Genomic DNA, 144,179 nt, shown 5'->3' with positions numbered 1-144,179 from the left:
TTATCTTATTAAGCGTGATTACAAGTACAAATTCCCTTTAAACATGCATAAAAGGCGTGATTAAGCAATAACAATAATCATCAAGCAACATAATAATCATAATAATAATAATCATTATAATAATAATCATCATTAATCATAATAATATTCTAAATCTCAAAGCATAATAATAATAGCAAGATCCTAGGCATGATACTAACAAGATTAATAACAAACCCTAGCATGTCGCTAAACAATAAAGATCAAATCTTTATTCCTAGCATGATACTAACATGATATTAGGAAAGAAAATAGGAAGCATCCTAGAAATCATAATTGACATAAGCAAATCACCCTAAATATCATACTAAGGAAAGCATCCTAACATGATACTAGGAACCAAGATAACAATCTTAACATGATTTCTATATCATAAGATTAATTAAACAATTAAAGTACTTACTTCGATGCCTCGTATCTCTTTCTAATAACAAAATACACGTGTTAGTAACTTCAAGGAAAATATAAAATCAAACAATTAAATTAAATAATTGAAATAGAGATTTGGGACCAAACCCTCAGAAATTATAACCTTTCACCTCTAGGGCGAAGGCAACTTCGAACTGGGCTAGGTGTGTCTAGATCTTGTGAATGTGGAATTTTGTTTGAGGGAAGGTTTAGAAAAAGAGAGAGAGTATCAAGAAATTCTTGATGAGATTTGGTAATTAAAAACGGAGGTTTAAGGAGCTATTTATAACGAAAATCAGCCGGATATGATAAAAAAGAATCAGAGTTTCAAGAGAAATAAAACACGACGTTGTCGCCGTAATAGCCTCTTTCGCCGCGCGACAGAGTCTGTCACCAGGCGACAGCCTGTGGTGCGGCGCTGCAGGCAGTTTTTCCACACGTTTTCATATTTTTGATAAAATTAAGCGTACGAGGGGTAAAACTGTAAAAGTATTTAAAACACTTCTTTTATTCTAAATAAAACTAAAAAAAAACTCAATTATCAATGCTAATCATATTAGGATTCAAAAGAACCTTCTAGAAGATTCTAGAAGACTATAATCAATCCTAATTGCGTTAGGAATCATAAATCATAATGGGCCCTCCTCTAGATCATTGGGCCGCATATAAAGGTCAAACCTGGCCCAGTTTAGTAATTTGGCCATAACTTCCTCATTATTCATCGGAATTGGGCTTATAATATATCATTGAAAAGCTCTTTTCGAGCCCAATCCAACTACACTATTATTGGACCCTTTCCATGGATCAAACTAAACTGGATTGGCTATTTTCATAAAATAGGTTCTCGAAAACAAAGAGAAAGAAGAGGAAAAAAAAAACTAATCGCAACACTAGACTTTCCACACTTTCACTTCATTCGATTATGATTCGACATGAAAAGTATTCATCACCGGGTTTGGTTTTGGGGAGACACAAATGGGTGTCTACACACCTCGACTTTGATCCCTATTCAAATACCAACATCAATGCAATCAAGAAGAAGCAAGGGCATTTCCCTGGAATGACCCTTGGACTTAAGAAAAAGATAGCTGAACTCTAGGGTCACCCTAGTGCACCCAAGAAAGACACCTTTGGCTTGGGGTTCAAACCAACAAAGGAAGATGTGAAACAAGCTCTCTTGAAGATGAAAGGTCGCAACAATGCTCGAACCATGAAGACGGAAATGGCCATGGATCCTTATCCCTTCACTCTCAATGGTCAGTACATCAAAGAGGGGGAAAACTTCCCATGCTATGGGTTCCCCGAGCCTTTCGTCCACAATGGGAAGTGTGAGCCATGTTTCGAGGTGTTCTTGGATTGTGATTTCATCGATGAAGCCGATGAGTTCTCAACAACAGAGAAGCCAGTTAGTCCGAGCTCTAATGATATGAATATTAATCTTCTTTTCGGGCTGGAAAAGAATGAACACAAGCCTATTAACAATGACAATTCTGAGCTTATTCAAGCTGTTATATCGAGAAAAGATTTTGACCCTTCTGAGTTAATTGTCCCGGCGGACGGTGTTCTAAAGGGATGGTGCAAGACGGTGAAGATCACTACGCCGAGTGGAGAAAAACTGGAAGTGACCACTGGCAAAGGTCCTATGTTTGATGAATCTAAATCATCTAGGTCCGAGTCCAAGTCTGTTGATGAGTCTTTAGGATCTGAGGCCGACCCCCTTTTTGCTATTGAGTCTTCTTCTGTAGCTCCTCCTAGTGTTGATCCTCTTATCGAGTCTCCTTCCTTTATCCCAAATAGTTCCGGCGAGGTCGCAGCTGACCTTGCCCTCTTTGATGTAATGACCAATGAATTCAATGAAATGAGTACCTTTACTTATGATGCATGTCATTCCGCTAACCCTGATCAATATTGCTTTGCTAATGATAAAAATGACAAAGAAATAATAAAAGCAATGGAAGAACATGAAAATAAAACTGCAATTATTGAAGATACAGAAACAGTTAATATTTCCAATGATATGACTATCAAAGAAGTTAAAATTGGATTAACACTAAGTCAAGACGAACGCAAAGAGCTAATTAACTTGCTTAGTGAATTTGTTGATTTATTTGCTTGGTCATACCAAGATATGCCAGGGATTGACAGGGATATAGCTCAGCATACAATACCACTCATTCCAGGTATGAAGCCTGTCAAACAAAAGCTATGTCGTATGAAACCGGATGTGGCTCTCAAAATCAAAGAAGAAATTAGAAAGCAACTGGCTGCAGGTTTCATCAAAGTGTCCAAGTATCCAGAGTGGATAGCTAATGTGGTTCCAGTTCCAAAGAAAGATGGAAGGGTCAGAATGTGTGTTGATTACAGGGATCTCAATAAAGCAAACCCAAAGGATGGGTTCCCTCTACCTAACATTGACATTCTGGTCGACAACACAGCAAACCATACACTCCTATCTTTCATGGACGATTACGCTGGATATAATCAAGTACTAATGGCTGAGGAAGACATGGAGAAAACCACATTCATCACACAATGGGGTACATATTGCTATACGGTAATGCCATTCGGGTTGAAAAACGCGGGTGCCACCTACCAAAGAGCAGCCACAACATTATTACATGATATGATGCATAAAGAGGTGGAGGTCTATGTTGATGATATGATCGTGAAGTCAAAAGATCGGCCAGGCCACATCACCGCACTTCGCAAATTCTTTGAAAGACTCCGCAAGTATAACATGAGATTGAATCCAGTAAAGTGTGCATTCGGAGTTACATCAGGCAAACTACTTGGCTATGTGATCATTTCTCGAGGGATTGAAATAGATCCCACAAAAGTCAAGCCAATCATGGCCATGCCACCACCCAAGACTGAGAAGGAAATTCGAGGTTTTATCGGAAGGTTACAATATATAAGTAGGTACATATCCAAACTCACTGCGATATGTGAACCTATATTCAAGAAGCTAAAGAAGAACGTTCCATTTACATGGGATGACGATTGCCAAAAAGCTTTCGACAAGATCAAAGAATACCTGGCAAATCCACCAGTGCTAGCACCAGCAATACCTGACTTTCCTCTTCGACTCTACCTTACGGTAACAAAAGAAATGATGGGGGCAATGCTAGCACAAGAAATCGAGAGCAAAGAGAACGTAATCTATTATTTGAGTTAAAAGCTTCAAGGTTATGAGACCAGGTACACACCACTTGAAAAGTTGTGTCTCGCACTCGTGTGGCCCGCACAGAAATTAAGGAATTACATGCTCACTCATACAGTTCATGTTGTGTCAAAGATGGATCCTCTCAAGTACCTCTTCGAAAAGGCAACACTCAATGGTAGATTATCAAGATAGATAGTCAACCTTGCTCAATTTGACCTGAAATTCGTACCACAGAAAGCCATCAAAGGTTCTGCAGTTTCTGACTTCTTAGCAGATTTTTCATTGGAAGAAGCTGAGAAAGAAGAAGAAGAGTATGATTTCCCTGATGAGGATCTACTAATGACTGAGGATGATAGCTGGACGCTTTATTTCGATGGAGCTTTGAACCAAAAAGGTTATGGTGTAGGAGTCTTGCTCGTATCGCCTAACGAAGAGCACATCCCAATTTCCATGAAGCTCGACTTTGATGTCACCAACAATGCTGCAGAATATGAAGCATGCATCTTGGGATTAGAAACAGCTGTGGCCCTTGGAATAAAGAAGCTCAGAATCTACGGCGATTCTTCACTAATCATCAACCAGATCTCCAAGAGATGGAAAGTGAGAAATGAAAGTCTCGCTGCGTATCAAGCTCATCTGGAAATTCTCACAAAGCAACTAGATGAAGTAGAATACACATATTTTCCTATAGAAGAGAATCAGTTTGCCGACGCACTAGCTAAGTTGGCATCAATGGTGCAAATTCCAAGAGACACAATTCGAATGCCATTGACCATAGAAAGAAGATACGAGCCGGCTTAGGTTCATGCACTTGATGATGAACAAGAATCGCAAGAAGAAGATGAAGAGCCATGGTATACAGATATCCTTAACTATGTGACTAAGGGAGAATACCCTCCTAACACTAATAAAAGGGCACGCCGTGCTTTGAGGCTCCTGGCCTCACAGTATGTGCTCATCAGGGGAGAACTCCACAAAAGGACCGCTCAAGGGAGAAATCTCTTATGCATAGCTACGAAAGAAGCATACAGAACCATGGAAAACCTTCACGCCGGAATATGTGGAACGCATATGAATGCTAAAATGTTAGTCCAAAAGATTCAACGACAAGGTTATTATTGGACTACCATAGAGAGAGACTGTCACGAATATGTAAAGAAATGTATAAAGTGTCAAGTCTACGCAAATTTGCAACACATTCCACCTTCGCTTCTTTACACATATACTTCTCCATGGCCTTTCTCTACTCGGGGAATCGACATCATTGGGAAGATAACACCACCAGGTCAAGGAGGACACGAGTTCATCCTTGTAGCAATCGACTACTTCACCAAATGGGTCGAGGCTGCTTCATATGCTAAACTCACAGCAAAACATGTAGCTCAATTCATCAAGAAAAACCTTATATGCCGCTATGGTGTACTGCACGAAATGATCAGTGATAATGGGACGCATTTCCAAGCCAAGTGCACAAAATTGTTACAAAAATATCATATCAAACATCACAGATCGTCACCCTATAGACCACAAACAAATGGTGCGGTTGAATCGACCAATAAGAATGTAAAAACTATCATTGAAAAGATGACGGAAAATTACAAAGATTTGCCGAGCAAGCTACATTTCGCTCTTTGGGGCTATCGAACTTTGGTGCGTACATCAACGGGGGCTACCCCTTTCTCTTTGGTCTATGGAGTTGAAGTTGTGCAACCAATAGAGCTCGAAATCCTTCTCTACGAATCGCGTTGGAAAGCCAACTGGATGAAGTCGACTGGATTAGGGCGAGATATGATGAACTAGTCTTACTTGACGAAAAATGCTTGGCAGCTTTGCATCATGTCCAAATCTACCAACAGCGTATGGCACGACATTTCAACAAAAAAGTCAAGACTAGGAATATCAAAGAAGGTGACTTAGTACTTAAGGCACTTCGCAAAAATATGTTAGATCTTAGGGGAAAATTTAGACCAACTAGTCAGGTCCATACATTGTTAGGTCTATTTTGTCTGGCGGGGCGGCACAATTAGTATACATGGATGGAAACAGTTTCCACAATTTAACCAACTTGGATCAACTCAAGAAATTTTATGCCTAGTTGCAAGGGTTCAAGTCCCAATAGAGCTACGTTTGGCCTGATTCCTTTTAAGGATACGTAGGCAACCCCTCAAGGGGGCCCGACCACTAAAAGTAAAAATCCTTTCTTCGTCAACATACCTATAGCCACCGTGTCATGTTAAGAAAACGCCGCGACACGGCAGAAAACGAGGCGAAATGACAGGCATATGTAGCAGCAAAAGCACCGTGCCACGGCATAGTACGCCGCGACACGGCAAAAACCACTACGCAACGACATATATTCCCGCGACAAGGCAGAGTTTTGGAACAAAAATACCGCACACCAATACTGTGTTACGGCTTGTTACACCGCGATGCGGCAAAAATTGTCGTGACAAGGCAATATTCACCGTGGCGCGGCAGTACTTCTAGGATTTTTATAAATTGTTATGTTCAATTCTTCTATTGCATCCGACTTCTTGACTCGGATTAAAAAAAAAAAAAAGGGTCATTGTAATTTTTAATTAAGGCAAAAATAAATATGCTATTATTATTGAAATAAATGTGATTACAACTATTGGCATCATACACCTTGTTTAAAAATTAAAACTTAAATCATAAAAGCAAAGGTCTAATCCTTCTTCACTTTCGAAACTTCCTTCTTCTTTTCAACTAGGTCGGCCTTCACCAGTTGTGTGTCTTTTGTAGCTCAAACCGTCACACCTTTAGTTGAACTTTCACCCCTTTCACTCCTCTCATAGTTCTTAGGTTGCTTCTCCCTATAAACCATCTTTTCTTTACCCTTTCCTTTCACATAACTCTTCTTCTTAGGCATTATAGGAGTCTTAAATTCAATACTTTGTGTTCTTGGACCTAGACAATCTTTAGGAGGTGCCTTCTTACTTCCAAGTCGTCCCTTCACATCAAACTTACGTGATCCGACTCGCTCCCTCCTACTTCGAGGATTCAACCATGCCTTGTATGCACTAGATAAGGGGGGAGGAGCTTGGTTGCTTGCAGAAACAGTCCACATAGGCCTTCCAATCCAATAGGTCTCATACTTGTGAACATTACTTTCATGCAATGATACTTCACGGGGACTATCGTTATAGCGTGGAACTACTTGTTCAAGTCCATGCTGTCGCATCAATCGGGAAGGGCAATAAAAAGTCAACTTTAACATACTGGGAACACGACAATACGGTGTATCATTCGTCCCAACCATCCTAGTGAGCCTCCACCAAGGCACTACCCATCGAATGGAAAATTCTCTCTTTGCAAAGAATACCTTCCAATCATCATATGACATATTTGCAGAGTAATTTTTCTTCCTACGAACCAGATCATTGGGACCATATTTTTCAATATCGTCGGGGGCTTCAAAGAGTTCCAACCGCTCCATCAACCAAATTTGCACAAAAAAAAAGCGTCGTGTCGTGGCAAGCAGTACCATGACACGGTGCTTGCCACGTGTCACGGTGGTTAACCAGGGCGTGTTTTTACCTACAACAGTACTAGAGAGTCCTTCCTGATGGCTTTCCGATCAGATTTTGCTTCGTCGAGACCACGCAAAGTTTCTCTAAGGCAAGTAGGCATAGGGGATCTTCCAAATTCAACATGTTCAAGCACAAATGCTAAACTAGCATGTCCTACTCTACCGTTTGCAAATAAAAGCTTGCTAAACATGCAAAAAATATAAGCCCTTCTACAATATACATTATGTGCCTCAGAGACAGGACGATTAAAATATAAATTTGCAAGTTTTTCTAGATCTACCTCATTACCACACACAATTCTATTTAGATCTAGGTCGGTCAGATTTAGATGGCGTTCAAAATCCTGGTAATAATATTCACGCAGGGTAGGCATTGCAACGAGATTTCTAGCAGAGAAGCCAAAGATAGCACCAGATTCTTCCGGCATCGGACAGATTTCATCATAATCAAACTTGAAACAATGAGTTTTCGGACTCCAATAATCTAAGGCTACTCTCAGAAAATCATGTTCAATTGCTACATGCATTAATGCTAATAAACCTCTGACATGAAACAATTCTAGCTCTCTTTTGTCTGCATTAGTCAAAGAATATGACCAGTCACGCAATGTATTATCAAAATTCTGAGACATTATTATTGAAATATGAAATTCTAGCTATTTTATGTTTCGTAATTATGCAAATCACGAATTAACTGGTCGTAATTTATAAGCGTTCAGAAACGCGAAAAATCTATCCAGTTACACGCGCAAAACGCACCGCTGCAATATTTGCGCGACGTGACACGGGAAATTCCACCGTGTCACGGGACAGAACGCCGTGACGCGACAAACTTTACCGTGACGCGGTATATTCTAACGTGTCACGGTGGTCACGCGCTTTTTAATTTTTATCCTTGACCTATTTTTTCTGGATTTCTGTTGTATTTTCCTTCACCGTTTATCCTTCAATCTCGTTTTTTGAGAATTTTATTCCTAATAAAATTCTCCCTTTATTTTATTTCTATTTTTATTTTCTTTTCTTTTGGGGAAGTTGTAACTTGTCCCATTTTTATTTTTTATTCTTTTGGGGAAGTTGTAAAACTTGTCCCATTTTTATTTTTATTTTCTTTTTCTTTTGGGGAAGTTGTAAAACTTGTCCCATTTTTTTTTTTTTTATTTTCTTTTGGGGAAGTTGTAAAACTTGTCCCATTTGTTTCTATTTTTTATTTTTCTTTTTGGGGAAGTTGTATAACTAGTCCAATTTTTATTTTCTTTTTCTTTTGGGGAAGGTCGGTACCTTCCACTTACGAAAAATAACGTTTTTTTTTTCGCGTCATTAATAAATACACAATCACACACAGTCAGTCTCAAGCACACACTAACATGCACACTAATTGAGTAAATAACGTCAAATACATACTATGAATAAAATATACAAAGTGAGTCATTGTACATAAATAGAGTCAAGTGTCATCAACCAAGTACATAATGAAAACCCTCGGTCAAAACTGCTCAGATCCAGAACTGGGATCAATGTCATCATGAGACCGCAAGTAAGAAAATGGCGGACCAAAAAGACTCTGCATCATCTGAGTGCAAGGAGTAGTGTCCCTACTAGTACCAACAGCTCCAGCAGAAGACGTACTCAAAGCAGGTCCTGTCCAGCTGGTAAACTGCGTAGGCTGACTCCAAGATGTAGGAAGCGTCGGTGGAGTCATCGTCCCAGACAATGAAACTGAAAATAAGCCCTGGTCCATAGGATTAATGACCGGCCTAAACTCAGGCTGTGAAGGCTAGAAAGGTTGAAAGGGCCAAGACTGCTGCCACTGAGTCTCCTGAAACGGCTAAGAAGACTGAGATTGCAGCCACCAAGTCTAAAGACCTGAAATGGCTAAGAAGTTTGAGGCTGCTGCCGCTGCGTCTGAGAATGCTGATGAACCTCAAGGGATCGTCTGCGGTGACCAGGCTCCCCCTCGTCCGAGCCTCTATGCCTCGAGCGCGAGCGAGACCTCCGCCGCCTCCGTCGCTCCTGAAAAACACAAAATGAAAAGATATTAGTGATTCAGGAAAAGGTAAACATGAGAAAACGGATGAATATACCTCATGAGCATCTTCTGAGCCACTCTGACAACTCGCACCACGTCGTAGCTTGATGACACAATACTTCAAAGCATTAATTAACTTCATAATTCCCATCATATCCGAATGTGTGACCTGAAACCAAAAATTCAGTAATAAGCAGTAATAAGACGAATGAAAGATGTGTTAGAAAGCTTATCGGCTCGAACTCATCAGGCAAGGACTCCTGCGCTTGTCTGAAACCCTCCGGTGCATCAGTAATGTGATCCTAGTCATGCCAATCGGCCTCGGGTAACGAACGGACTGAAGCGGGACCTTGATCTTCCCCCTACGACGAACAGTCGTCTAAAACACGATCGAATAATCAGGTTATTCGACGGTTTGAACGGGGACTAAGCAAAATAAAATTCTAAAAGAAAAGCAAACCTTAGGAAGACAGGGCGGAGGAGCCAAGTAAGGAAGCAAGTCCGGAAAATGGTAATGCTCCCTCCTGTCCAATAGCTCCCCCAACAAGCATGAATGCAACATAGACTCAGGCGGAGGCAATGGCATAACAACGCGATCAGCGCCGTGCTGACGAACAACACACTCTCCAAGGTACCAAAAAAAGCGTGATGTGCCAAAGAAGATAGTGCAGCACGCCGAAAGCTCCAAAACCTCGGGAAGGTCGGCCATGCCAGCCCAAGGCCGATACTGGATCTCGACAGTAATCTGAAAAGCATAAGAGATTGCAATGAATGCCGAAGAATAACATCAAAGTAAAAAATAATACACTGTGAAATCACCCTTACACCAACAGTAGAGGTGCCCCGACGCAGCAGCCCGCGCAGAATCGGTATGGACTCCACTCGTGACTCGCCTCGGTCACGCCAACTGGCACCGTCAGGAAAATTGTGGACCGCTCTACGACGCCATCGAGGGGCTAATCCCCGAAAGTACTCATAGAACCACAACTGCGACAAGAATAATCTCTAAGCACATGAGCTAAACCGGTTAAAACAAAACATGAAGAGGAAAAGATCGTCACCTCCACGACTCTCCACAGACCATAGACAACAACAGGAGCCTGATCGTTCAGCTGCCTGCAGCCATGACGCAACGACGAGAGTAGATCAGCATATCCAATACTAGCCCAACCGAAAGACCCTATCTCTTCGATCTTGACCAGAGACGACAGGTAGCAAACAAGCGCACAAGAACTCCTATCATGAGAAAGAGTCTCGGAAATAAGGATCAAGATAAAGATCCGTACTCGCTGCTTAGGTGTCGTCTCAGCTATGTCAAAACCATGGGCAAGAACAAAAGCTAACTCTGATCGCCCACTCCTAGGACCACCCCGAGGCACCGGTCGAGTCCTGATATGCTGAACGACAAGACCTAATAACTCCGCTACCTCATTTGCCCCCCAAATGAGGTCAGGAATCTGTCGGACGGGCCGCTCGGTGAAGCGCAAGCCGTTGATCATGCTGAAATCAAGAGGAGTCACCATCATCTCCCCCCAAGCGAAGTGGAAAGTGTTGGTAGTATCCCAGAAATACTCCAACAGGGCTCGGACGACTATCGAACCATAGCCCCGGGGGCTGCAAAATCCCACAACTGCTGAATAAAAATCTTCCAAACCAGTAGACTCCCACAAGGCGTTGGTGGTAGGATCCCCTGTGATGATCCTGTATAGCCGGGGAATCAAGTCTCCAGCTCTTGAAACATGATGGCGAAGCACACCTTCAACTATTCCGAAAAGCGGACGGTGAGAAATATGGTTCTTACGACAGAAAACCAATTTGTCTGGTGTCCACGACGGTGGAGTCCACCTACCCGACTCATAGAGGGGCTAGGCTCGGTCTCCAAGGCATCGTCTATATCCTCGGGAACCGTGGGAGTGTCCTCTCGAAATGCCTGACGCCGGCCACGAGTAGAAATATCTCGATCTTATTGTCTAGGCATGCTATTATGTTCAACAAATAATAAAAATCTAAATACTTAGCATCATTTCCTAAGTTATTTAGTTATTTATTCAAAAACAGATTAACAGCTACCTCAAGTTGCATTTTTTTCTGTTATGCGCTAAATATTTACCTCAAGGCTAGAAATTAGCAAAATAATAAAATTATTTCTAGTATTTAGTTTCTCCACAACAAACTAATACTACAGTTCTCCTAATCACATGATACTATGTTCTCCATGACAATGTAGTACATACATAAAAAAAGAGCATGTTTCGAAATTGCACAAAAACAATAAGTCGGCACATCATAGCATGTTTTACAAGATCCACAACAATTCTATCATCATTCCAAGTGCAAGAAACAACAAGAACACCATTTCACGCATAAAGTAGTACCAAAAATGGTGATTTGCTCATTTCTTCACCAAATCATGCAAACTTAGTCTCAAATTGCTCATAAACCAACATACATTCATATACAAGCTAATTCATGACAAGAATTTTGACATAAAACCTCAAAATCAAAAATCCCCAATTTGATTTTTCAAGGGTTTTTACATGGAAATTGCTCATTTATAACGAAATTCAAGACAAAAGGCAAGGAAACTTACATACATTCTTGTAGAGATTCGAAAATGATGAAGCTAGCAAGAGATTTAGGTGAATTTAATGGAGAATTGAGTGAGGAAAGCTCGAAAATACTGGCGAAGAACACGAGCAGTAGCAGCAGATATAAAATGAGGAAGAAAGTCATGCGAAAATTCTAAATTTAAAGACGAAGAAAACGTCGTGACACGGCGTTATTCCCCGTGCCACGGTATCCGGCTGACGTGACACGGCAACAAAACTGGTCAAACGGCGCAAAATTCGAGGAAGCGTGACCGTTTCAGGAGGAAAAAAAGCGCCGCATCACGCAAAATATTACCGCGTGACGGCAGAAATCGCCGTGTCACGGCGCCCAGCCACGTGACACAATATAAGCGCAAATATTCCGGCAGTTTTTTGACCAAATCAGCAGTAGAAAAAGAATTACCGTGCCACGCAAAACTATGCCGCGTGACGGAAAGCATTGCCATGTCACGGCGTTCTGCCACGTGACACACGTGAGCTGCACTTGCAATTTGTCAGCAGCTTTGACCAATCCAGCAGCACAAATAAAAAAATTAAAAAAAAATAAAAAAATAGGGGAAAAAATGCCGTCTTACGGCAGATTACGCAAAGTCACGGCAGATTGCCACGTGGCACGGTGTGTATGCGTGTCCTGCCCTTTTCCAGTGAATATTCCTGGCATCTTTGACCAGGTTTGGACGATTTTCCGTAGCTTTTGGACAGTTATTTTCTCATCGAAAACATGCTGAAAATTCTAACTGATATTAAAATGGTACCTAAATTACCATTTTGCCCCTAGCAAGCATCAAAGTCATATTTCAAAACACTTAATATGGTCGGATAACCGACTTGAAGGTCTGATCATCTGCGGCCCACGTTCGGGGACAATCGAACCACCATCATTTCACGGCGCAAGGTTCTCGATACACAGAGACTTGCAATCTCATAATTAGACAAGTTTTTCCTCAAGCATGGAAAATTGTCGGTCGTCGCCACCTCTCAAGGCGGAGAAGTCAGCGATTATATCATATATCGACTTTCCTCAAGCATGGAAAGTATTATCGGTGGGTTTCTTCAAACATAGAAAACCACCAAATTCATATGTTGACATTCCTCAAGCATGGAAAGTATCATCCGGTAGATTTCTTCAAGCATAGAAAGCTACCAAACTCATCAGTCGACTTTCCTCAAGCATGGAAAGTATCTCAACGAAACGTCATCCAGTGAATTCCTTCAAGCATAGGAAGCTACCAAACTCATTTGTCACCGATACACTGGTGTCAGATACGCATTCTATCCCTTTACTCTTTTATCTGTGGAATTAACATTTTTCTGCAGGTATCGGCATATAAAGAGTGATTTAGGATCGCAGAACGTCTTAAATCATTCTCCGTCCCTATCGACTACTTTGACTATCGTTTTCAAAACTGACGTTTCTACAAACTCAGTCAAAGTGGGGGCTTCTGTAGACACCAAAAAATGTCTCCCCGAAACCAAACCCGATGATGAACAATTTTTCAACGCCATTATTGGTCGGGTTGAGTATTTAATCCCGAGAGTGCTTAAAATTCATATTCAATCAAACTCAGTTCATAAATCAGTCCTAATATTTAGTCAAAGCATAGTCCAACTTTTATTTTGGCCCAAACCTTTTTATTTCATTTCATATTATTTATTATTTTAGCCCAATTAATAAATAATAAACCTAAATAGCCTAAAATTATGAAACAATACCTAAAAATGCTGAGCGTAATTAGAGTTAAAATGAATCTGGACGTAAAAATGAAAGCAGGGTTCACCGCGTCACGGCAACTTGTGCCGCGCTATGGGAATTGTTGCCGCGCCACGACATATTTTCCCGTGCCACGGTGCACATGCCATGACACGGAATTGTTCCGTGTTTTCTCCCCATAAAACCTAAACGCGTTTTATCCTTTGTAGGTTTGTTTTTGTCTCGCGTCACACCAAAGTACCCCGCGTCACACTAAAGTGTACCGTGTCACGGCATATTTTGCCGTGTCGCGGCATGCTGCTAATGTGGCACGACATTGTTTTTTAGGGTTTTTTTTTTCTTTTTAGGGTTCCGTGTGTTCCCTCTGTTCATTTTCCCTATAAATACCCCCTCATTTCTGTTGTTCGGGGCATCAATCAACATTCTCTTCTCTCTTCTATGCTCTAGCCTAAACACTAGCCTACCTTATTCTTCCAAAATACATTCCTTAAGCACTCCAAGGAGTCCATACTTTACCCGAGATTCTATCCTTAAACCAAGGCGTGAAAGGTAGAACTGTTTGAGGGTTTGGCCCCAAATCAACTCTATTTAATTTAATTTTAATTATTTTTTATTATTTCCTTGAAGTTACTAACTCGTTTATTGTTTTATAGTTGCAAGCAAGCGAAATCAAAGTAAGGAATCATGTTCCTTTTATTTCTATTATTTTTCTAACGATTTTATAGTATTGGATTTATAGTTAAATTGCTTCCAATATTAATTTTTATTCTATTATATATTTATTGATCACAATATTGCATGTTTAAAGTGAATATGTAATTGAAAATCACGCTTAATAAGATAATTTGGACGACTGATTTAGGTTCCTTTTTAATCTTGTTCTTAAATCAAGTGATCACCAATATTTTAGAATTATATGTTGCATTAATAATCAACCAATTTAGCATAATAATAGTTTGGAGCAAATTGAATCTTTGTTTGCATGCCTTTGAGATCGCAGGAATAACTTTTTACTATAAGAATCAAATAGAGGCCAATACTGGCGAATGTGACTCCATGACTCACTTCGTACCATCATCCTTGATTCTCCTTTCGTGGTTCCGAACCATATGGAGTTAGTAATCACATGGATTATGAATGGGGTGTAACCTTCATGGGTCAATCGTTGTTGCCTTTCGTTGTCCCTTATCGTGGTTGCCTTTTATGATCCGTGAACGGTTTACAAGTTCCTTAAAAACTTGTTGATGGCTCCCTACTATCGTTGTCCCTAATCGTATATGTTAATTCCCACTTCCTAAGAGTGCCAAGCATATTCACACATGCTTAACGTAGGCGCACTTCAAACGACGCCTACATATACTTACCTCAGTTTTAGGATAACTTTAACTATTTTTGTGGTAATTAGTTATTGGCTAATATGATCAATAAATTAGCGTACACCCGTCTTTTAGGAGAATTTATGAATAAAATTAGCTTAAAAAAAGTAAGTTTAGATTGGGAAAACTTAACTGAGATTAGACGGGATTAAAAAATAATTTCTAATTAGATCAGATATGTAAAAATAAGTTTAATTAAATATAGGCTATGTTCATTTAAGTTGGTATGATTTTCTAAAGTGAAGCTAATTAATTGATATATAAAAATTAATCTGATAAGATCAATCTTATTTTTTTAATTTGTGTTTATATCATTGAATATTTTTATTTACATAATTTTAATAATTATGAAAATTTCATATTTGAGAAATAATTAAAGCCATGTTCTTTTCACCTTTTTTTGAATAAAGATTGATTCATACATAAATAAAAAATCATACATTCTTTCAAATAGAATCAAATAAAAATATCTTATTAGCGAAGCTATGATCGGTTTTGCAAATCGTACATTCTTCAAACCCTCTTTCATATCGATGTGATTAGCCTTCTTCTTTGAGGGGGTCTATCGATCTATTGTAGTTGTGAAGAAATTTTCATTTGATTCATCTAAATATAGTAGAAGGATTAACCTCTTTTTCAATCCCGCATAAATCTTTACTCATGAATTAACTTGCTTGTACCATAATAAACTCATAAAACAAAACTAAAACAAAGCCCACCATAGGGGTACTTACTACACTAAAATCCAATATAGGGGTAGTTAGAACCTTCAAAGAGTGTAGTTTTATCGTATTCAATAACAAAAACATAAAGAAACTAAAGAGAAAAGGGTCAGAAATAGCCAAATTTTCAGAGAAATTTGAAAAAATTTGACTATTTCTGCCCTATGAAACCCATGTTCTCTTCACCTTGAAAAATTATTATCCAGTAGAAACAATTTCAATTCTGTAAAGATAAATTCAGTTTTGTAAAAATAATTCTAGTTCAATAACACTTAATAATTTCAAAGAAGAATTATAACAGGAAACTTTAAAAATAATTTCAATCTAATAGATTAATTTTAGTTCACTAAAAATAATTGAAGTCCAACAAAAATAATTTTAATTCTGTAAATATAATTTTAGTTCAGCTGAAATAAGGTAAAAAAAATGGCCTAACATTGATAATTTTTTTTTATCTTACAATGTAGTGTACAAATTAGGTCAGAGATTGGTCAAATATCAAAATCAGACCAAATTAGCTCAGAAAAATTCAAATAGATCAGATCCGATATGTAAATAAATTGAATAAAGCCATACACAACTCAACAACTAAATTTCCTATTCTTGTGCATGAAATTATGATTGAATCTGATAGAGAAAATGTAAATATTCTCATATATATTTTGTTATATTATTTTGTGTAATTATGTAAACCCTAGGTTGTAATCACCTATATATATTTATTAATGAAATATCTACGGACTCAAGGAGATCAGAATTACACATTTCTACATGGTATCAGAGCCTTTTAGGAAATTTTCTCTCTTTTCCTAACCCTAGATCCTGGATGGTTGTGCTCCAACACGATTCGCAACCACCACTACTAGAATCCGGGCAAACTGCGACAGTTTGATTACGACGACCCATAAAAATGTCGCAAAATTTGAAGTTTGCGGCAGTTTTTACTATCTGTCGTAGATTTACGACAGCTTTTTACTCTATCGCAAAATTACGATAGTTTGGGTCCACTTAAGTTGTCGTTAAGGTGTATAAAATAAATGTAAAAAAAATAAAATATCTACGACGGTTTAAACTTGTCGTAAAAATGTTGCATGACGACAGTTTTCAAAACTGTCGTAAAGAACATTTTTTAAAAAAAAAGAAAAAAAGGTATAAAACCCTTTCCCTCTCCACCCTAACCCTAAAATTCTTTAAGCCGCCACTTTACCCTTCTCTTTTTCTCTCCTTTCTCTTTATGCCTCTTCTCCCCTGGCTCACTTTCTCTCTCCGTTCTCCTCTTCTTCGGCTCTCTATCTCTTTCCGTTCTCCTCTTCTATCTGCTTCCATCTCCTCCCCTCTCCTATCTCCTTTTCTTTCTTTCTCCGCTGCCATGGTTAGCTTTCCTTTCCTTTTTTTTTGGATTTTTGATGAGTTAACTTGAAGTTCGAGCGCGACCATAAAATTCAACCTAGATTATGAATTTCACCATATAATCGACCATGGTTTCAAAGCTACGGGTTTTTAGGTCAAATTCGACCTTGAAAATTGCAGATCTGGAGTTTTCAAGGTTGAATTTGACCAAGTAAGCCCATAGAAGATGAATTTTGTGCTAAGTATGTTAATTTGTGTAATTTTGTTTTTGTTTTTTTTTTGTTGTGGTTTATTTTAATTTTTGTTTCTTTGGTGTATTGTTCTAATTATGTCAGTTTATTTTCGATATTTAGGGTTTTAATTGATTTTTTGTTTTGTTATTTTTTATTTAATTTCGATAATTCTTGGTTTCGATTTCATTTTTGTTTCATTTCGTTTGATTTCGATTTATGTTTAATTTTGCTTTAATTATGTTTCAGTTTCATTAATCTCCTTTATTTTTGTTTAATTTTCGTGTATTTTAGTTTACTTTCGATCTCTTGGTTATGTTATTTTCGTTTGATTTTGAATTTGTTATTTTAATTTTAATTTTGATTTTGTTATTTTTCATTTCAATTCGATTTTACTTAGTTTTAATGGTTATATTTTTTGTTATTTTTAGGGTTAATATCATATCTATAGTGTTTTTGTGCGTATTTGTTTTTTTGGGTTTAATTTGGCGGTTTTGGGTGGTTATTGGTGGCGATAAGTGGTTTTGTATGGTGGTTTATGCTAGCGGTGGTGGTTTGGGATGCTGGGCTGAAGTGGGTTTTTTTTATTTTTTATTTTTTATTTTTTTTAACGACAACTAGCCATCGCTAAAATTGTTTTTTGCGACAATTTCCCAGACCGTCGTAAATTGGGAGGGCTATAATATGTCGTAAGTTTATTTTTTGCTACAAAATATAAAACTGTCGATGAAATTAAGGAAAACCGCCGTAATTATTATTTACGATAGTCAAACTGTCGTAAAAAAGAAATTTTACGACAATCGTGATTACGACAAACCTATTACGATGGTTGACTGTCGTAAATAATAATTACGACGGTTTTACATATTTTAGCGACAGATTTTCGTCGTTGCAAAACTGCTAATTTCTTGTAGTGCACCGTTTCAACAATCTAACCGGCTGCAACGCCTTGGTGTTCGCGGTGGTGGTGGTGGTCGAGGCAAGGGTCGCCAAAATGGACATGGTGGGAAAGGGCGTGGCCAAGGGGGACGCAACTCTCCTTCTAGTGGAAATCAACATCAACAAGGCACCACTCAAAACCAGGCCTCACCTCAACAATGGGCCGGGCCCATTAATTGGCAGCTAGCTCAAGCTGGGCAGTGGGCCGGACCTTGCCTCCTTGCCCTTTCCCAACTGCCCCATCTTCTTCATCTCAGAGGCAACAAGCAGGTGTTTTGGGTCCAAGTCCGGCGCAACATGTGGCCTTTGCTCTAGCCCCACAATAGTCTTATGGTCAGTTAATGAGCCCAAAAGAATTGGGCCAGGCTTACAACTCTATGAGCCTGCGTCTTCTCGGTGATGGTTGGTATATGTACACCGGCGCTTCGTCCCATCTCACTAATAATTCTGGTGTGCTTAGTAAACTGTTTAATATAATAGAATAAATACGAGAATATTTACATATTCTCTACCAGAATCCTTTTTGAAGGAATTATGTCTTCGATAAGTGCAATAACTAGATATATCAAGATCACTATTATGTAGATAATTAGTTCATTCTTTTGGGTCGTCATTGTTTGGTGCTAGATATGACAAATGATCTTTGGGCTAGTTAAATATTCCAAAGCCCAATAGAATGGATCCTATGAGGTCACACAACAAGGGTGTTGGGTTAAACAAATAAGAGGCCCATTAATGGGCCTCATGAGATTATGACATACCATGAAAGGTGTTGGGCTATAGTAGTTTGATTAGGATTAGGAATTTGGGCTTGACATGGACTCTTATTTAGAGATATGATCTATAAATAAGATCCATGCTTAGGGTTGACATAAGTCACAATTAACAGTTAGTGAATTGTGAAACACGGAAACCAGTTTTCCCAAAACCCTAAACTCCCTTTTCTCTCTCCTCACTCACAGCCCTCCCCTCTCTCCTCATGTTTGTACTGCCAGCGCCCCTCGTGGTGGCTCATGGTGTTTGTTGTGGTGGTTCTTGGTTAGTTCGTGTCTCTCTTCTCCGTTGAAGGTTGATTGAAGCGTTCAATCACGCCTAACTAGCATTAGTGGAGGTTTAACTTGTACCCATGGACCAAGTAGAGGAATCGCGCTTGGGGTTCTTTATCTCCCATTGTTCTTGCTCGATCGCACATGGAATCACGCTTCAAAGGTACAATTATATGTTCTTTATGTGTTATGCAATGATTTTGGTTATTAGATGCTTATGAATATGATTCATGAAATTCCGTCTAGAGTATCTAAAATCCTACACTTTTAACATTTTAAAATTTTAAAATTACTATATATATTAACCGCCATAAATTTATAAATTAAAGGAAGCATATAATATAGAATAGTATTTCATGAGATTAGTTTTAGTATAATAGTGTTGAAACACGAAGTTGTAGATTTGAGTTTTCAGTTTTCTAAACTTAAATTTTTACCAAAAAATTATTGTGTTGAACTTTAATTTTATTTATAGAATTCAAATTTTGTGTATTGATAATTTATATTTATTGATTTGATATATTGTTATTTGAATTATTGGATTTTATTGATTACGAGTATCTCTTATTTTTATTAAAAGTAAATAATATGAAATAAATTATGTTATACTTAAATTAACTAATTTCTTTTTTGTTGACATATTAATTTATTTTTTCCTGAAATGATTTTATACTGAATTGAAATTATTGTTTAAGAACTTTACTTAATTTTGTTGACTTATTGAATTGAACTTATTTTTATCAAACTTAACTATGTTATTTTCTATTAATTTAAGGTGAAGAGATTAGTACCTAAGTCATTAAGAAATTTTTATTATAGTAGTCCAACCTTTCACCTGGTCTTATTCTATTAATCTCACCTTTTGATTATACATGATTACTCCCACCTTTACACCCCGTTCTATTTCATTAGGCCAAACTGATCACCCACCTCCAATAGCAAGTTACCTTGCCACGTGTCATGCTATGATTCGTCCAAATATTAAATTTATAATTTTTTTTTCAAATTATTTTTAGTCAATAATTTTTTTTTATTTTTTAGTTTTCCCTCTTCCTTCCACCTCCATCCTTTCCCTTCACCTTTATCAATGGCTTCCCTCTTCCCTTCCATCTCCATCCTCCCTCTTCCCTCCATTTTTCCGGCAACCCCCTCCCCCCTTTTCCCTCCCTTTCCTGGCACCCCCATCCTCCACTTTCCCTCCTTTTCCCGGCAGCCTCCCTCCTCCCTCCTCCCCTTCCTTGTTCCCTACCTTTTTCGACCACACTTAGACCAATTTTCCGACCACCCTTAGATCAATTTTCCGACCACCCCTCCCCCTTTTTATCCCTCTCTAGCCACCTTCCCTCTTCTTGAATCCCGAACCCGAAAACCACATAATCCTAAAAACCTTAACCCGAAAACCCCAATTAACCTAAAAACCCCAACCCAAAACCCAGAGAAACCCCCAACCCGATCCCTAACCAAGAAACCCCCACCCCTTCTTGAAATGAACCAAGAAAATAGGAGGGGAAGTGCGAAAGTAGATGTTACCATTGGAGGGGGAAGGGCGTGGGAAGAAGAGGGAGTGTTCGGAAACTGGATAGGGATGGAGAGGGGTGGCAAGGGGCAAGGGTGGTCGGGGAAGGGGGTGGCAGGGGATGCTCTTTATTTTTTTTATTTTTTTAAATCCATTATTTTTGTTAAAAATTGTAAAAGAAAAATAAAATAAAATAAATTACTTGAAGAAAAGGTTATCGGTCACCTTCGCCTAATGAAATAGAATGGGGGTGTAAAGGTGGGAGTAATCATGTATAAACAAAAGATGGAATTAATAGAACAAGACTGATGGAAGGTTGAATTATTATAATCAAATTTTCCTAGTTATTATCATTTCCCGAGGTATGAGTTCTTTCAAGTTTATATGCAAAAATTGCATTTAATACACTTAGGCTTTGGACTAGTACATAAATAGTGTAAAATCAAATAAAGTAGTTACACCCTCTATTTTTTGTTGACTTATTGCACCATTATCAATTTATCATAATCCAATTTGAATAAATCATCATACTGTTTATAAATATTAATTTTTATAAATTATTCATAGGATATTTTGTGAAAAACTACCTATTAAAGTCCAAAATTTGCGAGAAACTACCTAATAAAAAAAATGTTGTAATTAACTACCTATTTAAGTACAATATGTTGTAATTGACTACCTCCCCCACCGGATTCTTAGCTTTGACCAATTTTCTCCGGCATTGACTTGGTCATGTGACACTTAATGAATGTTATCCTCCCTTTTTTCCCCAAATTTTCCCACCACAACCACAACCAATCGCTATTACCAATCACCAATTCACGCCCTACTCCACCGCATACATCAAGCATCACCCACAACACAAACCGCAACCCCAACCATATCTCTTCTCTCGCCCACAACACGACAACAGCAGCAAATGCTGCCACCACTCACCACCAGCCATCAACTCCAGCTCGCATCACAAGTTCACAACAACAACTCCCACTAATCCGCCATCCCTCAATAATCGAACGTCCATTGCAGCACACCCATCTCCACCTCTCGCCACTGCTCACTACCCGCACCACAACTCTCAACACCGACCACCCCAACGACCACACAATCATTATTACCGCCCAAAAATAGGCCAAAAAATTAGAGCAAAGCAAGAGGTTAGTGTCGAATTTCATGGAAATGAAATTTTTTTGGAACAAAATCAACAATTGTTAAAGGGTTTCAATCGAAATCCATTATAGAAAACTAAAATAAAGAAGACCTACCTCAATTGCAACCTACAAAAGGAGAATTTGCCTCAAAGAGTGGAGTTACAAACTAAAATTAGGGATTTTTGGGGTTAAAAGGGCCGAATCAGGGATTTTGGGGAAGAAAGGGAGGAAAAGAGTCACGTGATGGTCATTAGGCCAAATTAACACCGGAGAAAAATAGTCAAAGCTGAAAATCCGGTGGGAGATAGTCAATTACAACATTTTGTACTTTAATAGGTAGTTAATTACAATTTTTTTTTATTAGGTACTTTCTCACAAATTCTAGACTTTAATAGGTAGTTTTTCACAAAATATCCTTACTCATATACTTCCTCCGTGTTTTTATTATTGCACCGTAGGGGTTGGGTACAAATATTTTGGTAGTGGAAAAAAGTAAGAGAAAGAAAGGTAAAAATACAAAATTGCCCATGTAACATATTGATAAACTAAAAAGTAAGTGTGAAAAAGCAAGGGTATGTTGGGTATTTATAGTGTGAATACAAATAATTTTTTTCCTAAAGAGGAAATGGTGCAATATTTGTGAAACTTCCTAAAAAGGCAAGTGGTGCAATAATAAAAGAACAGAGGAAGTATACAATTACATGTATTATTGGTCAAATTTCCATATGATTGTGTAATAAGCAAAATTGAGACACATAATTATTGCACAACAAGTAATTAAAACAGAGAGAGTAACATTTAAATGTACTCCTAATTTCATGATGACATACCTAATCTATACTACTCGTACTATTTAAAAATCGGAAGTTTAAAGGACAATTGTCCTCTTCTAACATTTCTATTTTTTTTATTATTTTTTTTCAACTTAAGTGTAAATATGAAATATATATATATATATATATATATATATATATTAAAGATTAGTCCCGTGCAATGCACAGATTTCTTTGAAATATAGAGTATATATTTTATGTATTCTTACGCATCAAAAAAATTATTGAGACATAACAATTAGTTGTAAATGCTAATTTTATAAAATTAATTTTGAAGAAGAACAAATCGAATATGAAAATTTAAGCATATACAAAAAAGTTAGATTTTTACTATACGATTTTAATTAAGCAAATAAAAAATGATTTTAAACTTGAAATATATAAAGGAAAATAGAAAAAAATATATACATCAAACTATTTTGTTCGATGAAGCATAAGAGAAAGATGTATTAGATACCAATAGTTGGTGATAGACACTAGTGGAAAAATTGCTATTAGCAGCACCCTATTAGCAACTGGTGTTATATATGTTAGCTACTAAAACACTAATTGTAACTGGCTAAAATAATGTTAGTTACAAATACTACATCATTAGCAACTGGCATAGTAATGAGCGCTGCTAATACTGAGAGTGTAAAAGTAAAAATTTATATTTGCATCTGACCTATTTTATGCCAGTTGCAAATACTATAACATTCGCAACTGACGTAACAATGCCTGATGCTAATAATAATTATTGTAAAAATATATTATTTATTCGCAACTGGATTTTATATGTCAGCTGCAAATAACAAAATTTGACCAAATTATTTGTAACTGACCTTGGAAGGCCAGCTGCTAAAACAAGAGAATCTAATATATATATATATATATATATATATATATATATATATATATATATATATATATATATAAAGGGGAGTTTTTTTCCGAGTTTTTAGAGAGTAACGTAGGATCTAATTTTCTTAACACGCCATGTAGGATTATAAATCTTTGCAATAGCCAATTAAATAAGAGATTATTAATTTCTTTTAGAATTAAATAATTCAAATACCACGTAAGCAAAATTGGCGAATGAGATTTTTAAGTTTAAAATAATTAAATATTAAATATTATCTTTTAATATTAGAAATTTTATCTAAATATATAACAAATTTTAGCTCATAAAAAAAAATTAAAAAAAAAATCAAACAAACCGTGCATCGCACGGGCTTCATCTAGTGAAATTATAATTTTGAGTTTTTGACCGACGCGGTTTCTCTGTTCTCTCTCATCATAACCCTCCTTCTATCTCTCCAAAAATCCCGCTGAACTTAACTCAGTCGTCAACCTTCTTCCATTGTCGCTGAACTTACTTAGCCTTCTCTTCCATTTTTGCTTTAGAATTAAAGAAGAACGAAGCCCTAATTTGTTTTGTACTTCATTGAAGTAGGAAAGAACCCTTAATTTTCATGCTGCACTCGATTGAAGTCGTCCTATGAATCTTCTCCTCTCCACTGAAGCCGACCATCAGGGGCGGACCCACGAAGGAACAAGGGGGGACCATTGTCCCCCCACTTTCGGAAAAAAAAACAGAGGAAAAAAAAATTTAGGAAAAAAAAAATAAAACTGGGAAAATAGTTATATAAAATTGAGTGTAAGAATTATCAAGAAGTTTGCCTTAGCTAAGTTGGTAGTGGGCTAGAAACAATATATAAGGGGCCCAATTTCAGGTTTACCTAGATCAAGGTTCGAATCCCCCTTGTAACATTAATTTTTTTTTTTTTTAGGGGTGTTAAAGGGGTTTTCACTTCCATCATGTTTCATCCTGATCCTGATTGCCTTCTTGTAAGTGCTAACAATTTTGACTTTGTGAATTAATTACTTGAGTTTGGTATTTGGGGTGATTTTTTTTTTTTTTTTGCTATCTAGGATATTTGTTGTGTGCATTGGTCCATTTTGTAGAGTGTGCTGATATATATGTTCATTGTTTTATTATTTATTGGGTTTGTTTTTTTATTTGTTAATTTATATTTTTTTTTACCCAATAATATGGTGACACGTGGATATGATAGGCCCCACTAACAAATTTATGGACAGAATCAAGGTTCGAATCCCCCTTGTAACATTAAGTTTTTTTTTTTTTAGGGGTGTTAAAGGGGTTTTCACTTCCATCATGTTTCATCCTGATCCTGATTGCCTTCTTGTAAGTGCTAACAATTTTGACTTTGTGAATTAATTACTTGAGTTTGGTATTTGGGGTGATTTTTTTTTTTTTTTGCTATCTAGGATATTTGTTGTGTGTATTGGTCCATTTTGTAGAGTGTGCTGATATATATGTTCATTGTTTTATTATTTATTGGGTTTGTTTTTTTATTTGTTAATTTATTTTTTTTTACCCAATAATATGGTGACACGTGGATATGATAGGCCCCACTAACGAATTTATGGACAGAATCCGTTAGTTGGCGGTGATGGTGGTAAAAGTCAATTTTCATTTTTTTATGTGGTGATAAAATAAAACTTTTTTTTTTATGGAGGTGGTAAAAACAATTAAGTTGTTTTTTAGAGGTGGTAAAAATAAAAAAAATTCCTTTATTTTAACCAAACCACTCGACTACTCCCTTATTCCTATTTCCCAACCACGAGGCACGAACCACCACCCACGCGGCCACGAGTCACGGACTGCAACGAGCATCTTCGGCAAATGTTTGCTAAGAAATTAACATCACAAGATAATATGGCATTCGAATCCCCCTTGTAACATCATTCCTTTTTTTTTTTGGGTATTTTATTTCAACCATACCACTCGACTACTCCCTTATTCCTATTTCCCAACCAAACCCAAATTACTTGTATTGTATACCCATTTTTTTTAAAATAGGTTGATGTTAGTTGAATTATCGAAATTGTCCCCCCATTGTCAAATTTCTAGGTCCGCCACTGCCGACCATGTCGTACTCTGAATTCTCCATTGAAGCGGCTTCTGAGCTTTGTGTTCTTCATTGAATCAGCTTCTTAGGTCAGATGTTGAATACGTAGCGTGGGTGCATAGATGGTGGTGGTAGGCGCGTCAGTCAAGTCGTCACATTGAACCTTCAAGTCGACTATTAAGGGTATTTTTTTTTTCCTAGAATTTGGTTGTTTGGAGTTCCTTTAATTCGACAGATTTAGGACTTTTTTTCGTAGATTCAATTTTTTAATTTATTGTTTAGATTTTTTTTTCATTGATATGGTTTTTAAAATTCAAATTTGTTGATAGTTGAAGTTGATTTGATGATATTCTCTTTGACTTAGTGTTGTTGATGGTAAATTAGAGGCAGACCCAGGCAATCAGCCTGATTGATGAATTTCGTCAATCAGTTGCTTTTTGTAGGCCCCCCTTGCCAAATAAATTAATTTTATACTACTATTTGGTTTTGAAGACGTTAGTAACTCTAATGTCTGTTTCTTTTTTTTTAAATTTTATTAACATCTTCTCCAATCTTCCTGATTCTTCCACCCGCAATACCATCACTCCGACCACCATCCGAAACCCATCACAGCCACCACCATCTTTGCGCTTTCCGCCGAACGAACCCAGAAAGCCTGAGATCTTCGTCCTCTTCTTCCCAACAATGGCCGCTTCGCGGCGAAACCAAAAGACACCCTACTTGAATAGAGTGTAAATTAGGGCCATATCAACCCTTTCCGGAAAGCCTTTCATTTGTGGCAACATTTTAAACTGCCATATAAGGTGGGTTTTTGCGGAATTTCAGAATTGGGTGATGGATTTTGGAGCTTGAGTTCCATAGAAATGGAGGTTGAATTGAGGGGGTAATGGTGGTAATGGAGGGAGTGAGAATGAAGATGATGATGATGATGAGGTTAATCAAGCTTTCATGGTGGTTGTTACTTGTTAGGATTGGAAGCTGAAATTCTGGGTTTTGAGTGACTGATTAATCCCATTCGCATTTTTATTTAATTTTTTGGGTTGTTGTTGGAGTGTTCGTTGATTGATTTTAATGGAAGGAGGAGGAGGTGGATTTGCAGGGAGTGGAGTGGATTTGCAGGGAGTAAGAGTGAGAGAGAGAGAGTGAGGTGGATTTGTGGTAACGGCAATGAATATCAACGTTTGCACAAGCTGACCAAACTACCCTTACTAATATGACTGAAAAGACGAAATTGACCCCTGATTTGCACAAACTGTAAATCAGCCTGATTGACTTGTATTTCCTCGGTAAATTAGGTTTGGATATGAAATATTTGGTTAAGTTGACTTTGATTGATTGTGATTTGAGTTGCTAGATCTACTGAAGATGTTGATATTATGTAATTTTACGCTCAATTTATGATTTATGGCGATTATTGTTGAGTGTTTTGAACTTTGACTGAAATTGATGTTAGATTCATTATTTTGAAGATGCTGAAATGCTTGATTTTTGTTGAGAACAGTAATTTCATGATTTTCTATAAGCTACCAGGCTAGATTTTGCATATATAAGCTGATCTCTAATGGGTTAAAGGAGTATTAAAGATGGATAAATACTTTGTAGTGTGTTTATATAAACTATAATTGCTCCATCTTACTAACGTATATACCACCTCTTAAAGTTTGTAAGGCATATAAATTTTCATGTTCAAGATTGAAATTAAAAGCATAGTCAGTGATGCCTTTTGACCAGCATCCAATTTTTAATGTCCATGTCCTTTATAAGAACTAGGAAGTTTCATTCAGTGAGGATTATATTTTTGCACCCAAGCTGATTTTTTTTAGATATTACTATTACGGATTTCTGAAAAGTTAGTATAATCTAATAATTTATTGACTTCTAATTCCCAGCTTCTTTATATATGCTAGATACCTTCTTAACCACCTGTTTTTTTTCTCCATTCTTCTTGTTGTTTTCAGTTCACTAGTCCTACAAGATGAATATGGGTGTATGTACTCCGTACTTGAGACCAACTTCCAATTTCGGCTCAAAATGTGGTACGAAGAGATTTAGGATTGATTTTCTTTGTTATTAGCTTCTTATTTTTGTTCACAAGAGTAATTTTATTAGCTACTTATTTCTTATTTAGGATTTTCTTTGTTGTGGTTTTAATAATCAAATTTTATTATAAATTTTATCTATTATCTTGATGAAATTAAAGTATTGAATATGCTTTATATAATTTTTATTTTTGTATTTGTTATTTATTCCAATTTGTGTTGTGGTTTGATTTTCGAATCTAATGTTATATTTTGATGCTAGTTGAGTTGATTTATATATGATACAAGTTTAATGGGTTCCTAATAACTTATGATGTCAATAACACGTTGTACTTTTTTTTTTTTTTTGACAATCACACGTTGTACTTTATTGGCAATGGTTTCTAGTCTTATCTAGTTCTTGTATTAGTTATTGTATATGTTCTAATATACTCTTGGAGTATACTCTTCTAGTAGTGCTAATTTATGCTCGTTTGGAGAAATTGGGGAAAGGAGGAGGAATAAATGGGCATTGAGGCCTGAGATGGAGACAAAGACAATATATACCTATATATTTAACAATTTTTTTGTGACAAATGTGATGAACGAATCCAGAAGATCCAAACAATCAAAATGATAAAGGGCAGATAGAAATTGGGAGGGATACAGCTACTGTCAAGGTAAATTTAAGATTTTATTAAATCGTGGAATGTGACAAATTGAGATAACGTAACAACTACTCCGATAGAGGATTAGTTTGATTTTCTATTAACTGGTATTCGGTTGATAGTTGATATATTCTAGTCAGACATTGTCCAGTTTGATTTGTAAATTATGCCCGTGATAGATTGATTGATTGATTAATACTACCTCCGTTTCTTATTACTTGCAACAAATGAATATTTTATATCTCACAAATAATACCCCTTTGTTGCGAGTAATAAGAAACGGAGGTAGTAGATAGAATATCATAGTTTTGTGTACTTGTGTGCATACACTAATTTGAGATTTAAGCTATAATGTGCTGTCATTGGCGACGATACTTTCGCTGTCGTGTAGGTGGTATGTTCTATTACATAGGGTAGTGCTGAATGTAAGTTGACCTCCCTGGGCTATTTGCTAGACGGGAGCCGAATTGGGATGTTATCGCTTAATGTGTGCTTAATTATACGTCCATAGAGGCTATTTTGATCCAAATTTCGTGTTGTTTTTTCAGAGTTAATTTTGGGTGGAATTGTACAGCCAGTTGAGGTCTGTTTCAGAGTTAAGGCTTGGCAACGTTTTTCATGCTGCCAATATCATTTCCAAGTGGGTCTTTTCTTTGAAATCTTAATTCTTTTGAGTGACTGTGCTCCATGTCATTGATATACTGTTAACTTTGATATCATACTTTTTTTGCATTATATATTGTTGATACTTCATATGCTCTTTTTAACAGGTTGAAAGTATACTTCTAAGTATCATATTGATGCTTGCTAGTCCTACTGCCTTTTTTGTTAATAAGTGAAAATCTGCACAGATTATCGTATTGCATTGGGGATTGTTCTGTCTTTTTTGGGAATGTTTCGCATTGGGAATTGTTTTGTCTTTAATTTTCAATGGTATTGTGTTTGCATAATCTGACAAAATAGTGCCTTGGTATTTGGCTGAATGTGGAATGCGATGTTATGTATTGTAGGAGTATATATATTAGGCCTTTTAGTCATGTTTAAATTTGTGAAATAAACATGGTTATACTTCATTTTGATGTTGTGGTGTTATATCCCATATAGAGAATGTCATTTCTCTTTGATTCATAGTGAATTGAAGCACACATTAGTGTAATAGGTTGCAGGGTTATTGATGTGATTAAAGTGCAGTTGGTACTGTAAAGAATGTCAGATTTCCATGGCAGTGTGTTCTTATTGTTCTATAATCATCACTTTATCTTAAAACCTATGTATACTACCTCTGAATACATACTGCTCATAAATAATCTCAATTTAGTTGCGTGTCTTTGACCTGTACGTCTTTGACCAAAATATATGCTATCGTTGCTTGTGGCATGCCTACTGAGTCTTGCTGCTATCTGTAACCTTTGCACTGTGCATAAATGTTCTTAGAAAGCACACATGTTTGTTTGAATCTGCTAAAATGATCTGTCTGTTTGTTAGGTTTATGTTAGTTTTCGTTTTAGATGCACTTATCTAAGATGTTCAGTGTGTTATTTCATTTTAGAGTGGTTTAATTTTCGCTTGTTAAAACAGCTTCAGCCCATGTCTGGTTGCTTCTATGGCCACTGCACAAAACTTTGGCCCTCCTATGTCTGCACAGGTAGATTGTTATATTTTGAGGTTTATTATTACGGTGGGAATTGCTTGAATTTTGCTCATGTGTAATTTATATTGCAGTATCCTCCCGCAGTCCCGGGTCAGCAAGCTAGGGAAGCCATATTTATTGGGGCTTCGCAACAGTTTCTAACACCTGGACAGAATATGGCTTCTAGTACCTGCCATATGTTATTCAATGTAACAGAATAATTAGTAACTTCTGTTTTTGGGTGTTTAAGATATTGAAGGTGAGGTATCAATTGTTTTCCCATCTTTTTAAACTCAATTTTGCTGCTGATTGCTATGCCATGTGAATTATATTTTGTTTTTTATACACTAGGTCAATGGTGCTTGTGTCACTAGGTTGCTACAATGGTAAGGGGTATTGATTGGTGCTTGTGTCACTAGGTTGTTGATTGTGTGTTTGCCCCTTTGCACTTAAGGTAAGGGGTATTGACTTTGTTATCTTTACTCTCATGAAGTTTCTGTATCCTTTAATCTCTAAAATAAAAAATTTAATTGTTTGCTTTATAAATTGCAAGTGGTTATAGGTGCTGATGCTCTTTCTCCTTTCGTCGATTGGGCGAACGTGTATATTTTTTTGGTGGAGTATCTAGGTTCTTTAGAAGCCTATTAGCAGCCTTGTAATTTAGTTTTTAATTTGTAATTAATGTATACTTCATAACTAACCAAATATTTGTTAAAATAATATTTAATATAGTTTGTATATCATTTTGGAAAAATTGCAATTTTTTTTTATTTAAAGAAATGACTATTTGCAACTGGCGTAGTCTTTAGCTTGCTGCTAATAGTCTTTTTTTGTTATTCTAAAAGAAAGACTATTATCAGGCCTAGTACTACGCCAGTTGCAAATAACCACTATTAGCAGCTGGCCTAGTATTACGCCAGCTGCAAATAACCACTATTAGCAGCTGGCCTAGTACAATGTCAGTTGTGAATAAGTACTATTAGCAGCTAGCCTAACTCTATGCCAGTTGCAAATAATGAATATTAGCAATGAACAAGCGTCAGTTGTAAATAATATTCTCATTAGTAGCCCCCGCAATAGCAGCCCCACGTGCCAATTGCTAAAAGCCACTTTTCGCCAGTTGCTAATAGCGTTTTTTCCACTAGTGAGAAGAAAAATAAATAAATTAAAGAGTATAGATAAATTGAGAGGAGGAGAAATTAAATTTGAAATTTGAAACCAAAGAAGATATAATGACGTTAGATTTTATTGAGTAGGGAAAATTTTTCTTATAAAGCTGCCACGTGGACAATATAATGTCAGCGATTTCTAATCAGTTTAAAAATACAATGATCAACTTTCAATTGTGTCTCTTGGTTCCTCTAAAATTCATTATACTTCATTTCATTTTTCAATCCACACAAAAATTTAATGCTCGTAGTTTATTCTCTCTCCCTCTCTCTATTTTGTACTCTTTTCTAGAGATGGCAATCCTGACCTGACCCGAATAACCCGATCTAAATGACCCGAGCCGTGACCCGAAATTAACCCAAAAACGTAGACCCAAAATTGACCCGAACACAAAGCTGACTCGACCCGATCCATACGTGACCCGAAGTGGAGTTGACCCGAACTTGACCCGATACCCGAATTGACCCGACCCGAATTAAACCAACCCGAAGTTGACCCGATACCCAAATTGACCCGACTAGAAATTGACTCGATACTCAAAGTGACCCGACCTGAAGTGACCTGAAACCTAAATTGACCCGACCTATATCCGAAATGACCCGATCCAAAAATAACAAATACTCAAAATGAACTAAACTATGATCTAGGGCTTAATTACTTTACCCAATTAAACACTTATCCTAATTAACCTAAATTAAACAGTATAGTATTGTGTGTATAATACTTGTTGAAATGTGCGTGTGATTTAGTACTCGTAATTCATAAAGAGTTCCATTTAATTAAGAACACTAGTTATTGTTACTGTTATTATTACTATTACTCTTAGGTTCTTTTTTTAAGGGCCATTCACATTTACTGAATTGAGATGAACTGAACTGAACTGAAATGATTGGAGCTGAACTAAACTGAATTGAATAGAGCTGAAATGAATATTTTATGAGAGAAGGAAATTAGGAGCTGAACTGAACTGAAATTAAGCTGAAGTGAACATGCCCTGTTATGTTGAATGTTTTTCCACTATTCACTTTATCTAATTTGAATTTTGACCAATTCAATGATAGTGATCATACATATGAAACAATACAGTCATGTGTATATAGTATTATTGGAATTGTCTAATGAATACTCCTCCGTTTTTTAATACTTGCAACACTTCCCTAAAATGGAAGTGTCATGATACTTGCAACACACTATAAATGGAAAATTTTTTGTGGAAAAGTTGTACTATTTCTCTTATTTAAAGCACATGGCCCACTAAATTATACTCCAAAAAACCTCTCACCCTATTTTAAAGTGTATTACATCATGTGAACCTCACTTTTCTTAAATACCGTAAAAAAGTGTGTGTTGCAACTATTAAAACACGGAGGAAGTATATTATTAATATTCAATTGTTATACTTTATACTTATTGATAATTATAATATATAATTGGTCAAATTTCTACATCGACATAGACGAAGATTGACTTGACCCGAATTTCTGACCCGAACTCAACCCGACCCGAATTTGACCTGACCATATCTTGACCCGATAGAACCCGAAGATTGACTCGACCCGAAATGACCCGACCCGAACTCGACCCGAATTGTTTACCAAATACCCGACCCGACCTGAATTACCATTGACCCGAAACCTGAATGGACCCGACCAGACCCGAATATTGATTTGCCCGAAATTGACCTGACCCAAAGTGACCCGACCCAAATAACTCGTTTGCCAGGTCTACTCTTTCCTATCTTTTTTCTCTCTACTATTTCCCTCCTTCCCCCTAACTCCATAATTTATCTTAAGTAATTTTAAAAAAAAAAAAAAAGTCTATTACTAACAGCATCTATAAACTTCAAGAAATAATAATTGTATTGAATTTAAGACAACAATTAAAGGTAAAAATTTTCAACTTTATTTACAGTTTATTTTTTTCAAGTTTCTTTCCAACATTTAATTTTGTTTTAAAAAAAGAATATATTTCATTACGTTTACGTAGCATTTTATTTTATAATAAAATGTAATTCATATTTAACATATATTTTTTTTAAAAAAAAAAATATCTAAGAACAATCCAAATACACAATATTACATTTATTCTACAATTAAAAAATATATCGAAGTATATATTAGCCAAAATTTAACATGTGCATCGTACGGGCTAAATACTAGTTCAAATTATATGTGACCAATAACACGATGTGGCCTTATTGATTTATAAGAATATTTTTTTTTTCAGTCGTTATGTATGAGTAAATAACCTCGTTTATTCATAACAATAACTTTTTTTATCCATACAAGTAACCCAAACTCATTAAAAAATTAATAACACAATTAATTAAATTAAAATAAAATAAAATAAACCCAAGCTCTTCATTAAAATAATCTCTACTCTTTTATTTTAATTAAATTTTTTTCAACTAATAAAATAATAACTCCATTTGTTTTAAACCCATTTTTTTTATTTTTTTATTTTTTTATTGGAAAAACCCCATATACGTTAAGCTATCGCTATTTACTCATTGCAGTAATCCTTATAATTCAACTAATTATCTTATGTGTACAATGACCACACTATGTAGCTAGTTACAAAATAAGATTTTATATTTTTTTTTTTAATTTTTTTTGTTAATTTTTATTTGTAAAAGGTTATTCCACCATTACCCAAACCTAACATTATAAAGAAAAGAACTGTTGCATTGGTCATTGACGAGCTTAGGTTCTTTATAAAGTGGGATCCTCCATTTTAGTATTTGCACCATTGATAACAAATATGAACATCTCCGACCTCATAATTCTTGTTCAAATAGTAAAAGTCATCTAGTCAAGACACGTGGGAATACTATTACTCCTAATCATACATTATTATCCAAATTGTTCAAATTCAGTCGTTTCCACGATCATAAGAGCTCTTAAACGGACCCCATTAACTGAATTGATAGACTTACTATAAAGTTGATGAGCTCACTTTTGTTTCAAAAATATAAAAATAAAAAGTTTATGATTGAAATTGTGAATATTATATCATCAAGACATTCAAGATCGAAGAATCATGGTCGTAGACGCCTTTCATTTACCTTTTAATTCTTGCTTTACTAAATTTATAATCATGTATATATATATATATATATATATATATATATATATATATATATATATATATATATATATATATATATATATATATATATATAATAAAGCCTATGTCCACTTCAATATATTATCATAAAAAGTCTTCAATTTCAATTAATTGAATGAGAATGATATGTCATTGGCAGCTAATGAAATACTTTTCCGTTCTTTATTAACCACCGTTCCTAATATTTTATTTTAGTTGACTTTTCACCGTCTTTAAAACTCATTTTAAAACGGTTTTATCTCTATTTTCATAAGTGCAAAAATTATAAAAATAAGATAGCAATGAAATATACAATGACACAAATCCAACAACATTCCACATGATTATATTATTATTATTATTATTATTATTATTTTTTTTTTTTTTTTAAATTCAGAGTATTTTATGGTCAAATATTTTATAATTTGACCCATATTTTTGCAAGGGAAAAAATTTAGGGATAGAGGCCGGAAATACTTGTTAACGCTTAATTTGTACTGCGAATATATTTAATTACTGAAGTAAATTGGGTACATATGGTAGACATGATTTTTATTTTTAAGGTGAGAAAGCTTATATGTGATTTTTTTTTTTCCTTTCAAAACAAAAGCTTTATAATAGAATATCGTTTGGATTTTTGCGTAGTAATGAACTAGTATAGTACCTGTGCAAATTGCACGGTTTTGAAAGTTGATATATTATATATGCTGAAATTTGAAACTAAAATTAACTTAATGTTAGTTATGGTTTTATCATGTTAGTACCCGTGCAAATTCACATTGATATGTACCCATTTTATCATGGTATTGTGTATCAGAATTTTAATTAAATGTTGCATTAAAAAAATTAAATTTGGAGATATAAAAAGGTTTATGGCCTTTACATATTTTACCTTTTAAATATAGATGACTCATGCTCATTTATATATATTACATATTACCTTTCAGAAACTTTTGTAAATGACCAGCTAACCCACAATGACACAAGTAATCCCAGACCACGATCGAGTAACTCTTAACCAAGTAAACCCTGACCGACTGAGTAACCCCTGACTGAGTAATTCATGACTAACCGATGAGTAACCTCTGATCTACCGAGTAACCTCTGACCGAGTAATCCATGACTAACCGATGAGTAACCCCTGACTGACCGAGTAACCCATAACCAAGTAACCCTGACTGAGTAACCCCTGGCCGAGTGAGTAACCCCTGACCAATTTTTTTTAAAAAATGTGGCTTAATTGATTTTGTAGCACCTAACATATGAAAGTTTATGATTACCTTTAAAGTGTGTACTTTACGTTCAATCAACATAATAACACTTTCTCGCTATCCCAGGCCACAATGTGGTCACAAAATTATATACGATCAATTATCTCATCATTTCTAATATATCTAATAATATTTTCACGATTTTAGAAAAATAAATTGCACTGTTTTAAAAATTCTTATACTGTATATATTTTAAAAATACATCATCAATATTGATGAAGTGCAAACCCACGACCCATTGTTAAAAAAAATGCTCGTAGTGCAATTAAGAATTTTAGCGGCTTAAGATCATGAATCTTGAATCTTAAGATCAAATATTGCTATTCAAATTAAAATCTTCAGATCAAATATTGCTACTAAAAAAAAATAAAAAATAAAAAAAATAATAATAAAAAAAAATCTTAAGATCAAATATTAAGATCGAGATAATAAAAATATTTAGATGTATAATATTATAAGGAAGTATAATCAGAGATTATATCCTGATTTTACATGCATTATCATAAAAAGTAGGTATATAATGGTAATAGGTAAATGAGTACAAAATATTTATATTATTTTATAACATATAATCTTTGATTTAGTTGCTATATTTACGAGTGAAAAATAAAGTGGGAAAATTTTTAACAATAGCTCGACACGTGTCAAAGTATAGTTAGAGTGGAGCTTCGAGTGCCCTCTGTTTTAGTAAATATATAGATTTGTTTGGTTCTAAAACCAAATGAAGTTTAAGGATAGATAAAGTCACAATCTTTGAGATTTAGGAATTAGAATCACCACCAAGCTATCAAGTGTAACATGATCTTGAAGATCTAGCAATAATAAGTTGTTTTTTTTTTTTTTTTTTTTTTTTTTTTTTTTTTTTTTTTTTTTTGTAATCTAGCTTATGATATATTCGTTTCCTTAGATTCTTCACCCAAAAATCAATTTTAATTCGGTAGTCTTAAATTGTTAGACACTTGGAGTGTGGGAATAATAAGGGAAATCCATTCAAAAATCATTTAATACTAATAGGGTTTAAACATATAATGTCCAAATCATAAGGCGAACATCCTAATACTTACACAAATACACCAAAATATACATACCTCTAGTAATATTAAGAACTTGTTTTCATCTATAAAAAAGTTTGTGTAGAACGGATTCACGTGAGTTCGGTCATACAAACAGGAAAAAAAAATTGAGGAAAAAAAAAATCTTAATGGTCAGAAATTAGATAATAATAGTCAGATATTAGATTATAATAGTCAGAAATTAGATTATAATGCTCAGATATTGAGGAAAAAAAAATCTTGATGGTCAGAAATTAGATAATAATAGTCAGATATTAAATTATAATGGTCAGAAATTAGAATATAATGGTCAGATATTAAATTATAAATATCACATATTATATTATAATTGTCAGAAAATAGGTTATATATATATATATATATATATATATATATATATATATATATATATATATATATATATATATATATATATATATATTAGAAAATAGGTTAAATATATCAGATATTAAAAAATGGAGTCTCTGCCTCACCTTGCCGCCATTGATGCTCAGCCATTTTTAGCTTATTCTGCTTCACTTCGGTAGCTTTTTTTTTTTTTTTTTTTTTGACACAACCACAAAAACTTCAATTAATTAATAAGGGCCACTTTGTCAGAAGTGACAAAGGGAAGAGAAATAGGGGGGCACTCCTCCATCCAAATCGTAACCTCAGATGGGCCAAGAGAAAACTTTGCAATGGAGTGAGCCACTTTATTACAAGTTCTAGGATGAAAATTAAAGCAACAAAAGACAAAAGAACTAGCAGCAAATAGAAAGCTTAATAATAAAAAGCCTAAACTTCACTGCATAGAGGTAAGTATGCACAAACATAGGAAGTTTAATAAGAAGCCTGAACTTGGTACAACCACGCTATTAGATGTTCAAATAAAATTGTATAGGGATGGGTGGGGAGGATTGCCGGCATCGGGGAATGGGAGGGAGAAGGTCACCGGCCATCAGCAGGGTTGAGCAGTGACAGTGGGTAGGAGATGGGAGTATGCATTATAAACTGAACTTACGTGAAACGAACTCACACAAAACCTTCTCTTCATCTATATTTCTAAACTCATTATTTTATTAATCTATTTGTTAGAATCCTACCAAATCAAATCGACCATGATATTAAAATCAAGCCAAATTAATTTTTTTTTTTATTTTTTTCACTTATCAATACTGTTATAATGGATGCAAGAAAGAACAAATATTGAATGTAAAATTAACAAGAAAAACATTAACAGATTTACGTGGTTCATTCACCAGCAATGCATTGGCTGCGAATACGGGCAGACGAGAGCAATAGTTTTATTGATATTGGGGAAAACAGATTACAGATTCAGAACAGATTTGAGACCAATCACAGAAAACAAATTAATTGTCTCTTGGATTTCTAATGTTATCTCTCTTAGAACTCACAAATGAGAAATACATAAAAGACTATCAGATTTCTAAATAATCACTCAACTAATGATCAATGCTTGTATACGGCTAGGAAATAACCTCGGGATATTTATAATAACCCATAGAATAGAAAAGATATACTTTATTTAAGGAAACAAAGTTAACGAACAAAGTATCCAAAATCGGCCAAAACTACTGAGGCGCGGACATGCCTCCTTTAGGCACGGACATGTCTCATGTCCAAAAAACACCAGAACTCAAAATTTGCCGAGGCACGAACATGTCTCCTTTAGACACGGACGTGCCTCATCGGAATTCTATCTAGGCACGGACATGCCTGGCCAAAAACCTGTGAAGCTCGTCAAGATACGGATGTGCCACTTCTAAGCACGGACGTGCCTAGTCAATTTTCAATACTTCTTCAGTTCTTCGTCGAGGCATGTCCATGCATTCCCATAAGGCATGGACATGTCTTGCCCCGCTTCTTCCTATTTCCCGACTCAAGGCTATCGATTCAAGGCATATTCTTTACAAATGCAATAAGTATATCTTTAACTATGTATAACAATAAATTACAATACTTTTTGGAAAGAACACTTAAAAGTGTTTTTCATACATTTAAAAGAATTACTCCATACAAGATTATGTTTTTCATAAACATTGATTTAAAAATATGGTCAAAGTTTGACAATTAGTATAGGAAGATCAAACCATGCACATTAAACCAAATTTAAACTTATTAAAATGAGACAAATTCAAGACACTTTATAGTAAGTGAAAAGAATAAGTTCTACTTAAATTACATGAATTGATTTGAATTATCCCGTTATTCAATTCAATGATAACTTTTTAGTTTCTACCCATGTACTTGCACTAATTAACATGCATAAAGATAAGCCATGATCCGCTACCCCGCCATCTTAATAGTGATGGAAGAAAAGTCAAATGTAAGACTAAATTATATGATGTCCACTTTAATTACTAGTCAAATCAAAAGCTTTAGATTTTTTTTAATACACTATTATCAATTCTATTTATATATATATATCTAAGAAAATAACATCCTAAAAATTTCTCTACTTTCTAATTTCCAAACACCATATCTTAGCTAGCATGCAATTTCATTAATTACAAACTCCAAAAGCACATAAAATTCCCAAAAATTTAAACAAAATCTCAAAATTATAGCACCCAAAATTCATCATCCAAAACTATAACCAACATAAAAAAATGCCTCAAACAGAGCTACCCTTAAATGAAAATGATTCCCAAGACATGGTTTTATACCAAGTTCTTAATGAAGCCAATAATACCATGAACAACTTGTACCAACAACAATATCATCCTCAAAACGTTGCGAAACGAAATATGACATGTTCTACTCCTACAACTACAACAAAGTTTTATGCTCCAATTAGTGGTGGTATAGCCAAGAGGCACTATAGAGGTGTAAGGCGACGGCCTTGGGGGAAATACGCGGCTGAAATTCGTGACTCGACAAGAAATGGAGCTCGGCTTTGGCTTGGGACGTTTGTTACAGCTGAGGAGGCTGCGTTGGCCTATGATCGAGCTGCGTTTAAGATGAGGGGTGCTAAGGCCTTGCTTAATTTTCCTGCTTATATAGGAAAACCAGTTTCAGGGGAATTTTTTGGGTTGAATATCAATAATCAACCTAGTTTGGTTGCTAGCACCTCTAGTAGTTCTTCACAACAAGGTTTGAAATAATTGACATTGGATTTATATTATCCTCTTTTGTTGGACATGTATACACATGTATTGTATGTCTACAAACATGTTGCACTTAAAGATTTTAATTTTGTAGAAAAGACTTCTTATTTCATTAGCTACATAGAAATTTATTTTGATCCATGTTTAATTACTAATTGATCGTTCTAGTGTTCTACATAACTACTTCTACCTTAGCATGTATGGTGATTAATTATATTGTTGTAGCTATGTTGATCTCATATGCTTATTTTTAAAGACAAGGGCACTCTCTTCTTAAAAATGGTTTCATGACTAAATATTTGAGCAAGGTTGATCAAGTCCAATCAATCATGTAAATATAAGGTGAAACTAGAGTCGCTTCGGTCCACTAAGTCAAGTTCAAATAAGTTCATTTGAAAAGAGCTGATTATTACTATCTATCTTAGTTAGAAAATAGTTCTAACAAAATTTAGTTGATCAAAATTTTCAAGGAAATAGTTTTGTGATTATATTACTTCATAGAATTATATATATATAGTAAAGTATGTAGAGTGTGTTGCTCCTTTTTGTAATTTGTAATGTTTTTTGAACCACTTAGAATAGTAAAAGCATGCATTTAATGCCATTGACATGTTTTGACAAGTTTTGATAAGAAAAGAGCGTTAATGTCTTTTTAAGCGTGCTTGCAAGGGTTATTATTGTTAATATTGTTTGAAGGCAATGAGAGCCTATCGAGTATAAAATTCCATAATTTGATAATTGTTAAAAAGGGTGGTAACAAAGTTGCGCATGCATGGCAAAGGGTGGTGTATAAGAAGACATGAAGAAAGAAAAAAAATATCTAATGGAAAAAAAATAATGGAAAAACTTAACATAGCTCTGATACCATGATAGATTGTGTTAATACACCTCTAACATCGTTGATTCATGTAAGAAATATATATTGGACTTCAACGGTGCAACAAAAGGCAAAGTCGCACTTTAACTAGTCTACAAGATGTTTCTCATGATTTATGATATAGTTCCTCTGTTGTTGTTGTTGTTTTTTAGCTACAACACTTCTGTTTTCACGCTTACCAATGCATGTTTTCAATTGTTAATATATTTAATTATCAACACATAAAAATTATAAAACTTTGATATTAAAATTGTATAAATTGAGACGAATCTAACAATATTCTACATGACTACATTTTTACTTGAGTATAAACCGTCAAAATTCGTCAAAGTGAATTACATGAATAATGTAAAAGTCAAACTGTTGCAACTATAAAAAAAATGGAGGAAGTATAATATTATGGGCCATGAATTGAAACTTTGACCTTATACATGGACCATTCCTTGTGTTATTTGGATGATATACTATAAGAGGGGGTGAATTGTAGTATGTTCCTAGTGCCTAATTTTCGCGGAATATAAAACTGATTGCTGTTAGGAACTTAGACAATGCAAAGAGGATTTCACGAGGAAACCATCAAGGGCCTAACTGGAAGTAAAACCTCGACCCTCCAAGGGATTTTAGACCAAACTAATCCACTATAATACACTACAAGAATCGGGTCGAATATCGACGGGCTGGTTCCGACGGATCCGAAAATGTGTCGGAAAAATCAATATTTTCGACGGATTTTTTTCCGTCGGATATTTCCGACGAATTCAAAAATTCCGTCGGAAATTTTCGATGGAAAATTATTCCGTCGGAAAATATGTTCTTTCCGACGGATTTTTCAGTCGAAAAATTAAATTTCTTACGGAATTTATATCCGTTAGAATTTTCTGACGGAATTTCCGTCGGAATCTGATTTAAAAAAAAAAGAAAAAAATCCCAAACCCTAAACAACTAACCCCCCCTCACATTCCGCCACTTCTTTCCCCTTTCTCCTTCACTTTCTCTCTCCTCTCTTCTTCTCTTCTCTTCTGTCTTCTCTTTCCTCTTCTTCTGGATCTATTTTCACTCCTCTTTCTCGATCTTCTTCTCCTTCTACCTTTTATTTATTTTGTTTTCTTTCTCTTCTCTCTCTTCGTTCTCATCTTCTCTCTCCGTCCACCATTAACATCAAGCACCATCAACAAATACAACGCTACAACGAACATAAATCACCACCAACAACGGCGCAACAACAACAAAGCCTACGACGACCACCGTCCCGAGCCATCCACTCCCAAGGTTTTTGTTTTGTAGATCTAGTTTTAATTTAGGTTAGATTGTAGATCTAGTTAATTGTTTTGTAATTGTTATGTTAATTTATGAATTTTATTGGATAATTGTATATTTATATATATCCTGTAATTTTTTTTGGTTAATTATCGTTTTTTTAACAAAATTCTGATTAAATATGTAGATCTACTAGTTTTGATTTTTTTGTGTGTGGTATTTTTCGATTTTGTTGTTAATTTTGTTATTTTTGGGCTAATTTTCATTTTTTGGTGTTAATTTTCGATTTTTTGGGGGTTTTCGTTTTGTTGGGGTTGATTTTTATTTTTTGGGTTAAATTTCTATTTTTTTTTTTGGCAATTTTCGTGTTTTCTGGGGTTGATTTTCTTTTTTGGGCTATGTTATGGTTTTTTGGGGTTGATTTTTGGTGTGGTAGTGTCTGTGGTGGTGTGTGGTGATGGGATAAGGGTGGGCTTGTGGCGGAGAGTGAAGTGGTTGGTGTGGTAGTGCCGGCGGTGGTGGTCTGCTGTTGGTGTTAGGGTGGTGAAATGCCGTGCCAGGGGTGGTGCGGCGTGTTTTTTTTTATTTTGGCTGAAACATTTTCCAACAGAAATTCCGTTGGAAAGTTATGATGGAATACTATTCCGTAAGAAATTTACGACGGATTTTTCCAGGCCTGAAACTTCCTCCCGACACATGAATTCCGACGAATTTGCCGTCTGAGAAGTGTTTCCGACGGAAATTCCATCAGAAAAGGTCGATTTTCCTACAAAGGGTTTTCCGACAACAGTTTTCGACGGAATTCCTTTGGAAACACGTTTTTTGACAGAAAACAGGATGTTTTTGAGGGATTTTTTCCGTCGAAAAACAGCAATTTTCTAGTAGTGATAGGCCAAACATTCCTAGTTACAACCTATTACAAATAGACCTTTCTCACAAGTTCCTACCCAGAAACTTGCTACATACTCGATAGGACTCTATCCCACCCAACCTAAGTCCTAGACTTAGATTCACACAGCACTCCTAGAGTACTATGGACTCGCCCTCTCAATAGAAGCTCACTCGGCTTCACCCTAGAAGCTCACACTTTTTACACTCATACAATTATGATAACGAGACTCCTCACGAACTCTCACACCCCAATACATAAAACACTCAAAACCCTTTTTCCTAATAACAAAATCTCAAAGAATAACTCTAAATATATATCAATGAATAAAGAGATAAAACTAATATGATGGACACTCAAGATTTGTCTAGAACTGACTGGACGAACTGAAACCAAACCTTGATTGGAACTTTGTCCTGGAGGTTTGACTTAGCTTCATGGTGAAGGATGAAATCATTAAGCACGACCACTGCACTTCGTCAGCCTCAACTTTGAATGAATACATATGAGCATATTTATAGTACACCTAAATCATTTTTTTCGTAAAAGATAAGTTTTAACAAAAGATATGTTCAAAAGATATTTTCCAAAAATAAGTTTTCCAAAAATATATCTTTTTGTTAAGAATATATTCTGTCAATAATAATAAGATATATTTACCATAAAATTAGATTTTATTTCAAACTTATATTTTCAAAATATACTAGCTTATCTTTTTCCAAAAGATATACTTACCATAAAATCAAACTTTATTCAAAACTTATTTTTGCTGAAAATACTTTCCAAAAATAACTTATCTTTTTCCAAAAGGAATTTATTAGAAAATAAATATCTTTATTATGTAAAACCAAATCCTTAATATATGCACGTATTAGATAAGTATTTATATCATTAAAACCGACCTTTAAAGACGTGTAGACTTAGGTTCCGATTAGGTTCCGGAACTCTGACAATCTCTGAGTTCCTGACAAGTCAATAACTCTAATTTCATTTATTGTATGAAGTTCAATCTTGGTTTTATAGACTTGTTCCAGATTGACTTTTATATCCAACATACTTACATGAATTCTAGAGCGATATACTTTGATTTCTCCGTCTTCATGTTGTTTCTTTGAAAGGCTTGTTCTGGAATCTTGTAGTATTTATGTATTCTGAATCTTGGGGCAATATTCCACATCTGGAACCGCAATCTAACTTCCTAACTGGAACTTGATGTCACTCTTGTTCATTCCTTATTGGAACTCGTAAACTGGATTCCTTCTGGAACTTGCTGTCACTTGCACTCCTATTAGGGAGCTGTCCACCGTGTACCTGTTAGGGAACACCTCATGTACCTGTTAGGGAACATGCTCCGGCTCTCGTGGGAAAGCCTGCCGAAAGTTCGTTCTGGATCTCGTTGGAGAATACCTTCAGGTTCCTTCGTGGTTTGGTTCTCATGGGAGAATTGAACCTGCTTTAGGTTTATTCATTCTCTTTTGTTCCTCTTGAAGTCTTCTATGTTCCAACCCATTAACTTCACCTAAGTCAGTTCCTGTCTTCACATAAACACTTAAGAGAACATTAGATTGAAGTTTGTTTGTCATAAACAAACTTCAAGTGAGAGAACTAATTAAACTTAAAGCAACATAAATACTCCTACACATATACAACTCATGTATGCATAGAGTACTTATCTCATAAAGCTAACATATTTACATAGTTACCTTCATGGTTCCTTTGCCACATCATGCTTATCAACCATAACACTCGTCATTGTTCTTGTTCCTCTATTGCTTATTCTATATTGCTCAAGTTCTATATATATATATATATATATATACTTGTCAATGCTCTGGTTCCTTGTATCTTGTTTCAAGCACAACTTGTTCTTCCTATGCACAACTTAACAAACACGTTAGATAGATAATCATCATTAGTTTACAATCATCAAAACCGAATTACTCAACACCTTGTCCTTTCATTGAAGACGATTCAGCGCTAAATTCTACCCATCAATTGGGTGTTGATGGATCAAAATGGAGAGATCCTTCTTGCTCCACGGTTAGTCCATTGAAGTGTGACTCAAAATGAGTGGAAACATTATAAAATTACTAATGACAATCAATAACTTACCAATATATTATATACATAACAATTTCATGTATTACATGAGGTATAAAAACATATTACATTATTGATAAGCGTATATAACAATAATAGGCAAACGTTACATAAAATGGATTGAGATACACAAAACATATGAAAACAATACATAAATCTCATATATGTACAATATATAGACAAATAAACACACAATCATAATGTTGAAGAAAGTAAATATTCCAATATATCATTCCCAAGATCTTCCAACTCAAGTACATCATGTTGAGAATCAAATAAATTATCCATGCTAAATCTTGATCTTTTAAAAGATGGCTGTTGAATCATCAACTCATCAACATAATCACTTTGTTGAAGCTCCCAATCTCTTGCTTCTCTTTTCCAAGGATTATTACAATGATTATTATTCTTGTCATATTGACTTCCTACGACGGCTTTAGTGACCGCCTCAAGTGGGAAGTTAAGAGAAGCCTTAGCCGCCCCTCTTATTCTTAAGGCCGCCTTATCATAAGCCAAAGCTGCTTCTTCCGCGGTATTAAACGTTCCAAGCCAAACTCGAGCTCCTTTCTTCGTAGAGTCCCTTATCTCAGCCGCGTACTTTCCCCAAGGCCGTCTTCTTACTCCTCTATAATGTCTAATTGGTATGTTTTTGTTAGTCTTCTCCATGTTTTCCTTTGAATTGTTACTCGTCTCACTTTTCTTGTCCTCCACGTAACAAGTTTCCCTAGGGTTTTTTGTACTAGAACCAACGATTTTATCAAGTAATTTTTCCCACGTCTCGGAACCCATTGACACCCATCTTCCTAGGCTTGGTAGCCTTTTAAGCGCGTTTGAAGGTCCATCATTTTCCTCTTCTAAAGAAGGTATTCCGATCCAATCTTGAAAAATTCCCGGTGTATTATTACATGATTCTTGCGAATTTGTTACACCGATGTAGTTCGCCCAAATGCTCTCTAGGATAGCTGCCTCGGGTGGTTTGTGCTCTTCTTTCTTAATATTCATTTGTCAATGGCTAAATAAATAAAATGATTATTATCATGTTATGCAAAAGTTTTATATAAAAAGAGACGTGTAATAGTTTTGGTATGTTATACTTGTAATTTAAAAAGCACAGCTCATCTATTGCTTAATTCTACTATTTTTCTTATATGAATTTGAACAAATACGATGCTTCTGTTGTAATAATTTCCTTTTCCTGAATTTAAGGATGATTTTTAGTGTTTGAAGTGTTTTTTAATACACTTGTTTTGGTAGCAATTTCATGTAGTATGTACTTCTAATTATTTTTTTAATACTGTAATCATGCGTTGATTACATTAATTAATAGTTGAGACAAAAATTCTAAGACAAATAAGTTAGAAATTAACGGCTATTGCGTAACTAGTTACCAAGATCAAGCCTAATGATTGCAAAATTTCACACCATTTATTTTCAGCTTATATTCTATCTATGAATAGTTGTGTGCACAAATATAATTGTAGTATGTCATTTATATGTGCAGAAATTACTTCATCTATCTAATGGAAATTTCAGGTATTGTATATTGTCAACTTAATATGGGTAGATCACCCAATTAAATAGAAAGACATCACACGTCATACCATGATTATATTTAAAACTTTAGGCAGTTCAGCCTATATTTAAATAGAAATCATGATCAATAACCTAATAAGACGTGTTTGTATGTTGAAATTTTTTGTTCATTTTTTATTATGGTTATGATTACGGATTTACGGATATATACTTTATGGCCAACTTAGGGTCTGTTCACATTTACTTAATTTCAGTTCAGTTCAGTTCAGTTCAGCTCCTAATTTCCCTCTCTCATAAAATATTCATTTCAGCTCAGTTCAGTTCAGTTCAGTTCAGCTCCAATCATTTCAGTTCAGTTCATCTCAGTTCAGCTCATGTGAACAGGCCCTTACTATGTTTTTTCTTAGCAATACTGGTTTATATATGCAACATTAAACAATAAAAGTATAATAAGAAATTGTTTTAATTGTAGCAATGTTTTGGTACAAAATACATTTACAAAACTAAGCAATATAAGTAATCATGGTTGTTTATATATTGAAAAAAGAAATCATTATTAATAATGGCATAGAAATCTCTTAGGATGTATTCAATGAAAATATATTTATATTGGAAAAGATAAATACAAATACAATTGTCAAATTCCCTTAACCTGTTCTTTAAGTTACTCATTTGTCAAAGGATATCAAATGCGTGCTTCTGAAAAAGACGAAGGGGTGAACGACTGAAAGGTTTTGTTGAGTCTACCGATTGTTAAAACTTTATTTTTTAAATTTTATTTTTTAAAAAATGATTAATCAAATCAAATTTAAGACATTTTCAACGAACTAAACAACTAATGTCATATCTGTGATTAATAATAATATGATGAGTAAATTAGAAGATTTATTTGAGTAGTCATCACACGTTAGAAGTTTCTGAAAGAACATAGACAAAGATTACCATAATAATTATGTCTTGCATTGAAAAACTCGATGTCTATTATTCAACTGTTTCCATTAATTTTTCTTGATAATATGTTATGATGAATTGATAAATAGTGAAGGATTTGTGGTAATATCCACATGTGTTAGGATCATAGGATAGTTCACATTTGTAAGGTTAATACATGAAGTATAGTGTGGATTTCAACCTCTATATACCTAGCTCCCGTCCGTAAAGTTCTAACGGTTGAAAACACCTTCTTTTAATGGCAAATATACACACCACGTTATTACACACATATAAGTAATTTCTGTTTGTCAATTTGATTCTTTATCTTTCGAATTTGCTAGATAGCTCATGTGCTCTATGCCTCTATCAATACATAAAATGGTACCTGTTTATCTAATCTATGATACAAAAATATAATGGCAAATCTTTTATAAAATAATTATTAGTTATACGTATAATTATTTTTTTTCTATACAAAAAAAACCCCTTTCTTGTAACGAAAGTTTATTTGTGCAAGGTGATATTTATTTAAAAATATTTTAATTTATTTTTTAGGTGGCTGCAATTTTAGCCGCCAATTTTCAGGATGTTCTCAAGTAAATTAATCAGCGTCTAAAAACCTCCTTAAAAATGGGAGAAAGAAGAGATAAAGAATCCCAGGTTGAAAAGTATGGTGTGCCTTAGAGAGACATTATTTAATCCCCTAAAAATTAGCGAGAAAATCATACACTAAATATCTATGCTATGATTAAGTGTGAACGTTGTATGCTTAATAAGAGAGCAACATTATGTGTAACAGCTGCATTGATTAGCATATACATTGTATACCCACTAGTACTGATATTCAAGAAACTGTTTGTTTGTACATTGTACGAGTATTGTATTTTTAATTAGGTGATCAAGTACTAATTTACTCGAGTTGTCAAAAAAAAAAAAAAAAAAAAAAAAAAGGTACTAATTTACTCTTGTCACCTGTCAACCGTTATCAAGTTAAATTGTCAATACCGCTTCTTTTTTTTTTTTTTTTTTTTTAAATTTATTTATTTATTTTTTAATAAAATTCTGTTAATGAGGCATCAAAGTGTTACATAAGAAGATTATTAATAACCATTAGATGAGACTATCGAGTGCATCTATAATCTCATCACTAATCATCTATACGTTTCAAATTTATGAAACATACTTTAATCTCTAAAATATTTTACAATTTTAAAGGTCGTTTAACCAGCAATTGACAATCAATTTTATCAAACATCTCTATAAACAATCAATAGCCAAACAACCAATGCATACATCCAATTAAACAAACTTCTTAAATTCGTCACTATTAGATACAACAAATAATATATGGCGATGAGGATTATGGAGTGGAGGGACGGTTAGTTCCTCCCCTCCATCTCCCCTAGGAGTGACCTAGGTTCGTTCCTCACCCCACTCTTTTTATGAAAGGAGAGGCACCCTCCCTATCTTACCGTGTAAAGAAAAAGTAAAATAATAATAATATATGGGCATATGGCGATTATGTTCTATTTGGAGTTTATCTGCACACTTTAATTTTTACATTGGTAATGATTTTTGCTTGCGATAGTTTAGTACGGTAAAATCTTTACTTTTGTGCTTTTGACCAGGGAACTATGAAGTGTAAAGTGTGATAATAATACTCTTCACCAAGCCCATATTTGAACTAGGGCAAGCGAGGCACACCCGCCCTAAGTTCACGGATAGAGGCCCAATCATTCTTTTATGGTTTATATGTCAAAAATGTACTGAAACCAATATATAGGCCCAATATGGGTTCATGGGTCGCGTTAAGATATACTCTCCTTCTCAAAGGGGTTGTTGACTTGTAGGTTCAAATAATTTCTCTACGTTATGTTATAGGGGTTGTTTGGTTTTATAAGGGGAACAACTAATTAAAAGTTTAAATCGATGGTTAAAACTTATAATTAGTTCACATACTATAATGTATCTTCACATGAGAGTTATTTGGGCTTGAATATGGATGTAACATAAGCCTCTTTACAATCTAGCGCGAAATATTCCATTTGAAAGGAAGGGTGCTAGTTGAGATTCAATCTCATGACCTTTTTGTCATATTGACTCTGATATCATGTTACAAAACCAACTCAATTAAAAGTTTAACCTAATGATTGAAGCCTATGATCGATTTAAGAACTCAACTATAATGATATGAATGAAGAATTCAACTCCTGGACAATATGGATATGAATCTCATACTTTAATTTGCCAAATCTGTTTGAATTGAAATTAGAGTGAATTTATACTTAGTCAAGGTTTGTATCTAGGCCTTAGGGTCCGTGAAAATATAATCTTTACCATGGCACATTGGTACGGTCATTTCCGGCAGTAACAGTTTCTTTGGAAACCATAATTTAAAGAAAGTATTACTACGTACCTATATTCTTCTATTTAGCTGAACACCATGTATGCTAAAATGTCAAAAAAAAAAAAAAAAAAAAAAAAAAAAAAAAAAAGTAAAAAAAAAAAAATTCAACGTTCGCTTTCAGTTGCAACATTTGGTTTACATTTTTACGTTAATTCATTTTTCCACCTTTGCTGATATATATGCTAAAAAAACCTTAGTCATCATAATGTATGATCTTGTTACATTTGTCTTAATTTATATTTTCACAATGCAAATTTTTATATTTATTTATTTATAATTAATTAGATATAACAAAATTGAAATTATACAATATATTGACAAGAAAAGTCAGAACTAACCTTGTTTCGGGTGTTTTTGTGTCCCTTGGGAGAGTTAAAACTCGAAGACTGGATTCAACGAAGCCGCCTGCAAAAGAATGGAGCTCCGAATGTTCGGAGGTCCGTTTTCGAAGATAAAGTTAGTACAGATCGGAGTAAAACGTGCGGAGAGTAAGTTAGTACAGATCAGGTGTTCTCTGTTTTTGAGAGCAATAAAATGATATAATGATTAAGACGTGCCCCAATAAATACCCAAATCATTTTCCCCTCACAGGGGTGACGTGGCTCGCCATGTGACGCCTATGACAGGTATCCGCTTCTCATTGGAGCGACTTTTTACTGTTTACCATAGGAGAATTTAGGGTTTTTACCCTAAGACTTTTCACCCTTTCTATAAATAGGGGTTGACCTCTTCATTGCGTTCACACGTTTGCGTGAATCTTGAGAGAGAATCTTGAATCTTTGACTTCTGAGAATTTGTTTTCTTCTGTGATAGCATCCGACACCCGGCCTCTTATCCGCCTGTAAGCAGATTTTAAGACCTAGCGGCTCTCGTACCTTCATCTAAGGTAACCGTCTGATTTTCTCTTTCCTTATTTTTGTTTTTTCTTTTTCAAAAATGGTTTCCTAAACGCACCCGGCACGGCCTAGGTTAGCGAGCAGTCGGTCACCGGGGACGGCTGAATCTAGAACTAAGAGTGCCGAATGCTCGTTTGAGGACTCCCCTTTGAGAACTTCTCCAAATCCAACCGTATCTATGCCTCTGCAGGACACCATGGCGAGAACAAAGCAGACCAATCGAACGTATAGGGCGAATGGTTCTTGATACCATTCGGAGAGTTCAACTGTATACTCGAAAGGCTCCGTTAGGGCGCCTGTTGCCGAGATTCGTGATCACCTTCCCAGCACCATTAGCACCCCGAGCTCCTCGATTCTGGAGGAGTCGGATGATGAACAACAAATTCTCGGGCCGAGTGATTCGATGCCAGATGAGGAAAAGGGGGAGGACACTGCCGGCACTAGCCAGCAGGCCCCCAACTCAGACGACAACTCTGATGATGACTCTGAATCATCATCTTCTAACAGCGCCTCCATTGACTCGGAGGAGGCGCGCTAAAATATAAACGCTGCTAGAAAGTCCCTGTTAGTGGACAAGGGGGAAGAATGGGTGGAGCCGTATGCTTCACACCGACTGGAGCGTGCTCCTTATTATTTGCACGTTCCCAAAGGCACGCGGAAGAAAATGACGGAGGACTTTGGGAAGTTCATTTGCAACCATGTCATGGGACGTGTATTTCTTCTTTCTGTGCCGGACGCTGAGGATATAGTCGTCTGGCCAGAGAAGGCAGCTACGACGACCAATGCATTGGCTGCTATGAGGCGGCCATTCAAGATGGTCTTCGTTTCCCTCTCCATCCGGCAATGGAGAGAATTCTAGAAGGATACCAACTGGCGGATCTGGCAACTAGCCCCCAACTGTTGGGTTAACATCTAGGGCTACGTTGCCGCCTGTGAAATGCTGGAGGTGGATCCCAGCTTTGAGGCATTCGCTCATATGCATTATTTGAGAAAAACCACCCAATCAAGCTGAGCCGGATAGTTCACCTTTACTAGCCATAAGGGTTTTATGATGATGGTGGGGAAGAAGAACAAATGGAAGGTGTAGGCGTCGTTTGAAGTGCGCCTACGTTAAGCATGTGTGAATATGCTTGATACTCATAGAAAGTGGGAATTGACGTATACGATTAGGGACAAATAAAGTAGGGAGCCGCCAACAAGTTTTTAAGGAACTTGTAAACCATTCACGGATCATTTAAGGCAACCACGAATAAAGGGACAACGATAGGCAACAACGATTGACCCGTGAAGGTTACACCCCATTCATAATCCATGAGATTACTTACTCTATATAGTTCAGAACCACGAAAGGAGGATCAGGGATGATGGTACGAAGTGAGTCATGGAGTCACATTCGCCCGTATTGGCCTCTACTCGATTCTTATAGTGAAAAGTAATTCCTGCGATCTCAAAGGCATGCAAACCCTCAGTTAATTATACCTGCGATCTCATGACATAGCAATATAAAAAATAAAATAAGTAACTAAAATAATTGTTACATCATGAATAAATTGTTACTCACATTACGTGCATTCCTTAAAATTGTTACTCACATTACTTGCATTCCTTAAAATTGTTACTCACATTACGTGCATTCCTTAAAATTGTTACTCACGTTACGTGCATTCCTTAAAATTGCTACATCATGAATAAATTGTTAGTAACTTCAATAAAAATATAATCAAATGGAAATTAAATTAAATAAATGTAGAGTTGATTTGGTCTAAACCCTGGTTAATTATACCTTTCACACCTTGATTTAAGGACGGAATCTCGGGTGTTGTATGGAGTCCTTGGAACGCTTAAGGGAAGTATTATGAAAGAATAGGGTGGCTAGTGTTTAGACTAAAGCAAGAGAGAAAGAGAGAAGAGAATGATTGTTGGTGTAGAGGGAGAGAGAATCATTTTTGGTGCCCCAAACTACGGAAAGGAGGGGGGTATTTATAGAGGAAATGAGTAGAGGATCACACGAAAGCCTAGAAAAGATAAAAACCCTAATTTGGGGCACCGTGACACGTCAGAGGTTGCCGCGACACGACAGAGGTTGCCGTGACACGGTACATAATACCGCGTCGCGGTGCAATAGCTGCCCTAAAATGATAAAAACGCGTGCAGGTTTTACGCACGGGAAAATCCCGTGACACGGCAGAAAATGTCGTGACGCGGCAAAGTCCACCATGGCGCGACACGTGGCACCGTGTCACGGTGTACTTTTTTCCGGAAAATACAAAAAAAAACACCGTGAAAAGGTGTAGATTACCGTGTCTCGGCAATATGCACCGTGCCACGTCAGTTTTTGCCGCGTCGCGGCATTTTAGCTGCTGCGCTGTAATTTCAGTTTTTTACGCGTTTTTAAAACTACAATAACTGTTGATCTGTAACTCGGAATAAGGCATATAATATATCATTGGAAAGATTATCAAGTCTACTTTCTAACCCAGTTAGAATTAGGTCAAAATAATTTTTAGATTTTAAGATATGACCGTTTTAATGAAAGGGTGTCGATTTTGGGCCGAGTTTAGTATTTTGCTCATATCTTATTCATTTTAAATCAGAATTGGGCTTATGATATATTGTTGGAAAGCTTATTTCAAGGTAATTTGTATACACTAGACCTTAGTGTAGGTAGCCCAACCTACACCCCCTCTAAACGCAGCGTTCAGAGTGGCTACCCACACCCCCCACTAACCCACAGTAATTACCCACTCTACCCCAATAACCGCAGTAACTGCAGTAAATACAGAAATAATTTCCCCTACCCCACATATATATATACATAAAAAAAACAATCAATTTCAAATCATTTTCTCTCTCTAAAAACCATCTTCTTCATTTCTCTAGAGTTTCTCTCTCATCAAACCCAACGAATCGGAACAAAATTCACTTTAAATTACTGAAAAATTGCTTTAAAATACTCCAAAATTGCTTCAAATGTATGATATTCGAGATGAAATTAAACAATCACAACAACATTTTGAAAAAGAGTAAGTAATTTCGTTAATTTTGTTCATTTTTTGAGATTGTAGTGCAATTTTATGTATGAAACCTTATTTTTGTTCAATTTCTTGCGATTGTAGTGTGGTTTTGCAAAAAACCATTTCAGAGAAGAACATGCAAGATGAAACTGCAAAATCGGAGCAAGATGTATCTAAAGAGTAAGTAATTTTGTTCATTTTCTTTCGATGACAATTATAGTGCGATTTTATATGTGAAAACTAATTTTTGTTCAATTTCTTGCGATTGTAGTAAAATTTTACTGAAAATTAACAAATTAATAAAAACAATAACAATTTATTATACAAAACAGAGACGATGATGATGTACCTCTTCAGTCAAGAGTAGAAAAGTTGAAAAAAAAACCGCCAAAAGGCTCCAATTGTAGATCCTAAACTTTTAAAAGATATTGACAAGTCAATTGGTACGGATTTAAAAATGTCTCCATCTCTAAGGTAAATAATCATTTACAGAATATATTATGTTCATGTTTAATATGCTAGTTGTATTTGATAAAAATTGGTTTTATCATTGTTTAATATGCTATTTGTATTTGATCATATTTGATACTCATAATATTCATTTATAGATATAGTTATGATCATATATTTATATTTGTTCATTTGGGTATTCATTGAGGTTAAATAACAAAAGTACATTTCATTGAAACATCATTGTATATGATCATATTTGATACTCAAAATGTTCATTTATAGATATAATTATGATCATATATGTATATTTGTTCATTTGAGTATCCATTGAGGCTTAAATAACAAATGTACATTTCATTAAAACATCATGCACATATATAAATATGATAATAATCATTTCAGTGATATACATTCAAACTAATGTCCTGTAATTAATTTATAATGTAGTGATGTGCCATTTAGAGTGATACACTTGCTTCAATTTAGAGATGGAAAATCTGAACCATTAACTCTAAAGAAGGTTATAGAACAAAATGAATATGGTAGTAGTTATCAAATATACACTTTAAACAAGTAAGTTTATATGCATAAAATAATTGTTTTTACATGCAATCATTGTACATTGTGTATATATACCAAACTTATTAGGTAATTCTTAAAATTTTAGTGAAAAAAAAGGTTGAAGTGAAATTTTTTATGTCAAAATCAAGACCACCAGAGACAAATCAAACAATAAGGTATAAAAGCTTTATACCAAAATAACTAATTATCTTCTTCATTGTATAAATTATTTAAGTGAACAAAGTGAGAACATCTATGCTACTCAAGCAACAACTGAGAGTGTATCTTCTACACATACCACAACTGACAAAGAGAGTAGGGATCAAAGGTATACTAATGCTCACTTTTATATAAACAAATGTCCATTTTACATACAAAATTTGTTCATTTTTTATAACACAAATTCTAATTAATGAATATATACAATATTCAGTGAAAAGAATGTGGAGCAAAAACAGGATACAATTGTACCTGAAAAGGACAAACATGATGTTGATCAAAGGTATTAATATATATTTTGTGTACCATTTATGTGCATATTTATTAAAATTACTTCTTAATATTGATTTCAGCAAGCAAAAACAAGTTCAACCAGAAGGGCAAAGCGATCCAGAAAAGAATACTCCTGACAAAAAGGACAAAAATGAAGTTGATCAAAGGTATAAATATATAATGTTCATTTCATTTTTGATAACTATCTATTTTGTGTACCATTTATGTACATTTTTATTCAAAGTATTTTTTTTAATATTGATTTCAGCAAGTGAAAAGAAGTTCAACTAGAAGGGCAAAGCAATCCAGAAAAGAATACTCTTGGCCAAAAGTAAGATAAGTTAAATGTTCATTTTCTATAGACTTTATGTTCATTTGCAAAGCAATACAAAAAAGAATACTCCTGGCCAAAAGTAAGATAAGTTAAATGTTCATTTTCTATAGACTTTTATGTTCATTTTTTATTTATTTAATCAAAATTGTAAATTCAAACATATTTTTAATGAATTATCAGAAAACCCAAAGATGATGATCAACAAAAGCATGCAAGGAAAAAAATAAATAAAAAATAACAACCTTAAAGGACAAGATGCAACAAATACATTTAAACATAGAGAGAAACCCAAAGTATGTTCAAATTTGAATAAAGTGAATTAATATAATCAAATAATGTAGATATTTCAAAATTATATAACAGTATCATACATTTACAGGAAGTACAAAGAATCGACAATCAGAATTTTGAAAAATCTCAAAAGAATGGAAAAGGCAAGCAAGGAAATCAAGAGAGGTAAATGTTCAAATTTATTAAATATTTTTTTTAATAATTATAAATATCAATTTTAACAATACTATTACTTTTGAAGGTGAAGCAAAACATAAAGAAAAAGGGCCAGTAGAAGAGAAAACTGTGGAAACAGAGCTGAAAGGTAAAAATTTTAAAATGTACATTTTTATTACATAGAATATTCATATTGGATCTGCATAATATTGAATGTTCAATAAGATTAATAAATTTCAATTTTAACTGATTAAATTTTCATAGAAGGACAAGAGGGATAAAAAGGTCCTGAAAAAAAGAAAATCCCTAAAGAGAAAATTGTGGAAGATGTCTTTCCAAAGACAACAAATCTGAAAGATAAAATTTTTAAAATGTACGTTTTTATTACATAAAATGTCCATATTGGATCTGCATAATATTGAATGTTCAATAAGATTAATAAATTTTAATTTTAACTGATTAAATTTTCATAGAAGGACAAGAGGGAAAAAAGGGCCTGAAAAAGAGAAAAGCCCTAAAGAGAAAACTGTGGAAGATGCTCCAAAGACAACAAATCTGAAAGGTAAATATTGAAAAATGTACATATTCATTACATAAAATGTTCATTTTTGATCTGCATAATATTAAATGTTCAAGAAGATTAATAAATTTCACTAATTAATTTTATAAAGATGGACAAAAGCAAGACATGGCAAAGCCTAAAGAAATGAAAGATACAACTGCAAATGAAAGCCTAAAGAAAGGTAATATTTATTATCTGAAATGTTCATTTATATTGTATATATTAAACATTTGTCATCCTATTTACATAAATGTTTATTTAATGTTTTATATTTGATCATTTAATATGCAGCACAAATGGCATCTGATTATGTTGAAATTGAGAATGAAACTCATCTGCTAGATAAAGATGTGGATAAAGATTTCACAAAAATAAGTGAGGAAACAGCTGCCTCATCTCAATAGAGTTAACAGTTAACCAAAGGAAATCAAGATACAAAATGGTTGCAAGGAAAAACAAAAATAAAAGCCCTGTTGTGCCAAGTGGTAGAGTTACAAGAAGCCAAAGTAAAGGTAATACTTTTCTATTTAATAATAAATATTACATTTTTAACTTTACTAACATAAAATTTAAAAACAAAGTAGATGTTCTGTTAGATGAATCTGGAAAGGGAGGCCAGAAGGAGGCTGTTGAGCCTGCTGAAGAAACCGCGAAAAAAGGTCAGAAAAGAAGAATGTCTACAAGGACTTCTCTTATTCAAAAGGAAGCTGATGCACCATCTGCAGCACCTACTCCAATAAAAAAAATGGCAGGTGCTCCTGCTGAATATGTTTCAGCACCTCTTAAAAAATGTCAGGTGCTCCTGCTGAAAAAGTTGTACAAGAACAAGACAAAAAGGGTAAATGTTCAATTTTAATATATAGAATGATCATATATAATGATGTATTATTAATGTTCAATTTCAATATATAGGTGGAAAAAAGAAAACTGCAGAAGAAGTGAAGAAAACTTCTAAGGTTGTTGGCAAAAGAAAAGCAGGTATATAATGATATATTATAAATGTTCAATTTCTATATATAGAATGATCATTTATAAAAACAATTTTGTTCATTTTATCATTTGCTTACTGTTCATTTTCAATACATTAAAAATCATATGGAGATGATTTTTATATAAATTTCAATTTTCAGTTGTCAGCCCTGCCAAGAAAAATGATGGGAATAGGAAAAAAATACAAGAAGTACCATCTGATGAACAATTTCAAGATCCTACTGATGAAAGTTCAACTGACAGTGGTGATGATAATGAAGAGTCAATATATAAAGCTGAAGTAAAGCCTGTTAGTGAGGAAGATGATGAGTTGTTGGAGGAGGAAATAAATCCAAAGAAGAAACAGGCAAAGAAGGGGAAGGCACAGAAGTTAGTGAAGGCAAAGGCTAAAAAGGGGGAGCAAAAGTTGGTAGTGTATGATTAAGGAAAGAGCGAAGGTAGGGGAAAAAAGAAAATGAAAACTGAAATAGTTGAAGTAATGAAAACTGAGGAAGTTGAGGAAATACAGGAAGAGAAAGCATCAAAAAGAGGAGGACGTGTTAAGTTCATGCAATGGATAGATAAAATGACAGCTGAGCAAAAACAACAAGTTGTTGATATAAGGTTAGGATCACTTCTTGACATCAATTTACCTCAACTTGATAAAAGGTTTTGTAATTGGATATTGGGAAGTTTTGAAGAGAGTAGCCAAACTTTTAAATTGCCAAAGAATGAAAAAATAGAAATTGAGGTAAAGGATGTGAGGGTAGTTTATGGCTTGCCTACAGGAGAAATTCCAATTGTTGAGGCAAAGTCTGATAAAGCTAGTGAGGAGTATGCAGAATTTCTAAAGAAATGGAGAAAATCTTGGTCAGGAAAAACTCCATCAGTGAGTCAGGTATGATCAGTTTTAAATGTTCATTTTTAATACATTAAATGATCAAAATTGTAAACGTTTTGTTCATTTTGTTTACAGATTGTGAATGGATACATACATGAAAAATTCATCAACAAAGACCACCAAGTGAACATTTCATAACTAACTTTTTAGCAGTGGTTGTGAACTGCATGATGAAATGCAAATCAAACAATCAATGCCATTTCAAGTTTCTTTTTTCTATGATGGACAAAGAAAAAATAAAGAATTTGAATTGGTGTCAGTATGTGTTTGACTCACTTATCAGAAGTCATGTTGATTGGAGATAACAGCAAGGCAAGGGGTTCTACAAAGGCCCTCTGCAATTTCTGATGGTAAATTCTTAGATACAAAATGTTCATTCATATTTAGATAAATGCTCATTTCTTATATTGTTAATGTTCCTTGTTTTCTTTGTTCTTGTAGCTGTTTTATTTTGATAGGGTTCAGAGGTCAGACAAAAGGCCTCCAAGAACATTTCCTATTATTTTTGCATAGAAAAGAGACATGGTTCTTGAAAGGATGAAGACTGAATTTGATTTGGGAGAGGAAAAATTCTACCAAGGATTGTTGCAAAAGTTGAAGAAAGTGCTCAGGTTATAAAATGATCAAAATTGTTAACATAAATGTTCATTTGTATGATCTTAAATGTTCATCTGCATAATTCTGAATATTCATTCTTATAATCTAGGTTTTCATGGATGATTTTGTAACCCTGATAAAGACAACTTGTTCAAACCTGTCAAAGCTTTCTACAAAATTGGTGAAGGCAAAGGACATCTTTCCTGGAAATGACTTGGTCAAAAAAGTTGATGAAGTGTTAGGAAAGGTGGCAAGTAGGGAACCGTCAATTCTAAGCCAAGATGAAGAATTCTTTAGCAGTGATGATTTCCTAAATGCACTTGATCAAGCTGAGAAGGATATGATGCAAGCATATGAAAAGCAAACAACTGAGAAGAAAATGATTGAGAAGCAAATTTCTGAGAAGCGAATGACGAAAAAGGGAAAGGAAAAAGAACAAGAATATGACATCAGAAAAGCTTTCAGCTTGGGGTTGACTCCACCTTCTCCAGCCATTGGTAAATTCTAACTCAAAGACACTATTCTGATTTTTATATGCAAAATTCTCAATTTTTGGTCTAAATTGTTTTAATTTGTTAATTTTTAAAAACAGGAACAGGACCCAACACTTCAACACTTGGTAATATAATTGAACCACCAACAACTTCAACAAATGGTAAAATGTTCATTTATATAATAAATAATGTACATAAGTGAAAAATAAATCTTCATTTCTAATTATTATGTGTAAATACTATTAACTTTATGTATATCCATAATGATGATTTATAATACAGCTGAAGAAATGGATATGGGTAAAACTTCAGCAGCTTTAGAAAAAAATATTGAAGGATTGCCTAGAAATGGTAGAATGTTCAATTATAAAGAGTCAAATGTTCATTTACAAAGAAATAATATTCATATCTAATTTTATTTCTTCTTAGATGCAGGAACAATTTAACTTATGTAACTATTGTGTTGTAAGTTCAAACTGGTGTTTCATAAACTATTGTATGTGTGTACAATATTTTGTTGAATATGTAATATGAATGTGTGGTTTATGTTATATAAATATCTTTCATTTTATGAATTGAAAACGCACATAACGTATTATATGACTTATCATTTTATGGGTTTTTCTACATTATAACCCTTTAACTTTTCGTTTTCTATGATGTGCCCCCCCTTTTGAGAAATCTACATTATAACCTCAAAATACATTTAGTTTCCACACGGTAACCTTGCCATTAACAAATTCCATTAGTGGGGCCCACTCACCACTAAATAGTACTTTTTTATCGATTTGCGTGTTGAAAATGAATCTGTTAAAGGTTTTAGGGGCTATTTTGGCCCTAAAGGATCTAAATGGAGCTCAGATTTAGCAAAAAAAATAACATAAATGCCTCGTTTTGTGTATTAAATACGTAAACACGCAAATCGAGACATTTCTTAATATGCAAAACGAGGCATTTATGTTATTTTTTTTGCTAAATCTGAGCTCAATTTGGATCCTTAAGGGCCAAAATAGCCCCCAAAACCTTTAACGGAACCATTTTCAACACGCAAATCGATAAAAAAAATATTATTTAGTGGTGAGTGGGCCCCACTAACGGAATTTGTTAACAGCAAGGTTACCGTGTAGAAACTAAATGTATTTTGAGATTATAGTGTAGATTTCTCAAAAAGGGGGGGCACATCGTAGAAAACGGAAAGTTAGAGGGTTATAATGTAGAAAAACCCTCATTTTATTTATATGTACTGACACTGTTTGACATTTCAGTGAACCCAAGGAGACTGATACAACATCCTCAAAAGTCACAAAAAGGTACATACATAAAACTAATGTTCAAAATTACTAATGAACATTTTCAGATAACTAAATGTTCATTTTTCTTATTTAATATGTCCAGGAATGATGAAAAGAAAAAGTCAATTGCAGAAAGGGATAAAAACACTGGAAAGCAAAAAGTTGAAAGGTACAATTTTATATTTTTTTTATATACATATAAATGTCCATTTATATAATAAATAATGTTCTTAATTTCACTACTTTATTTAATGTACAACAAGACCACAACGTGAAAAGCAAACAATTCTTCTTGCTTTCCGATCTCCTTACATGATCAAATACAAGGATCTATTCAAAGATGAGAAAACCATGAACCAAGTTGCAGTAAACTTTGCACTAGGTGGAAAAGATGAAAGGTATTTACTTTTACTAATTTTACTTAAGGTTAAATATGTTCTTTGAAAATATGTTCACCTTTATATTACTAAATGTTCATATTGCAGTGCACTTTTATATTATGATGAATTGAATCACATCAATAGACAAAAAATGAAAACACTTGGAGATGATGTTGAAGTGACAAATTGTGTGATAGATGCATGGGCAAGGTTTCTTAATCATAAAAAGCCAAGAAACAAGATTTACTTCTCAACAATGCTTCATGTTAGTTTTACTTCTTTTTTAAAGTATAGGTGTTTTATATGATTTATAATTGCTAAAAATTCATTAATTTTGTAAATGTTTGTGTCTATTTCAACAGCACATTATGTGCACAAATAGAGTTTGTCAAGAAGGCTCATCCATGGAGAAAATAATTGAATCCTTCATAGAAAGAATGAACAACGAGCTGAAGGGGAATAAAATTGATAGCATTGTTGGATACAAACAGGTATTGCTATGATAATCATATACAAATGTTCAATTATATTTAGTAAAATGTTCAGTAATATTTTATTATTTGTTCAGGTCTTCTTCCTAGTATCAACTTCTCAACATTTTTTTTCTGTTGTGCGTCAATCATATAGAAGACAAAATTCATATAATAGACAATAGAAAACTGCCACAACATGTCTCAGTCCAAGCAAAGTATGAAGAACAACCAAAATTGATGGTGAGATAATATGTTCATTTATACTTAGATACATGATCAATTATGTGTTATTAAATGTTCATTACTTCATCACAAAACCAACAATTCAACAATTTTTTCTCTTGATTTTATCAGTTAAAAGGATTGGCAGAATACATGAAACACCTTGGATATGAAGATGCAAATAGAATTGAAGACTACACAGTTGTTTTGGAAAAGATGAAATGGCGTAGCAACGATGATCATACAAAATGTGGAGTTTACATTATGAAGCATATGGAAACCTTCACTGCTGATCCTAATGAGAGTTGGATTTGTGATTTAAAACCAAACAATGTAAGTATGATAAATGTTCAATAATATAAGATATAATGTTCATTTATAAAACAGTGTTTAAAAATTAAAATTTGATAATTCATTTTCTTCAACAGGTGAACCAAATTAGGAAGCTTAGGATCCAATACACAGCAGAATTGATGTTCTTTGAAGAAAATTCTGAATCAAGAATAAATAGAAGGAAAGCAAGAAAGTTTGCAAAGGAGTAGTATCATATGTTCATTTACAAATATGTATATGTTCATATATTATATATAGACTTATAAATGTTTTTTTTTTCTTTTTAAGAAATAGACTTATGAATTTTATTTGTTAAAAATTTATTGTTGATATTTCATTTTAATCTTTGAATGAAAAAATTTATAAGTTTTATAAAATGGATAATTGTTCTTTACTTTTGTTCATATACAAAAGACTAAAAAATCATTTTTAAATGTTGAATTTTAAAAACATATAAAATTCTAATCTAAAGTTTTAATTGTTCTTTACTTTTGTTCATATACAAATGACTGTATTATCATTTATAATTTTTGAATTTTAAAAACATATAAAATTCTAATATAAAGTTCTAATTGATCTTTACTTTTGTTCATATACAAATGACTATATAATCATTTATAAATGTTGAATTTTAAAAACATATAAAATTCTAATATAAAGTTCAACATTACAAAATATATAAAATAAAGTTAAATAGAACTATATGAAATAGACAGAAAATTTTTATGTCTTTAAAATAATAAACAGAAAATTCAACATTACAAAATAGTACTTAAACCACCATTACAAAAAAAAAGTTAAATCCACATTTATAAAGATCTAATATACTAACCTATTTATCTTTATTAGCCAAACGTTTAGCTACAATTGTATCACAAAAGGCTAACAACCTCTCATACTTAGAAGAAATTTTTTCGGAACCTAATTGAACATTTCTTGATTAAACATTTGGAACACGAGCACCTTGATCATTTCTTTGAACTGTTGGAGGAATAACTTGAACATTTTGAACACGGGAACCATGATCATTTGTTGAATGAACATTTCTTGAATTGGATTTGAACATTTCTAGATTGAATTGTGAATAATTTTGGGGTGCAGTTTGAACAATCCTAGCAACCGTAGGTTGAACACCAGCAGGTAATTTTGTTGACACACTAGGTTAAACACGAGCACCTTGATCATTTCTTTGAACTGTGGGAGAAATAACTTGAACATTTTGAATACGAGAACCTTGATCATTTCTTTAAACTGTAGGAGGAATACCTTGAACGTTTGTTGAATGAACATTTCTAGAATTGGATTTGAACATTTCTGGATTAAAGTTTGAACAATTCTGAGGTGTAGTTTGAACAATCCTAGGAACCGTAGGTTGAACACCAGCAGAAGATTTTGTTGAAGCACCTGTATGAATTGGAACTCCTGAATTAACTTGAGAATAAGTTTTAACACCAGCAGCACCTTTATTTGCACCAACATTGGAACGAGATTGAACAGCAGAAACACCTTCAACAACATTTAAATCCTTCACCTGTAAAAAAATTAAATTAATCATTATTAAAACTATATATGATCAGTTACAAATACTTATATAAACATATAAGGAAAAAAAAATCCTTAGCAAGAGATGAAATATCAACATCAATAGATATGCTGGATTGAACAGTGCTTTCACCAGAAGCCTACAAAAAATAAATAAAATATTATATACATAATATATGCATAAAAATAAAATAAATTTATAATTAATAGCAAACAAACATACCTGATCAAAATCATTAGAAAAACTCTGATCGGATTCCTTAGAACTAGAAGGAATTTCTTCTAAAACAACTGAATTCAATCCAACCTATATTTTTAAACAATTAAAAATCATTAATATATAAAATATAAATAAACTTTTTTTTAACATTTAAATTTACCTGAGACTATTTATTTCTCAAAACAATCAATTCAGTGGGATCACTGATAGAATTAGCATAGGTAACAACACACCCATTCTCATCAAGTTCCTATAAAAAAAATATATATATATATATATGTTCATTTCAGAAAATGCAAATGTTCAATACTGAAATATTAAATGTATCATATACCTGTACAACTGCTTGCCCTATACCCCTTTTGTAAGGAGTGTACATTGACTTTTTCCTCTTCCAATTACCCTTTGCCTTATTGCACTGTTTCTCCAAGGTACTCTTAGGCCCTACATTCCTCTCACCTTTAGGCCTAGCTTTTCGAGGATTCTTGATCTCAAGATCAACAATTTCAACCTCTTCAACAGGTTCACTAAAATCAATTGCACCTGATATGCTCTCAACCTTTTCTTTTAAAAGATTGAAATAACACTCAACCTCTGCCCTTGCATTCAAAGAATTCTGACAACTTGTTATCAACTTAACAAACTTTCGAAGTGTTTGTGACCTCCAAACACTAGTAGCCACAATATTTGTGCTCAAAGTAGGTTCTTCAATACCATGACTACACATGGAAGCCTTTGTCCATTGTTTCATTATATACTCTTGTGGAATATTACGCACACAATGCAAATGATAACTCGAAGAGAATGAGAACAAAGTAAACTAGTCTCACTAAAGTACATGCATGTGCAACAAACGACATGTGTTTCTTAATTGAAAACAACTTCATGCTTAATTATATCCTTCCCATGTTTCCAAAGAAGATATGAATATTTTGGAAAACACAAACCATTATCAACATGATCATAAGCTGTCCCCTTAATGAACTCTTCTTCAAAAAGAACATAAGCTTGAATAGTGTACAATGATCTTGCATGAACTAATATACCAATATTAGCAAATGCTAGGTTCTTATTACCCCTCAAAGTATTATAATCTTTGCCACCTTCCTTACTTCTCCACTCAGAAATGACATCAAGAAAAACATGATAAAAATCACATAAACCTTGGGTCTTATTAAGACGTTGTGAAACTGACTTATTAGTAGTTTCACTACGTTGAGAGGACAAAACACCACCAGACCAATACTTCTTTGAGTAAGCAGGACACCACATTTCTTTTATTTTATACAAATCACATAACCAATCAACATTTTCACACTTGTATTTATCCAACATCATGTATAACAAAAATGATCATATATTAATTGAAATTTGAACAAAATATAAATTAATATATGTACATTTGTATAAAGAATAATGTTCATAAACAACATGGACACTAATAAATATTATGATAACATACAAAAAACATAAAATGTATGAACATATGTAAAACACTAAATGTTCATATACATATGACATAATAATCAAATATATCACATAATAAAAATCAAAAATAAATATTAAAATAATAATATACCTTTTCCAGAAATGTTCAAATTCAGGAGGAGTTTCACAATACTTCAAAAGATATCTTAACAAATCTGTAAAGCCTTCCAAAGCTCTCAATGATCCAATGTGTTTCTTCGAATTTTGTTCAAGATACCATACACATAAACGATGATGGACGGTTGAAGGCAAAATATTCCTTATACCAGCTGCAATCGCTTGTGCTTGATTTGTCATAATTGTAATAGGACTTTTCCTTCCCATTGATTGTAGAAATGTATCAAACAACCAATCAAAAGACTCGGTGCGTTCATTAAGAATAAAACCGATAACAAACATGACATTATTACCATGATGGTTCATCCCAACAAATGGAGCACATATCATTCCATATTTATTAGTTCTATAGGTTGTATCAAAAACCAACAAATCTCCAAAGTAATGGTAATCTCTCATTATCCTACCATCACGCCAAAAAAAGCTAACTAAACCACCACTATCATCTTGCTCAAAATCATAGTAAAAATCTGCCTCATCCACATGTCTCTTCGCAAAATATTTAATCAATTGGTTACTATCACATCCTTCAATTTTGTCAGCTTTTTCAGATGATAATGCATTGAACACATCAGGAGCAGTAAAAGAAAGATTAGGAGATCACCAACCTCCTTCTTTAGAACCCTCAAAGAATCAGTAACTTTGACTCCGCTCAATTTCATTGTAGAAATGAAAAGAAGTGAATCTTTATTGACAACCCTTTGAGACCTTATCAAATGCCTTTTTTCAGGAGGAATCATATCATGATTATGAACCATTTCATGTCTTTTACATGTATGAACACCTAAATGATCAATATGAAACTACACAAAAGCTAAACAACCAGTTCGAAAATCCAGCTTCTCATAAACCCTTTTATTCTTACACTTATCATCTTTGAATCCTTCATTACAACAAACAAATCTTTTCATCAAAAATGAATCATCTCTTCTTCTTTTACTCTTCCCAATTCGAATTCCAAAACCTTTCCTAAAAGCATATTCGTTATACGCATCAAAAGCTTCATCTTCAGATTTAAATTGTTTATCCTTTAATTCAGACTTTGATGCTTCTTCATAAACAATATTATACTTTTTTTCCACTGCACAAAGTTTAAATATACAATTATAAATGAACATAAAGTGTTTCAGGAATGAACAATAATGAATAAATAAAATGTTCAAAAATAAAACAACACATGATCAATTTTAAAATTAATTAAACCAACGAAATAAAACCAACGAAATGTTCATAACAAAAACACACAATTCTAAAACACAGAGCAAAGAAATTAAACCACCGAAATGTTCATAACAGAGTATCACAATACAAACTTACAAAATATAATATAATCAAACTTACAAAATTTCAGCATAATATAATCACATTTGAAAGTTAAAACAACAAAAATGAATCATAATATATAAATTAAGTTCAAATAAACAAAGCATTATAACATTACAAACTTACAAAATTATGAAAAATTACAAAATTATAATGCTAATTACTAACATTATTGAGCAAACAATTCAACCAAATGAACAAATTATTCAAATAAACAGAGCATTATACAATTACAAATTTACAAAATTATCAAAAATTACAAAATTATGATGCTAATTACTCACATTGTTGAGCAAATGATTCAACCAAACGAACTCCAGAAGGAAACAACCGCTCGCAATCACGATCAACATCATCGCAATCTCCAGATGAAGAATTTGCCATTGATGAACAATAACGATCATCAAATTCAAATGAATTAACCAGAAAAAAATCGATTCAAAAATGGTGAGAATTGAGGTTGATCAATTACAAAAATGGAGGTTCATCAATTGATGAGAGAGAAAATATAGGGTTTAAATTAATATATATACGTTGCTTGAAAAGAAAGAAACAAAGAATTAAGGAAAAAAAAAGGAAACAATCGAAGAATGAAGAAGCTTACTGGGGGGTGTGGGTAGCACGCAAAACGCTGCGTTAGATGGGGTGTAGGTAACACTACCTACACTGTAGTGTAGGGTAAAATTTTTAATTTCAAGGCCTATCCAACCAAATAATAATTGGATCAAAACTATAGGGCCAAAAAATCAGTTTCTCTCGGTTTTGTGACGTGGACACGAAAAGTGAAAAATAAGTTATGGTTTAGGGAAGTGAGCTAGGAATTGGATTGGTTTATGAAATGTATTGAATGGAAATATGGATTAAGCACTCCAAATATTAAATATTCAACCCGACCAATAATGGCGGCGAAAGGTTGTTCATCATCCGGTTTGGTTTTGGGGAGACATTTTTAGGTGTATACAGAAGGACTAGAGGACGAAATTCTACATAATCTCCTCCTCCGAACACCTGCACAACAAAAGGTACAACCGGTGGAACCGAGATCCTCCTCTTCTCGCTGGGAAGAAAGCCTTGCCGCCTGTCCCAAGGCAGACGCAAGAGCAAATTACTGGATCGAAGCCTTTTTACGGTGGCCGTTCGGACCAATGAAGAGACAGGGGAGAAGGAGGTCACCCCGCAAAGCTGTATTCCCCGTCATGAGTGGCTATCTGATGGGACATATTTGGCCGCTTACGGTCTTAGTACCGAGAGGCCGAGAGGTAGTAGGCCACTTGGCTTTATTTTACTTTGCTGATCTTGATTCTTTCTTTAGTTTCTAACTCTATTTTTTGTGCAGACAAAGCAATGGAGAAGCTCTCGGCCACCAAGAAGCCGGCTTCACATTCTGCAGCCTATTACCATTCGCCCATCTTAGGAAAACTTACTAATGAGTAGCAGCCGACAGGCAGAACTCCTAATGTGAGATACTTTTCCACTATACTTGGATTGAGATTCCTTGAGATTACAGGTATACTAAATTCTTTATTCTATGAAGGGTGGTTCTTCCAAACCTTCTCCCTCCAAACAGCCGGACCCGAAGCTTCAAAAGCAGTCAGGTTTGTTACCACTTGTGGGAAGCCTAGGAAGCACATCGCCCATAAGCCTGGGAAAGCTCATGACGGATCCACCCCCAACAGGATGACCCTGAAGTTGGATGCCACCAGGGTATCAAAGAGTGGCAAGCCACTCAATGTTGCTGTCGGCTTAACAGCAGGCAGAAGCAAAGCCGCTCGGGAGGAGGAGGCGGAAGGTATCATCACTTGAACCATTTTTCAGTGTGGTTGGAATAACGGTCGCCAAAAACGGCCCTGGATCATTCGAAAAGTTTCTTAATTCATGTTTGTTTGATTTGGCAGAGGTTCCGTAGAGGCTGACTGTCCTACAGCTGGCCAAACAGATGCTGAGGGCGCTTGAGCCTAAAGACAAGGCGTCTGTCAAAGGAGTCGGCTCCCTCAACCTCGACGCCATTATGGGGCTTCTTTGTTAGGTAGGATGCTTGTGATTTTTATCCTGAATAATGAGTATAGCTTCTTTGTTGGTCGAATGCAGGCTATGCTGCACATGAATGGCCTCAAAAAGCCACTCAACCACAAGTCCAAAGAGGTAACGGCTGCTAAAGCTCGGGTCGCCTCCTCCTTAGACACTACTCAATTTGATATTGCCCAAAATGAACTACTGACACTTGATATGATGTATTCCCAAGCGACTGTAAATCTGCAGGTTAAGAAGGACTTGGATGTAGCGAGGGGGCGGATAACTGAGCTCCAAAATGAGGTCAAGGCCCTCAAGGCTAAGCTGGAGCCCCTCGAGGAGGCGGACAAGAAGGCTGACCACCTGCAGGGGCAGGTTGATAAGCTCAAGGGCCGGCTGCAGAACCAAGAGACCCAACTCAAGTCTAAATACAAGTCCTTGGTTGAGGAAGAGAAAAAGGCCCTAGTCAAACAAATGATTGATGACTATGAATCCATCATGCAGATGGCTTGGGAATCATTGCAGCCGGGCTCTAACTACCAAATTTGGAAAGCCAAGTTTGATGTAGCCAATGATGAGTTTAACAACCGGCTCATGAAGGAGGCGGAAGAGGAGGCAGACAGAGGCATCGAGGAATCTGACTGCTCAGACGAGTCGTCCTCGGGGGATGATGAGGAATGATGAGGATCAGGAAGACGATGGGAACGACGATGAGAAGCCGCAAGGGAATAACAAGGATGATGTGGCTGTTAATGTTGAAGACCTCCCCTGATCCTTTTAAGCTTTTTAGGTATCTTTCTGCGGCCCGATGGCCAGGTATTTTCATTTCCGGCATGCGTGTCGAGTAACTATGTATCTTTACCGACCAGGGGGTCGGGTAAATCAACAATTTCTTCCGATTCTACCGGTTAACTTCTCCAATCGTCCACATGGACGGCTGTTTTTAATTTGAATGAGGCATCCGGCCATTCTGACCGGTTTTGATTATATTGGCGTCAAGCTTTTAATTTTTTCAATTTTATTTGATATGCATAGATTTTAACTGCATATATGCTATGCGATTGTTTGTTTTACCGGATGTCCTTGCCCCTGTCCGGATGTCGATTGGTTTCAAAAATGGGTTGATTAACTTAGAAATTATTGATAGTTTAAAGAGTATGATTGGTTTCTAAGTCAATCAATCACTATGGTGATTGCCCCAAACCAAGCGACAGATGACCATTTTGAGCAGACGAATAGGCACTTGAGAGTATCCGGCCAAAGGCCTCAATTAGTCGTTTAGACACTATTAAGCCGCTAAGTCCTTGAACTTGACTTATTATTATAAGTATAGTCTGTCCGTCTGTATTGCCCCAGAGCAATAACAGGCGGTGCTACTTAAATAGCGTAGCCTTTAAAATGAAACAGTAGCCGTTTTATGTCTGTATTAGAACAGTTGAAAAACTTTGCTTTTTAGATTTCAAATTAGATTGAGTCAAGCGGCTGCAAGCGTCATCTTAATCCTGACAGTCGGTAGGGCCGTTTGTTTTCGATTGATAGAGCAATGTACCACACAAATGGGAGATGCTCTTTTCGACAAATTCGCCCCAATGGACGTCGCCGGTTGTCTGACTCATATTGGAGCAGACGGTCGTACTCATGTTGGAGCAGACGACTTTATTTATAAAACATATCCGGCCTTCGGCCTCTTTTAGAAAAGTAGTTAGCCGCTAAGTCTTTGGCACTTAGCATATAAATGGTAAGTAGATTTAGGCTGTCTCCTTACTGTGCAGGTGGTGCTTATAAGTATTCGGGCCTACTGCTTATGGTGCAGGTGGTCCTTATCGATGCATATTACAAAATGCTAAGTGAGTTGGGCCACCTGCATATTGTGCAGGAAATTCTCACGATCATGGTAGAATGGTTGGGTTTCAGCCGTCTGCACAATAGACGGTACCCTATGATGTAAAATTTTGAGCTTGATCCGTCTGCACATTGTGCAAGCGGTGCTCGTGAATGTGAAAATAAATAGACAGTCTGGGAAAGAAGGCAGATTTTTCATTAATGAGTTTGAATAAAAAATTTACAAAATTTCAGAAGTAGTACTTTTTCAAGTTATCTACATTCCAAGTTCTGGGTAGCTTCCTGCCGTCTGGTGTCTCCAGACGGTAGGTACCGCCTCTTACATCTTCATAGATTCGGTAGAGGCCTTCCCAATTTGGGGTTAGCTTCCCTTGTTCATTTGCTCTACTGACTGCCTCCATTTTCTGTAGCACAAAGTCCCTAACCTTAAGGGACCGCTTGTGCACTCTCTTGTTGTAGGCTCTAGTCATTCTCAGACGGTAGATCTCATGGCGCAAAGCGACATTGCCCCTACGCTTTGGAAGTGAGTCTAATGCTAGCCGCATGGCCTCACAATTTGCCTCTTCATCATACAACATGATTCGAAGAATCGGCTCATAGTGTTCGATGGGCAAGACGACCTCTACACCATACACCATGAGGAATGGGGTAGTTGCCCCTTTTGCTGTTGTTCTGATGGCCCATAGGACGTGTGCACTACAAAAATGAGAGCATTTTAGCAACAAATTTTGAAAACAAATTTCAAAATTGTTGCTAAATAGCAACTAAAATAGTTTTTTTCATTGCCTAATTAATAGCAATCAAATACGCTTCTGTTTTCAAACAATTAATGGCAACATATCTTTGTTTTTTTGCTATTGAAAATAAGTTGTCTTACTAGTTGTTGCTAGATGTCATCATATTTTTTCTTGTTTCCATATATCAACAAATTATGACAACTAATTTTTTATTTGTAGCGATTTAGAAACAAATTGAGGCAACAAATTTTTGAATTGTTGCTATTAGAAATTAGTCGTCTCATTATTGTTGCTAGATGAAAACAGAATTTTTATTTGTTGTCATTTAGCAATGCCATTTTACAAAACGTTTTGGCAACAAAATTTCTAGTTGTTGCTATTGGAGACACTTGTTTTACTATTTGTTGCTAAAATGACATCACATTTTAATTTGTTGCCATTAGAAACAAGTTGTGTTATAGTTTGTTGCTAATTTATTTGGAGTCGTTAAATTAGTTTACATAAAATATTGTAATAAATAAAATGGAAACAAGTCATATTGTCCTATACAAAAGAAATATTAGAAGGAATTAATAATCGTTCAATCACTTTTAGCAATAAAACGAAGGCGATAAAATAATATATACTATATTATGATTTCTATGAATGGTTCATTAAACTTATTATAATTAATTACATTTATATCATTACTAAGGACCTGTTCTCTTCAGTTTAATTTTAATTCAGTTCAGTTCAATTCCTAATTTCCTTCAATCATAAACAGTTCAGTTAAGTTCAGTTTAGGCCTTAACTCTAGCTATAAATTGCACTAGGGCATCTAGGTCTTGTTTTCCTAGATTTAAAAATATAGACTTATTATCTTATTATCTAAACTCTAGTTATCTCAACTTGTCTTAATTTAATTTTCATAAAAATAGTGGAAACAATTAATAAATCATCGACTACACAATAGTTGTAACCGTATGTTAAACATTATATAGATGATTTATAAGGTCTTTTTATGATACGTGCGTGTGCTTTATAAATATTATGATTGAGGAATTTTCTTTTCTACAAAGATCACATGACATGGCTCAATACCTAAGTCTTTATAATTAAACTTTAATTGTAGGTTTAAAATTTAGTAAAATAATTTATCGAAGTATATAAACAACATAATATAGTTAGATTCAGATCTAAATAAAGAAAGGAGAGCACTATATGTCATGTGAACTTAATGTGCTTTTTAAAATATTGTTTTTATTATTAAATTAGTGGGTATCCAAGAACCAATCAAGGCCTCCACTCCTCTAGTTATAACAAAACTAATCCTAACAAATATGTAAGATGCTGCTCGAGCCCTAATAAATCCCGAGCCTTGGAGAAATTCTAGTCTCGTTTAAGTAAAGCAACGACATCTATCAGGTAATGATATTATAAACTTGTTAGTTCGTGTATCATTGTTATTATTATTATTATTATTATTATTATTATTATTATTATTATTATTATTATTATTATTATTATTATTGATCTAAGCTTAAGCAAGTTAAATACCAAGTTGTTTGAGATGAATTTGTTTGTCAAATTAAACGACTTTGAAAATTTTGTCGGGGTTCATTTTTCAATTAACAAACAAGCTTTAAATAAGTTGGTTGTTTAATAGAAATATTTACCTGTTTCTTTGAATTGTTTACTGCATTTTACGGTGATCTTCACCTTGAATTATAAAAAGATTTAAAGTATATATAAAAATAAGATACTTCCTCTATGTTTTTAATAAACCCATTTGCTTTTTAACACTAATCAATACACTTTTAAATCTTTTTTAAATTTCATGTGATAAAAATTTATACAAAGTTACATTTAACAAGACCCCCACATGATTATGTTTACTACTTCAATCCCGGAAAAAACTATTATATTGCTTGATTATAATTTTTGTAAGATATATTATGGTTCATTATATAAATATAAAGTACTCAATATTTCATACATGACACATTATAACCTTAATTTGGAAAGTTTATGATTAATTAACCAAAAAAAGCTATTATAAAGTACTAGCTACTTTCGTTCCTTCTTTTATACAAAATAACAAAACTAGCTACTTTCCTTATTTGTCCAAAAAAAAAAAATAATTCCCACAAAAAAACATTATGCAGTTATCAAAAACCAAAAAAAACTCAACACACAAACCCCAAATTGATAGGCGCTTAACCTTTTCATTAGCCGCCAATTCATTAAAAAATTAATAATTCCCACAAAATTCCCTTCAAAACCACAAAACTTGTTTGCTAAAGAATCATAAACCGTTCGTACTATCCCTAATTCAAAGAATCAACGCTTTGCGAGATCAATTCTTCGACAAAGTTTCAAGGTTTGATCTATTAGTTGTTCGGTTTTCTCATATAAAATTGATTTAATGTATGCAATTGATGGTGATATAAAATTTGCAATGCGTTTGTATAGTAGTAGCAATTGAATTAAGCTGAATTTTATTTGATATTTAATATAAATGTTCTTCAATTTAATTTCATTTTTGCAATATCCTTCTTCAATTTCGTGTGGCTCAACTAATTTACATAATTTCGTATGGCTTTAATTTGCATAATCTGCTTTAATTTAATTTTATTTTTGCAATATCCTGCTTCAATTTCTGATAACAGTTTGCATGTATGGTTAATTAGTTTTCTAATTATAAACATATTATCAGAACTTTAGAAGGAACATATTAACCCTTAGAACCACCTACTGTAAATGTAGTTGCATCACCTCTTTGCATAAGAGCATATTATTGTGATGTTACTTTATTATGCTATGTTATCTTGCAGTTTTTGCCTGAGCTGTTTCTATTCTTTTTTCTTGCTTTTTTTTATTTTTGGTGATGACTTTGGATGGAGGTTAATACTTTGCTTTGACTGCCATCCAGAATATTCATATCTTGTTATTCAGGTCGGCTGGGTGGCACACTCATATTAGCAAATTAACTGTATATTACTTGGTTCATTTAATTGGGAAATTAGTTTTGATGTGCAGAAAGATATGTTTCTCAGACTCGGATATAGGTGTCGTATTTGAAAAAATGTTAATATGACATTCTAGTTTTAATTTTTTTTTTCTCTTCATATAAGTCCACTATATATTTGGGTTTGGTATATGTTGTGCCAAAGTATTAGAGGATGAAGCAACATTCGGCATAAAACCTAGTAAAATTAATTATGACCTTCGTATTTAAATAATAAGTCACATTTTTCAATTAAACTAAATTCTAGTAAAATTAATTGCAGCCTCCATATCTAAATAATAAGTCACATTTCTATTTTGTTTTTGACATATCATACTGAAAAGGTATGTATGATGTTAATTGGTAACAATAAAATGGAATTAAAAGAGATCTCAGAGATGGATCAGACATTTTTTTTGGATTCGATAATTTTCATTTTGAAAAAATTCATTTGTCTTAGTGCTTATGATATATATCATATATATCATGCTGAAAAGGTATATATGATGTTAACTGGTAACAATAATTTTCATTTTGATGACCTTAAGTAGTTAAATGACCTAAAAGAATGTCATTCGTCTTAGTGCTTTACTTACTTTATCTATGCTTTTTGTATCATTAATTTTTTAGCGAAACTGCAATATAATGAGGGAGGATCGAGCATGGATGTATAAACGGTTGGAAGGAAAATTCCTTAGTCCAACCTTTGCTGAAAAGGTCAATGAATTTGTTACATTTTCTACCACACAAGACAATGTCATGATAGATGGTGTGATGAAATGTCCATGTGCAAAGTGTCGAAATATTCCTTATCAAGATCTTGATACCATTAAGGAGCATCTCTATAGGGATGGTTTTTTGCCTAACTATTTCCAATGGGTTTTTCATGGTGAACTACACTTCCAAAGAGAATCCCAAAGTAGCAGCTCCATATCCACCGAGGATGCATTGAACCCATACAGAAACATGGTATTAGATGCCTTTGGAGTAGAAGGTGGTTTAGAAAATATTGAAGAAGAGCCATATGCTAGTTACAAGAAGTTCTTTGACATGTTGAAGGCAGCCGAAGAGCCATTGTATGATGGCTGCAAGTTGTCTGTATTGTCTGCTGCCGCAAGGATGGAAAACATCAAGTGTGAGTATAATATTCCACATAAAGTTATAGATGGTGTTGCTTCCTTAATGAAAGACATGTGCCCAGATGAAAACAAGATGACATATAGTTTTTACAAGACTAAGAAATTGCTTGAAGGGCTAGAACTTCCGCACTAAAAGATTCATGTATGTCCAAATGGATGTATGTTCTTTTGGAAGGAACACAAAGATCTCAAAGAATGTCTATATTGCAAAGGAAGTCGTTATAAGACACTTAGAGAAAGTGGCAACAATTCTCCTCATAGTGCTCTTATTTACTTCCCAATAGGCCCGAGATTACAAAGATTATATGCAACAAGATCTACTGCGGAGCAGATGAGGTGGCATAAAGATAATCCTCGAGTTCATGGCCTTATGTCTCATCCAAGTAATGGAGAGGCGTGGAAACACCTAGATGAAGAGTACCCTTCTTTTGCTGCCGAGCGTAGAAATGTCTGAGACGGATTTTCACCATTTGGAAAGACAGGAAGGCAATATTCTTGTTGGCCGGTCATTTTAACTCCTTATAATCTTCCACCTGTATTGTGCATGAAGAAACCTTTTATGTTTCTAAGTCTGATAATTCCAGGTCCGAAGAATCCTAAAGGGAATCTTGATGTGTACTTGCAACCTCTTATTGAAGAGTTAAAGCAATTATGGGAGGTTGGGTTACCAACTTACGACATCTCTCAAAAACAAAATTTTCAATTGAAGGCTGCATTGCTTTGGACTATTAGTGATTTTCCGGCTTATGGCATGCTTTCAGGATGGACCATGGCGGGTAGATTAGCTTGCCCATATTGTATGGAAAACACTAAGGCTTTCACTCTTAAAAATGGTGGAAAACAAAGTTGGTTTGATTGTTACCGTCAGTTTTTACCCCATGATCATACTTTTCGAAAAAATAAGAGTGCTTTTTTTAAAGATAGAGTTGAGAATGATTCCCCACCACCACGAATGAGTGGTGAGGACATTTGGAATCGAGTATCTTTATTTCCAAAAACTGTTGAGCGAATAAGGGGTGATGGTAACGAGCCAGAAGGATATGGAGAGTTCCATCATTGGACAAAGCAAATTGTCTTTTGGGAGCTTCCATATTGGAGCAAACTCTTGATACGCCACAATCTTGATGTCATGCACATTGGAAAAAAATGTATTTGATAATGTGTTTCACACTGTGATGGATGTTAAGGGTAAAACTAAAGACAATGTGAAAGCAATAAGAGACTTGGGAGAGTATTGTAAACGACGGAAATTGGAGGCGCAAGATGTTAATAGTAAAGGGGAAAAACGGACTTTAAAACCGAATGCTCCTTTTGTGTTGCCTAAAGAGAAAAGGAAAGTTATTTGTGAATGGGTGAAGAAATTAAAGTTTCCTAATGGATATGCTTCTAATTTGGGTAGATGCGTTGATTTAAAGGAGTGTAAGCTATTCGGTATGAAAAGTCATGATTGTCATGTTTTTATGCAACGATTGCTGCCAGCGGTATAGACTTGTTACCCTTAAATGTGTGGAATGTTATTACTGAGTTGAGCCAATTTTTTTAGAGATCTTTGCTCAACCACCTTGAAAATTACTGACATGGTACGCTTGGAAGAAAATATTCCTAAAATTATTTGCAAATTAGAGAGAATATTTTTGCCTGGTTTTTTTAATAGTTTGGAGCATCTTCCTATTCATTTGCCTTATGAGGCAAAAATTGGTGGGCCGGTTCAATATAGGTGGATGTACCCTTTTGAGAGGTAATTATATAAAATTCATCTTTTACTTATTTTTAAAATATTAATTTGAAGATACATAGCATTTTTTATAGGTTTTTATACCATTTAAAGAGGAAAGTGGGTAATAAAGCATGAGTGGAAGCCTCAATTTGTAATGCCTACATACTCGAGGAGGTAACAAATTTTTGCTCCCTTTATTTTGAAGAAGAGGTTGACTCTAAGATGAAGGTTTTAGGATTGGGTGCACATGCTGAAAGTGAATTGAACAATAATCCTGACCTACCTGAGATGTTCTCTTCAACTTTTGGACATAGTTCATCAGAAGGTCAGCTTTGTTACCTTGTTGAAAAAGATTACACATTTGCTCACCGATATGTTCTAAGTAATTGTGAAACTCTACAGCAATATGAAAGGTAACTTTCTATAAAAGTACCATAACATGTTGCTCGTAACATCTTTATATGTTTATATACTAATATAATTAACAGTTTGTTTGAAGAACAAATAATAAGAGAACATAGATGCCAAAGTTCAGATGAAGTTTGGATCAAATATGAAGATATATATCCTGATTGGTTCAAAGATTATGTAAGTCACTTAACTAATATAAAATACTAATTAAATATATGATAGACTAGTGTTTTTAGCATGTAAGTTAATGACCCAAATGACATTTTGAACCTTTAATTAATATAGGTATTGGAAAAGGGAATCAACAATGACATTGTTCGCTCGTTAGCTTCTGGACCATTAACAAGAGTTCGAAAATTTAATCACTGTCACATTAATGACTATAATTTTCATACTCTTTCTCATGGAAAAACCAAGTCAACTATGAATTATGGTATATGTGTGAAAAGTGTCCAAGGAAGTGATTATTATGGAATTCTTCAAGAAATAATAGAGTTGACTTATGTTGGAGCAAGAAAGCGTTATACAACTGTGTTGTTTAAGTGTGAATGGTTTGATATTGGACATGGTACTAGGATATATGATAAGTATAACCTTGTAGAGGTGAATCACTTAAAAAGATATCCAAAGTATGACCCGTTCGTACTGGCATATCAAGCCGAACAAGTATATTATGCCCCTTGTCCCAGTAGTAGCAATGAAAGAAATCAGTGGTGGTTTGTTTTCAACATTAAGGCAAGTGGAGTTATTGATGCGCCCGTTGAGCCTAATGCATTCCAAGTTGTTTCCAATGAAAATCCTCCCTTGTTATCTGAGTTCGAAGTTGGTGATGAAGTAGCCCAAGAGTTTTCCTCTAATGATTATCAGGAAGTGGAAGAGGGAGAAGATGAGGAGGAGGATGAAGAGGATGAGGAAGAATTAGAGGAAGATGAAGAATTAGAGGAAGATGAAGATAATAGTTTGTTTTAGATAAAGATATCTTACTTTTTACTTTGATTTATTTAATAATTATTGTGCCTTTATTTAAATTCTTGTTATTGTAATTTAAAATTTCAAATATTTTATATGAATTATTTTTATAATAGTTTGTTGCTTTTTTAGTATGCTTTTTTTAGTTATACACTTTTGACTAAAAAATGTATTTATTACCTTGTCTTTCTCTCATTCTATAGTGTGCAGTGAAAATGGTTCTAACCCGAGGTGGCTATAATGGGAGGGGTCCTATCATTAGGCGTCAACCTTATGTTTCATCACAACTTTCTTCTCAGCAAACAACAACAAATGATGAAATGAATGATAATGCCATGGAAGCAAATTATCATTCTCATATGGAAGAACTACATGGGGATCAAGAGGATATGGGACATGATGATGATGATGATGATGTAGGCCGTAATGAAAATGGAGAGGAAGTAGAGTTTTCAGATGAAACTGGTAATCCGGATGCTACTCAAATTTTACACAAAACTAAAGGACTGTGGTAAGTAATTTTACTAGTCTATATTATTATTATATTTATGTACTTGAATATTTATCTGCAATTTCTAAGTGTTAATGAAACAGGTTCCATTCTCGTGAAGTTGTAGATGAAGTTGTAGAAACTTTATATAAGACTTATTTTATGGGACCGTGGAACAATTGGGCAAAGGTTCTCAGAGAAGCAAAGGCAATATGGTGGAAAGCCTTTAAGGTGATTTTTATTATAGTAAATGATATTCTATAATACTTTTACAAAATATCTTGTTTTATTAATAAATAAAATAATATTCACTAACAAATGGTGCTTTATTGTTCAATCAAAGGCTAAGTTCACTTGGGATCCTTCAATGGCAAAGTTGGTAAAGAGGATGGTAGCAAAAATGTTCTAGAAGACTCTCGAGCGTAGTGTGTAAGATGTTCACAACAAAAGGTTATCGTGCAAAATGGTGTCACCCAAGCATTAGGAAGCGACTTGCGGCTATTAGAGCAACCGATACCTTCAAAAAGAGGTCTGCTCAATGCTCCTTAAATCGAAAGAGGCCTGGGAAAGATATGCCTATCCATTGCCAAGGATCTAAATCAACTGAGCAAATAAGGATTGAACTGGTTTGTCCTCAACCGCATCTAATCTGTGATTTTTCTAGCTGTTCTTTGTCTTTCATTATTGCTGGCATGGTTATGTTATTATTGTTGTTGTATTGGTGTTATTTTGGTGTTGTATTGGGGCTATTTTGGTGTTTTATTGGTGCTATATTGTTGTTGTATTGGTGCTAGTTTGGTGTTGTATTGGTGTTGTTTTGCTGCTATGTTACAACTGTTTTGCTACAGCGTTGCTGTTGTTTTGCTGCCGTAGTTGTTGTTGTTTTAACAGTCCTCTGTCTGACCTTGCATTGGCCAAGGCTTGTTGTTGTTGCTGGAGTATAACTTTATGCTAACATTTCTAAAGCAGCATCTTCCACCTCTCATATGTCATCCGTTTATTGGTTAATCATCACGATGGATGGTCTTTTCCTTTAACTTGTTCCTTCATATTCTCTCTACTATGTCCTAATTTTATTTTTTCCTACATTTACCTTGTACTATTCTTCCTACTCACTCTTTGGCATTACTTTCTTCGCCGCTGTCAATCCTTCAATGTACTCTCCTTAACCACTCATTCGCAATTGCCTACACAAGTATCTTTGTTTTACTTCTACGACATAAGATGTATTCTTTTATTTTTCATAAATTGTTTCCTAAGGCCTTATTTCAGCCTATTTTTCTCTAATCATATGAATACAATGTACCAAAAAAATCCCCTTATAACCCTTTTATTGATTTTTCTGATACTGCTTATTTTCCTCTCTATCTCTTTGCAAATGTGCCTTACAGTGTCTGAAGAATATGATAGTGTCCTTTACATACTCTTACGAATCGATTATCGACACGGATGGTCGTTTCTCTTGATGGTTGCACTAGTATTCTCGCTCCTCTGCCCAACCCTTGTGTTTTTATACCTCTACCCCTGTCTTCTCATGCTCTCTCTTTGGCCTTCTTTCTTTCATAACTTTGTTTATAATAGTGTTCTCCTCTTTTGACACGGTTTGACTGCCCTATTAGCCTGCATTGCACCCATCTTTGCTTGGCGTGTCTGTCAAAATGCTATTCCAACCCGATGTGGAATTAGTCACCATATTGCATCATATGACCCAATCTGTTCTGTTTGTGGTAGAGATGAAGAGACCACCATCCATGCCTTGAAGATTGCTCGTTACCCAAGAGTGTATGGAGTTGTATTGATTACAATCTTGTTGGTCAATTGAGTGCCCGTACCTTGTCTGACTGGTGGGAGAGTTGCTTTACTGAGCTTGATGATACTGAGATTGCGAATGTGGTGACTGTGTGCTGGGCAATCTGGAGTGCCCGTAACTCCCTGGTGATTGAAGGTGTGCAGCCTGTGCCATCTGAGATAGTTAGCTATGCTATGCGGGTGAGTGGAGAGGTTCGTGCAGAGGGCTTCAAGGCTGCAACTGTCAGGGGTGGAGCTGCATCTACCCATCATGTTGTCTGGTCTCATGGCTGGTTAAAGCTGAACGTTGATGCGGGTGTGGTGGGGGAACTGGGGTCTAGTCTTGGGGCTGTGCTGTGAGATAGTAGGGGGTTGTGCGAGGGTGTGGGGTGCTGCAATCTCACGCCAAATGGGAAACCAAAATAGCAGAAGCAAATGCTATTGCTTGGGGATTGAGACTTGCAATTCAGCTTGGTGTAAGAAAGGTTGAGGTTGAAGGATATTGTCTCGGGGTCATTCAAGCTCTAAAGGAGAAGGCAGTAGGTTGTTGTTGCTGTAGTGCGGTTTCTGCTGCTGTTGCTGCTACTGTAGTGCTGCAACTGCTTCTGCTGCTGCTACTATAGTGCTGCAACTGCTTCTGCTGCTGCTAATATAGTGCTGCAGCTGCTGCTACTGCAGTGCTGCTGCTACTACTGCAGTGCTACAACTGCTGCAATGTTGCTGCTGCCGCAGTGCTGCAGTGTTGCTGCTGCTGCTACTGCATTGCGGCTACTGCTGCTGCTGCCGCAGTGTTGTAGTGATGCCGCAGTGCTGCATTGTGGCTGCTGTAGTGCTCCATTGCAGCTGCTGTTGTTGCTGCAGTGCTCAGTGTTTTTGTGCAGTATTTATTTTAAGGGAGTGGTTTTTATATGATTTTGACATTATTAAGGAAATTCATTTTCCTAAAAATTGCATATATATTATTTTCTTGTTAATTCTAATATGACTAGATAAGATTGTAGACAATTAGCTTTTTTAGTCTATTTCGTGTTATAATAATATTTGAGTTTTTTTTCCCTTGACATGAGCAGGAGAAAAAACTACAGCGTGTGCCTACTGCAGCTGAGTTGTATTACAAATGTCATGTTAAAGAGAATAAAGGTTTTGTGGATGAGACGGCACAAAAGTTTGGGTAAGTATTTATGTTTGTAATAAAATGCAATTATGCTTGTTTTGGGAACATAAGAGAATACTCACACTAACCACATTTGTTTAATTACTTTTTAGGATGATTTTCAGAACAAGAAAGCCTCTAATTTGGAGAGTGAAGATCCCAAAACGGAGGACGAGTTACTTCTAGAAGCCTTAGGTGGATGGAAAAATGGAAGAATATATGGTCTTGGAAGTGCAAAGAATAATTATTATGTGAAACCACGTAATGAATCTAGTTCGAAGGACCGGAATGAGTTGGTGACTAAATTGCAAAATCATGTTCAAGAACTGAATAAGAAAAATTTAGAATAAGCAAAGGAGCTTGAAGAGACAAAGACAAGTCTTGTTCAAGCTACTACAAAGCTAAATGAAACAACAGAGAAGCTTAATGAAGCAGCGGCTGCTATGAAGACTACTGAAGATCAAGTTCAATTCCTAACACAAAATGCAGTTCTTCGTTGAATTAAGATGATCATCATCTACAGACTACATATTTCTAAGTAGTTAAAGAAACAAGTATTTGGTTGTTTATTTTGAGTATTGCCTATTTAATTTACATTTTCTCTAACTTTTGCCTTTGATGTACAAATATTTTATAGAGATGATTTTTGTTATATTGGCTTTGGATTTTACTTTATTATAATATTTTCTATTTAATTTAATTGTTGTACAAAAATAAAATTAAGTTATTTTTATTTGACACTGAAAGCTGGCTTAATAATAATAATAATGATAATGATAATGATAATGATAATGATAATGATAATAATAATAATAATTTTGGAGCTAGATTTGGCAACCAATTATAATACATTGGTTGCTAATATCATCGTAATATTTAGCAAAAAAAAAAAAAAAATTCGTTTCCATTTTAAGGACCTAAAGTGATAATTTTGTTGCCATTTTCAAGAACCAATTTCAATAATTTGTTTCCATTAATGGAAACAATTATTTATACTTTGTTTCTATTGTTAGCAATCACTTTTAATTAATTTGTTGCTATTTGTCTTGTAATTCGTCGTCCTTCTTAGCAACGATCTAGTACAAATCAGTTACCAATATTAGCAACAACTCCTTAAAAAATTGTTGCAGAGTTGGCAACGCATGCACAAGACATAGCAACTATTGTGGCAACCATATATAAATAGATGCGATATAGCAACAATTTGTTTTAGAATTTGGTAGCCAAAATCACTTGGCAACAAGTCTTTTAGCAACCACTAATTTTTGTTTCCAATTTGTTGCCAAGTCAAGTTAGCAACGAATTTTTAGTGTGTAGCAAAATATTTTGATTGTTTCTAAAATGTTCTTTTTTTATAGTGGTGGTAGTTCATCCACCCATAGGCCGCCAGCTCTTTCAATCTTCTTTTTTATATCGTCTGAGATTAACTTGTTGAAGGCTTCAACCTGGCCGTTTGCTTAGGGTCGGCCGACTAATGCAAAATAGTGTGAGATCCCTTGATCCCCCAACCAAGTCTTGAGTTGAGGCGTCTCGAACTGAGGACCATTGTAAAAAACCATAGACATAGGCACTCCGAACCGGGTGATGATATTCTTCCAGATGAAGGAGATGATGTCCTTAGTCTTGATGATTTTGACCGCCTCTACCTCTACCCATTTGGTGAAATAATCTACGGCAATAAAGATATACCGCCGTCCGCCTAACGCAAAAGTATATGGCCCTAGGATGTCCATGCCCTACTTGGCGAATGGAATTGGGCTATGAATGGTCGCCAGATCTGTGGCCGGATGGTGTATAAGCTTGTCGAATTTTTGGCATTTATCGCACTTTTTCACCAAAATCATGGCGTCTTTCTCCAGGGTAGGCCAGAAATAGCCCTGCCGCCTGGTCCTTTCTGCTAGAGACCTGCCGCCTATATGTGAGGCACAAAAGCCCACATGTAGGTCTTCCAGAATTTCCTGCCCTTTTTTCGGGGGTGATATATTTTAAGAGCGGTTGTAGGAACCCTTTCTTAAAAAGCTCTCCTTTACGAATTTCAAAATTGGCCGCACGTTTTTTCAGTGCAGCTGCTTTAGAGTTGAATCCAGCAGTGTGCCGTCTAGCAGATACGCCCAGATGCTATCCATCCAAGTAGAAGTTCGGTCAAGTACTCCAATGAGATCTTCTTCAATGCTTCGTTTTTCCATTACTTCCCAGAAGACTGACCGAGGTGTATCACATGAGGCGGATGATGCCAGGTTAGACAGAGCATCCGCCTAGTTGTTTTTGGACCGAGACACTTGACTCAGATTGAATTCTTCTAGTGTCTCGGCCTCAGCTTTGACCGCCTGCAAGTATTTGATCATAGCCGGATGGGTGGCTTCATAATTACCATGGTATTGGCTCACGACTAATCGAAAGTCAGAGCAGGCGTCAATTTTAGTTGCCTCTGCCGCCTTGCACATGCGGATGTCGGCTAGCAAGGCTTCATACTCTGCCTCATTATTTGAGGTCTGGAACTTGAATCGTAGTGCATGCTCGTACTTATCCCCCTCAGGGGACTGATATATAACTCCTGTACCACAACCGTTCATAGTGGAGCTCCCGTTCACATATACTTTTCAAACCTGATCAGTGTTATCCGGCGCAGCCGGCCTTGTCATTTCGACAATAAAGTCGGCAAATGCCTGCCTCTTTATTGCCTTCCTTGGTTCGTAAGTGATTTCCCGTCCCTGTAATTCAATAGCCCATTTGAGCATTCGGCTTGATGATTCCAGGGTTGTCACTGACCGCTTGATCGGTTGGTCAGTGTAGACCACTACTGGATATGCTAAGAAGTAAGGTTTCAACTTCTTGACAGCCATGTAAAGACCGAGGCAAAAATTTTCAACCATGGGGTATCGAAGCACTGCGTTTCGGAGAACGTGACTAATGAAATAGACCGGGACCTGGATGCCGTCTTTTTCAGCAAGGAGGATGGCTCTGAGGGCATGATCTAAGACAGCCAGGTACATGTAGAGCGTCTCTTTGGGAAGAAGGTTGACCAGCCTTGGAAAATAGTGCAAATGTTGCTTCAATTTTTGGAAGGCCTCCTCAGCATCATCCCCCCATTCAAACATAGTCTTCTTCCTAATCGTCTTGAAGAAGTACTGGCACTTGTCACCTGATCGGCTGAGAAATCTCCCCAGGGCCGCTAGACAACCTGTTAACTTTTGTACTTCTTTGACAGTGCGGGGCGAATGCATGTCAATGACCGCCTGTATTTTTTCAAGGTTGGTCTCTATTCCCCTTTGGTCAATCAGGAATCCGATAAACTTCCCGGACTCAACACCAAAGACACACTTCTTGGGATTGAGCATGACCTTATGCCGCCTGAGTGTGGCGAATGTTTCTCAGAGGTCAGCGAGGTGATCCGCCTGTTTCTTGGATTTGACTATCATGTCATCGATGTACGCCTCTACATTCCTCCTAATCTGATTAATGAAGACCGTATTAATCATTCGTTGAAAAGTAACAGGCGCATTCTTCAAGCCAAACAACACCACGGTGTAACCGAATAACCCTTGATTAGTGACGAATGCCGTCTTTTCTTGATCCTTTTTCCATAGGGGAATCTGGTGGAAGCCTGAGTAGGCGTCCATAAAGCTCATCAGGGCATGTCCGGCTGTAGAGTCGATTAGACTATTGATCTTTGGAAGTGGATAACTATCTTTCGAACAAGCTCTGTTCAAGTCAGTGTAGTCAACGCACATGCGCCAGGTACCATTCAGCTTCTTCACGAGCACAACATTAGCAACCCAGTCAAGGAAGTTATATGGCCAAATTAACCCAGCGTCTAACAGCTTTTTCACTTCGGCGGCTGCCGCCTGACTTCTCTCCTCGTCATGATTTCTTTTCTTTTGCCGAATGTGCTTTTTTTTTTGATACACGGCGAGTTTGTGGACAGCAAGATCCAGGCTGATGCCAGACATCTCTTCCACTTCAAAGGCAAAAATGTCTATGAATTCTTTCAGCAGATGGTGCAAGTCTGTACCCATCTTTGCAAAAGCAGCCATCCCCACCTTAACAGTTCGCTCTGGACAACTGTCATCCAGAGCAATATCAATGTGCTCACCAGCCGGCTGGGGACGGAGGTCATCTGACCGTTCCTCGGTCAGTGATTGCCATTGCTTTTCTTTTTGACCACCACCAGCTGATTAGTATTCCTTTTTTTTGAGGTTGGTGGGGCCGGATGGTCATCCTTGATATCATCAAGGTCTATTGGCTCCTTCCCCTGTCGGGCTGTAGCAGCCGCAGGCTTGACGTCCGAGAGATAGCACTCTCTAGCCATCTTCTGATCCCCGTTCAGGGAGCCAACAGTGCCATCATCCCTTTCATACTTGACCAGCTTGAGAGAAGGGATGATGAAGGCCTTACACTCATTCAGAGTGGGTTGGCCGAGAACGAGATTAGGCGGTCAGCTCTTCGACCACCAAAAACCGGATGGTCATGTGCCAACCGGACAGGGAGATCTATCCGTCTGACTGGGTGCACCACTCCTCCCCCAAATTCGATAAGCTGATGGGAGACAATGCATGCTATCCGGCTTATACTTGAGATTGGATAGGCATTTGTCAATCAGAATGCGGCCAACTTTTTGATTGGCCACTTTGCATTCTATAACCACAGGGTCATCATGCGGCCGGCGGACTTTGCCCCGGTCTTTCTCTATGATGACTATTTCTAGGAAGGCAGATGTGCCAGCCGCCTGTCCCTCTTCAACAGAATGGACCATCTTTTTCAGATGGTCCTTGGTGCCCCGCATGGTCCGGCCACCTCCGGCGAATCCGCCTGCTATTGTGTAGATCGGCTCCTCATCGGTTTCGGAATTACCAGTAGGTTGGGGAGTCTTCTTGGAGGATTGCCCGGATTCTCTTTTGAAGTCACTTTGGACTTCACATAGGACTTCAGCACTCCTTTGTCAGTCAGATGGTCAAGCGTGCGTTTGAGGCTGAAACAGACATTGGTGTCATGGCCGACGTCCTTATGGTAATGGCGATGTTTGTTTTTGTTCCGGTTTTCAGCGGAACCTTTCATTGGAGTCGGCTTCTCTAGTGTCAGCCGATCCTTTATCTCCATGAGGATGGAGTAGCTGTCCTTGTGGAACTCGTACCTCGGGACGTACGACTTCCATTCTTTTTGCTTCTTCTGGGCTGGCTAATTGGAGTTACCAACTGCCCAGATCTCTTTTTTTCTTCTTGCGTTCATCAGGTTTTAGAGCCGGCTGAGCAGGCCAACTGTCCTTCTATCTGTCAGACTTTTTAGAATCCGACTGCTTATTTGAGGAGTAGAGTTTGGTCGCCTGTATATAAGCTTCTGCCTCCATCAGGGCTCCTTGGATGGTGAAGATTTTCTTGCGGACGAGGTCGAACTTGAAGGTCGACCCGTCCTTCAGACCTTTAAATAAGTCTGTATAGGCTACCTCGTCAGACAGCCCTTGAATCTGGATTCTCACCATGCGGCATCATCCAACCCCTGTAGGTACATGAGGTGGGTGTATGCCAGAAGGTGATCTTCTGGGTTGGAGGTACCATCATAGGTCCCTACCAACACATTTTTAACCTTGGTCGGCTGCTCGGCCTCGGCTATCTCCCTGGATAACGCAGAGGGTTATTCTCCAAGGTTTTGTAGCCAAAGCTGTCAATCCATAGGCTGGTAATTGTATGCCGCCTGTCCTCCGAAGAAGGCAGGCTGGATGTAAGGCAAAGCAGACGGCCTGTATAATGGCTGAGCCATATACTATGCCGAGTTGATTACATGGGGACCCGCATGGACGGAGGGGCTGCCTGATGGAGTCCCATGTATAGATTGTGAATTCCTTACTGTGGTATTCTTGAAGCTATCTAGATAAGTCGACGTGGATGCCGACTCAGATAGCTGCTGGTCCATCTTTTGCTCAATGTAGTGTCGAGCATTAGAGAAGGTCTTTTTGCTGTCGTCCAGCTGCACATGCCGGATGGCCTTTCTCTTTGCCGTTTCTGGGAAACGGAGTTTGGAGAGATTAATCTGGGGCCGAGCCTTCTCCTTCGTAGTAAGGTGAGGAGTAGGCTGTCGGTCCCTGATTGACTTGGCTTTCTCAGTCTGAGTTAGCCGACTGTTCCTTCCTAGGAGCAGTCGTCCTTTTGGTGATTAATTCTTTGATTTCACCCTTGAAACTCGTCATGAATTTCATGAGCTCGTCTCAGGTGAGTGGGGCTGATCTAGCCGCCTGATTAGGATTAGACGGCTGCCCAGGGGGCTTGCTTGTACCTGCCTGGTCAATGTTCCGCTCCTGTCTCTCCTTGTGATGGATGCGTCTAGAGATGAATGACCCATCATGGGCCACATAGGTTTCGACGTCACAGTCGTCACCAGATTCATGGTCCAAATGGACCTCTCCATCAACCGGAGGCCGGTTGGTCTCTGGAGGCGGTACAGGTTCTTGTGAAACCATCTTTGAGGTACTTTCCCCATAGACGGCGCCAAATGTTTCGGGTGTTTTTGTGTCCCCTGGGAGAGTTACAACTCGAAGACTGGATTCAACGAAGCCGCCTCCGAAGATTAAGTTAGTACGGATTTGGAGTAAAACGTGCGGAAAGTAAGTATATTCTCGGATTCCGAGATCAGGTGTTCTCTGTTTTCGAGAGTAATAAAATGATGTAATGATTAAGACGTGTCCCAATAAATGAGGGGAATCTCCGTATTTATAGGGTCCTAGAAAGGTGTGCTCTGTCCTAGGGTTTGGGTGACCTAGGATAGGGCTGCGCCGTTTTGCGGCTCCTTGGGATTTGGGCCTTGAAGGCCGTCACTCCCAGGGGCCATATTTGCGTGACACGTGTCATCATCTGGGTAGTCCAGTTGGACGCCTCTTTTTGTGACATGTGTCGCGCTCTCATTGGGCCACTTAGCGGGGTATAAAATACCCAAATCAAACCTTGTAACTAAAAGAAAACGCAAGATTTAAGTTAATACACTTATATATTACTAGATTGATAATATGTTTAATTGTTTAGTGTTAAGGATCGGAGTTGAACTTGTAATTGAGCTCCCCCGGTTACCCTTAACCCCTTATTGTGAAGGCTCTGATTATGTCAATTGACTTTTTTTATTTTTATTTTTATTTATTTAATTATTTTCTATTTTTAATTTATTTTATATTTTTTTTAATAACAGCAACTAAAAGAAGTCAATTGACTTTGGAGGACAAGAAGACCATGTCCCTCTTAGTTCTATACATTTTCTTGATCAAGTTAAGAATTTTTTTTTTTTTTTTTTTTTTTTTTTTTTTTTTTTTTTTTTTAATAAAGCGAGTTGACAACTGACAATAAAATTAAGAATTTTAAAATTAGCTAAATAGTCATAAATATATAATTAATTGCAAAGTGTTCATCACGATGTACAATCTGATGTTGAAGGCATGAATCAAAAACTTAAAAAGAGTATAATTTTTCCTCCATTGGTTTGACACTATCATTTACAAATTATATACAATGTGTATATAATATTATTCTTATTTCATAATTCGTCTGAATAATGATAACAATAATATTAAATTTTGTAACAAAATTCTGTTCTTCATTCCAAATTCTTTTTTCATTTTTTCCATAGAATGGCTACCTCTTTCAACCTTAGCTTCCCACCATTTTTTCGAGTTAATTCGATTTGTTTCCCTCTAATCATTGCCCTTCTATTGCTTTCTAATCTCCGGATTGTTACCTCTATTTCATTTAACTATTCTCGTTTTGATTCAAACTCAAACTTACATTTCCAGGGTAATGCTGAAAATTCCCTTGGTAAAATAGAGTTCAACTATGTTACTCACAAAGAACCTGTTGGTATCGTTACATATGGTGAGAATGTGCATCTTTGGGATAAAAGTCTAGGCAAAATTGCCGAGTTTTCAACACATTTTACCTTCGTTGTTGACACTTTTAAGGCACCTAAATACGGGCATGGATTCACATTTTTCATTGCTCCGGTGGGTTTTAAAATCCCACCTGGCTCCAACGGTCCATACCTAGGCCTATTTAATCAAACAACATATGTAACGTCGAGTACACCAATAATTGTTGTCGAGTTTGACTCATTTCCAAATGTTTTTGATCCTAGTGATAAGGAGCATGTTGGCATAAACATCAACTCTCTCAATTCTTCGGCTCATAGACCATGGAACGCGAGTGAGCATAGTAAACAACCTGCTGATGTTTGGATCAATTATAACGCGACTGCTAAGGTATTAAACGTGTTTTGGTCTTACAAAAATGATCCAAATTTTAATAAAGATTCAAACATGTCTTTATCAATTGATATTACGAAAGTCCTCCCTGAATGGGTTAACATTGGTTTTTCAGCCGGAACTGGGGTAGCCAAGGAGAGACACACTCTCGAATCATGGGAATTCTATTCTACTTTGAAGTCTGTTGACATTAATACTAGTGATGATCCTAAGAAAAAAATCGAGTTTACGAATAATAACAATAGTGATGATCATCCCAAGGATAACAAATCTAAGGAGCGGATTATTATTATTGTTGTTGTTGTATCATCTTTCGCGTTTATTGCTATTTTGGTTGGGATGCTAGTGTTGTTTGTGCATCGAAAGAGGAAGGAGGCGAAAGTGAAACAGGACGAGGAAACCTCATTCAATGATGAACTTGAGAAAGGAGTCGGGCCAAGAAGGTTTTCTTATTCCGAGCTTGAATCAGCCACCAACAGTTTCGCAAGTGAACATAAGTTGGGGAAGGGTGGGTTTGGAGCCGTTTACAAGGGCTATCTTAACGACGTGGATCTGCCAATCGCGGTGAAAAAAATATCCAGGGGATCGAAACAGGGGAAAAAAGAGTATATAGCCGAGGTTAAGATTATTAGTAGGCTAAGGCATCGAAATATTGTACAACTTTTGGGTTGGTGCCATGACAAAACTAAGTTGTTACTTGTTTACGAGTTTATGCCAAATGGTAGCTTGGATACTCACTTATTTGGTAAGAAGACACCCTTATCTTGGCCTTTGAGATACAAAATAGCTCAAGGGTTAGCTTCAGGGTTGCTTTATTTACACGAAGAATGGGAGCAATGTGTGGTGCATCGTGACATAAAATCGAGCAATATAATGCTAGATTCTAATTTTAATGTCAAGTTAGGGGATTTTGGTCTAGCAACGTTGATAGAACATGGACGTGCTGCTCAGACAATAACTCTGGCCGGGACTATAGGGTACATGGCACCGGAATACATAAGTACACGAAAGGCTAGTAAAGAATCGGATGTATACAGTTTTGGCGTGGTTGCATTAGAGATAGCTACCGGAAGGAGGCAAATGGATCCAATTGATGAAGGGACTAATATGAAGGGATTGATACAATGGGTGTGGGATCTCTATGGCAATGGGAGGCTACTTTCGGCATCTGACCAAAGACTTCGTAGGGAATTCAATGTTGAACAAGTCGAGTGTTTGATGCTAGTTGGTTTGTGGTGTGTTCATCCTGATTACAATTATAGGCCGTCTATAAAACAAGCTATTCAAGTGCTCAATTTTGAGGCTGCTTTGCCTAGTCTTCCACCTACGATGCCTATTCCGACCTATCATGTTCCGGTATTGCAGCCATCAGATGGCTCTAGTTGCCCTTCAATGCTTAGTACAAGCCTTAAAATTGGTCGTTAGATTTGTTCATACCATATTTTTATTCATCATTGCTGATTTGTTCATAGAGTTATGAACATAACATCCGAATAATATTTAGTAATTTTCTTTTTTGAATTTGGTTGTTGTATACATAAGGCGTTACACATTGTGCGGATTAAGTTTTTTTTTTTTTTTTTTTTTTTTTTTTTTTTTTTTTTGCATACTTTTCTGTTGTTGAACTGGTAATTAAATTAACATGAAATTGTCCTACTAATTTTTGATGTTGATGTACGCGCGTTAACATAGTATAACTTATTTTGTCTTGATCTTAAGCTTAATATAGAATAGATTTTGAAGGTTAATTAAATCTCTAGATAATCTAAGATATGGCGGACTTTTATTTGTTTTATTGAAAGATGATCAATTCGAGGGTAATTTTAATAATTTTATGGCAGTTTTAAATCATTAAAGTAGGGTAACCTTTGCCTTGTAGTGACTTTATTGTATTTTAATGTGTATTTTTTAATAGATACATATTATAAAGGCTAGTATATATAGTTAATCTACTATATTATGACTTTATGAGTGTTTTAAGGTTAAATTTTTGTGATAAAAAAAATAACCATTATAGTATATAGGGTAACTTTGGTCTGTCTTACATAAGTTAATGAAAATTCGCTTTATTCAACAATTTGTGACATTTTAATCCCAACCCCAGTCTTAAACAGTCTTTGCCTTTTAGCTAGACAAGAAATCTGATCTCATTATATTCATCATCTTCAATTCTAGCAAGCATTTACCCTACTTTCCTGGATAGGATTATGTCATTTAGTGAGGAGGGAAAGAGACATGTTGCTACTGAAGCTCGGTCTCTCTGACTGCTACTTAAACTGCTAATTGTGGTAGTGGTTTTTAAAGAAGAACCGCGAATATTGTTAGTTGTTTTAAGCTGAAATTAAGTAAAAAAAAATAACACCCAAGACCGATCTTATGTAGATGGGATATGATTTTGGGAATTAGTTTTTATTCCAACGCAATAAAGTGAAGCAATTTGATAATTTTAGTTTTGACCAGTGCTCAGAAAATTAGAAGTTTTAAAGCTATCCAAAGTTTGCTTATTTGTCTCAAATGAGCTATAAAATACTCTTAGTTCGTAAATACAACTGATATTCGTATTATGAAAATGTCACCAAATAATAAATTATACTTTGTTAATTTAATACAACTAGTTGTATGGTGCATGAGTTGCAACCATGGGCATTTGAACCCAAATACACCGAAAGATCCATTGTCTCAAAAAATTCGAACCCAAATCCTCAAAATTGGGGTGGAACAAATTGAGCATTGTTCAAGACTAGATGTCATCCCTTAAGTTAAATTCTCGATCTTCAAAGAGGCCTTGTTTGATAATTAGCTAATAGTTGTTGTATTAACTAGTTTGACTAGCTGGTTATTTTAGCTAGTTTGACTTATTGGTTGAAAATAATTGATTGTATAAAAGTGTTTGATAAATATTTTTTAATTGTAAGTTCGTTGTTTTAGTGTATTTAATACTCAAAACCCTAACTCTGATAATGAGCTTGTTCTATAACAGATTTTGAGCCTAAAATGCTCTTTTAATAACTATAAGCTATTTACCAAGCACCTAAATATGCTTTTTAAACTGGTCAATTATCTAATAGGACTCAATAAGCTAAATGCATTTTACCAACCAAGACCAAAATCAGGACTGTAATTGGGTTGGAAACTTGAGAATCCCATTGATCTTAGCTTCTTTCTATTGAAACAAGAAATAAGTCAATAGAATAATATCGAAAAGTCATTTGACTTTTAGACAACAAGAAGACCATTTTTCTCTTAGCTCCACAAGATTTCTTGATCGGTCGACAGAATCCTCTTGTCGTACTCCATATTTTATAATTTTATTTTGATAGGTAGTAGCCAATTGACAAGAAATTTAAGGATACTAAATTAACCAAGTAAACTTTAGGATAAAATACTCGTGTAATGTTCATCACGAAGTCACGATGTACAACATGATGTTGAAGGTATGAGTTATTTTTGTTAAATTATTGATTTGACACCATCATGTACATATACTATATATCTATATTATTTGTCAAATTTTGTTTGCAGAAAGAAGCATCCTTAAACTATATTCCTATGTCAAAATCGATCTCATTGTTTTTGTTCTTGACAACTTCGTTATCTAATAATATATTACGGAGTAAATAGTACAACATCCTTAAGACAATTCTTAAATCATATAGAACATTACATTGTATCGACATTCTGTTGTTCATACTTCTAATTCTTTCTCAATTGCTTTATTAAATTTTGCTTTTCTTAATTCTAACTTCTAAAAAATTAGTTCAATAATAAACCCATTGAATGGCTACCCCTTTCCTTTGCTTCTCACCATCATTTCGAGTAATTCCTACATGTTTTCCTCTAATCTTTGCCCTTCTCTGGCTTTCTTTAGTTCGGAATGTTAACTCCATTTCATTTAACTATCCACGCTTTTATCCAGACTCAACAAATATAAATTTCCAAGGGGATGCTAAATATTCCCTTGGGAACATAGAGATGAACATACTTACAGATCGTTACCGTGTTGGTCTAATTACCTATGGTGACAAGGTACAACTTTGGGATAAAAGTTTACGAAAAATGTCCGATTTTACTACGCATTTCACCTTCGTAGTTGACACTTTAGGCCAAAAAAATGTAACCAAGCATGGCCATGGATTCACATTTTTCATTGCTCCGGCTGGTTTCGAAATCCCCCCAAACTCTGCCGCTGCCTATCTAGGCCTCTTTAACACAACAACACGCGATTTATCAACTAATCAATTGATTGTAGTCGAGTTTGACTCGTATCCAAATGATGGATTTGACCCTGATTATCAGCATGTTGGTATCAATGTCAACTCTGTTAGTTCCTCTGTTAATAAACCTTGGAATGGTAGTGAGCATAGTGGAGAGTCTGCTGATGTTTGGGTAATTTATAACGCGACTACTGAGATGTTGAGCGTGTTTTGGTCTTATAAGGATGATCCGAATTTTGGTAGAAATGTAAGTATGTCTTTACCAATTAATCTTATGAAGATCATCCCTGAATGGGTTAACATTGGTTTTTCTGCCGCGACTGGGGTAAGTAAGGAGCGACACATACTCGAATCATGGGAGTTTTATTCTAGTTTGAAGTCAAATGATAATAGAAATGTTTTGTTTAAGGAAATAAAGTTTAAGGAGGTCATGATAATTGTATCAATAGGTGTTTTGTTTGTGAATTTGGGAGGAATTTTAGTGTTCTTTCTATATCGAAGGAAGAAACAAGTCAAATTACAAAAAGATGAGGAAAGCTCATTTAATGATGAACTCGAGAGAGGGACCGGACCAAGAAGGTTTTCTTATTTCGAGCTTAAATCAGCCACCCATAATTTCTCTAGTAGACGAAAGCTAGGAGAAGGAGGATTCGGAGGTGTTTACAAGGGCTATCTTGTTGATTTAGATATGCCAATCGCGGTTAAAAAGATATCCAGGGGATCAAGACAGGGGAAAAAAGAGTACGTTGCCGAGGTTAAGATTATTAGTAGGCTAAGGCATCGAAATCTTGTGCAACTTCTTGGTTGGTGTCATGATAACGGTGAATTTTTACTTGTTTACGAGTTTATGCCTAATGGAAGCTTGGATTCTCACTTATTTGGTAAGAAGCCACTCCTATCTTGGCCTTTAAGGTACAAAATAGCTCAAGGGTTAGCTTCAGGGTTGCTATATTTACACGAGGAGTGGGAGCAATGTGTGGTGCATCGTGACATAAAATCGAGCAATATAATGCTAGATTCTAATTTTAATGTCAAGCTAGGGGATTTTGGTCTAGCAACGGTGATGGAACATGGACGTGTTGCCCAAACAATAACTCTGGCCGGGACTTTAGGGTACATGGCCCCGGAATACATGAGTACTCGAAAGGCTAGTAAAGAATCGGATGTATACAGTTTTGGCGTGGTTGCAATAGAGATTGCTACTGGAAGGCAGTTAAAGGATCCAATTGGTGAAGGAACAAATATGGTGGGTCTAATACAATGGGTGTGGGATCTCTATGGCAATGGGGGGCTACTTTCGGCCACTGATCAAAGGCTAAAAATGGAATTCGATGCTAAACAATTCGAGTGTTTGATGCTCGTTGGTTTGTGGTGTGTTCATCCTGATTACAATTATAGGCCGTCTATAAAACAAGCTATTCAAGTGCTCAACTTTGAGGCTGCTTTGCCTAGTCTTCCACCTACAATGCCTGTTCCGATCTATCATGTACCGGTAATGACGCCAATCCCGCCATCAGATGGCTCTATTGGCCCTTCAATGATTAGTACAAGCCTTGAAATTGGTCGTTAGATGTATGTAATTTGTACCATATTCGCATATGTTCATTTCTTGGTGTAACATTCATAAAGTTGAACACACGGTGTATTGTTCTGTAAAATTCAAATTATTTTGCTTTGTATATCATGAAATTGCATTGTTTGTTTCATACATAAGAGAAGTTACATTTTGTGTGAAAATTGATTTTTTGTTGTTTCCGTGTTTCAACCAAATGATTGGAATAATTTGATGTGCTCGTGTTAATGTTGTTGATGCTGGTTACATGGTTAGGACGTAATTGATTATATTTTTTTTCCGGACGAAAAGTACCTTTATTTGTGTCACGAAAATAATTCCGTAGTTTTTATTAGAGTGTAGAGTAGTGTATTTATACAAATAATTAGGGCACATGAAATAGGCCCGTTAGCTATATGATATGTACACTAAATATAGGCCCTAACACCCCCCCTCAAGTTGGAGCATGCAAGTCACAAATGCCCAACTTGCCAAGTAAATACATGAATTGACTTTTACTCAAAGCCTTGGTAAATAAATCCGCCAATTGATCCGTTGTCTTCACATAAGATGGACTAATGAGACCATCCTGAATCGCATCACGAAGATAATAACAATCCACCTCAATGTGCTTTGTACGCTCATGGAAAACCGGATTCTTCGCAATATACAAAGCAGATTGATTATCACAAAACAAACTCATAGCACGGGGATGTGAAACACCCAAACTTAGAAGAAGAGCCTTCAACCATTTCAACTCATCAGTAGTTTTAGACATTGAGCGGAATTCGGCCTCTGAAGAAGACTTGGCCACAGTTTCCTGTTTCTTAGTCTTCCAGGATACGGGAGAAGCACCAAGAAATACTAACCAGCCAGTGATGGAACGACGCGACAAGGGACAACCCGCCCAATCTGAATAGCACCAACCTGTAATATGTAGATCACAATCGGAACTCAAAAGAATTCCCTGACCTGGACTTCCCTTCAAGTTCCGGACTGTACGAAGAGCCGCTTCCCAATGGTCCTATCGCGGTTGTTGCATAAATTGAGATAAAATATGCACCGCGTATGCCAAATCCGGTCTAGTAAAAGACAAATAAATCAGACGACCCACAAGTCGCCGATACTACTCTGGATCAGAAAGCAAACAGGACTCTGATTTTGCCAGAGTATGATTCTGCTCAATAGGGGTACCTGCCGGACGAGCACCTAACAGACCAGACTCTGCAATAATGTCAAGTGTATATTTCCGTTGACACAGAAATATGCCCTCCGGACTACGAGCAACCTCAACACCAAGAAAATACTTCAAAACACCCAAATCTTTCATATGAAAACAGGCACTCAAATATGACTTGAACGTTGAAATCGTAGAAGAATCATTACCAGAAATTATTAAATCATCAACATACACCAGAACACTAAGCTGAATAGACCCAGATTGCAGAGTAAAGAGAGAATAATCAGAGTACGGCTGCACAAAACCGTACCTTTTTAGAGAGGCGGCCAATTTAGAATACCAACAACGAGGTGCTTGCCGAAGACCATACAACGATTTCAGAAGACGACACACCATATCAGGCTGAGAACCATGAAACCCAGGGGGAAGCTTCATATAAACTTCCTCATCAAGATCACCATGCAGAAATGCATTGTGGACATCCATCTGGTGCAATTCCCAATTTTTTGCAGCAGCGACAGCAAGGAAAGCACGAACGGTGACCATTTTAGCAACAGGGGCAAAAGTCTCATTGTAATCAATACCCTCAACCTGATGATTACCAAAGATAACAAGACGAGCTTTCAATCGCTCAAGTGTGCCATCAGAATTAAGTTTGACTTTGTAAACCCATCGACACCCAAGAGCTTTCTTACCCGGAGGCAATTTTTCCATTACCCATGTGCCATTCTTTTCTAATGCATCAATTTCAGTTTGCATAGCCGCCTTCCACCCTTCATGTTACATAGCCTCCTTGAAATTATGAGGCTCAACCATCGTATCAATAGCTGCAATAAACACGGTGGCGCACAGAAAAGTTATCACAATTCACAAAATGAGCTAAAGGATAGGGAGTACCTAAGGAGCTTGGATTTGCTAATGAACATTGAGAGATAGATGGACTAGGTAGAGAAATAGTGTGTGCCACATAATCCCGGTGCCACCCCAGGGCTTGCCTTGAACGTTGACCACGGTCCAAGACAAGAGAAGAAGAAGAAGAAGAGTCCGGAGCAGCCGTAACAGGGCTAACCGAATCTGCCGACGAAGGAGAGGCCTCGGAGGAGCTAGGAATCGACTGGGCGGCCAGGTCTGGTTGCAGCACAGACGGCAGCCTTGCAGTCGTGTCCACGGCCAGGTCGCGGCTGACAGGCGTTGCCAGCGGCCTGGTCGCGGCAGACTCTGTGTGGGGTGTGGTCTGGTGGGTTTCTTGCTCATTAACCACCCCATGACCCCCTGCAGTTTCAGGTACAAGAGAGCTCTCACTCGCCTCCAACACATACTCCAAATCCTCTAAAAAATCATTATCAACTCCACCATTTTCGGTTCCACAACATCACTCCCCACATTAGCATCACTCGAGTCCCCATCACGTGTAAAAGGAAAAATGTCTCGTGAAACTTGACATCACGAGATACAAAAATGTCACCGGTCTCCAAATCATACAATTTCCAACCTTTGTTCCCATGAGGGTAACCCACAAACACACACTTTCGAATCCTAGGAGCCAATTTGTCACCTTTTGCCTTTTGGTTATGGGCAAAACATAAACACCCAAAAACCCGCAACTCATCAAAATTTGGTGGTTTACCGAAAAGAAGCTCAAATGGAGTTTTATTAGCTAGCAAAGAGGAAGGAGTACGATTGATTAAATAAACCGCCCCAAGAACACACTCACCCCAAAAAGAGATTGGCAAATTACCTTGAAACATCAATGCACGACTCACATTTAATATGTGTTGGTGTTTACGCTCAACCCGACCATTTTGTTGTGGTGTACCAACACAAAAGGTTTGAAACAAGATGCCATTGTCATTAAAATAGGGAATCATGTGTTTAAATTCGGTGCCATTGTCACTCCGCACATACACATTTAATATTGACATCAAATTGACAATTAACCATAGCAAAGAAAGAGCAAAAAGAAGAATAAACTTCAGTTTTGTCATTCAATAAATAAACCCAAACACCACGTGAAAAATCATCAACAATCGTTAAAAAATAATGAGCACCACAAGTAGAAGGTGTCTTATAAGACTCCCACAAATCACAATGTATCATCTCAAAAATACGACTAGCCCTACTATCACAATTGGGAAAACTATCTCGAGATTGTTTAGCTTGTGGACAAATTTCACATGGTTTATTTAAAAAATTGCTACTAGAACTAGCACTAATAGCAGGAACTAACTTGACAATCTTGTCTGACGGATGCCCCATACGACGATGCCAGAGCTCGAATGTTGAAGCCTTCGGATCAGTCACCGCACACACTTTAGGAACCCGTCAAAAGTAGTAAAGTCCATCTATCCGTTCACCGGCTCCAATCAGGCTCCCCGAGTATTGGTCCTGTATAGCACATAAAGAATCAGTGAATTGGAAAAAACAATGAGAATCATCGATCATTTTGGACACAGAAATTAGATTGCAAGTTAACTGAGGAACAAATAAAACATGATCAAGAATAATGTTCTCAGCCAAATACACACGCCCCTCCTTCGTAGCAAGGGCCTTAGCACCATCAGGAAGTCCAACCGGGCAAGGGTGAATAAAGTGGACATCGAATAAGCAAGAATCATCACCGGTAACATGATGTGGTGCGCCGGTGTCAATAATCCAAGACAAAGAGATAGACTCACCACTCATCTTATCTTGGTTTTGATTATTCACCATAGTCACTAAAGCACGGACATGTTTAGGTTGTAAAGCAGACAAAGCAGATATAGTATCATTAGAGAGCAAAGGAGGAGTGTCACCAATAGAGGGACCCACGGCATTAGCCCGAGCAGGGGGTCTGCGGTGAATAGAAGGTGCAGCAGCGGCAGCAGGGGGGAAGGGGGTCTGTTGTGCGTGGAGGCTGGCTGTCCCGAGGTGGCTGACCCCCCCTTCTTCCCGTACTTCTCTAGCCACCAATCCGGGTAACCATGGAGCATAAAGCAGCCCGTGGTGTCATGTCCTTTACGTCGGCAGTGGGAACAAAACAACTTTGATTTATCGACCGTCTGAGTCGATTGAATAGGCCTCTGATCAGAAGACACCGCAAACACATGAGCATCCTCTGTTTTCTTCCCTTTAGAAATACCACGTGAGCGTTCCTCTTGAAGAAACGCCTGATAAGCACGATCGAGGGTCGGAGGAGGCTGTTGAGACAATAAATTGGTCCTCACCATAGCATATTTATCGTCATCAATACCAATTAAAAATTGGTGCAATTTTTCTTCCTCCTTATCAAGCTCATATTTTTCGGCCACATTGCAAGTACAGTAGCCGCACTCGCAACCATGGGGAGGTTTAAGGCGATTCAAATCATCCAAAAAACCCATAAGCACCGCGTAATAATCCTCGATGGTCATGGACTTGGTCTGCTTGCAGCCGGTAATAGCAGCTCGAATTTGTTGTAGCCGAGGGCCGTTTGCCTCACAAAACCTTTTCTCCATGTATTCCCATAATTTCCTTGCTTCTTCAAAATAGGGAAACGTTGCTGCAAGCTTGGAGTCTACAGCCCGCAATATCCAGGAGACCAACATGGAGTTGGTCGTCTCCCAATCGAGCATTTTTTTCTTTTCAGTAGGTTTAGAGATTGTTCCATCAATGAAGCCATATTTTCTCCTTGATTTCAATGATAAGGTTATAGCACGAGACCACGCAAGGTAATTCTCGCCTTTCAAGACGACATGAGTAATTAGGTTCCCCGGTTGATCACCAGAGCCAAGGTAAAAGGGAGAAGAAGGATCGATCTTGGATTCATCCACCATGATCAAATATTCAACAAAGAAGTGTAGAGAATAGAGAATAGAGATTAGAGTGTAGAGAATAGAGAAAAATTTAGAGAGTTAGGGTTTAGAGTGAAATTAGCTCCGATACCATGTCACGAAAATAATTCCGTAGTTTTTATTAGAGTGTAGAGTAGTGTATTTATACAAATAATTAGGGCACATGAAATAGGCCCGTTAGCTATATGATATGTACACTAAATATAGGCCCTAACAATTTGATTAATGTAATTCATCTTAAGAACCTAACATAGAGTAGATTAATTTATATTTGGGGGTTAAATCTCCTAAAGTGTTTTAACTTGGGTACATCTTACCATCAAATTTAAAAACTTCTAATCTGTAATTGTATTTGCTGCAAATTAATAGTGCTTGATATCCTTCAAATTAAAGAACTTGTGTGAGGGTGACGTATCTAAACCTAAACTTAGTATATGAAATAATGATTACTTATCTTATTTTTTTTTCTCATTATGTTACGGTGAAATTACATCAAACTGTTTTTTTTCATTAACGGTGTTAACTGTTTGTTGTTTCACTAATAAAATACTTAAATGGATTGGGTTTGTGGGGAAAGGATGAGATGATTGAAAGAAACATGAGTGTACAATTGTTTTTTGATTAGTTGTTAGCAAACATCATCTATTTGTTTTATTATTATTAATGTACACAATTGTTTGTTGATTAAGGAGAAAGAGCCACTATTCAAAATAAATTAAAATTGTCATGATCTATCAAACTTAGTCTAATGCATGATGTAAACCTTATCTCAACATGTTAATACTTAATTGTAACTAAACTTGGTTATTGGATAGGGTAATCCAATGATAATTGGGTCAAGGCCAAGCTTAAAGGATTTTTAGTAGATTTGACCCTTATAGGCCAGGGTAGGGTTTATATAGAGCCAAAGTATTTGTCCAATTTAATAGAATCCTTTTTTTTTTTTTTTGGTGACTTGGTTGTCTACGGTGGTCCTTATTTTGTTCTTCCTCAACATTTCATGTCTATCTCATTATGTCATCCATGTCTATCTCATTCTAAAAGAAGAGTATGGAGCAAGTTCAATCGAACAATCTTAAAGAACACAAAATATCTTAATGAGACAGAGAAGGTACAAAACTTTAAGACAGTGTTTCAATTTGTCACTTCACTTTTCTCCAATTTCATTACGCACACTGTGACAATACATAATAGCATCAAAATAGAGATTCTCTCTCTAAACCCAAAAGCTCTATTCTCTCTCCTCAACCCCTTAAAACCCTACCCCTGCTAACCCTAGGAACTCGCCGGAGTTCTAGCATCGCGGCCGAACTTCAGAGAGCCTCCTCCTCTTTTTCTCTTCTTCTTGTCCTTTCTTCTCCCTTTGCTCTTCCTCCTTCGAGCGTCTTCATTAGTTAACCACCTTATCGCCCCACCATCCATCTCGGCCTGCTGCTGTCGCCGGAGTTCGGCCGCGGCTCCGGGACTCCGGTGAGCCTCCTCCTCTTTTTCTCTTCTAATTGTCCTTACTTCTCCCTTTACCCCTCCTCTATTTAGCGTCTTTAATTTCTCACACTATAAAAGCCGATGCCCTCACCATCTCAAGTTTAATTCTTCTAGTTTGAAGGTGTTTGTGTGAGCTATCCCTGTTAAAGAAGTTTCGAGGTGAGTAATTCCGAACGTTGGACTCCGTCACCTTCCCCACCTTAGCGTGTGTGGAAGGATATCATTTAAAGGGTCTCTCCGCTGGCGAACAAGGCCTAAGGACTAGGCCTAACGGCACCGTCATAGGTCATCGGTAAGTTTGACTGTGGCGGAGCGCCGTCATAGGGTTTCGTGAGTCCTTGCGCTGGAGGGCTAGGCCTAACGCCACCGTCAAGAGAAGTTTGTGACGGAAACGGTGAAGTTCGTGAGTCCTTGCGCTGGAGGGCTAGGGTTTTGAGGTTCCTCGTGTTCTTGTTCGGGTTTTCGGTTTGGAAGGTGCTCTCCTCTGGTTTGTTCTCTTTCCTAAGTATGTTTTTTGTTGGTAATTATCAGAGTTTACTTGTCTTAGTTTCTTTTATGGTATTTTTAGCCCCCTTTGGTTGTTTTCCGAGCTATTAAGTTGTTTTGGCTGTAGTATTTTGGATGGTTGTGTGCAGAGGGAGTTAGGATCCTTTGTTAAGGATTGTGGTGTGGTTAGAGTGGTAAGAGAGTTTACTGGTGTGGTTGTTGGGGTTTGAATAAGAAGTTGGCCTTGGCTAAGGTGAAGTGTGTATTTTGTTGGAGTGGTATTGGTTTGGTTTCTTTTCCCTCGGTTGTAATGATTCTTGGGATCATTGCTCTTGAAATTTATTATCTGAAGCATGCGCCCAAACTTTGTTTCGGGGTTTCTCGAGCCTCTACATAGTCAAAGCTTCCTTGCCAACAAAGAAAGCTATTGATTGGGAGGTCACTAGTTCAAGTGATCCGTTTGATGACCTTACTTGGTGATGTATTGTTCTCGTCAGGTAAGGATAAGCTAGCCATGGTCAAACAGTTTTGATTTTCACTGTTACTCCCTTTTTGGTGTGTAGTATGTTTTTGCTCCTTAGTTTGTAAGGAGTCCCTAATCTGCGACTTATCCGGCTAATTCAAGTTTAATTTTGTTTTTAATGTCAAAAATTATTGTAAAGGCTTAAGTGTTAAAAGCCATGGTTTAAGTTTTTGTTCTTGTTCTATATTTTGTAAACCCTAATTATATAAATACATTTCTATTGTCCAAAAAAAAAAAAAAAAAAAAAAAAAGACAATACATTGCTTAGAAAATTTGCATTTAGACCCAATTAACGCCTTTGCCTGATCCATCGGGCATGAGCCCTCGTCTCAACCATGTCTTTTTTTAGTTGCGTCGAATTTTGTTCTCATGCATGACACAACTACTTCGCCCGGTGCAATAAGAAAATACCACGCCCTAATAGATCACTTAATTTCTCTTGATTGGAAAGGCATGACCTTGTTAGCAAAACAGTGTTTCTTTTTTAATTTAGGAGAACATGGTGCTCACTCTAGTTACAAGCCTTTTTTTTATTTAGGCCTTATTCTTTTCAGCTAATGTGGTCTGCTCTGCTCTACTTTGTTCTGCTAAAATATGCTCTGCTAATACCTGCTCTGCTATGCCAACACTTGCTCTGCTCTGCTGAAATCTGTTGCTCAAAAAACACGACGTCGACAACATGGTGAGCCAACCAAGAACATGTTCTTACCTTGTCCTGTTTCTCTTCATATGTAAGAGACATGCCTTAGCTTGAATTTGTTACAGGTTTCAATGTAGTGAGCGATAGGCAATAGCTCATGAGGAAGCTCATAGGCAAGTTTGGGGTTTGTTCCGATAAATTTAGCGCTACAGATCCTGGTGAGTAAACGTTACCTCACAACGAGTGAAGGTTCAGCTTGGTCGAGAGAGAGCTTGCTCGACAGCAGCTGGTGAGAGGTCTGTCAGTGCAACTTTAAAAGTCGTGCTTGTTTTGCTTCCTCAATACAGTCATGATATTCCGAAGCACTATACATAATCTTCTAGGGTTTTATGTAGTACAATTTGAAATCCGTGAGACAATCACTCTGTTCGTTGATCATTCTATTTCTATTCATTCTATTTAATCTATTGCCTGGCCTAAATCTGTTTTGAATCTATAATATGTTTTTACTCAAGGTCTCTCACTTAATTGTGGATGTAGCCATCACATTGTTAGTGAACCGCGTTAAATATGTGTTTGTTTACTTGTTAATCATTTTACATTCATTATCTATTCTTTTTCACATCCGTTATAATTGCCCTCTTTTCGACTATTTAGAGAATAAAACAAATCAAACCCTAAACATAATGATTTCATAAAAAAGATGTGAGTAGTTCTTAAAGTAATTTGAGTCTTCCAATAATTTGCCACCGGTTTTGAACCGGTGGCCTTTTGTCCTAGGTTTTGCCAACCCACCACTGGCCACCGGTTCAAAACCGGTGGCAAAGGGGGGTTTTGAACCGGTGGCCAACCCCTTTTTTCGCCTAGTGTTAGGTATGAAGTTGGAAGGTATTTGTATGTGTAACTTGGTCCAAGGCACAATCATCATCACTAAGAACCTCGTATTGATGGCGATGATATAAGTTCTAGGGGCAGGTGTAAAATGTGTCACAACTCACAACATATATAAGATTTACAAATGAGTATTGTCTTCTTCTCTAAATTTGTTTTCATGGTAACAACAATTTTATTTCTAAAATATCAAATCAAATTAGACCATATCAAACCTGTGAAAAATATGACCAAACTAGAAAAATTCAAAATCAACCTAGGCCAAACTAGAAAAATTATGATTATCGACCGTAATTTAAAACCGAAAATATTGCGTTGACTCACCATTTTAATAGAGGTGGTTTTGAGCCGATGTAGGGTGGTCGACAGAATCGAACAGGGCCCCCAAATATTAGATATATACTTGTATATACATATTTCTTCCTCATAGTCAATGATATGTTTAGTTGGAACAATGGTGTAGAGTACATTAGCATGGCATAAACATTATATGTCCCTTATAGTCAATGATATGAACAATACTTTTTTTAAAAAAACACGATTTTATCTTAATTTTTTATTTATTACCAATTAATCTACAAAAATCGTTCATCTCCCTAATTAATTTTTATCACTTCCTATTTTGTTTGATAAAATCTACATTTCTTAATTATACGGAGTATTTGTTTTGCAAGTATTGCGACCATATATAGTGATTGAAAAACTCTCACGAAATAGAGGACCTTATTTTGATAAATTGCACTACAGGGCCTCTTACACATTGCGTTATTGTAACCTCGACACTGCATTTTAAGCATATTCAATTCCTCAATATTAGCACTTACAAGAATATGTATACCCATTAATTTTTCTCCAATTTAAATAATTAGTGCTCTTGTAATATATGCAAATTGAAATTTTCTGACGAAACTTCAACCATTTTATTTACTTATTGTAGACTTGGATAGTTGGATTATAATACTCTTTTCTTGTTTCATCTTTTGAACCATAAATAAGGGAGCTTTTAATATTTTGTACAATGATCGCCATAATATGCATCAATTAGGCAGGGCCCCTTAGTTGATTTGTTAGGTCTTGCAAGGTCCACTTCATATCTTCCTCTATATATGAGTATATGACAACCCTTAGAAGTTGTTTTGATAGTGATAGAAATTTAATATTAAACATTTATACTACAAATATATACGTATATATTAGTGGCCCTACAATTATGGAGAATTAATATCTTACCCCTCCCCATCAACCACCCAAAATAAGGAGACAAAACTAAAGATTAAAATCAGGCCACGTCTTGTCATTTAGCCAAATGAAAGGCATCAGTATTGATCATTACTAGTAAAGGGGTATTTAGGATTCCATCATGCTTAGCATCTACCATAAAACTTGTACATCGACAAATGGATGAATTTATAATGCATAATTGCATATACTTGGTATGTAATGTCAACATTTAAACTTGTACATCCACTAATATGTCGTTAAAAACATTGAGAGTAAATAATAAACTTAAAGAGGCATGCTACATGTGGCCCCAAAGTAGTTGTATGTTGCAACTAATTTTTATACACACACAAACTGCCTCATCATGCCATTGTCATCTTGTCAATAACGTATATAACCGACCAAGTATGTTTAAGATATGTTACAAGAGATGAAAAACGAATCATCTGGATATGATTTGTTCTTGCTCAGATTATGTATTGAGTCATTTACTTCATTCTCTTTTGTGGTAAAGTCTTAGTCTTTGTCTTCGCTCACTAAATAAGGTGTTTTGCATTGATTTTTGAAATACGATCTTGCTTGTTTAATCTGTATGTACAGTTTGATAATATAGCAACTTTTGAATGTGGCTGACTACATTGTATGGCCAGGTGACACATACCAAGTAACTCCTAACCGACAAGTAATAACCCCTGACTAATCGAATAACCCCTGACCGACCAAGTAACTCCAGGCCAACTTAGTACCTGCTGATCGAGTGAGTAACCCTTGACCGACCGAGTAACCCTTGACCGAGTGAATAACCCCTATAGCACTAACAAAGTAACTCCTATAATGGTTGACCACACACATATAAAAGTTTGTATTGATCATAATGTTTGATTTGTTTGTACTTTAATTAACTTTGTTAATTTACTTATTAGTATACTTCCTCTATTATTTTAATATATTCTAACATGGAGAGACTGTACAAAATTTTAAACAGTGAAAAAGTGGAAGTGAGAAAGAGATTGGCAAAGTAACAAACTTGATCATGTGGTTGCAAGCATTAAGTAAAGCAACAAGTTTTGAAGAGTATATATGTATATATTGGGTTTTTGCAATGAGAAATGGGATACTTGTTCTATTCTATTTAATTTACTCGCAACAACATAATTGACAATCAATTATATTTAACCATCTTTAGTAAATGATACGCATTGCAAAATATAGTCAACATAAATCTAAATTGAATTATCTCAACACGTATAATTTCATATATCAATTTTTTAATCCTTTTATATTCCATAATTAATAACTAATACAATCAAATTTGTTACACATTTTAACGTGCAATATGAGTTTGAATATATTTAATTAAATATTGATAAAAAAATATATATCATTAAATTTCACAATAATATCAATTTACAAGAATTTTACTAGATACTAATTTTTTTTGGAAAATTTGCCCAAAATAACACCATCTTTGGGCGGTCTTACAATAATAGCACGACCTTTTGATTATTTCAAATTAATACCACCTTTCACATGCATCTGCCAAAAATGGTACAAAACCGGTTGGTAACAGGTTTACAGGTTACCTAAGACACGTGTCACAATCTCACTGGTTAATTTTTTTTTAATTTTGATTTAAAAAATAAAAAAAAAACATAAAAAAAATCAAAAAAAAAAATCAAAAAAAAAAAACTAAAAACCTTAAAATCAAAAAAAAAAACCCCAACCCAACCCTCCCCCCTACCTCCACTGCCCAGCCCCCTAATTCACCGGAAAACACTAGCCTCCCAACCCAGCCCCCCTCTGTCAGCCCCCTAGTTCACCGGAAAACACCACCCTCTCTCAATTTCCAGTGCACATGACTTTCCCCTTCTTTTCCCTCCCCCATTTCTGGCCCCCTACTACTTTTCTACTTCCCCAAAACCACCTTCTCGAAACCTTAACCAACCGGAAATGCCTTTATGTAGAGGGAAGGGGCTCGAAATCAATGAAGATAAAGGGAGGGGGTCGAAATTTGCTAAGGGAAAGGGAGGGAGGCTGACATCGGGAACAAAGAAGGGAAAGGGATGAAATCGGGAAAGGAGAATAGAGGGGCGGCGGAAAAGGGTCGGGAAAGGGAGGGGGGCCGGAAACGGTGTTAGGAAGGGGAGGGGGTGCTGCAAAGGGGTCGAGAAGGGGAGCAGGGTGCCGAAAATGGGTTGGGAAGGGGAAGGGGTGCCGGAAATGGGTCGGGAAGGGGAGGGGGTACCGGAAACTAAGAAGGGGGCCGGGGAGAGGGTGGTTTCAGGTGGGTGGTCTTGGTGGGGGTGGTGGATACCGGTGAAAGGGGGTGAGCAGGGGGGTTATTTTTATTTATTTATTTTATTTTAGGTTTTTTTAAATCAAAAATTAAAAAAAAAAAAATTGACCAATCAAACTGGGATACGTGTCCTAGGGTTACTTGTAAAATAGGTTACCGGTTTTTTGTTTCATTTTTGGAAAATGCATGTGAAAGGTGGTGTTATTTTGAAATAATCAAACGGTTGTGCTATTATTGGAAGACCGCCCAAAGTTCTTTTTATTCTGGGCAAATTTTCCATTTTTTAAAACGTACATTACTAAAAATTTGTAGTCGAAGTTAGTGTAAAATATTCATCAAGTTAGAAGATCTAGTTTGTCCAAGTATGAACTCTTCTGATATAGTCTGATCTGATGTGATTAAAAGTAATAAAAATATATAATAAGTTCCAAAATTTAAGACCTATCATTATCAATTTCTGTAGTACATAAATGATAAAAATTAAATTAAAAAAAAATTGTGATCCAAGTTAAATCGAGCTGTCTAATTTTAAGCTCATTGCAAACAGAATATATTATAATTCAATACGGACATTTTTGTCCCATCTAACTGTAAATGTAAATGTAACTGATAAATGCTTAATATACAACACTCTAGAGAGTTTATAAATTAAGACCTACGGACTATATATATATATAAGTGCTCAACACACATATTTACATGTACATAAAATAAAATTTCTTTTCATGCCATCTTTAACTAAATACGAAGTATGACTTTGTGTAAGCAATATTATTATCCAATTTTGAGTTTCTTACTTTCTTTTCTGATTTTGGCCACTACTTTAAAAGTTGGAAATGGTCATAATCTAGAAAAACAAAAGCCAACAAATAAATCATCTATTACAGCAGTTTATATATTTGGTGATTCGACCGTTGATCCAGGCAATAATAACTACATAAAAACAATTTTTAGAAGTAACTTTCCTCCTTATGGTGTTGATTTGCCGGAGGAAGCTCCCACCGGAAGATTCACTAATGGAAGGCTCCCCACAGATTTAATAGGTATGTTTTTTACGACATTTTTTATTTATGGTATATTAGTTTATAATGAGTTGATGAATAAAAGATTTTATTAGTTAAGCTAGCTAATAACATTATATATATGTTAACCAAATAATATGAATTATGAAAGTGTTACGTACTAACCTAAGGATTAAAGTATGTGACCATAACTCCTTGAGTTAATTCATGTGTGTCGTTGCATGCAGCTTCATATGTTGGTATAAAATCATTAATTCCAGCTTATTTGGACCCAAATCTTAGCTTGAAGGATCTTACTACGGGTGTAAGCTTTGCTTCGGCGGGTACGGGTTATGACCCACTTACAGCAGAGAGAAATGTAAGTACAATCATTTCTTGCCTCACATAAAAAAATATTTTCAAAAATTGTTACTCCGTAGTACATTTCTCTATATCCCTAATATCTTCTTTACTATCCGAATTTAAGGGGAAATTGATTTTTTATGAATTAATTTTGACACACCTCCTTCTGAGAAAAACATTTTGATCTCATGTTGCATGCATGACTGCATGTGTCAAAATCAATTTCCTTAATTTAATCTATTATGTATTATTTTCTTTTATTTGAATAAAGACAGGGAATTAAAGAAGTTTTTTTTTTTTTTTTTTTCATTATCCATTTTGAGAAAATTAGGCGGAAGTAAAATGGGTATCCTTTTCTCTTTCACACGTACCCTACTCGCCTTTCTTCCTCCCCTATTCTCTTCATAAAAATGTTAACCAATCGTATTGTCATTGTAATAGAGATATAAGATATCGGAAAATATACCAGACATATATTTTTCTATATTGATGATACCATATCTCTAACACATTGTCGTACATAATATACATGTGAAATGATCATTTTTACTCTCAAGTGATCAAGTCTCAAGGTTTATTATCACTTTTGCTTAGCTTGTACTTGTAACTTGTAAGAATCGAACGAAACATGACTTCATATATCGAGTACTTTGTTTATCTGACTCATTCAGATCGTCCCATATAATAAATCTGGATGTCCCAATGAGTTTGTTTGATATTTATTATTTTTATTACATTTTCACAACTTGTAAGTAAAAAGTACGAGAAAATCTTAGTGAGACAAAGAAAGAAGAAAAGATAGTTACTCATGTTACAAGTTAATTAGCCACTTATAATTTACTTGATTCGATTATAAAATAAATCATAAAGAAATCACCACTTTCACATACATTAATCAAGATCCCTCTTTTTTGTTCACCTTATTTCCACTCATACTCATTGCTTGTGAGAAGAATAAGTTTGGATAGAAGTTAATAAGTTCAGAAACACAAGTTCGGATAAGTTTTCATCAAGTTTATTAAAGACTTCCTAGATTCAATTTACAAAATCGATACCCTTTATTTCCTAGCTTAGTTCAACCATACAATAGATTCACAAACTAAAGGAAGAAGGAAGTAGCTAGCTTAAAATAAGAGAGTAGACAGTAGCATGTGTAAAATAAAGGTGATAATTTATGGGTAAGAAGAGATAGTAGTCACAACATGATATTAAGTGAATAAGTGCTTGCCAAGAGTAGAATAAAGTATAGGTGGGTATTATTGGTGCTTCTTATTTCCCGACCTAAAACCATACGAAGTAATACAAAAATTGTACGAGAGAAAAATTTATATATTGATTATTATAATTAATGTTAATTTAAATTAATATTTGTTTGACCCTATTTGGCTTTTAATAGAGCCCTAAATTAACTAAATTTCTAACGGCTATATATTATCATAAAATAAATACTTGGCCTTATAACAAAGAAAGAAAATTTTGTTTCTGAAGTCAGGGCCAAGCTTTAATTAGCATGGCCTAGCATTAATCATTTACAAGATGGTTCAATGTTTCTTGGTCCTCACATTTTTGTTTTACCCTAATTTCAAACATACATTCATAGTTATCAAAATCGCGATCCGAATCGTAAAATCGTGCGATTCTACGATCCTAATACACCCAGTCGATCTGGATCGTCCATAGAATCGATCTGTGGTAGGATCGGCCATAAGATTGGTAGAATCGTAGAGGATCGGTAGGATCGATAACGATTCTACGATCCTATGGCCGATTCTACCAATTCTACAAAATAAGCTTAAAAGGAACATTTTTATCTTAGTGGACTTAGTATGGGCTTGCTCATCTGGTTTCTTTCCAATATTTTTTTTTCTTTATTTTTTCCCTTGAATTTTTATTTATTTTGTTTATTTTTGTTTAAAATAAGCTAAATTTGTGGGCCTACTATTGTTCTTGGTTGGTAGATACCGTGGATCCAACCCTGCCTGATTTCACTCGAATTTCACTTGATCGATGTAGCTGATTATGTTACAATGAATTTAATTATCTAATTTCAGTGCAAGTATGTAATATAAACCTTTTAATAATCTTTAGTAAGTGGAAGCTAATTTTTTTGGATTTTATAAACATGTAAAGGTTTAGCACAAAAAATTAAAATGATAGCCAAGTATGAATTATGTTACTAGGTCTACCACAACTAGCACCATTTTTTCTCTTTTTTTAGAGGTTATTTTTTTTTTATTTGAATTAGAATGTAAAATTAACAAAGAGTATTATAAATTTAGATTGCATATGTATACACTATCGTCATGTAATGTATTTAAGGAAATAACTTTCAAAAAAATTGAAATATTATTATTATATACTTAATTTAGTTTAAATATGAATAAATATTTGAAACAGTTCAGTAAAATTTTATTTTTTTTGCAATTTTTGTAGGATCGTTCGATCCTACGATCCGATTTTACGATTCGATCCTATTTCCATCTTCCGATCCAAAGTAGAATCCCAATCCTGATAACATTGCATACAATATAATCTGCATGTCGAAAGTCCTCTTACGTAATTACGTAAATCTTTGATTGGTAGAGCTCTCATCAATTAGGATCTTTAGGTTGGTTTGGGTCAGATCGTGTTAGACAGATCTTGGATCATATTTGGGTCAGATTCTTGTCAGATTAATACGATAAAGTCTCCTATTTATGAAGTTTAGTTTGAGTTACGATTGGTTGTTTACCATGTTGCCATGTTGGGTATAGGTCTGGTTTGGCTTGAGGCAACAATGAATCGAGTTAAATACTAAGTTCATGATGTGTCGAGTTGGGTTTGGACTGGCCTGGATTTATATACATGTAAATTCAAATTCAAATCATGTTTGAACTGGATAATTATTGGATCAAATCAACTTCAAATCAAATAATCAATCGTAGTCTTGGGTCAAGCTCGAGTTGAATCAGTGTCAATTTAGGCATATATATAACATTATAGATAGTTTAGCCATTAGAAAACTTGTCTAACATATGATTCAAGAATCAGTATCTATATAACCATGCATCTTGGTCACATATGTACATCAATTGTGGCCGAATTGATTAGTAATATGGAGCAGACGGAGTAAGTCAGTCTCATTGTTGTTGTAAATTTCATGATGTAATTTATAGTACTCGGTACTTTATTAAAACTAATTAACTCTAGAGATCTATGATTGCAGAAAGTAATTGATATGGCGACGCAATTACAATACTTTGATGAATACAAGAAAAAACTTCAACGTATGGTTGGTAAGAAAAGGATGGAGTACATCATTAACAACTCAGCAGTTGTAATTAGTTGCGGCACAAACGACATCGTTTACACATATGTACCAAATTATTTGCCTCAGCAGCCTGACAAAGTTGCAGCTTACCTACACTTCATGCTAGACCAAAATCATGGGTTCTTACAGGTAATAATCCATTAACCAATCCTAACAAGTTTTACACAAAAAGTGAGACAGAGGATTAATTTCACAAAAAAATAGGATGGCAAGAGATGAATTTTCATGCATATCAACTTCTTTTCTCCTATGGTTGAAGATTAAATGTAGAAGCTATCAAGCTATGAATGTCCACTAGTGCAAGAGCAAAGGAAGTTTCTTTTATATATTTATAGGAAAATAAATCTTTTTTATCATGTCAAAATCTTTTAGCATAAGTGCTTTAGTGATAAACTACGTACACACAAAAGTTAATTGTAGAGTACGTATTACAAAAACTAGTTCAGGAAATTTTCAACTTGTAAGGGAAAAAAAAAAAAAAAATTACCCCGTATGGTGCACTATAGAGTATTTCTCAACCTCCGCATATATTATTTGTATATGTTATGCTAAGCATATAAAACTCATTTTAAAGTGTACTTAAATTTGAATTTAAATTAATGTGCAGGCGTTAATTGATCGAGGCGTGAGAAAGATAGGGGTAGTGGGGCTACCACCAGTGGGTTGCCTACCCGTAGTCATGACTCTGCATACTTCTCTATATCAACCACGTAGTTGTATTGAATCTTTTTCATCAATTGCAAAAGATTTCAACCAAATGCTCCAACATCAATTGACAACCATGCAAGCTTCCCAACAAATTGCAACTATTGCATACGGTGATATATTTGAACCTTTACAAGACCAATTCAACAACCCAAATAAATATGGTAAGTTGTTATTTACACCATTCTTGTCTTTCTCTTTGTCTTTGTCTTTTACACCATTTTATAGCTTTTGTGCATTTATATCTAGCTCATCTTTCCCCCACATTTCATAAATAGATAAATAAACGTGTGACTAGATTTTAAAGATAAAAATATAATTTTGGTGAGGAGTCATGAAAGTAGATGAATAATTCACAAATGATTTAAAGATGAAGTCAAGTAATTAACGGATCCACTTCAAGAACCCCAATTGTACACAAATTTATTGCTCATTTATTTATTTCTTCTACCACCAAAACAAGTAAATGATGTCAAAAAAAGAAAAGAAAAATCATTGAAGATAGTTGTTTTTCTTGATATTGCCTTGTTTCAAGTACACTTGTATTATTGGATGAGTCACATAGTATTTTTATTTGTTACATTATCAGTCTTACCGTCGTCAATAAGTATGCCTCTCTGATTACGATTGTATTTAATTTTGACAATATGATATTTTGAAAATACAATCAAAGTTACGATTTCACAAATTATGATTTTAATGTTTGTAATATTATATAGCTAATTTTATAATAAAAGTTTATGAAAGTCAAGAGGTAATAAATAATAAGGTACAAAGAGACTACTATATAAAGAAATCTTTGATTATAAAAACTAGCTATTACATGTAAGTAATCCCTCAATCCTATATTCCTATGACGTTGCTAATTCAATAATACTATCGACGTGAATGTTCTATTGAACTTAAGGATTACAAATTTTCTTCGATGTCAAATTAAATGAGTTAATGATTTGTGATGCAGGATTTGAGGTTGTTGACAAAGGGTGTTGCGGTACCGGATTAATTGAAGGATCATTATCATGTAACTCTTTGTTGCCAATATGTGAAGACCGATCTAAGTACCTATTTTGGGATGCAATTCATCCAACTGAACGATCGTATTACTTGCTTTTCGAGGCTCTTCGTCCTGTTGTTGATTTTATACTATCCAATTAGAAAATCAGGAAACATTATTAAGTATTGAGTATAAAATGAGAAATTTTGGAGAAATCTTCGATTACCCTTGTATTACATGAAAATTCATGTTTGTAATTATGTTATATGAACAAATTTTCATCGAAATTCAATTTATAATTTTACACTTAAATCTTTCGTCCTCAATTATTATTACTATCTGGTGAGCATTGGAGAAGTTCATACCATTATCCACGAATTAATTGCCAATGAAAGAAAATGTTCTCTAATCAAGCTTTAAATGTAAAATCCCACATGAAAATAGGAAAAGTCGCAATCTTTATTAGTATCCACCTATCTTTATTAGTACGTAGTCTACGTACGAGGGCTTTTAGCAAAGAGTCCAAAAACTAATTTGGACGGGTTAGGCCCATAGCAAGCAAAAATTAAAATACTACTTCCGTTTTATATTATTTGCAAGAATTAGACATTTTTTCTCTCTACTTTATGTCAAATTGTTGCAAATAATATGAACTGGCCAAAGGTAGTAAATGTTATATTGTGTGATTAGAGTCAAGGTGAGCTGAGAGTGCAACCCAACAAGTCTGGATGCACCATGCACGGGTTCTATTGTCCTAACAAGTGGTATCAGAAGTTGTGGGCTACATTTGCGTTATGTGGGGAGCCTTCAATGTACCTCACAATCCTGATCATTGTATGAACGTAGTTTGAGATTTTTTTTTTTGTTTTCAAATTTGGTTGATTATAAAATCTATCATATGTACTAGTTGTATAATGAGGAATGGTGGATATGAAGTTTTTAGGTAATTTCAAATTATTTTTTTCTAAAATAGAGGTGGTTTTGACTATAACACATTGACTTAGTTAGGATTGGTTTCCTTTTTTTCATCTAAAAAGAGCTATTCATATCTCCAAGGAAGTAGGGCAAAAATGGACACAAGACCCACCATAAATTATTTTGGCCTGACTAATTATTAATCTTTAACGACTATTCACAACTAATACTATTATTGTAACTATAACCGTATATGGGAATTATAATGAGTCACTTTTTTGGTTTAGAAAAGTTGGCAAATGGTGGTTGAGAACATGAACAAAGTTATGTCTAATTTTCCATAACAAAGCGACCTGCCTATAATGCATCAAATCATCGTACAAAGACTATGTAACACAATTTAAACTATAAATATGAAAAACATTATTATAAATACAAAGTTTTCAATTAACAAATTATTAACCCACATTAGTCACCTAGAATTCTGCCATGTTTCTTGGCATGAAAAACTCCATTAACACAAATTTAACCTCAATCCATCATAACTTATTATTACTAATTGTTCTCTATAGTTTCATATTTATATTGCGTGCTACAGCCCAGTCTACTCTAGAGCCTAAGGCTCCAAAGAATTCGGTCCGAGCAATATTTGTGTTTGGTGATTCTACGGCGGACCCTGGAAACAATAACTACATAAGGACTGCATTTAAGAGTGATTTTTCACCTTATGGAAGGGATTTACCTAGCCATGTTGCTACGGGAAGGTTTAGTAACGGAAGATTGAGTACTGATTTTATTGGTACGTAAAAACCTGAAAAATAATTACTACCTCCTTTTCTTATTATTTATAACAAAAAATAATTTATATCTCACAAATAATTCCCTTAGTTGCACATAATATATATATATATATATATATATATATATATATATATATATGTATATGTATATATATATATATATATGTATGTATATATATATATATATATATATATATATATATATATATATATATATATATATATATATATATATATATATATATATAATAGTATTACGTCACATCAATTCATATGAAGATCGTGAATTTTTATTTATTTTGTAGTAGTTAATATTTTGTATGAGAATTTCATTCTTTTAATTTTTTAATTTAAATTTAATTTTTGCATGCAGCAAGCTACGTTGGAATAAAAGAGCTAGTTCCACCATATTTGAACTCATCGCTTAGTATAGAAGAGTTGATGACTGGAGTTAGTTTTGCTTCTGCTGGATCTGGATATGATCCTCTAACACCAACACTAAGTGTAATCTTCCTCTCCCCCTTTCGTCGATACGATTAAATTAATAAGAACGTCATTTATTTAACATGTTCTTATCTTATATAGTCGTGTGAATAAACATCTTGGTACGTAGAGTGAACATACATTAGATCGATAAGAATGCATTGGAGTTTATAAACACCAAAATACTTAGCTTGTCATTGTAATTAAGCTGATTTGATTGGTATAAGGGTTTGTTCTTTTCAGCTTATTATTTTCAGTTCACTTCACTTCAGTTCAGTTTCTAATTTCCTTCTCTCATAAAATATTCAGTTCAGTTCAGCTCAGTTCAGTAAATAAGAACAAGCCCTAAATTTCATAATTAGACTTAATTGTACATATGTCCTTGCTTAATGGGGTCAATTTTTTAATAAGCTAAGGTTTAGTATGATTGAAACTCATTACTATTAATTGCTCTAAATAAGTGGTGCTTTTCACTTTATGAATAAATAACAATAAATTATTATAGTACTAACTGGAGTATAATCTATGTGTCCTTCATTTCCCACAAAAAAAAATAAAAAAATAAAAAAATAAAAAAAATAAAAAAATAAAAAGTTGTTTTAATATACTTAAGATATATACTTCGTATAAGCTTTCTATTATACATTTATACATTAAAATATTAATTTATTTACTACATATTTATCGTTAAAAAAATTGCATCACAATTGTTACAAGCTTCAAAAAACGAAAACATCACTTGTCTAGGATTTAAGCGACTAATAATAAGATGGTCCTAATAAGCTTTAAAGTAAAAATTTAAGTCCCTTCTAAGAGAGAAAAAAGAGTAGAATTGTAGTGTGACTTAAAAAAGATACATCTCGATCTTAATAGTTAGCTATTTTAGCATTAACGCTTGTGTATAATAAAACAAGTATGTGATAAGTAATTTGTGCAGGTTAGATTTTGTAATGCAAAATTTAGAGTAACAAAATGTAGGTACTGCCTTTACTATGAACTTATATGAAGCCAAAGTTGCTCAACTGATGATATCTTTTGTACGACTTCTTTTTGAAAGTATATATATTTTGTTTACAATATAATAGTGCTTTCCTTAATTAATTGTTTTCCATTGAAATTTATTCAAATATATACATGCAACATGTACAATCTCTCTAGTTTGTCGTTGTGTAAATAGTAAATGTTAAGAACATTATAAAACGGGTACTTTATACACCAAAAGGAAAATCTATCTTGTTTTTGTATGTATTTACTTCGTATACGTTATGTGCTGTTAATGACTTGTATTTGCAACATACAGGGAGTAATTCCAATGTCAAAACAACTGGAATATTTCGTGCAATATAAATCAAGAATTGCGGCCAGCATTGGTCAGGAAAAGACCAATGAACTCATCAACAAATCGGTATTCATTGTTAGTGCTGGAACTAATGATTTTGTGGTCAACTACTTCACTCTACCAATTCGGAAAAGGATGTATACTATTCCCCAGTATCAGCACTTCTTGGTCCAAAACGTTCACCAATTTATCAAGGTTAGTCCCTACTACCTTTCCAAATAAATTAATGCACCGTTTTAATCGGCACGTTTTACTATGCATTGATAAATAATACTCGTATATTCAGTTAATTACCAATAAGCATGAGCGATAAAAAGTTGATACTCAGATATTATAGATTGAGACAACCCTAACAAGTATTTACATGACTGTTTAATCTTTTATATTTTGTATAACTTCTAAATTAAATGTTCATCAAAATGATGTACTATCTCCGTTTCTGAAATTTTGACTCACTTATTATTCATGTAGTTAGAATAAAATAACTTTGACCACATTTTATGAGCTATACAATAGAAATAAATTAGCATGTGTGATCTTATTAGATTCCCCTTATTATAAATAATCCAAATATCTACTTTTTACAATTTTCCCTTATACACAATCGGAGTTATTCATGGTCAAAGATACTCATTAGAGACCGTGCAATTACAAAGTAAGTCGAAGTTTCAAGAACGGAGGCAATATGTGAAGAGTGTAAAAGTAATAGCCATAGAGACATTTATTTAGAAATGAAAGGAATGTTAATACGGAGTACTCGTATTATTTTTGATATGTTTGATGCAATAAGTGTCAATGTCATTTTCAGAGCATTAGGAATGTCGTGTGAGAATTTATGATTCTTGTAAAACATAATTATTAGTCCGTATGTTATGTTAAAGTTGATGTATACCAGAATTTGAAAGAGTTTATGGTGACAACAAGCTTTAATTACTTGAATGGGACTTACTGATGTAAAACAAACTAAACTTTATTGTTTATATATATTTATTACTCATCTAATAAATCATTATAGGTTGGAATTTAGAAATCACCTCAAAAAGTCCTCCATACATAACTAGGAAAAGGGTGCAACTTAAACTACACGAGAAATGACATTAGCAGTAGTGAAATCTTGACTTATAAATCATGTCATTTGTCATCACTATTAGGTGACTTAGGTATGAAGAATTAGCCAAAATTCAGTCAAAAATAAAACCTCATTTCAATCATTAGATTGTTAAATCTTTGATTAAAACTCACACAAGAAATATATCACTTTCGCATTTTATTCATTTGTAAATCAAGGTAAGGCTAGAATTATCCGAATTCCAAATATTTTGTACATATTTGTAAAACACCTTAAATATAGAAGTCGAAGTAATTAAACATGTGTAACTAAGCATCTATGTTCACTTGATAAATTCCAAAATTTTGATACTTTATTTTCAAATAAACTTTACATTTATTGATATTTAGTTATTACATTACCATATCAATAAATAAGATAATTTTTTAAACTGTATGCCGACAATTATTAATTTAGTACTCTCTTATTTTCTTTTTTATTTGTTACATTTTGACTTTTACAGTCTTCAATACACATCTTTGATCACGAATTTGTTCATTCGTGATATGTGTAAAAATTATAAAGAATTAGTATTTTATAAATTCATTTCAATACTAATTTAACAATATTTCACATGATATATATATGAATTTAATCTTTTTTTTATAATATATTTGTATAGTCAAATTTATAAAAATTGTCCACAACCATCAAAATGTACTTAAAAATAAATAAAATAAAATAAACAAGGGAGTAATTTAAAAGGACAATTTTTTAGTTTACATTTTAATGATTTTTATGTTCCAAAAAATAGAGTTTGTGGGACCAAGGAGCAAGGAAAATAGCAGTGGTTGGAATACCACCAATGGGTTGCTTGCCAATTGTGATCACCATGGCATCAAACAACTCCATCACACGACGTGGCTGCATTGAATCTCAATCGTCCGTTGCTAAAGATTATAATCAACTTCTGCAAACTCAGCTTAATTCCATGCAGCTTAGCTTACAAGATCAACGCACTAGAATTGCTTACATTGATGTTTATTCACCATTGCTTGACATGGTTCAACCTTCTTCAAATTCTAATTATAGTAAGTTTCTATGCTTAACTAGATTAGAAAATTGTTGCTTTTTTAATTAATTAATTACGAGCACTAAATTTTAAGCTCATATTAGTATATGTAATCATTAAACTCGGCGCATATTATTAATTGAAAATATAAGGATTAGAACTGGCAATCTTCCTGAATTGAATTTTTCATGTCGTCCTAAAATTATGGAAAAAATCCAAAACACAACCTAATTTCAACCTAATTTGGCTCGTCTATCATAAATTATTCTAATATTAAACTCGTCCTATACACTTTTAAATTTCTATAGAAAAAAAAAATTGACCCTAAAACTAAACTTTGTCCCAACCCATTGAGTTGAATTGCCACCCTTTCATACCTATTTTTTTGGTGCACATCTCAACCAACCCTTTCATACCTATTTAGTGTATTCTATAATTTATTCAAATAATTAATTTTGATACACTAATTAAATTTTGGGTTATATAATGTGTATAGGTTTTGAATATGTGAGCAGTGGATGTTGCGGTACAGGTTATCTAGAAGCAGCATTTATGTGTAATCCGGCGTCGTATGTATGTAGTGATGCATCCAAATATGTATTTTGGGATTCAATTCATCCCACTGAAATCACTTACTATCTCATCTTCAAGGCCCTTCGTTCAGTCATTGACTATATTATTAAAGATTGAATTAGTCACCCCTTTTTTGTGACTAATTGTATTTATCAATTACATTATTTCTTGAGATTTTCTTGTGCTACCTCATTCAATCCTTTAATTTTTAGGTTTTTAGGTAAAAAAAAAAAAAATCATTACATGTCAAGGATCGGATCTACTTCTTGAATCAATCGGGTTATCTTAGACATTTTTTTTAGTATTATGTATATAAATAATAAAACAAGTCAACAACTTTTTGGTGCAGCAAGCCACATCATGTGGCAGGGGTTACCCGAGTTATTCAGTCGGGGATTACACGAGTTACTTGATTAAGGGTTCCTTGAGGGGTTCGGATAGAGGTTACTCGAGGGGTTCACTCGGCCAAGGGTTACTTGAGGGGTTACTCGGTCAGGGGTTACTCAAGTTACTCGGTCAAGGGATACTCAAGTTACTCGGTCAAGGGATACTCAAGTTACTCGATTAGGGGCTACTCGAGAATTACTCGATCATGGGTTACTTAAGTTACTCGGTTAGAGGTTATTTAAGGAGTTCAGTCAGGGGTTACTCAAGTAATTCAGTTAGGGGTTACTTAAGAAGTTTGGTCAAGGGTTACTTGAGGCTTCAATTAAGGGTTACTCAGTCAGGGGTTACTTGAGGGTTTACTCGGTCAGGGGGTTACTTGAGAGGTTAATTACTCGGTAAGGAGTAATTCAAGTAACCCCTAAGCGAGTAACTTGAGTAGCCCCGACAATTCGAGTAACCCTTGACCGAGAAAGTCAAGTAACCCTAGTAACTCGAGTAACCCGTTAACCCCTTACCGAGTAACTTGAGTAACCCTTGCCGCACGGTACGCCGCATATAAAAATTGTATAAGTAATAATATTTTGGATATGTGAGTACATTAATTTAAATTGAAAATGTTGAAAAGTATTTAAGTTCACGGAAATTTAAATGGGAGATGTTGAAAAATATTTGAGTTCGCGAAAATATTTCAGATGTTAGAAAAATGAGTTTTAATAAAATTAGGCATTGAAAAGTCAAAACTGACATAGTAAACTACATCCAATCACATGCTGCCACATAGTTAAGCCTATGGTTAAACAACTACGTACTGTAAAATTTTCAAAGGCAAAAATTAAATGATTAAAAACAAATCAGTCGGTCCAAAAAAAATTTACTGTCAAAGTAGAAACATGAATCAATTTTACTAAGGGATTTCTAAAGCTCTACTCTACTTCGATGCTTAAGACGAATTACATTAATCAGATAAAGGTGATAAGTTGCATAAATTTTTCCAAGCGATTCCTAAAGCTCTACTCTACTTAGATGATTTAGACGAATTACATTAATCAGATAAAGGTGATAAGTTGCATCAACATAATCACGTCAAATTATTCCAATCACATGATTCAAAGTTTTAAACACACAGAAGTATACAACACAATTAATTTTCACACAAAATATTGCAAAATAAGTTCAGATTTTCAAAACACTACGTCGCGTGACGTTACGCCAAGAAATGAACATATATGAATACAGTAAAAATTACATACATCTAGCGACCGATTTCAAGGCTTGTAGTAAGCATTGAAAGGCCACTATAGCCGTCTGATGGCTGCTGTGCCGGCGTGTGATAGGTCAAAATAGGCATCGTGGATGGAAAACTAGGCAGAGCAGCCTCAAAATTGAGCACTTGAATAGATTGTTTTATAGACGGCCTATAATTGTAATCAGGATGAACACAGGGCCGGCTATTAGGCTGTGCAAACAGCCCAACAGCACAGGGCCTCACAATTTTTGGGGCCCCAAATGTCTGACAAACTTCATTAGTATAATAAGAAACCAACGCTACTAAAGTCATGTAATTGAGCATGGCATAGTTGGTATAAGATCCTTGAGGGACAAGGATCGAATCTTGCTGCCTGTGCAAGTGTGCATACATTCATTTTATTTATGATTAATTTTTTTAAGGCTTTTTTCCCCCCTAAATCTTAATAGTTACCTCTACATAGTATATTTAATGTATATATCATATTGTCTATAGTTATGTCATTTTAAAAGTGAACTACCTATTCTTATAAATAGTAATGAATACAAAAGTGTCTTACCGAATATTCATATGAAGTAGAGTACTTCAAATATTATTTGTGACTTAAAAAAAATAGCTAATGGTTTACAGTGTTTAGCTATTGTTTAAAAAAAAAAAAAAAAAAAAAAAAAAAAAAAAAAAAAAAAAAAAAAAAATTAGCTAATGAAATTTACACTACTATATTGTGTAAATAGCATAGGGCCCCCTAAATGTTTAAGACGGCCCTGGATGAACACACCACAAACCAACGAGCACCAAACACTGGAATTGCTTAGCATCAAATTCCATTCGTAGCCTTGGATCAGTGGCCGAAAGCAACCCACCATTGCCATAGAGATCCCACACCCATTGTATTAATCCCTTTATATTTGTTCCTTCACCAATTGGATCCTTTAACTGCCTTCCGGTAGCAATCTCTAAAGCAACGACACCAAAACTGTATACATCCGATTCTTTACTAGCCTTTCGTGTACTTATGTATTCTGGGGCCATGTACCCTAAAGTGCCAGCCAGAGTTATTGTCAGGGCAGTACGTCCATGTTCCATCACCGTTGCTAGACCAAAATCCCCTAGCTTGACATTAAAATCAGAATCTAGCATTATATTGCTCGATTTTATGTCACGATACACTACACATTGCTCCCACCCCTCGTGTAAATAAAACAACCCTGAAGCTAACCCTTGAGCTATTTTGTATCTCAAAGGCCAAGATAAGGGTGTCTTCTTACCAAATAAGTGACAATCCAAGCTGCCATTTGGCATAAACTCATAAACAAGTAACAAATTACCATCTTCATGACACCAACCCAAAAGTTGTACAATATTTCGATGTCTTAGCCTACTAATAATCTTAACCTCGGCAACATACTCTTTTTTCCCCTGTCTTGATCCACTGGATATTTTTTTCAGCGCGATTGGCATATCCAAATCAACAAGATAGCCCTCGTAAACACCTCCAAATCCTCCTTCTCCCAGCTTTCGTTTACTTGAGAAATTATGAGTGGCTGATTCAAGCTCGAAATAAGAAAACCTTCTTGGTCCCGTACCTCTCTCAAATTCATCATCGAATGAGGCATCCTCATCTTTTTGTAATTTTGTCTGCTTCCTCCTTCGATACATAAAGAACACAAGTATTCCTCCCAAAATAACAACAAAAGCACCTAACAGTAGAAATATCATGCCCTTAACAAATTTTATTTTCTTAGGAGGATCATTTGACATCAAACTAGAATAGAACTCCCATGATTCAAGTATGTGTCGCTCCTTACTTACCCCAGTCGCGGCAGAAAAACCAATGTTAACCCATTCAGGGATGATCTTCATAAGATTAATAGGTAAAGACATACTTAAATTCCTACCAAAATTCGTATCATTCTTATAAGACCAAAACACGCTCAACATCTCAGCAGTCGCGTTATAAATGACCCAAACATCAGCAGATTGTCCACTATGCTCACTAGCATTCCAAGGTTTATGTACAGACGAAGTAATGGAATTCACATTGATACCAACATGCTCATAATCAGGCTCATATCCACCACTTGGATACGAGTCAAACTCGAATCATTTGATTAGTTGATAAATTGCGTGTTGTTGTGTTAAAGAGGCCTAGATAGTTGGCGGCAGAGTTTAGGGGGGTTACGAAACTAACCGGAGCAATGAAAAATGTGAACCCATGGCCATAATAAGATTCATTTTTCCCAAAAGTGTCAACAACGAAGGTGAAATGAGTAGTAAAATCGGACATTTTTTGTAAACTTTTATCCCAAAGTCGTACCTTCTCACCATACTTAATTAGACCAACACGGTGCCGTTCAGTATATATGTTCATCTCTATGTTTCCAAGGGAATATTTAGCATCCCCTTGGACATTTATGTTTGATGAGTCTGGATAAAAGCGAGAATATTTGAACGAAATCGAGTTAGCAATCTGAACAAGCGAAAGGGAGAGAAGGGGAAGGATTAAGGGAAAACATATAGAAATAACTCGAAAAGATGGCAGGGAGCAAAGGAAAGATGTAGCCATTCTTTGGGTGAATGAACAAAGTGTTTGGAACTCAGAAATCAAGATTAAATAAAGCAAATTGAGAAAGAATTTGAGTTATGATTTATGAATAACAGAATATCCTCACCATATTAATGCTGTATATGATTTAAAATTAGAATTGTTTTAGTACTCAGTAACATATTACTTATAGATAATGAATTTGTCAAGAATGAAAACAATGAGACTTTTACATAAGAATATAGTTTAAGGATGCTACTCTTGGAAAAAAAAAAATTTGACAAATGATATAAACATATACGAGTACGAAGTATAATGTCAAATCAATCATTAATTTAATGTAACAAAAATAACTCATGCCTTCAACATCATGTTGTACATCGTGATTAACACTACAAAACCATTTTATCCTAAAATATACTTTGCGAAGTTATTAACCTTAAATTAATTGGCTAAGCTAGTTACCTAGCTGTCAAATATTTTATTTAACCAATGAGTATAAGTGTATAACAAGAGGTTTCGGTCCACCAATAAAAAAAACTGTGTAGAATTTAGAGAAAAATGGGATTCTCGTTCTCTAAAGTCAAATGACCTATTCAATTTTTTTTTTTATTTATTTTTTATTTTTTATAATTATTATTGAGTTATTGTCTTGTTCAATAAAGAAAAAAGATCAATGGGATTAATGGATTATCTCAACCAATCAGGGATTCTTACAGGCGGGTGGATTTTGCGTATGGTACACCCGAAAGAACATTTTACCTATAAATAAAAGTACATTACATATAAATATATTCTTTGAATTTATACAATAATGGGCATATAAAAAAAATCTCCTATAAATAAAATAACATAACTTATAAATAAAATAATATTATACATATATATAAGAACATTATATATAAGTAAAAGAACATAATGTAAAGATAAAAGAACATTAGATTTGAAAAAATTGTAGTTATAATAATTTATTATCTATTACAAACGAACATAGAGTACATCATGTTTTCTAAAAAAGAACATTTATATAAATAAAAGAACATTAAATAAAAATCATAATTAAATAATTTATTATGCATTAAAAACAGACATAGAGTACACCATGTAACCTGAAAAAGAACATTACATATAAAATGAAGAACATTACATATAAATCAAAGAACATTAAATTTGTCCCAATGTTATTTTATCTATATGTATTGTATTTTCGGGTGTACCATGTGCGTGGTCGCTACTAATCTACTATACTATTTTCATTATATCTCAACTCCCAACCCAATTGCAGTCTCCAAACGCGTCTTATAATGTATATAACATTATTTTATATGCGTAAAAATTATAAAAAGTTAATATTAATAAAAAATACAATGAGACGAATCAAACATGACCCCACATTACTATATTATCCGTTATAGATTAATAAATATTTATGATCAAAATTTTTAAAGTTTGACCGAATTATTTGCAATGGGGAAAAAACCAGGGACAGTGGGAGTACTTCATTAAAAATACAAGTTTGCTTATAATGAATTCTATCTAATTTAAAGGAAAGGAGTACAAATTAGTAGCTTGTCACCATAACTTGTAGTAGATCAAAGGTGATTAAAAATTTAACATCAAATGTTATGTCGAAACCTGTAAAAATGACATGCTTGTCAGGCTACATCGAGTTTTAGGGCTTTTTTGGACCAATTTAAGTTTTTAACTAAAAACTATTTTTTGGCTTATCCAAACCCGTCCTATTTTCAGGGCAGGCTAGCAAGTCGGGATATAGTTGATCAACTCTACCTTAGTTGTCCTTATAATGTGATCCCTCTTCCCCCTTAAATTTTGTCTCATTTTATCTATTTGGTTTGTCTCTCTAAGTTTACTCCATTGTAGTTAAATGAATATAAAGATTCACCATTATACATTTATACTCTAATATTACTCACTACATACACTTGATTTCATTAATTTTTCTCTTCCATCAACTCCACACGACCATTAACTAATTAAAGATGTACTCGTAACAAAAATAGCCTATAGAACAAACAAAAGGAGACGACATAAGAAGTAGTTTACACGCGGCATCATAATATAATGAAACAAGATAGAAAAACAAATATTTAGTTAACAGAACAGAAGAGATGTTCTTAGAAAAATCTTCTGATGTTCAAAACACAAATTAAAGCTAACTCAAAGCCTTACATAGGTTTCTTTGAAATTTTAGTAATTGCATTTACATCAGCAAAAGAAAGTTGATGGGATAGACTTCAAAGTCACTTGAGCAAGGATTTTGTACAGCATTTGAGAAGGATGAACAGCATCCCAAAATACATATTTATCTGGATTTTTGCATGTTTCTGAGCCTTTGCATGCATCACCTACCTCAAATGTTCCTGTCCCACAACATCCTTTTGTTGTCTCACTAAAACCTGTCAAAATAATATATATGTATGACTTAGCATTAATAATTTAATTTTATATCTCATGTATACTAAGCTTAACTTGGTCTAGTGAATCATATCGAATTTAATTTGCTCGTCAAGAATATGAGTGGGGTGTGGGGGGGAGGTGTGTGTGTCTGTGTTCGGTTACTATGTATTTTTATTACAATTTTCGTTGCATACCTTTTATCATGCATTAAATTTTTTTAAAATATTCAAGTACTACGTTCATATAATGAAATTAAAACTCATAAAACAGTTATTGTTTGAATGCAATTAAATTAAACTCATAAAACAGTTAGTTATAATTTGAATCATCATATACATTGAAACGAGTATACATACAATCCGCGCTAGTTTTTTTTTTTTTTTTACTTTCATGTGAATCAACATGAACATATTTCGATGATTAACACTGAAGGTTAATGTTTCTAGCTTCAACTATAGTATTCCTCCTAATTGGCATGTGATATACAATTTAGAGACGGAGAGAATAATTTTTTGGGAAAATAGCACATTTCATCAAATTAAAAAGGAAAATTGTACAACACAAGCTAAGCTAGCTTCTAAACTTAAGTTGGACTTACCATATTTCTTTGGGTTGTTAATTGCGGAACTTACGACTTTGTAAGCATCAATAAAGAGCGTTTTCATGTTCATTTGAGTCTGAATAGCCTTCATTTCTTTCTCTAATTTTAAGTTAAGAGATAAGACTGCTTTGTTAATTTTATCAACACAATGTATTCCATCACCTACAAATGTTTTTACCGCGGGCATGCAACCCAATGGTGGCACACCAACTACGGCTATTCTTTTTGCTCCAACCTTATGCATCCCCTGCAATTAAAGACGAAAAAATAGATTAGGTTAATGGCAACGCGCATTATATATTATCTTTCCTTTTTTTAAGGTCGGAATCATAAAATTATATATCTGACTTTGAGATACGAAAATATTATTAAATAACTAAGGTTATATTCTAAGGACAATTATTGAATGTCAAAGTTAATTGTTATAAAAACAAAGATGACCATTATTTTGAAACAGAATGAGTACATACGTATAAGTGTACTTACTACAATGGCATGGCGCATGCGAGAGACCAAGTAATCTTGGTACTTATCTAAGGTGAATTGCTTGGGACGAGTAGGCTCCAAGAAGTAATTTTGTAGGTAATCGTTGGTGCCCATGCTCATTAGTATTGCAGCCTTACTTATAATTTCGTCTGCCTTTTTGTATCCTACAAACTGTCCCAGGTGTATCTTGTAATGCTTGAAGTATTCTACTTGTCTAGTCAATGATATGGTATTCTGTCCATGAAACAGAAAAACAGTTTAATGTCATACACATATATATTTTGTAACGTCAAAAATGAATAAATATGTTTTTTTCTTTTATAAAGTAAAGATGAATTTTTCAATTGAACTTGTTGTCCTCAACTCTTCCCACAATCTCACACGTGTCTCACATATGAACATTAGCGAATTAGGACCCTTGGAACAAATTGAAGGGGGTGGGGAGGGATTTTTCTACCCCAGCCCTAAATATTGTACGTAGTGGAGGTTATTGGAGACGCAAATTCTAATCAATGGACCAATTGATGTACGGAGTAATAGTTAGTTTGCTTGAATATTAAAATTGTTTGGATATGTTTTTGAATGGATCTGTTAACCGCATCATGATCAATAATTAAAAACAATGTGCATTTATCAATTTACATAAAGATATTAATCCAATTTTTAGTACGTCTCTCAATCACACGTACACGTACACGTACGCACACATATATGTATCACGGTGAAAAGATACAAAGAATTCATAACTTCATTTGATCTAAAATCAATTGTTTTATTATATATTTTCATCTTAATTGTTGTTGTTAATTAATGTGCTAACTTAAGGCTTAGTAAGAGAGCTTACAGTGAGATTGGCAGTGAGGTCATCGTAACCGGAGCCAGCAGAAGCAAAACTAACAGCATGTAGCAAATCCTCCTTTGTTATATTTGGGTCTAAAAACGCTGGTACTGTACTTGCATAACCTAATGCTTCAGCTGTTCAAGTTAAACACCAAAATTAATTAGTAACATTCGAGTTATTAGCAATAAATTACTAATGACACGTCAAAAAAACAGAATAATAAAGTGTTTGATTGAGAAATATGAATCATATATACTTCAATTAATATTTAATAGGAGGTTATTATTGTTTAATCATTATAAACGTGCTCATAATTGAATTAAGCTAGCTAAATCTCCATCGTCACGATTTATTATTGATCTGAACCATGGATATGTAAGCGATCCTATATGATTATTTCGTACTAATTAAGCAATAATCTCTTGCATATAAACTAGCTCCATTTTTATTTACATACATATCCCTTTTCATTACAAAAATTGTGCTTGTATACGTCTATTATATTTCCTTCTAAAAATCAAATTATTAATTTTCATTACAAAAATGGAGTATTATTTTTGTTTTTTTGTTTTTTTTTTTTTTTTTTTTTTGTAAGAAAAAACCAAGGGACCGGTGTGAATGCATCAATGAATGACATAAATATATAGATGGACCATTTTATGTTAAATGCAACCTGATCCTCTCATTATAGTGTGGCTTCTCTTGCTAATATAATACGAGTAGACGATGGAACATGGCAGTCCTATTTTTTATTTTTAATCAGAAACTAATAAAACTTAGTTATGCTATCGAAATAAGCAGGTCGGTCCTACTTAGCTAAATCTGGCTTATTATATTTTAGTTTTTAATATTTTCAAAAAATTAAAAAATGGAAATAAAAAACGGTTATGAATGGGTCCATAACTAGTTATTACCTAGTTCCTTCATTTACAAATATGTTTAAGGTTGTCATTTGTTCATTTTGTCATAATTAAGTTGATACACGATATCAACAAGAAAAATCAATACACTCATCATATAGTAGACATGCCATATTAACATACTTATTGTCATTCCAAACATTATCTTAGCCTGTTATAGCCTTATAGGAGTTAACTCCCAGTATGTTTATAACAGTCACTCCAAACACTGTCTTATTATAGGAGTGATAATTACCAAGGACATTAATTGTAACCTCAAGTTACAAGGTGAGTTCCCTCATCAAATAAGTTATTGAGGATGTTACTACAATATTGATACCTTTTATTCTTTTAAGTGTTTTAACCATAAAATAAAGAAATTCTACTTATGACATTTTTCTTATATATATATATATATATATATATATATACATACATTTTTCTTGTATATATATACGAACTGAATGAAATACCAGTAATTACATGCCCTTTCTCATTTACTGTGTATGCTTGTTAACCATAGTGCAAAAAAAGTAAATTAATATTTCAAAAGATATATAAATAAACACTTTATGTATGTATAAATATTTAATAACAGTACTATACTATGCATTATTTAATTTGCATGATAAAAGTTTCTTTAAAAAAAATCCATGATAAAGTATCATATCCAATTTCAGCTACCGTGTTCTACGTTTTCTTTTACGTGCACACTGCACATACAATCACTGAGGTACACGTATGAAAATAATACGAAGTAACAATTTTCGTTATGCATTACCGCATTAAAAATTTATGAAATGCTCATTAATTAAAAAAAATCATTAAAACAAATTTATTAACAAGATCTTATATAATAATGTTTTATATATATGCTCCGGAGTCCGGAATATTATAGAGTTGATTAATGGAAAATTCCCTGTTCCTCGTGGTGAGAAACGAAATTTGTTTCTCATGGGGGCATTTTCGTGAATAAATCAACAACTTTTTCATTATTGTGAGCTCCACAGTTGAATAAAGTTAAATAACATTGTAAGTTTATTTACGAAAATGTCATGTGAGAAACAAAATTTGTTTCTCACCATGAAAAATTGAGGCATCCTCTTGATTAATTAGAGTCCAAAAGAAGCATATATGTATGAACTCGTTACTCGTACGAGTCCTATCAAACTTGCAAAATGCGATGAAGGGAATAATAATATAATATTTACCTACGAAATCACTTGCAAGTTTCCCATTACTAAACCGTCCGGTAGGGTGACCGCCCATGAAGTCCTTCCCATAAGGTAAAAAGTTGCTCTTCGACGTGGTTGTGATGCGATTGTTGTTGCCGGGATCAACACTTGAATCTCCAAACACCAGCAAACTCGACAACCGGTGTTTAGCTCTCAACTCTCGAATCTCCAACACCGTAAGAGCACTCAAAAGTGTAGGCATAAACAACATGAAAAACAAAATTGATCCTAAACAAAAAGTTCTTAAACCCATGATAAGATCTCTTTGTGTGAATAACTAAGTGAGAAATGTACGTAGCAAAGTAATACACACATATATAAGACGTACTAGTTGCAATAAAAGCTAATTAAAATATTGTTTCAATATCAAAAATAAATAATTTTTTTATACCAAAAAGGACAAGCAGTCATAGTTAAGTGAATTTATTTGACAGAACTTAATTTAGATGGTATTGGTGAAACATTTATGAATAAAAGTTAGGTTTATCTACTGAATTTATACTGTACACTGGTACAGTTAGTTCTTTATTCAGATTGAATACGATAATTATTAGCCGGCAATAATATTGGATATATTTGGAGATTTGGTTAGTACTTGATGAGTAATGTTCTCATGTGAAATGCCAGATGAATATATTATTTTTTGATGCAACCAGATGAATATATTATTGGTATGGTTAAAAAATACATTTTTATACACAAAGTTTTATACTCTGTATGTGACTGTTCACACCGTGTGGTCAGGGTTACTTCGTCAGTGTTATAAGGTTACTCGTGTAGGGATTACTTGGTCACTATTATAGGGGTTATCTAGTCAGTGTTAGAGCAAGATTAGTCCTGAGTCTTAAGACTCCACATGACATAATCATCTTGAGTCTTAAGACAAGACTCTCTGTTTGATCCAATTTTTCTTGAAGTAAAAAATAAATAAAAAAAAACAATAATAATATAATAATGTATGGTATGAGAAGTCTTAAGTGAGTTTAGGAATAAAGATGTAAATCTGATCGAGTCTTAAGGAGTCTTAACATATTATAAATTCAAAAAAAATAACCTAATAATTAATGTGGCAATGGATTATAGTCTTAAGACAGGACTGCGCTAATCTTGATCTAAGGAGTTGTTTTGTCAATTCTTTTATAAGTGGTCACACGATGTGGCCAGACACACACAAAACGCACTGATTTTTATATCTTGTTTAAATTGTTTGTTCCCTTGACTAATTATGTACACGTTTTTACATTAAAACACATCAATGATGAACTGCCAATTGTTTATATTGGTTTATATGTAGTTATTTTTTTTTAATGATTTAGATAGGTAACTAGAGAATGTAGTTGTGCATTAGCACGGGATATGCATCCCCCCCCCCCCTCCAAAAAAAAGAAAAAAGAAAGAAAGAAAGAAAGAATTAGCTGAGATGGGTAGTTAGGGTGGTTAATTTTTTGGCGTTTTTTTTAGAGCAGATAGAATAATTTGAGGATTTAAGTTTTGGATCATACTTGTTCCAATAGTAAGTGTATGGGGAGATACTGAAACTGGGCCGATAATGTGTGAAAGGCCGGTATCTTAAACGGGTTTGGTTTCTCAGCAACTCTCAGACACCGGCATTTATGCAAAAGGCAGACATATCGGCTTGTCAGCGATCGACATGTGTCATCAGCAATTTGACACTTGGCGCAAGGTGGTCTGCATGCCATACAGTCACCTGTCATTTGAAAAGGCTATAAATAATCAGGTTTAATCTCATAATGAAGATAGCATTTATTACTCTCTCTCTCTCTCTCTCTCTTTCTACTTTCTCTCTCTTCATTACTTCTCATCTTCTTCTTAAACACCTTTGAACTTTATCTTCGGAGTGGTTATCCCCGCATCACCCCGGGGTTAGCTAATCTCTGCTCATTGTGTAGGTTCTCAGCTTGCCGATAGGAGTATCACGGATCTCGGGCTTGGGCTCTCGGGTTAACTAGATCCTGACAAAAATAATTTGGCGCTAGAAGGAGGGGGTTGTGATCACTTCTATCGCTTAAGAACCTCATACACAAAAATAACAAGACAAACAGTAATGGCTGGAAACCAGGAAACACCTGCGATCAGTAGGATAGTAAATTGGGTGATAACGGCTAGGAATGAAACAACACAACCCGAAATCGAAATAGAGGATGAAACTCATACTTTGGAGGATAACCAGTTCCATATGCCGATAACACCAGAAAGGCGGGCCGAGGCAGTTGTAGACCTTATGGCTGACTTTACACCGGAAGATTTGGAGATTGCAACTAGGGTAATGAGTAAGAAAAGGAAGGAGGCAAAAAAACTCAAGCTGGCGGAGGGGTGCCAGTTACTAATCTTGTTGGGCAGTTTAATCAGCCAATAAGCTCACCAAGGCACCGGCGAGAGGAGTCGCCGGTAAGGAAACACACAACTCCGCGTGACGCAGGTCAATCCTCAAGTCGTGCTGTTAGAACAAGAACTCAGTGGCAGCGAAGTTCCCAAGTTGAAGGGCAAGTGGTACGGACAGTGGTTCAGTTAAGGGCATCGCCGTTTGCACAAAGTATCTTGGATCAGCCAATGGAGAAAATTAAAATGTCGACTTGTAGGTATGAGGGAAGGGGGGATCCAAGCAGGTACATAACGTCCTATGAGGGACATATGATCTTGTACACCAACTCGGATGCCGTTTGGTGTAAAGTCTTCCCGACAACTTTAACTGGAGCTACAGCAAATTGGTTTAACAACCTGGGAAATGGTACGGTTGATAGCTTTGAGAAGCTGACAGAAATGTTTGTGGGACAGTATATCAGTAATAGTGTTCGGCAGAGAACTTCGGGAGAGTTGATGGCGGTAGAACAAAGGCCGGATGAGTCTTTGAGGGATTATATCAGGCGGTTTAACAATGAAGCGAATACAATCCCAAAGTTGTAGCAGGAAATAGCTGTCATGGCTTTGATGAATGGTTTGAATGACTCTGAGTTTAAACGCTATCTGACAAGGAAGAATTTGCCGACGTTAGCAGCGGCTTTTAACAAAGCGCATGATTACATAAAAAGTGAAGAGTTGATGAAGATAAGTACTAGGAATGAGTTTGCCGGTAAGGTTCAATATCAGTCCGAGGTGGCATCTTTTGGAAGTGGAAGGCCGAGAGCCTCGACCCCAGTAAGGGGAGTTGGAAGTCGGCAGGATGTTAGGGGTACAAAGCCGCCAATGCGATACAACACATATACGCCCTTGAATACACCGAGAGATGCAATTTATTTGGTGAACCAGAACAGAGAAGGATGGACAAGGCCGATCCCAATGAAAGCAAGGCCGAGAGATGTTAAGAAGTACTATATGTTTCTTAGAGATGTCGGTCACTATACTGAAGAGTGTACACAGCTGAAAGATAATATAGAAAAGCTGATAAGGAAGGGGCATTTGACCCAATATCGGTTTAATACAGGGGAAATCAACCACAATCTCGGCAGATTGAGAGGCAGCAGATAGACGCAAGGCCTGATAGGCCGCAGGGTAGAGTAGTCCGACAAGGGGATGGAGGTTTGCCACCATTATCAACTGGGAGAAGGGTTGATGTGATAACAGGAGGGCTAGTGCATGGAGGAACGATTAGTGGGGCTAAAAACACTTATCGGAACATTGGCATATAATCAATGCTATTGATACTGATAGCCTTCCGCGGCCCACCAGCATTCCTGATGTGGTGTTCACGAAGGAAGATGCGAGAGGAATTGTTTTCCCTCATGATGACCCGCTGGTTCTGATAACGAAAATAAACGGAGCTGATATCAAGAGAGTCTTGGTTGACGGTGGCAGCTCAGCAAATGTTTTGTTCATGAAGGCCTTCAATGAAATGATGATTGAAAGACAGTATCTGACACAAGTGTCGTATCCAGTGATTGGATTTAATGGATCGACGGTGAGGCCGGAAGGAAGCATCGTTCTGCCGGTACGGTTAGGAGATGGGCCGATGGCAAGAGATGTAATGAGTTTCTAGTAGTGAATGTACCATCGGCTTATAATGCGATTATCAGAAGATCGATTATACATGACGTACAAGCAGTGGTGTCAACTTATCACCTGACGATAGCTTATGTGTCGAATTCGGGAGCCGTGGAAAAGGTACATGGAGGCCAGGTAATGGCGAAATCCTGTTATGTGACAGCTTTGAAGAATCCAATTTGGAATGGCCTGGTACCGGGAAACCCTAAAAGAGAAAGGGAACCGACGGTACAGGACTTATCAATGGAAAATTTTGATACGAGGCCGGAGGCAACACTAAGGCCGTCACCGGGGGGAGAGACTGTGCAAATTGAATTACAGCCAGGTGATCCGAGTCGGACGATAAAAGTTGGGGCAGATACGGATGTTGATACTAGATGTAACTTGATAAGCTTATTGGGCGAGAATGCAGATGTCTTTGCCTTCTCGGCAAGTGAGATGCCAGGAATTCACCCTGATGTGATGGAGCATAAGCTGAATGTGGATAGAAAGTTCAGGCCAATAAGGCAGAAGAAGCGCAACTTTTCAGCAGAGAATATAGAGGCCATACAAGCTGAAGTTAATAAGCTTTTAGCGGCAAGGTTTATTGAACCTTGCACGTATCTAGAATGGTTGGCAAATGTTATGATGGTAAGGAAGCCGACAAGAAAGTGGCGGATGTGTGTAGATTTCACAGATTTGAATAAGGCTTTCCCCAAATATTTCTACCCACTGCCTCGAATAGACAGGTTGGTAGATTCCACTTCTAGTCATGCAATGCTAAGTTTCTTAGATGCCTTCTCGGGATATCATCAAGTCAGCCTTCATAAAGCAGATAGGGCAAAAACGGCCTTCATAACGGATGCAGGGGTATATTGCTACAGGGAAATGCCGTTTGGGCTGAAGAATGCAGGGGCGACTTATCAGAAATTGGTTGATAAGATCTTTGAAAAACAGAAGGGACGAAATGTAGAGGTGTATGTAAATGACACAATTGTTAAAAGTAGGGTGAAAGAGGATCATGTGGCTGACTTGAGGGAAACATTTGAAACATTGCAGACGTATCAAATGAAGTTGAATCCAGAAAAGTGTGTGTTTGGAGTTCGTTCCGGAAAGTTTTTAGGCTTTAGGGTCAGTGAACGGGGAATTGATGCAAACCCAGATAAGGTGAATGCAATTCTTGAGATGAAGCGGCCGAAAACCATTCAAGACATACAGAGGTTAACTGGCAGAATGGCAGGGTTAACCAGATTTATCAGTAAATCCGCTGATAAGGCACTCCCATTCTTTGTGGTCTTAAGGCAGAATAAGACTTTTGAGTGAGGAAAGGAGCAAAGTGATGCTCTGGAGGTAGTAAGAAATCATTTGAGATCACTTCTGATAGTTGCAAGACCGGAACGAGGAGAATTATTACAGTTATACATTTCGGCTTCCCCTAAAACATAGCTATTGTGTTATTAATAGAAAGGAAGAAGCAGCAAATGTCGATATATTTTGTTAGTCATGTACTGAATGCAACTAAGCGCAGATACCTAGTGATTGAGAAAATGGCACTAGCAGTAGTGATAGCGGCCAGAAAATTGAGGCCATATTTCGATGCTCACCCAATAGATGTACTAAAAAACCATCCTCTGGAAAAGTCGTTGCAAAAGATGGATACGTCGGGAGGATTGCTGAAATGGGTAGTGGAGTTGTCGAAGTATGAACTGCATTACAAGCCTAGAATATCAATTAGGGCGCAGGCCTTGTCAGATTTCATTGTAGAGACCTCATATAATGATGAAGAAGAGGAGTTGGGAACTTAGCAGGTATCGGTGGACGGTTCTTCAACAACGACAAGGTCAGGGGCAAGAATTGTGATAACGGCCCCAGATGGGAAAAATTTTGAGTATGCGCTAAAATTCAAATTTAAGGCCACAAATAATGAAGCCGCGTATGAGGCAGCTATAGCTGGAATTCAGCTGTCAATTGCAGCAGAAGCAAAACGGCTAGTTTTAACAATAGACTCTCAATTGGTATCCAGTCAATACAGTGGGCAATATGAAACACGGGAACCAACAATGATAAAGAACCTCAAAAAGATAAATCAGTTATCGGCGCAGTTACAGTACTTCGAGATCAAGCTGGTACCGAGGGTACAGAATGCGCAGGCCGATGCTCTAGCAAAGTTGGCCAGTTCTAGTTTCAATGACTTAGAAAGAACAATCATGGTTGAGGTCTTAAAGAAGAAGAGTATAGATGAGGTGTCGGAGCAAATCTGTTGTGTTAACAATGGTACCCAGTGGTTTGATAAGATACTGGCGTATCCCCTTCATGGAGTACTACCGGTAGATAAAAAAGAATCAAAGAGGCTAAGGAAGGACAATGTGTGGTTTATTATGCATCAAGGGCAGTTGTATAAGAGGGGGTTCTCGTTACCGTTACAAAGATGCATAACGGATTTTGAGTCAGCCAGATTAATTGAGGAAATACATGAAGGGACTTGTGGAAATCATCTCGGCACAAGGGCTTTATCTCGGGAAGCAATGAGAAGGGGATATTACTGGCCAACTATTAATGAAGATGCCTCTCAATATGTGAAAAAGTGTGAGAAATGTCAGAAGTTTGCGCGCGGCTATCAACCTGCCGCCAAATGATTTGATATCGATACTTAATCCAATTCCCTTTGCACAATGGGGAATGGATATAGTAGGACCGTTTCCATCAGCAACAGGTGGAAGAAAGTTCCTTCTGGTGTCCATAGATTACTTCACAAAGTGGATAGAGGCTGAGCCACTAGCAAAGATATCAGCGTCTGAAGTGAAAAAGTTCATTTGGAAAAACATCTTTACAAGGTTCGGGTTGCCGATGGCGATGGTTTTCGATCATGGATCTTAGTTTGATTGTAAGCCGGTAAAAGATCTCTTGGCGATGTACAAGGTCAAATTTGCATATGCGGCCGTATGTCATCCACAGTCAAACGGCCAGGCAGAAGCGGCAAATAAGTAAATCATAACAGCAATTAAAAAGAAAATTGAAGATGCAAAGGGGTTGTGGGCTGATTTAATACCTGAGATATGATGGGTAAATAGAACGACAATCAAAGAAGCCACCGGTGAATCACCCTGTACTTGGTCTTTGGAACAGAAGCATTAGTAACGGCAGAAGTAGGATTGCCGACATTTCGGATTCAACATTATTGTGAAGAGCAGAACGATTTGTTATTACGGCAACAACTAGATTTCCTACCAGAAGTACGAGAGAAAACGACAGTTAAATCAGCAGCCTACAAAGACAGAATGACAAGGGCGTATAACAAGCACGTCAGCTATCGGCCTCTAAATACGAGGGATCTGGTGTTGCGTAGAACAGCTGCAACAGGAAAAGGGAACGACGATGGAAAGTTAACGGCAAACTGGGAAGGGCCATATCGAATTAGGGATATGGTAATGCAAGGATCGTTTTTCCTGGAAACAATGGAAGGGAAACCACTGAAGAATGTTTGGAATACAACAGTACTCAAGAAATATTATGTATGAAGCGATGTAAGATGCTTTTGTTCACAATGAAGCCGATATTGATATATAGTCAAAGAGCAATATTGGTGATGAATAAAAATAAAGTTATGTCACAGAAAATCGTTAAGTGGGACGAACAACTCAAAATCGCTACCGTGCAGTTAATGCGCTTATAACCTGATCAGTTGCAATCATTAACTCCCAAGGTTGCTGGTTCAAAATATAATACCGGCAAAATCAAATCAAGTATATGCCGACTTGAGGCATAGCTTTGATGATGATCGTCGATAAGGTACCTAACTGATTATGAATATAGTGCAGTAGGTGACCGGCGTTATACTCTGAAACAACAACTATATGAGCAGAACGTTAAAATTGAGCATGACACTTCATCCTAAAAATATATATATGAATATAGTGCATGTATTTGTCTTACAGATACTTACACTACGGGGGCAACAGACAGTGATAGCGGTGCGGTAACAAATGATGCTCTTCGAAAAGTTAAACCGGTGCATGTTAGTTATTTATAACTGCTATTAACAATACGGGCAGCTTGATTGTTAAAAGGCTGATAGCTGCTAAAAGTAGTAATAGCATTCCGACAAATGGCAAGTTTAAATGAGGAATTCGACATATAAATAAGGAATTCGGCATAAAATTTTCAATAATTATTTGGCAAAGACGCTATCATATCACGACTAAAAATATGAAAGTAGTTCTAGATAAAGATAGCGAAGGAAGGATAAATTATAACTGCATAGTTACAAGAATGAAAGTCGACAGGCATCACCACAAAAAAGGGGTATATGCCGCTAAAACAACATTGTCAAAAACATCAGAACACAAAAATATAAAATGTTTCAAAGTTCAAGATCATGGCCGATAAGGCCCTATTACATGAGATTCACAAGAAGATGTCGGTGATGACTGCCTGCCCCTTCAAGCTTGGGGGTTTTCAGGCTCAGGAGAGTCTAGAATGCTAGGGTTTGAGGGGCCATCATCAGCAGTTGGCACAAGGTTGAGAAGATCCTCCTCGACAAATTCCTATTGTTCAAAACCGGAAGGAATATTATGAGCCTCCTCGTTGAAGGCTTTCTCGACCTTGGCCCAATCCTCCCTTTTCCAACCAGCAACCCGGGCAACGCACCTTTGGGCAGCAGTCCACCCTCCGTCAAAGCGGTTCTGGAGCTTGGTGGTGAATTCAGCAGAAGTCAGGTAACGGCCTACAACTCTCTACCGGATCCCTGGTTTATCATCTTCCATCTTCTGAATTTTGGCTTTCAAATTGCTGATGGTAGTCTTAGCGTCGGAGAGCTCATTTTGCACCACAGGAAGCTGATTAGCAGCAGCACTCTTCTCAGCAAGTTGAGAATTTAGCTGTTCGACCTTCTCCTCAAGGCTGATAACAGTACCAACTTTCTCGTGCAGAGATTTTAGCTCTACGTCATCCTTGGCCTTAATCAGCTTGATGCCGTCAAGAGCCTATTCGGCGTTCTTCAAAGCCGTTTCCAAGGATTGTTGCATAGAGGAGCTTTGGTGGTGTTGTTCCTGATAGTACCGATACATCTCTACAAGCTCGGTACCGGACATGACGGCCTGAGATGACCATAAAAAATATATAAATAAGATATATACTATTATCAAATTTAAATAATAATAATAATAATAATAAAATAAAATATAAATAATAATGGTAATGATAAATTTAACATGAGCAAGAAGATACCTTCATCAGGTTATGCATATGTTGAGCAGCAAGGGGACCGATAGGACCGGCAGGCCTGTCCATGGGAGGAGTAAGATTGCGCAGAAGCCGATAACCGAGATTTCCTCCTTTCATGGGGTCGTCAGCAAACAAAGATTCATTCCGGCACACATCAAGCTCTGGTTGCCAGCGATCCCCTAATTGACCATCATGGATGGAAAATCTCTTGATAACTTCATCTGGAAGTCTACCGTCAGGGCGTTCGATCCATTGATGAGACAGATATACGAGGCCAGGAGCACTCACATCAAACCAGACAGCAGCACCAGCTCTAGGCTGTATCTCGGGAATGTCGGCTATGATGGGGCAGGTTGGAGAAGGAGATTCAAGTATGTGAGTGATATCGTGAATTATCACCCCCTCAGCCGTGTTTTTTGTGATTGACACCGTAGAAGGATCCACCGTTTTGTCCTGGGTGTCGGTACGTTTTGGAGACAGAGGTTTCTCTTGATTCTCGCTCTCCCGAGATTTCTTTTCAGCTCGGTCATCGGACTGTCTTGGGATGTTGACGCCGATATTGCCACCACGATGGTTTCTGAGTGTAGGTAATTTTCTCTTCCTAGATTGCTCGTCGGCCATCGCCTCGGCTTTTCTCTTAGGGTTGACGGGAGAAGCGTGGTTGCAGTAGGAGGCAAGCGTATCGTAACTAGGTTTAAGGGCCTTAGGACACCGCCTGATAACCCTTTTCCCGTCGGCTGACAGCCCAAGCTGTTTGTCATCTAACTTATCAACACCTGAAATAAACAAAGCAAGAAAACATATGAGAATAATTGAAATTTTGCCTAACATATGTGCTGATATATAAGATATGACGACAAATATAAAGTGAAGAAAAATGATGATGATAATGAGTTAATACCATAACAATCAGTCCAGAACAGACCGACATGTGATAAAGGGGCATTGCCGAGAATGTACCCCACGTTAGGCACCCACACCTTTGGGGTAAGGCGGAACCTACCCTTATCATCCTCAGATTCAACTATATCAAAATGACTGACGGACCTAAGCTCATGCTGGTCGAGTTCTCTCTCGGCAGTAGTGTCGAATCGAGGGTGAGGACGATAGAAAGTTCTTCGAATAGGAAAGTCATCGGGAACAGACAAAAAGAAAAACTTATCTTGCCACCCTTTACAATTGGATAATTTAAGGTAGACTGTGTATTTCCGAGAGGCGGTGTACAAGGACCACCACCCCTCTGACTGACCATCTCTTTTCAAACTCAGTAGCCTCCGAAATGCATTAAGTGTTAGTGGAAAATTCCTGTATAACATAACCCACACAAGAGCAATAACGACACGAACAGTAGGAGGAGTTAGCTGAGCCAAGCACACGTTCCAAGCCTTTAAAATCTTTACCACAAACGAGTGAAGGGGAAATCGTAACCCAAAATCAAAATGCTTAGAGTATACGGCAATGTGACCGGCAGGGCAATCTAGTACAGATGACCCGGCGGCAGGAAGGAACAAGTCGTACCCATCAGGCACGTTGTAAAACCGCTTGGCACGACGGCAATAATCCTTTTCCAGTACAGCTTTTCTTAATTTGTCGCTTATTTTAGCTTTTGCGACTTTACTACTAGCCGGTAAAGTAAGAGGTTGCCGGTATTCGGTGTCATCTGTTTCGGAATTATACTCCTCATCCAAACTCTCTTCTTGATTAACCTATGTCGTTAGGTCAATAATGTCATCCCTACTCTCGGCATTGACACTATTTTGTTGCTCATCATTCTTGTCCCCAAGAACTGAATTCACTGCAGATTCGTGAACGGGGGATGACTGTTCCTCTTGCCGATTTGAGGGACCCTCCCTGTCACTAGATTCGGAGGAGCTAGGGCTCACAACCTGACCTTGCCCGGGTCTTTTACTTGATTCGGCAGCATCCCTAGCTGCGACATCAGGCTGATAACTGGTTTATATTGTTCTCGGCATTGAAGTGGTACTTATACAAATGTTACCGACGTTTGAACCATATTGATTGAAATGGGTGTTGGCAAAACTCCTTAAATGATAACGGACACTTACCGGTTCAACCTCAAGAATTTCAACGTCTTCTGGAATGCTAGGGTTAGTAGGACGGACTGCCTTCTCACAGTCGGCTAATAATTTATGACGGTAAAAAGCTTTCTTTTGCTCTTCTGCAGATAACGGCTAAAATCGATCGTCAATATTGTCAGAAAGAGAAGAAGCAGTTCCTTTGGTTCGGCCGAGATCTTTTCCTAAAGATTGTCTTATAAGGCGGCGCCTAGCAGTGCTTAGGGTAGGTTGTCCTTCCTCAGTATTACTATTGGACATTTAATATTCTAACCTAGAAACTTGAAAAATAAAGAGAAAATGACATACAAAACATGCAAATTTAAAATCAAAGTTTGTAAATACCTTAAACTATTCGCCCACACTGCAGAACTTCGACGACTTGATTACGCTTTGAAAACTAACACTTAAAAGACCGTCAATTGCTTCAAAACGACAGTAACAGATGCGCAGATGTTGCCCTTTCTTTGAAATTCTCTCTCAAAAAACCGTTTCTTCTTTTTTGCAAATGAAAATAAAAGCTGAAAAATGGAAAAGAAAGGTTTTTTAAAAAAAGTGACGATTGATATGACAATAGTGTTAAAAATCTAACGGTTAGGGTAGTTTTAAAATTAAAATGCAGGACCGTTAGATTGACGACACGTATCCTAGTTCATTGCATGATTCCCGCTCTTTTACTTGGACCCTAATAACCGATTTGTTTTCTAAACGGCACTTGGGGGGAAAACGGAGTTTTTTCGCTCCGAGTTAATTTATTAAGTAGACCTTGTCTGCTATCGGAAAACAAGGTCACTTGGGGGGAAACCGAAGTTTTTTCGCTCCTAGTTAATTTATTAAGTAGACCTTGTCTGTTGTCGGCATACAAGGTCACTTGGGGGGAAAACGGAGTTTTTTCACTCCCAGTTAATTTATTAAGTAGACCTTGTCTGCTGTCGGCAAACAAGGTCACTTGGGGGAAAAACGGAGTTTTTTCGCTCCCAGTTAATTTATTAAGTAGACCTTGTCTGCTGTCGGCACACAAGGTCACTTGGGGGGAAAACGGAGTTTTTTCGCTCCCAGTTAATTTATTAAGTAGACCTTGTCTGCTGTCGGCACACAAGGTCACTTGGGGGGAAAACGGAGTTTTTTCGCTCCTCGCTCCCAG

The 144,179-nt window shown here is 35.6% G+C and overlaps 7 protein-coding genes and 3 pseudogenes across 7 annotated transcripts; 6 read left to right on the top strand and 4 right to left on the bottom strand.

Moving 5' to 3' along the window:
- Nucleotides 1-39,122: 39,122 nt before the first annotated feature.
- LOC145578188 (pathogenesis-related genes transcriptional activator PTI5-like) lies at nucleotides 39,123-39,617 on the top strand. Its single transcript, XM_081635551.1, has one exon. It carries the CDS (start codon nucleotides 39,123-39,125, stop codon nucleotides 39,615-39,617), a length of 495 nt encoding a protein of 164 aa, XP_081491677.1.
- A 5,151-nt stretch (nucleotides 39,618-44,768) lies between these two features.
- LOC145579364 (ethylene-response factor C3-like) lies at nucleotides 44,769-45,745 on the bottom strand. Its single transcript, XM_081636603.1, has one exon. The coding sequence runs from the start codon at nucleotides 45,743-45,745 to the stop codon at nucleotides 44,939-44,941; it is 807 nt and encodes a 268-aa protein (XP_081492729.1). The 3' UTR covers nucleotides 44,769-44,938.
- An 18,920-nt stretch (nucleotides 45,746-64,665) lies between these two features.
- On the bottom strand, nucleotides 64,666-67,110 carry LOC145578185 (protein FAR1-RELATED SEQUENCE 5-like). The gene is made up of 5 exons (XM_081635550.1): nucleotides 67,011-67,110; nucleotides 66,269-66,484; nucleotides 66,012-66,187; nucleotides 65,378-65,892; nucleotides 64,666-65,008 (listed from the first exon to the last, which is right to left on the bottom strand). Exons 1-5 carry the CDS (start codon nucleotides 67,108-67,110, stop codon nucleotides 64,666-64,668), a joined length of 1,350 nt encoding a protein of 449 aa, XP_081491676.1.
- A 22,464-nt stretch (nucleotides 67,111-89,574) lies between these two features.
- On the top strand, nucleotides 89,575-91,626 carry LOC145578184 (L-type lectin-domain containing receptor kinase IX.1 pseudogene; annotated as a pseudogene).
- A 2,352-nt stretch (nucleotides 91,627-93,978) lies between these two features.
- LOC145578183 (L-type lectin-domain containing receptor kinase IX.1 pseudogene) lies at nucleotides 93,979-96,033 on the top strand (annotated as a pseudogene).
- A 13,175-nt stretch (nucleotides 96,034-109,208) lies between these two features.
- LOC145579363 (GDSL esterase/lipase At5g45960-like) lies at nucleotides 109,209-115,184 on the top strand. Its single transcript, XM_081636602.1, has 5 exons — nucleotides 109,209-109,541; nucleotides 109,748-109,878; nucleotides 113,068-113,301; nucleotides 113,780-114,041; nucleotides 114,839-115,184. The coding sequence occupies exons 1-5, from the start codon at nucleotides 109,250-109,252 to the stop codon at nucleotides 115,030-115,032; spliced, it is 1,113 nt and encodes a 370-aa protein (XP_081492728.1). The 5' UTR covers nucleotides 109,209-109,249; the 3' UTR covers nucleotides 115,033-115,184.
- A 1,084-nt stretch (nucleotides 115,185-116,268) lies between these two features.
- LOC145579362 (GDSL esterase/lipase At5g45960-like) lies at nucleotides 116,269-121,218 on the top strand. The gene is made up of 5 exons (XM_081636601.1): nucleotides 116,269-116,585; nucleotides 116,960-117,090; nucleotides 118,370-118,603; nucleotides 120,271-120,547; nucleotides 121,025-121,218. The coding sequence occupies exons 1-5, from the start codon at nucleotides 116,276-116,278 to the stop codon at nucleotides 121,216-121,218; spliced, it is 1,146 nt and encodes a 381-aa protein (XP_081492727.1). The 5' UTR covers nucleotides 116,269-116,275.
- Nucleotides 121,219-122,740: 1,522 nt separating this feature from the next.
- LOC145578182 (L-type lectin-domain containing receptor kinase IX.1 pseudogene) lies at nucleotides 122,741-125,300 on the bottom strand (annotated as a pseudogene).
- A 2,074-nt stretch (nucleotides 125,301-127,374) lies between these two features.
- On the bottom strand, nucleotides 127,375-132,092 carry LOC145579361 (GDSL esterase/lipase At5g45950-like). The gene is made up of 5 exons (XM_081636600.1): nucleotides 131,736-132,092; nucleotides 129,629-129,759; nucleotides 128,785-129,018; nucleotides 128,296-128,545; nucleotides 127,375-127,696 (listed from the first exon to the last, which is right to left on the bottom strand). The coding sequence occupies exons 1-5, from the start codon at nucleotides 132,010-132,012 to the stop codon at nucleotides 127,506-127,508; spliced, it is 1,083 nt and encodes a 360-aa protein (XP_081492726.1). The 5' UTR covers nucleotides 132,013-132,092; the 3' UTR covers nucleotides 127,375-127,505.
- A 5,126-nt stretch (nucleotides 132,093-137,218) lies between these two features.
- Nucleotides 137,219-138,373, top strand: LOC145578181 (uncharacterized). The gene is made up of 2 exons (XM_081635548.1): nucleotides 137,219-137,497; nucleotides 137,651-138,373. The coding sequence occupies exons 1-2, from the start codon at nucleotides 137,219-137,221 to the stop codon at nucleotides 138,371-138,373; spliced, it is 1,002 nt and encodes a 333-aa protein (XP_081491674.1).
- Nucleotides 138,374-144,179: the final 5,806 nt, after the last annotated feature.

Source organism: Chenopodium album, chromosome 14 (assembly GCF_948465745.1).
Source record: "Chenopodium album chromosome 14, dcCheAlbu1.1, whole genome shotgun sequence".
In the NCBI taxonomy this organism is placed as follows: Eukaryota; Viridiplantae; Streptophyta; class Magnoliopsida; order Caryophyllales; family Amaranthaceae; genus Chenopodium; species Chenopodium album.
Note: the sequence above shows the minus strand (reverse complement) of the source record. Positions and strands in the feature narration are given on the sequence as shown.

Coding starts and splice junctions, on each gene's coding strand:
- LOC145578188 (XM_081635551.1), top strand. CDS start 39,123: ATGCCTCAAACAGAGCTACCCTTAAATGAAAATGATTCCCAAGACATG.
- LOC145579364 (XM_081636603.1), bottom strand. CDS start 45,745: ATGAATATTAAGAAAGAAGAGCACAAACCACCCGAGGCAGCTATCCTA.
- LOC145578185 (XM_081635550.1), bottom strand. CDS start 67,110: ATGGCAAATTCTTCATCTGGAGATTGCGATGATGTTGATCGTGATTGC. Junction 66,485..67,010: donor TGAATCATTTGCTCAACAAT/GTGAGTAATTAG, acceptor AACTTTGTGCAG/TGGAAAAAAAGTATAATATT. Junction 65,893..66,011: donor TGAGGGTTCTAAAGAAGGAG/GTTGGTGATCTC, acceptor TATTTTGCGAAG/AGACATGTGGATGAGGCAGA.
- LOC145579363 (XM_081636602.1), top strand. CDS start 109,250: ATGACTTTGTGTAAGCAATATTATTATCCAATTTTGAGTTTCTTACTT. Junction 109,879..113,067: donor CACTTACAGCAGAGAGAAAT/GTAAGTACAATC, acceptor CTATGATTGCAG/AAAGTAATTGATATGGCGAC. Junction 113,302..113,779: donor AAAATCATGGGTTCTTACAG/GTAATAATCCAT, acceptor ATTAATGTGCAG/GCGTTAATTGATCGAGGCGT.
- LOC145579362 (XM_081636601.1), top strand. CDS start 116,276: ATGTTTCTTGGCATGAAAAACTCCATTAACACAAATTTAACCTCAATC. Junction 116,586..116,959: donor ATTGAGTACTGATTTTATTG/GTACGTAAAAAC, acceptor TTTTGCATGCAG/CAAGCTACGTTGGAATAAAA. Junction 117,091..118,369: donor CTCTAACACCAACACTAAGT/GTAATCTTCCTC, acceptor TGCAACATACAG/GGAGTAATTCCAATGTCAAA.
- LOC145579361 (XM_081636600.1), bottom strand. CDS start 132,012: ATGGGTTTAAGAACTTTTTGTTTAGGATCAATTTTGTTTTTCATGTTG. Junction 129,760..131,735: donor ACTTGCAAGTGATTTCGTAG/GTAAATATTATA, acceptor TAACTTGAACAG/CTGAAGCATTAGGTTATGCA. Junction 129,019..129,628: donor ACCTCACTGCCAATCTCACT/GTAAGCTCTCTT, acceptor TTTCATGGACAG/AATACCATATCATTGACTAG.
- LOC145578181 (XM_081635548.1), top strand. CDS start 137,219: ATGTCGATATATTTTGTTAGTCATGTACTGAATGCAACTAAGCGCAGA. Junction 137,498..137,650: donor AGGCCTTGTCAGATTTCATT/GTAGAGACCTCA, acceptor TTCAAATTTAAG/GCCACAAATAATGAAGCCGC.